The following is a 144,179-nucleotide window of genomic DNA, read 5'->3' on the forward strand; positions in this document are numbered from 1 at the left end:
CTTGATTAGGACTTGTCATCTCTAGGTTCTGCTACTCCTCATATAAGTCCTTCACCTTCCATTAGCATTTAGGGTGGTCTGTGAAGCTCAACTCACAGGGAAACCCACACCCTCACTATTCAACAACCTAAGAATATTACCTATTGCCCTTATTAAGCCACAGTTGCTTCCACTGTCCTTTAAGTGTTATTACGAGGCATACAACATCCAAAGGCCTCACTGAATCCTGTGGGTCAGAGTTATTCTTTCAATGTCTTCAGGGTACAAGAGAAATGTTAGCTTGTCATAGTATTATAAAAAAGTCAACAATAAAGCAATTCCTTTCTTTGTCCAAACAGATTGGACAGAAATCATCGCCATAAAAACTTAAAGTAAACTTCTTTGTCTCCTTGTGGGCACATTTCTCCCATTTTGGAACCAAGATTTCTATCCTTGTAGAGGTCAACAACATGAGTGTTTCACCATGAATGATGGAAGACACATTAAATGTGTAGGAAAAGATACTGTAGGCAAACACCAAACATCATAAGGCTGAAATGGGGCATATTACTATACAATAGAATAGACACCAACTTAGTGGATTCAAAGTGACAAGGAAGAACATTACACGTGATAAAAGACTTGATTCTGAAAAATAAAGCAACTGCAAATAAACATGTATGAAATTTGACAAAAGCTAAGGAAAGAATATACAATTTCTAATCATAGGTACAGATTATAATATCTCTCTCAGACTGAATTGGCCAATAGAGAAAAATAATTGGACAGGATGACCTTAGATCATCCTGGCTCACTAGTTGAATGTATAGATAATTTCATAGAGAAAAAAGTTTAAAAAATGAGTTATTTTTCAATACTTAGTATGTCCACTCTATGGTGACCATACAAGAAGTCTGTAAGACAGGAAGTCTCAAAATTCTTTAAATAATTGCAATTAAACAGAACATGTGTTTTGACCACAGTGAAATTAACTTAGGCCAATATACAGGTAAGAACTGGAACTCGGTGGTAAAGCACATCATTAGTGTACACGGCGGCCTGCATTCAATACTCTTTAGCCTCAAAATCAAAATATTGACAAGTTATTAAAGTGATATACATTAGGAAGTTGTAATGATGTTACTGTTTCATTCTGGCATCTATCCCATGGGCTTATGTGCTTGAGTACTTGAGAACTTAACAGCAATGCTGTTATTGGGTATGGTAGAATTTTTGAGACATGGATCCAAGCAGGCAGTGGATCACCAGGTAGGCCTTGAACAGCTCAACTCTGAGCTTTCTGATTGGCTATAATGTGAGAGCCCTGGTTTCATATTCTCACTTTTCTGAGCTATATTATACTGTCCTTACCACAGTGGGCCATGCAATGTGAAACCATGAATGCAAACAAACCTCTCTTCCCACAAGTTGCTTCTGTCAGGTGCCTACTGTGTCACACCAACAAGAAAAGTTACTAGCACGAAAGCTAATAACACACAAGGAAAGGAAAATGCAGGTGATTCAGAAATTAAATAAGAGACATGTTTGCATAACCCAGAGGTTAATGAAGAAATCAAAAGGAAATTGGAAAACACTTCAAACTGACTGAAGTAAAAATGAATATTGAATTTTTAGGGACTGTATCTAAAACTATACAGGAAAGAATGTATCTTGTTGTAGGAACCTATTTAGAAGGAAGAAAGGTCTAATCAGGCCGTGATTTAAAAAGACTAAAGAAGAACCTTATCCCAGATCAAGCACAAGAATGGACAATAGGAATGGCAGAATAGTTATAGAGCCAAGAAATGAACAAAGACAGCTGCTTTTGCTGGTGCCACAGCTGCCATTTTCTCTAACTTCGCTTTCTCCTTGAGGTTCATTCTAATGATGCCCAGGTGTAGGAGTCACTGATTTTGCTGCCACTTCTTGCCAGAGATGATCACCACCAACCATCCAGTTATGCAGGATCACCACTGTGTGGCTAGCACTTCAGTTCAGCACCTCCATTCTCTTTTCTGAGGGCATCCTCCATGCCAGTGGATTCACCCTTATAGCCTCGCAAGGCCTAAAAGCCTGGGACTTTCATTTGAAAAGGTACCAAGAAGCAGGAACAGAGAATGAAAGTGTTCTTGAATTTACAATCATAGAGGGCATTTTCTCATTCCTGCTGGCTTCCTTGAGGTGCCCCAGAACTGCTTACTCCAAGGACACACTGGGAAGCAGGGTCATATGTCAGCTGCCAAGAGTTGACTGGCAAGTTGGAAGTGTACACTTACCTTGTCACTTGTGTGTGCTGTGCATAAGGGAGTACAGAGTCCACTGAGCTGTTGCATATTCTCAGCAGGTGGACATTAGAGAAGCAAAGGCCTATGTCTGGAGCAAGGTCTGTAGGAATTACATGGGGAAGCTTAAGAAAAGCCAATTTGGAATTTCCTACAGCAGTGATGATTATAGTAAGTGCTGAATTGAGGGGATTTGAGGAGATGGATAAATATAATACATCCTCAAAAGACAGCACCCTGTCCAGGAGCTATTGATTGACAGATAGATAGATAGATAGATAGATAGATAGATAGATAGATAGATAGATAGATAGAGATATAAAATGCATATATGGATGAGCATATATGAATATATATGAATGATATAAAATTGATATATATGAATATATCAGGAATTTGCACTTAGATAAAAGGAAATTTAGTAGATATATTTAGTATTTATTATTATATTTAGTATTATATATCATTTATTTAATTTAATTAATTTATTTTAATTAATCATTTAATTACTATTTATTATTATTATTATATTTAGTATTTAGTAGATAAATTTAGTGGAAATTTAGTATTCTGTTCCTGGATAGAAGGATAAATGAGAAGGAAAGGGTATTCATGGAACCAATCTTAATGTTATTTCAGGTATTCTTTTTTAAAAGACTTTCAACTTTCTTATCCTGCTTTTAAAGTTTTGTGTTTAAAGTGCTTAGGAAAAAATACAGACTGATGACTTAATCTTTTGTTATGAATGTGGCTGATTACACAAAAATGCCGCCTAAAATAAAATCTATTTGTCATTTCTCCTTGAGTTCCAGGGATGATGAGATAGGATGGCTTATAGAATCCCCAGAACTGCAGACTCTGCCTTATCACTGCCATGTCTTGATGTAGGAAGATCCACAGTATGACCAATCCCCTGAATTCCAACAAGTTTCAGGAGAATAGAAAGTATCCACGTATTAAACATCTCTGTGTACCAGACACTCCTGAGTGGTGTTAGATACCTGTGTAATGTATGTCTACAATTCTGATTGCCTAATCAGACCCTGCATTTTATATACAAGAGAAAAGTATATGGTCAAGTAGAGCAGCACATATAAATTCTCACCATGAGTACTTTCTAGTCTAAGATGTAAACTCTTTCTATATTCTCTTAAGTGGATTAACTTGGGTGCCCTATTCATCGTCTCTTTATTCTGTCTGTGATGTTTGGGGCCTTACTCTGGAGCAAAGACTAGCTACTTCTCAATGATAGCAACTAACTCAGCCATGATCATTTTACTGCAAAACAACCCATCCAGAGCTTATTCTCCAGACTGACATTGTTCTGTCACTTCCTATGCTGGATGATATCCAGAGCCAGATGCCAGGCAGCTGTGCATCCTAGAGCAAGCTGAAGTTGTCCTATCCAGCAGTCCCAACCAATTCTACTTTGGCTTATCCTCTCTTTGCAGCAAAAACCACAGTGGGGGTTCTTTCACGATCTCTCCCAGTCTACTATTTAACCATCACTGCACAAGCCTTTATGTCCCAGTGATGTAGCATATCACCTTCTCAAGGCATGTTTGAATAACTATTCTTTCAGTCATGATATTCTCCTATGCTGTTGGCTTCATCTTGTCTGAATAATAATGAGAGCCTCCTCTTAAAATAGATGTCTGCTGCACAGAAGGTAAAGACTGGTTGAAGTGAAATAGTAGCAAACCTTTGATAAGAAGGAAAAACAAAAGCCAACTTTTATTAAAGCTCAACTATCTGCTCACACACAGGGGGTATCAAGAATAGATATGAGGGAACACAGGTAGGAAATTGTGTAGGATTAAATAGACAAACCAGATGAAAGGCACCAACACCTTATAAATATACATCTGCTTTTACAGATGCTCAAGAATATAACTGCCCTCCCACCTCCTCCAGTGTGGATAACACAGTCTGCATCTTCTTCTATTGGCAGATTTCTCTCTGGACTGACCACAGCAAGACTCTTTTCATGTTCCCTTGAAGCTTTCTATTCTGCTACTGGCACTTGCAAAGTAATGAGTAAGTGGTGCTCTCAGAATTCAGGTGCAAATTCTGGAGACAGCACTCATGCCTGACAGTACAACAGGAAGCATTTCTGTTGTGCCCGATAATAAAAACACTTGTTTCTGGTTTCTCATTCCCTTCCTAACATTCGGTGGTAACATGATTATGAGTGCTTCATAATGTTATCTATATAAAATTAGAAGCCATAGAGAGGAAGTTTCCAAATACGTATGCAAGAGTAGAGGTTTTTCTTCAATTGAAAGAGGATATTCCATATATTTTCCCTTTGTTTCTTTGAAGGTTCTAAACCACTTAGAATAAACAAATACGAAATTTTATACAAAAAAATAGAATATTACTGTGTATCTAGTGTATATATTTTCCTTCTTCACTCAACCACAACCAAATTCCTACTATCTGGGAGAATTGTAATACGTCCTGTAGAGCGTGATAGCAGTCAAGGCTGGTGCTATGTCTCCGAGGAGGAAGTATGAAGACTTAAGACCTGTGCATTGCATTTGGAACAGTTGATAAGAAGCTACAAATCGAATGATAACATTTAACAGAAAAGTGTTTTCTCATTTCTTATTCCTTTTATAGCTTGGCTGTTTAGAGCTGAGAGATTAACTAGAGCCCACATTTAGAAATTTTCTTGGAATTAGGAAACACATTTTTTTAATATAGGAACCAATGCAGTACTCAGTGGGACTAGAGTTGCAGAATTGTAATATGCCCTGTAGAGCTTGTTCTAGATAACTGTGGGCTAATGTCTTCCAGTAACATCAGCCGGTATTATTCAAATGCCCAAAAACCTGCTCACCTCCGTTCCTGGCATAGAAAATGACAGAATTATGTTCCCTCTAGCTTCATTTATACACAATTAAACAAAATGTGTGTAATCTGCAAGTGCAATAACTTGTGTTTCTCTATTTCATTTTTTTTTAGTGGCAGAATTAACTTGAATAACAGGCTGTTGAGCAGCTTCCTGTTGGTCCCCAGTGGGTTAGTGTGCATATATTTTAGAGACACATTTGTTTCAATTCAGCTAAAATAGTCAGGCAAAGATAGTAGAATATTGCATTGTTTACTTTGAGCCAAAGACTCAGTTTGCATGGGTGTAGGTTGGAAGCAAAGGAAAAGGTGGAAAAATTAGGGTTTCCATTCTTAGTCTGTGCATTCTGAAAAAAGGAACCTCCTGCAAACATGACCTGAAGTCTCTTCCTACAAAAATTTTGTGTTCAAGGCTACACAAAGCTGTCCAAAACATTAAACTAGGGAATTCAGGAGTGAAATCTGTTTCTACTTGGAAGTAATGAAGTCTGAGGTTGTCAAAGCTCATTTCCTGGAAGTACTCTGCCATGGAAACTCTTGTTCTCTGTCAATCCGGTGAGTGTGAGATGTTGTACCTCCCATCCATGAGTATTCAGGATAAAGCAAAATGCATCCTCCTTGGGATCAGGGTGTCTTTAGAATGTAGTTCATGATGAGGCTGGACCACAGGATAGAGATTACACTGGTCTGGTAGGTCTACTTTCAGATGAGTGGGTTTGCTCTTATCTGTTTTTTGTGGTTTGGTTGGTTTTTGGAGGTAGAATAATTATGTCCAAGCAAGCCAATCCCTAAATTACCTAAATGCCTACTGCTTAGTAGGCTAGGCTACACTGAGTTCCTATAGAGGAAGACTGCTGATGGCATCTCCATGAAATCAAATGTACCCCATTTGAAGCCCATGGGCCAAAAGATTGGTACCCACATGAGTATGTCATTATTAAATGTCTTGCCTCTGGGATGGCACAAGAACAAGTTATTTCCTTGAAGGGTTCATGTCTTAGAGACTTGGTGTTCAGTGGGGGAAGGGCTGGGAGGGGCTGTGGACCTTTAAGGGGTGGGGCCTAGTGGGAAGTCTTAGGTCTTTGCTTTCCTACTGCAGTGTTGGGCAGCTCTTGTGAAAGAGTTCTTTTCTGAGAGTCAAGGCTGGGCCCCTCAATGCCCTGCAGTGTCTTCTGTAACTCTCATGGATGGTCCTCCTGCAAGACTATCATCAGGAGATCTAACAGGGATGCCAGAACTTGAGGTTTCATTCTTGAAACTGGTGAGTGGAACAAACCCTTTTTGTTCATAAAGTTACAGAGGTTCAGGTCTTTTGTCATATCAAATTAGACTGAACTAAAACAGTTTGGAGTAAAAAGAATCTCTAGTCAAGCTTTCATCATTCTCTTTTCCTCTTCCTTGCCCAGTGCTCTCCTATGGAGGTAAGAAACAACCAACTCTGGCTCCTGTCTTCCCTGTGTCTGCTGAGGTCAATGTGTAACCTACTCTCCTGTTAGGAGAGACCAAATAAATGACCATGTCTCCACTTCTGAGCTCCAAGATTCAATTCCAAGTCAGATTTACTAAAGTGAAATGTAAGTCTTTCCATTTAAAATATCTAGTATTTATTTAGCTAGAGGCAACAATGGTGCTGAAGACACCTGCCAAAACATCTGAGTGGAAAATCTCAGGATCAACCTGCCTTGGCCTTGCTTCCCTTCTGTCCTGTGAGATTGCTTTGTGTGAAAAGGTTGACTTAAGTATCTTACCATCTGTCCTGCACAAGTCGTTGGTTTGTATTGATTAAATTTATAACAAAATAAGAGTTTATTTTCATAGTTGCATTTATTGCTCATATGTATTTAGATATATCTTTCTACCTGGCTGTCCTTCAACTTGCTATATAGACCAGCGGGCTTCATACTCATAGATATTCACATGTCTTCTGAATGCTGGGATTAAAAGCATGTATAGAACACTCATCCCTTTTGAAGACTAAAAAACAAAATTTGAGAACTTAGTTTGGTTATTATGTGAGATTCATATTACGTTAAGAAACATTTTTCCTGAGTTCTTTATATATATTGGATATTAGCCCTCTATCTGATGTAGGGTTGGTGAAGATCTTTTCCCAATTTGTTGGTTGCCGATTTGTCATTTTGATGGTGTCCTTTGCCTTACAGAAACTTTGTAATTTTATGAGGTCCCATTTGTCAATTCTTGATCTTAGAGCATATGCTATTGGTGTTCTGTTCAGAAACTTTCTCCCTGTACCGATGTCCTCAAGGGTCTTCCCCAGTTTCTTTTCTATTAGCTTCAGAGTATCTGGCATTATGTGGAGGTCCTTGATCCATTTGGATTTGAGCTTAGTACAAAGAGACAAGGATGGATCAATTCGAATTCTTCTGCATGCTGACCTCCAGTTGAACCAGCACCATTTGTTGAAAAGGAAGTTAGACTCCAGAAAACCAAACAACCCTATTAAAAATGGGGTACAGAGTTAAACAAAGAATTCTCACCTGAAGAATTTTGGATGGCAGAGAAACATCTTAAAAAATGCTCAACTCCATTAGTCATTACGGAAATGCAAATCAAAACAACCCTGAGATTTCACCTTACACCAGTCAGAATGGCTAAAATTAAAAATTCAGGAGACAGCAGGTGTTGGAGAGGATGTGGAGAAAGAGGAACACTCCTCCACTGCTGGTGGGGTTGCAAATTGGTACAACCACTCTGGAAATCAGTCTGGCGGTTCCTCTGAAAACTGGGCACCTCACTTCCAGAAGATCCTGCTATACCACTCCTGGGCATATACCCAAAAGATTCCCCAGCATGTAATAAGGATACATGTTCTACTATGTTCATAGCAGCCCTATTTATAATTGCCAGAAGTTGGAAAGAACCCAGGTATCCCTCAACAGAAGAGTGGATGCAAAAAATGTGGTATATATACACAATGGAGTACTATTCAGCCATTAGAAACAATGAATTCATGAAATTCTTAGGCAAATGGATGGAGCTGGAGAACATCATACTAAGTGAGGTAACCTAGACTCAAAAGATGAATCATGGTATGCACTCACTAATAAGTGGATATTAACCTAGAAAACTGGAATACCCAAAACATAATCCACACATCAAGTGAGGTACAAGAAGAACGGAGGAGTGGCCCCTTGTTCTGGAAAGACTCAGTGAAACAGTATAGAACAAAATCAGAACAGGGAAGTGGGAAGGGTTGGGTGGGAAAACAGGGGGAGGGAAGGGGACTGATGGGACTTTCGGGGAGTGGGGGTCCAGAAAAGGGGAAATCATTTGAACTGTAAATAAATATATCAATAAATTAAAAAAAAAAGAAGTGAAATTAAAAAAAAGAAACATTTTTCCTCACACAGGCTATGTTTTTTTTTTTTTTAAGGAAATTTTCTTTCTTTTTGTAGATTTATTTATTTTATATGTGAGTCCACTGTCACTATCTTCAAATATATCAGAAGAGGACATTGGATCCCATTACAGATGGTTGTGAGCCACCACTATGTAGTTGCTGGGAATTGAATTCAGGACCTTCAGAAGAACAGTCAGTCCTCTTAACTACTAAGCCATCTCTTCAGCTCATTTTCCAGGAAATTTTAATTTTGGAATTAATGCCTACGATCTGATTCTACTGGTAACTCTGTTACATGTGTACCACCTGGTACCCCTGTGAAATATGTACAATTTTTTATTGTAACCAATGGTCAACTTATATGGAGTAATGTATTCTGTTTTTCTACATAGAGTCATCCATTTCAGTTACAGATTGTGATATTTCATTTGCCTTATACAAAACCAGTCAACCAACAAGCAAACAATCCTACTCCAACAAAGCCACCCCACTGCTTGGAATATAAAATTATGTTAGCTATAGTATGGTATAAGAAACATTTGTTATTAAGAGTCTGTGTAGGCACAACTAGAACAGTAGGTAGAATTTGTTCCATGTTATTCAATAGATACATTTGCCACATGAGTTAAAAAAAGAAAAGGTTGACTGACTGATTGATGAGTTAATGAACTTATGTCTATCCTAGATTAAAATTTTATTTTCAAAACAAATGGCAATCACATAATTAAATGATATAATAAGGCATCTGTGTATATTCCTGATCATATATTTTAATAGATAATTGTGCATGTGTGCATGTGTGTGTTTGTGTGTGTGTGTTTATATGTGTGTGTATGTGTAGGCACACAAGGGCGCATGTACATATGTGTGGATCTATTCCATCAAAGGTTTCAAGCCTTCTGAAACAGCTCTTGTGTGATTTCTCTGGACCATATCAATTTCAACTTGTGCTAATGTACATATAAAAGTGATATTCCTCTTTCATGAGACAGAGACATAAATGAGTGAGACAGAGGCCACATGGAGACTCCACATATTAGCATCTAAGTGGAACCTGTAGATGTTGGCAAAGAACTATCTCCTTTCTCTTGATCTGAGAACCACAGCAAAATAAAACGTAGTGGGCCTGGTCCCACAACAGAATACAACTTTCCTGCATTGTATACATTTGATGTTGATATAGATGAGGACACTGATAATGCTCATTGTTATAAAGAAAATCTCACTCATAAAAGTACATACACACTTGTATGTATATACACAATTTAATTTAAATAACCATAGTCTAAGGGCATTTAATTTGCTGTCCTTCCAAATTCAAGGTCAATGCGGCTGTACTTTTGAATTCATGTGCAACAGCAGTCTTTTGTGACCTAGCTTAACTGAGCAGAATTTCAGTACTGTTTTCTTTCTTCTTTTTAAATCATGTCCCCCACTATGCCTAGAAAATGATATCACCTAATTGCTAAATGAGTACTCGATTATCCTGGGGAGTCTCTCCTAGAGAGGGAGCAGGAACATCATCCTTGAGAAAATAGAAGTCTGATGAACTGGGACTTCTTGCCCAAGCCAATTGACGCTGTAGTCTGCAACATCCAGCTTTCCAACTTGCAGATGAACATGGCCTAGACATTAAGTCAAGTCATACTGTACACAGCTTGATTATGAGATGTAATCAGAGCCAGGCCTGCTGTTTGGGACCAGCATTTTCCAGCCAGAGTAAACATTATCATCGCCTACTCTCTTCTGACTTACAGTGTAGGAAAACAAATGTTGTAAGCCAGAGAGGCGAAAGTAAGGCTAAGCAGAAACTTGTCAGGGAGCTGGCTTTTTTTTCTTTTCTTTTTATTGTCCATATCCCAGATGTGTCCTGGGATCAGGCATCAATAGTATGCAAATCCAATAACCAGACTTAATAACCAGAAACTACATGGCTTACTATTGAAAACTTAATAACCAGAAACTACATGACTGTTTCATAGTTAACCCTGTTAATGTCAGGCTGGAAGCTGTCTACATGCCTAATCCTTCATTAAATCAATAGTAACACATTTTAGATAGGAGAAATGTGAAAGACTTATGGAAAAAAGCTTCCTGCAGATTCCTGTAGTGTCTAGAGTTGACTTTGTTAGCACATGTGACCAAAACAAACAAACAAAACAAAACAAAACAAAACTAAACCAAAATCCTGCTGAACCAAACACTCAAAGAGGGAGGAGTTTAAAGACTATTTTGGACTCCAGTCTGATTAGCTTCAGTACCATCATTTAAATAAAATGGCTATTGGCTTGCTCAGAATAAATTCAAATTAAATAAAAACAATTACAAGCATCCCTCACCTGTCCTAGAGATTGAATCACAGAACAGAGTGACTCTTGAATACTAGTCTTAGAGCAGAAGCATCAACTGTGGATTTCTTAAGAAACCCAACTCCTGGGGCCCAAGGTATAAGAAAGTCTGACTAATAAGCCACCATGGTTTTTCTGATACACATTGAAGTTTGGGAACCGTTGCATTTAGACATACCCAACCTTCTGAACTGAGTAAATTAAAGAGTCTCCTCTTCTTATTTTGAGCCAGATAATTTCAATTTACTAAACAACAACAACTGAAATAAATTCTAATAAGTATTTGAAATAGCTGGTTTTGCTACATGATTTATACCACATGAATAATAATTTCAAGGATAAAATTTATAAGAACAATTTATCTTTTAACTGAAAAAGCATATGGGGATCTTACAGGCCTAGGCCAGAACTTTTCCAGCTCAGTAATATCTAAAATGTGCAATGATCATCCTTGGCGGGCACCACACACATCCCAGGCTGTTTCCAGTATCCCTGGCTCTGACCTATCAGCAGTGATCAGCACTTTTTCCCCATTTCTCAGAAAATGCAAATTTTTCTAAATGTCCTCATTGTCCATATGTTGAAAATCACAGATATAGTTGATCATTGAAAAATACTAAATTTTTTCATCAGACTTCTAGATACATTAGGAACTTGCTATAAGCAGGGGCCTACATTGTAAAGGACACTCTCTACTTTGGCGTAGAAATGCTAGTGAGTCCACATAGCTCTGTATCTGCAAGTAAGTTATCCCATATTCCATACCACCACACAACTAATTTTCTCAGAAGTTACTTTGGAAACCAATTTTTCTTGATCCAAACTTGGTCATTTTTTTTCCAAGTTTGTTCATGTCACTCGTGACCCTAAAAGAGATAAGTAATGAGGCTTTATGCTGTAATAGAAAAAGCAATAATTATGAATTAAGTAATATGGCTGTGTCTTGATGTTTCATCTCTGTACTAATTAGTTATAATGTCCTAGAAAAGTCACCAAATCTTTTAGATATCACTTCCAGTATTGTCATAAGTTGTATAACAGTATTCAGATATTGGTTGACCCAAGTGGTTTTCCCAAAAGATAGCTTCTGGGGACATCATGGCTATCTTAGATTATGTAATACAAAAGAGGGAAACTCACTTCTTCCTAAGGTAACAGAGAGTTACCAAGCATTATTAACTGTTAGTGTTAATGATAAGAACATTTGCTGCTCATTTTCCTATAAATAAGTAAAGATATTAAGGTAATAGAGCCATTTGACTCCTTAATTGGTAGTTGTTTGGCCCTTCCTGGCTGCCCTATGTGCCTTGAGTGAAGGAAATGACAATCTTCTTCACAGAAGGGATAGCCAAATCTACTCTTCTTATATTTGCAAATAGCCAAATATACTATCATTATATTAACACCGGTCATCTGGAACATTCCACAGACACCTTGATAAAATGGTCTGATGATAGCAGCTGAGTATTCTGGTTTGTGAAGCCAAAGCTTCCACCAGGACTATTTGAAATAGATTATACCATAGTTTCTACTGTCACACACTGGTGAACTCTAAGTGACCCTGCAGCCATTTCTACTTTGGCCAGAGGAGGAGAGAGCATGCTCCTTGGTAGTCTAGTAGAAGGACTGTGGTGACTAGTGCTAAAAATACAAGGCTGTGATTGGTCCAATGGCTGCCAGTGGTGCTAAATGGTAAAACTATGGTATTTCTATAACAAACAACTGTGTCTGGAATACAAATCCATTCTCTGGCTATAGAAACAGGCGGCTCACACTTATTCAGCCGCAATAACAGCCACCATAGCTGTTTGCTGTTGGCAAAGTGGGTTGCAGATAGAGATGGAGAACGAAGACTAAAACAAGTAGAAGGGAAACCACAGGCCCCATAATCATTCTAAGTAGTGAGTCTTTAGGGTCAAGGACATCTGACTGCTTACTGAGAACAATAAACATTGGAAGCTACCAAATCCTGAAGAATTCTGATACCTAGGACTGTCTAGAAGCCTCAAGACCAACCACCACCAAGGGTTGAGGAATCCTGATTTCCTAGGTCTACAAAAGAGTTGTACCACATGAATTGTCCAGATTCCTAAGATCTAAGGGTTGCAACATCAGAGGGTACCACCTGCTGATGTCCCACCTACCCACTGCTATGACTGCTGTCAATCTCCGAGGGCAACAAAAACTGCCCAAAACAGAGCATGAAGAACTTCTCCTTGTCTACCCAGTCTCAGTATGGGTGGAGTAAAAAAATTAAAAAAAAAATTCTCAGACAGTTGATTGGTAACACAAGAATACTTCACAATGTTTGCATAATGAAAACATGAGCAATGCGTTTCTGAGAACTTATCCCTGTGTTAAAGCAGAGAAAGACTGTTTGTAAACTAAGGTGGGTGGGCTCTATGATCTTCACAATGGCCTCTGCTTTTTATATTCCTATAAGTAACACATCTCGGTCGTACTCAGTGTAGTTGATGTTTGGTGAATAGCTGGGCACCACACTGAGCACATGTGTTTTCCCTTTAATTTTTCCCATCAGCTCTCAGTTTGTTCAAAACAGTATTAGTGAGGTCCAGGCAGCTCTCTGTGTAATGTTCAAAGTCTACATGGCAGTGTCTAGGCATCTGTGTGAGGGCCCCAGCTCTCCTCACTGGTTTGTAATATTTTATATCCACTAAACCTGATGACTCCCTCTGAAGATGTGAAATGATTATCCTAAGATGATATGGAATGCGGACAGTAACAGGCACATGGTATCTTGAAAGAATTCTGTCTTATTTTTAATGGAACTGAAGGAGGCAGAAGCGGATGTGCAGCAAGAAGCTGGTTCTTTCGCTCCCAGATGTGTGTGGAGCCTCTGATTACCCAACCAAGCTATAGAGGTGTCCAGATCCTGAGTAGGAGGCTCAGTAGTCTGCCAGTATACGGAACCCAAAAGCAGACCCTGGCTGCTTTTTCATTAAACATCAGAGGACAGTGCGGTATAAAGTGGCCCACTGAACACACCTTTATTTTTTTAGCCTTAGTGAAGCATATGGAGGGGGAAAAATCATACTTATGGAAGAAAACCTTAATCAGGAAAATGTTTGCACTGAGCTCAAAGGCATTTTCTAGCCACTTCCAAATGAAAATAATGAGCACAGGCTTTTAAAAGGATCTTTCCTTGAACTCTTTCTTCACAGCCCACAGGGATGGGATGGCCATGGGTACCTGTTTCTTTACCCAACTCAATAGTGGTCCAAGACCATAGTGGCTTTTTTAATAGGAAGTGTCTTAGTCAGGGGTTCTATTCCTGCACAAACATCATGACCAAGAAGCACGTTGGGGAGGAAAGGGTTTATTGAGCTTACACTTCCACATTGCTGTTTATCACCAAAGGAAGTCAGGACTGGAACTCAAGCAGGTCAGGAAGCAGGAGCTGATGCAGAGGCCATGGAGGGATGTTTCTTACTGGCTTACTTCCCCTGGCTTGCTCAGCTTGCTCTCTTATAGAACCCAAGAACACCAGCCCAGAAATGGTACCACCCACAAGGGGCCCTCCCCCCTTGATAACTAATTGAGAAAATGCCCCACAGCTGGATCTCATGGAGGCATTTCCCCAACTGAAGCTCCCTTCTCTGTGATAACTCCAGCCTGTGTCAAGTTGTTACACAAAACCAGCCAGTTCAGGATGCTTTGCGGACTTCCTCATAATGTGTGTAACCAACCAACTTTGAGACCCTGAGAAAAACTTAGAGCGACTTTACCTCACTGTCTTATTCATGTGCTACTGAGAAAACCTGTTTCTCCAGACCCATGAAGTTAGAGTTAAGTACTCCACTCAAGTCCATTCCTGCCACATCTGACCCTAAGAAACAGAGGGGGAGGGTAGAGTCTCACTTCCGGCGCCCCCTACTTTTAGTATCATGTAAGTTCACACATTGCTGATGAAAGTCACTGTTAGAACCAGTAGTCCCAGAAGACTGTAATTACTGTGGTGAACTTTCCTCTTTTGATCCAATTTATTACAGAAAATGAAGCGTTTCAGCCTCTACACCATTGACCCGCACTTCACACCTGAGACGCTTTCCTTCCCCAACAACAACCACAGTGACGTCAGCACCTCTCCTTGGTCACCATTCAGCAGAGCTCTGAGGATGCCATGTCTGCTTTATGACTGTAATAAGGACCGGGAAGAAGGTGAGAGGAAACCAGAGATAAAGGTAGCTGAGACCGGTTTTGTTTTCTTTTTTTTTTCTTTTCTTTTTTTTTTTTTCTGAACTTGAGAAAGAGCTTTGTCAGGAGATCTGAACACAGATTGCAGGAGCGTTTGAAGCTGGGCTCCTGGCAGAGTGTCAGAATGGGCTTTCAACATTATTAGTATTCTTCGTGGCGGTTTGTTGTCTGCTCAGGCAATTATCTTGCTTTAATTTAGGTCACTAATGATATTATGAGATAGTTTGATGGTGGTGTAATTTCTTTTGATGTTGTTTTTGTTGCAATTGCTTATATCAACTCATTGTGATTCCATAAAAGACTGAATTCTATCCTCACCCAGGGAGGGCAGGCAGGGGAGTAGGAGGGACCCACCACGGAGGAGGGATGTGGGCATGCAGCTATTCGTACAGCTTAGCGGCAGGATCTGGCAGGCCTGATTCCACAGTGAGGATTCTCTCGTGTCCAGCAGGAGAGCTGAAAGCTAGACACCACGCTGCTGTTTGGGCATCCTGTCAGATCTGAAATTACTTCTGACAGGCTACCGAAACAAATGGTCCTTCACTCCGGCAGCTTTTACATTATTTGAAATCAAATTCATAAGGTAGATCAAGCTCCCGTATGATCCCACTCTGACCCTCCGAAGTTATGTTACACCAAGACATCATCTTAGAAATTTAAAGATCCTGCACATTCTACCTGCTATGGGTCTACACCGCACCCCCCCAGTCTCCCACACCAGACACGGCCTCCTGGAGTGGACAGGGTGGAGAGGCCTGTACTGCTTTTTGCTCAATGTAAATATTTTCCTTGGCATGAGGATTTATTTATTCTTTTCAGGAATGTAAAGCGGTAGTGTTTACCTGAAATGCATGCATTCTGGTTTTTAATGTGTTTAAATGAAAAACGGCTCTCTGGAATGTGTCTATTTTGTCCAACACTCACCACCAGTCATGAAGGACTGGAGATGGCATTGTTTTGGTTTACAGAGAGGCCTCATTCTCTAACATCCTGGCTTCCCTGGCAGAGCCTTCCAAGGAAGCTATGGTCTAGGAAATGGGACTTGGAATTTTCAGCAGGCCGTCTGACTTGAAGGGAATCCAGATTAAACAAAATACTGAAACATTTAGGACTGTTATTGAAAGGTAATAACATAGGATAACAGTACTTAGGAAATCAATGACATTTTGAAACACCAGTACAAATAACAGCTCGGAAATAGTAATCAACACAGCAGTGATTTTTGTAAAAGGTTGAGCTGTGTGCTTTTGGTTATATATAGTCTGTCAAAGAAACAGTGTTTCTAAACCCCATATTTCCACCCCAGCCCCAGCATATCAGCGAACTGGAAAGAAGATTCACCTAGGAGGATTTTAGCAGGGGCCCTTCTCCAATATGTCTCTATTCCCAACTGTACAATGCCACACAAGGACTACCTAAAACTTCAGCTTTTAGTGAGGCAGGCAAATAGATTTCTCATTTACACAAAAGCTACAAACTGGGCCCCAGAACCCACATTCTTTGATTTCCTGGGATTTATTTGCTAGCTGCCAGGCTGGGTGTACCTTCAAGTCTTTACAGAGATAGAGTAGTAGTTATTTGTCTCACTATTCTGGGGTATACCAGCAAAGTTGTAGGAAAAAAAAAAAAAACCCTGCAATGTCAGAGGATCCTGAGCTAACTTGATCTAGCTTTTAAGAGTGAAACAAGCAGAATTCTCACTTTTCTTTATTGTGGAGTAAATAATTTTCAGACCAGAAGTGATAGTTGCTTTTTTTTTTTCTGTTTGTTTTTAACAGTTACCTTCAGCAATCACTTCGGCAACAACATCTTGATTATATGAAAAATAAAGTAAACAAAACATTAAGATAAAAACATCCACAGGTTTATGTCTGAAACGAGAGTACATAAGCATCCTTTGCAGTGACCATAATCACAGAAAGAGGAGAAGGTAAATCCAAGCAAGCTGAGGTCAACTCGTTCTCATGAAATTTGCATTCTTCCCCCATGATGTGGCCAGGCTAGTGAATTCAGAATTTCTGAAGAGAAACCAGAAGAATCAAAAAAAAAAAAAAAAAAAAAAAAAAAAAAAAAAAAAAACCAGAACACACTTTTGAAACCCGCCCCCTCCCCCATGCTTAGGTGAATGGTTGGGTAGACCAATGTGATACATGGCATATTGACTCTACACTGGGGGTTAATAGGCTAGGCAACCATAAGTGCTCTTGATTCAGGGCATTAGTATAGTAAAATCACATAAGGTAAGGTTATTTGTCTGTAGGCAACAGGAAGTTCTGGCCGTGTGTTCAGTTTCAGCCAGGAGTCCTGTCTCACTCACATTGTATTTCCCATCCCCGTGTGGGTACTGAAGTATACACCCTGCACTTGAACCACATGCCGGAATTTATACTGCTTTTCTTGACACACCATTTTCAGCCTCATGGAGTTTTGTTAGTGTCTTCGGCACTATCAAAATCACGAATAAAAGAGAAACCACAAATTCTGTTTCCCTGGGAACCTGTGAAGAAGTGGAGGTAATATACAAGAATGAAGTATTACCTATATGCTGCTATTCCTCTTTGGAGTCCTACCACTCCTCATGGTCCCTTTATAATTTTCTGTTTTCTGCAGTTACCTCATGTTATATACTTACATCTGAAAATTTACAACCAGTAATCACAGAGAAGAGAGAACACACTTATAGCTTGTCTGTCTGGTTCTTGGTTTCCTTACTCAATATACTATTTCCTAGACCCATCCATTTATCTTCAGATTTCAGGATTTCATTTTTCTTTCCAGCTAGAATGGAAAAAGAGATGTAAATTGGAGGGGTGAAGAAGTCAATACAGAATATGGAGGAGGGGGCAGGGACAAATGCCACCAAGGTTGTTTGAGAAAGATTTAAGTAAACATATTAAATATCTACTAAAAACTATACATAATACATATAGATATTATAATTGTACAATATAATTACATATTAATTATACAATATATATGTACATTATACATATAAATTTAATGTATAAATATAATTATTATTATATATAATATCTATATATTAAAGTTATGGCACTGGACTGATAATGTTCTCCACAAGAATCGCAGAATAACAAAAACCCCAAGCATAGGAAGCTTCTTTTCCCGTACTTGGTCAGAATAGTCCAAAAGGAGGAGTGTTCCTCTTTCTCCACATCCTTGCCAGTGCCTGCTGTCTCCAGAGTTTTTAATCTTGGCCATTCTGATTGATGTGAGGCGAAATCTCAGGGTTGTTTTGATATTTCTTTTCCCCACTAAGGATGATGAACGTTTCTTTAGGTGCTTCTCAGCCATTCCAATATTCTCAGGTGAAAATTCTTTGTTTAGCTCTGTACTCCATTTTTAATAGGGTTATTTGGTTCTCTGGAGGCACCTGGGAGGCTCTGCTAGTGCATGGCAAAAACTGAGGGGGGACACTCTCAGCCAGCCATTGGACTGAGCACAGGGTCTCCAATGGAGGAGCTAGAGAAAGGACCCAAGGAGCTGAAGGGGTTTGCAGCACCATAGGAGGAACAATAATATGAGCCACCCAGTACTCCCAGAGCTCCCAGGGACAAAACATCAACCAGATAGCACACATGATATTACCCATGGCTATAGATACATACATAGGCAGCAGAGGATGGCCTTGTTAGATATCAAAGGGAAAAGAGGCCCTTGGTCCTGGAAAGGCACGATGCTGCAGTGTAGAGGAAAAGGGTTGATTGGGGAACAGGGGAAGGAGAGATGGCTTATGGGATTTTCGGGGAGGGGAGCATCCAGGAAAGGGGACAACATTTGAAATGTAAATAAAGAATATATCTAATAAAAAAAAGAATAGTCCAATTGATTCCCAAAATACTGTAGGCTACTGCTGTTGATCTTGGCTGACTCTCAGAAGTCTAAAGTAAGCCACTATCACTAAAGACACTACACAGGAGATAAGCTGCATCTAACCTGAAAGCCTCCTTCCTAAAGTCTAGCATGAATAGTACCAGAAAGTACTATTGGAGCTACCAAGGAAAAGAAGCAGTTAGTAGTCCTACTCAGCTGTGGCATCTATGAATCATAACAATGACCAGTAAGTCAACATGTTCATAAGACGCAGTGGTGCTATTCATATGTTAGTGGAAACCAATAGATGTCTCAGTGAACTTTAGGTTCACTCAATAGGAGGGAAATCATGCCTGGTCCTAGAAACCTGGAACTAATGAGATAATGAATCTTAAAAGAGAATCTACAACCACCAGTTTAGTAGAGCAGCATAATTCCTTAATACATTCTAAATAGTATCATTATACCCACCGATAAGTGTAGTTTTCATATCTCATCAAAGAAACCTCTCTCTTTAACAAATGGAGACCATTACAAAAAAACCATGACTGACTGGACATAATAGAGAAATCAATAGATTGTAGGAGAACCCAGCTCCATAGAATACACCTACATTTAAGCTCCTGCATGCATAACTCAGGGAGCACCACAGAAGAAAGGATACAAAGATAGTAAGAGCCAGAATAGCCAGGAATCTCCTGGGAGCTGCCTCTCTTAGAGATGGCTGCATCAACAAGCTCTGAACCATGACAATATTCATTGACATATTAACAAGAAAAGGGGAAAATCTCAGTAGGTACCACTGTTAGACAAAGAACTGCAAGCAGCTGAGGACTGCTGAGGGAGAGAGAACTAGCCTCTCTCAAAGATGCAACCCCTGGCTACTTCTCCAATACAAAGCAATCAGCTAGGAAACCATGTACACATAAACAACAAAAATGACCCAGAAGGTTGTATTTATGTATTATGCATGCATATACACATACACACACAAACACACATACACATATACATATACATACATATACTTACACATACACATATAATCAAAAAGAGAAGTCATCAATTTGAGAGGGGAGTCACTGGAGAAGTTTGAGGAAAAAGATGTGACAGGCTACTCACAAGGAAAGGGAAGGAGGGAGTGATGTAATTATGTTTTAATATAATTTAAAATAATTATATTTTTAAAGTAATTGAAAATAATATTTAAAAAAGTAATCAAAAGGAGGCAAATGTTTTGTTAAATGTTTGAGAAGGAAGAGGGCAAAATAATAGCCTAAAATTAAAGAGTCCTCCATCTTCATGAGAGCCTTCCCTGTGAATATCACTAGACTATTTCACTATTTCTTTGAACATCAACTCCCGGGGTGCCAAAATGAAAGAATTTGATTGGAACACATATGAAGTCTCCTTCCACAGTGAAGACTAATCAGTTTTTTCAAATCGATTGCAAAATGAGATTGGGAAGAACTGACTTTATCATTCTCATCTGGGGGTAACATCTTCCTCAGCTTTCCAATTATTTAGGCACTTTATCTGTTTGTCCAATGATATTCTCCAATAATAATAATAATAACAGTTACTCAGTCATTCTGCAAGCCAACCGAGCCAGAACACAAAAAAACAAAACAAGTGAATCAGAGACTAGACACAGAAGAAGGCCCTTACACCAGCTTGGTTTTCTAGAGTCTTGTTTGAAAGGAACTACCACATTCCAGCTATGTACAGTGTTAATGTTTCCTTAAGAGGAACTGGCAGGCGGAGAATAGCAGCCGGTTAGCAAGGGTTTCCTTTCCCAGCATCTGATAGGCTAGCATCTGGACCTTTTGATAACAGCACTCAATTTTTAGTGCCATGTACACCAACCATTAGTTCCTTTTTAGCACAAACAGCTGACTCCCAGAATGCCCCAGGGGCTACAACAAAATTGTTAGACAGGTGGCAGACAAGCATTACCTGAGAGAGAAGAATTCCCAGGTACACATTTGAATTTTCACATTAACACCACACATCAAAATATAAGAAAACATTATTAGCCACCCAGGCTATTTGAACACTCCCAAACAATGATGCTATGAATATACATAATTGGGTAAATATAACAATGATATTGGGGATGCCGAGTGGTTAATTACTGACTTGGATTTGCCTGAAGATTTCCTGAAATGCACACATAGCCAACAAAACACTGTTTGCCCTCCTGAGATCATATGTTCCTCTTTTAGACAGGAAAACAATTTTCTTTACCCACCATTCACAAATGTCAGACCCTCGGGTCATGCTTGTGTTTACAGGATCCCCACTCCACTTCCCGATCTCCCTGCCAGCATCTCCCTGGTTTACTTTGTCCCACTGTGTCCTCTAGAGCCCCCATCTGTCAGCAATCACCTCTCGCCTTCTGTTATTCCACATAGCATTTCCTCCTCTGTCTTGAAGGACTTCAGGAGATACTGGTCCTCTGGTAAAGCCAACCCCTTTCCTGAGAAGTTTTTGTTGCATTTTCTACCAAGACCAACCCCTATTTACAAGGCCAAAGATAATGCTGTTCAGATCCATACACAACAACCTATTCTCTAAGGGGCCTCCCCCACCCCCATGCAGTGTCAGCCATTTTGAGAGAAGAGGTCTCTTCTCACTCTGGCAGGACTACCCAAAAATTTAATCATGAGGGTAGTGTTGGACTCAAGTCCTTCACATACCATACGTGGTGTTTTATAAAAGTGAAGAAAGTAAAGATATGTTTGGTGGAGATACAGTATGGTGTGGGGGAAGGGGGTGCCTCTGTGGGCCCATGCTGAGGCATCCCTTCCCCCTGAGAGACCAGCCTCATGATGGTATAGTATAGAGTTTATTCATGACATGGGGAGGGGAGTTAAAAGTTAAAAGTGTAGTAGAAACAGAGAGAGAGAGAGAGAGAGAGAGAGAGAGAGAGAGAGAGAGAGAGAGAGAGAAGGAAGGAAGGAAGGAAGGAAGGAAAGGGAAGGGAAGGGAAGGGAAGGAAAGGGAGGAGGGGAGGGGAGGGGAGGGAAGGGAAGGGAAGGGAAGGGAAGGGAAGGGAAGGGAAGGGAAGGGAAGGGAAGGGAAGGGAAGGGAAGGGAAGAGAAAGAGTAGAGGCTGGCCATGAGCACATGGAGAGAGAGTAGGGAGTGGAATGGGGAAAGAGGGGGAAACTGGTAAGGGAGCAAGGAAAGAGAGGAAGAGAGTGTGGAGGGGGCAAGTAGCTCCTTTTATAGTGAGTCAGGCTCACCTGGCTGTTGCCAGGTGTACTGGCTAGTTTTGTGTGTCAACTTGACACAGGCTGGAGTTATCACAGAGAAGGGAGATTCAGTTGGGGAAGTGCCTCCATGAGATCCAGCTGTGGGGCATTTTCTCAATTGGTGATCAAGTGAGGAGGGCCCCTTGTGGGTGGTACCATCTTTGGGCTGGTGTTCTTGGGTTCTATAAGAGAGCAGGCTGAGCAAGTCAGGGGAAGCAAGCCAGTAAGAAACATCCCTCCATGGCCTCTGCACCAGCTCCTGCTTCCTGACCTGCTTGAGTTCCAGTCCTGACTTCCTTTAGTGATGAACTGCAACATGGAAGTGTAAGCTCAATAAACCCTTTCCTCCCCAACTTGTTTCTTGGTCATGGTGTTTGTGCAGTAGTAGAAACCCTGACTAAGACAAATTGGTACCAGCGTAGTCACTAATCCTGTGACAACATGACCATGTTTTAGGAAGGACTGTGGAAGGACTTTGGAACTTTGAGCTAGAAAAGCCATTAGAATATTAAGAGCTCAGTGGAAAGTTCTGTAGGAGCTTGGAAGACAATGTTAAGAACAGTGCAAAAGATGGAGGCCTGGCTTGTGAAATTTCAGAGGGAAGATTAAAGACTCTTATAGTGGCCATGTTTTGATTGTGAAGATTCTGTGGTTTTGGTTAGCTGGGGCTGAAGAATCAGCTGTGAGTAACAAGATACCAGAACCACTAAAGCAAACCTTTGTGTTACTGGGACTATTGATGCTACTTAGCTGGAGCTAAGAAATTAGCAGTGATTAAGAAGAGACCAGCATCACTGAGGTGAAATCTTCTTGGAAGTGTTTTCTGAGAGCACAGAGAGTGTGTTCCAGAGATAGCCACAGTTGTATTTTGTGCTGTGGCTGGACTTGGTACTGTGTAAGAGTCATCCAGATGGTACTTGTTTTGAAGGCATGAAGGGGTCATGAAGAGCAGCTTAGGCTCTTGGTACAGTGAGAGGCCATGGAAGGCCATTGGTGAAGGTGCAGCCTCAGTTGCAATTGATTTCCCAGGACTTGAAGGGGTCATGCATAGGAGCAGAGGCTTGTCACCATGAAGAGAGCCTAAGGGAGGCTATTGGTGAAGCGTAATTACAGTAGAAGTCAGCAGTGTTTGGGAGATGCCAGTGCCATGCGATGACCACCAAGAACAGCAGCAGCAGTGGAGTACACGCAGCTGGAGCCTAGAAGACAAGCTGTGTGCTACAAAGGGCAGAGCTGGAGAAGTGACCCATATACTTGGAGGAGCCTGGAAGATTGTGAGTTGGATCCCACACATTGAACCATTGGAGTTTGAGTTTTGCTTTTGGGTGTCTCCCTTTCTTTCTCATGGCTGGATAGATAATAATTCCATAAAATCTGTCATAGTTAGGGTCAGTTGTCGACGTAAAACACCTGGGAAGAGGGCACTTCAGCTGAGGAACTGTCTGCTTTAGCTTGGCCTGTGGAACACTTTCTTAACTGCTGACTGACATAGGAGGACCCAGCCCACTATGGACAGTGCTGTGTCTGGGGAATTGATCCTGAGCATATAAGGAAGGGATTGGAGTAAGCCACTATACAGTATTCTTCCATGGTCTCTGCTTTAGTTCTCCTTTAAGCTTATTCTTTTGATGATAGACTATAATCTGGAAGATGAAGTTAACTCCAAATGGCTTTTGGTCATGGTCTTTATCATGGCAACTGTAAAGCAGACTGGGATAGCATCTTTCCTCCAGAGAATACAAAATGTTTGGAATAGTAGAAGTCACTTTCCAAACTACTAGTAAACTCAGCATCTAGCCACAGCCACATCAATACTTTGGGGGTAGAGAAACATTTAATATTCTTTGCAGCAGGAAAAGGTGTTTATTCAAATATGTTTTTAACCATCAGTCCAACTAAATATGTGATACAATTGTCTTGGCATATATGATCGCGAACAGAGACAGTGAACAGTCAAGTTTGGGATAGGCGTCACTTCCATGTTTGTACAAGCAAGTGTGAGAGGTAATAGAAATTTCAATATCAGTTTAGTTGAAAAACAGCTAGAGATATCTTTCATAAAAAAAATGTCAGCAGACCCGGAAGCAGACTGGGAGTGCACAACTTGCTCCAGCGGCACGGAGCTTAGGTTCCAGTCCTGAGGCCTCTGGCAGGAGCCCTCAGATCGCTGCTTCGGGATCCAGAACAGCCTGGGCTGCAATGCCACATCTCCAGGTCCTGCAAGAGGCAAGAGGGGCATCTGGAGGCTGGCTGGGAGGAGTCGGTGTGCTCTGGTGAGTCCAGCAGGCACCTGCGGGAGCCTTCAGGTGTCTGCTTCGGGATCTGAACAGCCTGGGCCACAGCACTGGGTCTCCAGAAGTGCAGGAGACCTGGTGTGTACCTGGAAGCAGACTGGGAGCTCACAGCTTGCTCAGGTGGCACAGAGCTTAGGTTCCAGGCCTGAGGCCTCTGGCAGGAGCCTTCAGGTGTCTGCTTCTGGATCTGAACAGCCTGGGCCACAGCACTTGGTCTCCAGGAAGTGCAGGAGACCTAGTGTGCTCACGGAAGCAGACTGGGAGTGCACAGCTTGCTCCAGCAGCACGGCAGCATGGAGCTTAGGTTCCAGTCCTGAGGCATCTGGTGGGAGCCCTCAGATCTCCTCTTTGGGATCCAGAACAGCCTGGACTGCAACGCAACATCTCCAGGTCCTGCAAGACGCAAGAGGGGCATCCGGGAGGCCGGCTGGGAGGAGTCAGTGTGTTCTGGTGAGTCCAGCAGGCCCCTGCAGGAGCCTTCAGGTGTCTGCTTCGGGATCTGGACAGCCTGGGCCACAGCACCCTGTCTCCAGGCAGTGCAGGAGGTCAGCTGTGCACCAGAGGCCACCTGGGAAGAGGCAGCTTGTACTGGTGAGTCCAGCATTGACAAGACCAACTAACACCAGTGAGAACTAGATGGCAAAAGGCAAACGCAGGAACGTCACTAACAGAAATCAAGGCAATATGGCAGCATCTGAACCCAATTCTCCTTTAACAGCATGTCCTGAATACCCCATCACACCAGTAAAACAAAATTTGGATTTAAAATCACTGGTCATGATGCTGGTACAGGAACACATGAAGGACATACTTAAAGAAATTCAGGAGAAAATGGATCAAAAGTTAGAAGCCCTTACAAGGGAAACACAAAAATCATTGAAAGAAATTCAGGAGAATACAAAAGCCAATAAGGAGGAAACGCAAAAATCAGTTAAAGAAATACAGGAGAACTTTGGTCAACAGACTGAGGTGATAAAAGAGGAAACACAAAAAGCTCTTAAAGAATTATAGGAAAACACAAACAAGCAAGTGAACGAGGTAAGCAAAACCATCCAGGATCTAATATCAGAACTAGAAACTACTAAGAAAACTCAAAGGGAGACAACTTTGGAGATAGAAAACCTTGGGAAGAAATCAGGAGACATAGATGCAAATATCAACAACAGAATACAAGAGATAGAAGAAAGAATCTCAGATGCTGAAGATACCATAGAAACTATGGACTCAACAGTTAAAGAAAATGCAAAAAGCAAAAAGCTTGTAACCCAAAATATCCAGGAAATCCAGGACACAATGAGAAGACCAAACCTAAGGATTATAGGCATAGATGAGAGTGAAGATTTACAACTTAAAGGGCCAGCAAATATCTTCAATAAAATTATGGAAGAAAACTTTCCTAACCTAAAGAGAGAGATGCCCATGAATATACAAGAAGCCTACAGAACTGCAAACAGGCTGGACCAGAACAGAAATACCTCCCGTCACATAATAATCAAAACAACAAATGTACTAAACAAAGAAAGAATATTAAAGGCAGTAAGAGAAAAAGGCCAAGTAACATATAAAGGAAGACCTATCAGAATCACAGCAGACTTTCACCTGAGACTATGAAAGCTAGAAGGTCCTGGGCAGATCTCATGCAGACTCTAAGAGAACACAAATGTCAGCCAAGATGACTATACCCAGAAAAACTCTCAATCAGCATAGATGGAGAAACTAAGATATTCCATGACAAAACCAAGTTTACCCAATATCTATCCACAAACCCAGCCCTACAAAGGATAATAGGAGGAAAACACCAATACAAGGAGGGAAACTTCACCCTGGAAAAAGCAAGATAGTAACCTTCTCTCATCAAACCCAAAAGAAGTTAACCAATCAAATTTGAAAAATAACATCAAAAGTGACAGGAAGTAACAATCACTATTCCTTAATATCTCTTAACATCAATGGATTCAATGCCCCAATAAAAAGACATAGACTAAGCGACTGGATACGTAAACAGGACCCTACATTTTGCTGCATACAGGAAACACACCTCACGGTCAAAGACAAACACTACCTTAGAGTAAAAGGCTGGAAGACAATTTTACAAGCAAATGGTCTCAGGAAACAAGCTGGAGTAGCCATTCTAATATCAGATAAAATTGACTTTCAACCCAAAGTCATCAAAAGAGACTCTGAGGGACACTTCTTGCTGGTCAAAGGAAAAATACAACAAGAAGAACTCTCAATCCTGAACATCTATGCTCCAAATGCAAGGGCACCCTCTTTCCTAAAAGAAACTTTATTAAAGCTCAAAGCACACATTGCACCTAACACAATAATTGTGGGTGACTTCAACACTGCACTGTCCTCAGTGGACTGATCAGGAAAACAGAAACTGATCCCCTACACAATGAAACTAATTGAAGCTTTGGACCAATTGTATTTAACAGATATATATATATAGAACATTCTATCCTAAAGCAAAAGAATATACCTTTTTCTCAGCACCTCATGGTACCTTCTCCAAAATCGACCATATAATTGGTCACAAGACAGACCTCAACAAATATAAGAAGATCGAACTAATCCCATGCCTCCTATCAGATCACTATGGAGTAAAAGTGGTCTTCAATAGCAACAAAAACAACAGAAAACCCACATACACGTGGAAACTCAACAATATTCTACTCAATGATACCTTGGTCAAGGAAGAAATAAAGAAAGAAATTAAAGACTTTTTAGAACTTAATGAAAATGAAGACACAACATACCAAAATCTATGGGACACAATAAAAGCAGTGCTAAGAGGAAAACTCATAGCCCTGAGTGCCTCCACAAAGAAAATGGAGAGAGCATACATGACCAGCTTAACGACACACCTGAAAATCCTGGAACAAAAAGAAGCTACTTCACCCAGGAGGAGTAGAAGGCAGGAAATCATCAAACTCAGGGCGGAAATCAAGCAAATAGAAACAAAAAGAACCATACAAAGAATCAACAAAACCAAGAGCTGGTTCTTTGAGAAAATCAACAAGATAGATAAACCCTTAGCCAGACTAACCAAAGGGCACAGAGACAGTATCCAGATTAACAAACTTAGAAATGAAAAGGGAGATATAACAACAGAAACTGAGGAAATTCAAAAAATCATTAGATCTTACTACAAAAGCCTATACTCAACACACCTGGAGAATCTGGAGGAAATGGACAGTTTCCTAGACAGATATCCGACACCAAAACTAAATCAGCATCAAATAGATCATCTAAACAGTCCCATAACACCTGAAGAAATAAAAAGGGTCATAGAAAGTCTCCCAACCAAAAAAAGCACGGGACCAGATGGCTTCAGTGCAGAATTCTATCAGACCTTCATAGAAGACCTAACACCAATACTCTTCAAACTATTCCACAAAATAGAAACAGAAGGAACTCTACCCAACTTGTTCTATGAAGATACAATTACGCTGATACCAAAACCACACAAAGATCCAACAAAGAAAGAGAACTTCAGGCCAATTTCTCTTATGAATTTTGATGCAAAAATACTTAATAATATTCTTGCCAACCGAATCCAAGAACACATCAAAACGATCATCCACCATGATCAAGTAGGCTTCATCCCAGAGATGCAGGGATGATTCAATATAAGAAAATCCATCAATGCTATCCACTACATAAACAAACTCAAAGAAAAAAACCATATGATCATCTCATTAGATGCAGAAAAAGCATTTGACAAAATTCAGCATCCTTTCATGCTAAAAGTCTTGGAAAGAACAGGAATTCAAGGCCCATACCTAAACATCGTTAAAGCAATATACAGCAAACCGGTAGCCAACATCAAACTAAATGGAGAGAAACTTGACGCAATCCCACTAAAAATCAGGGACTAGACAAGGCTGTCCTCTCTCTCCATATCTTTTCAATATAGTACTTGAAGTTCTAGCTAGAGCAATTAGACAACATAAAGAGATGAAGGGGATACAAATTGGAAAGGAAGAAGTGAAAATATCTCTATTTGCAGATGACATGATAGTCTACTTAAATGACCCGAAAACCTCCACCAGAGAACTCCTACAGCTGATAAACAACTTCAGCAAAGTGACTGGTTATAAAATCAACTCAAGCAAATCAGTTGCCTTCCTATACTCAAAGGATAAGCAGGCTGAGAAAGAAGTTAGGGAAATGACACCCTTCACAATTGCCACAAACAATATAAAGTATCTTGGTGTGACTCTAACCAAACAAGTGAAAGATCTATATGACAAGAACTTCAGGTCTCTGAAGAAGGAAATTGAAGAAGACCTCAGAAAATGGAAAAATCTGCCATGCACATGGATCGGCAGGATTAATATAGTTAAAATGGCCATCTTGCCAAAAGCAATCTACAGATTCTATGCAATCCCCATCAAAATCCCAACTCAGTTCTTCACAGAGTCAGAAAAAGCAATTCTCAAATTCATCTGGAATAACAAAAAACCCAGGATAGCTAAAACTATTCTCAACAACAAAAGAAATTCTGGGGGAATCAGTATTCCTGACCTCAAGCAATACTATAGAGCAATAGTGTTAAAAACTGCATGGTACTGGTACAGTGACAGACAAGTGGACCAATGGAATAGAATTGAAGATCCAGAAATGAACCCACACACCTATAGCCACTTGATCCTCAACAAAGAGGCTGAAAACATCCAATGGAAAAAAGATAGCCTTTTCAACAAATGGTGCTGGTTCAATTGGAGGTCAGCATGAAGAAGAATTCTAATTGATCCATTCTTATCTCCATGTACTAAACTTCACTCCAAGTGGATCAAGGACCTCCATGTAAAACCAGACACACTGAAACTAATAGAAAAGAAACTGGGGAAGACCCTAGAGGACATGGGCATGGGGGAAAAGTTCCTGAACAGATCACCAATAGCTTATGCTCTAAGATCAAGAATTGACAAATGGGACCTCATAAAATTACAAAGTTTCTGTAAGGCAAAGGACACTGTTAAAAGGACAAAACGGCAACCATCAAATTGGGAAAGGATATTCACCAACCCTACATCTGATAGAGGGCTAATATCCAATATATACAAAGAACTCAAGAAGTTAGACCCCAGGGAATCAAATAACCTTATTAAAAAATGGGGTACAGATCTAAACAAAGAATTTTCACCTGAAGAAATTCAGATGGCCGAGAGGTACCTTAAGAAAAAAAACTGGGGAAGACCCTTGAGGACATCGGTATAGGGAGAAAGTTTCTGAACAGAACACCAATAGCGTATGCTCTAAGAGCAAGAATTGACAAATGTGACCTCATAAAATTACAAAGTTTCTGTAAGGCAAAGGACACCATCAAGAGGACAAATCGGCAACCAACAAATTGGGAAAAGATCTTCACCAATCCTACATCAGATAGAGGGCTAATATCCAATATATATAAAGAACTCAAGAAGTTAGACTCCAGAAAACCAAACAACCCTATTAAAAAATGGGGTACAGAGTTAAACAAAGAATTCTCACCTGAAGAACTTCGGATGGCGGAGAAGCATCTTAAAAAATGCTCAACTTCATTAGTTATTAGGGAAATGCAAATCAAAACAACCCTAAGATTTCATCTTACACCAGTCAGAATGGCTAAGATTAAAAATTCAGGAGATAGCAGGTGTTGGAGAGGGTGTGAAGAAAGAGGAACACTCCTCCACTGCTGGTGGGGTTGCAAATTGGTACAACCACTCTGGAAATCAGTCTGGCGGTTCCTCTGAAAACTGGGCACCTTACTTCCAGAAGATCCTGCTATACCACTCCTGGGCATATACCCAGAAGACTCCCCACCATGTAATAAGGATACATGTTCTACTATGTTCATAGCAGCCCTATTTGTAATTGCCAGATGCTGGAAAGAACCCAGGTATCCCTCAACAGAAGAGTGGATGCAAAAAATGTGGTATATCTACACAATGGAGTACTATTCAGCCATTAGAAACAATGAATTCATGAAATTCTTAGGCAAATGGATGGAGCTAGAGAATATCATACTAAGTGAGGTAACCCAGACTCAAAAGGTGAATCATGGTATGCACTCACTAATAAGTGGATATTAACCTAGAAAACTGGAATACCCAAAACATAATCCACACATCAAATGAGGTACAAGAAGAAAGGAGGAGTGGCCCCTGGTTCTGGAAAGACTCAGTGAAACAGTATTCAGCAAAAGCAGAACAGGGAAGTGGGAAGGGGTGGGTGGGAGGACAGGGGAAGAGAAGGGGGCTTGCGGGACTTTCGGGGAGTGGGGGGGCTAGAAGAGGGGAAATCATTTGAAATGTAAATAAACTATATCGAATAAAAAAAAAAAAAAAGAAGTGCTCAACATCATTAGTCATTAGGGAAATGCAAATCAAAACAACCCTGAGATTTCACCTTACACCAGTCAGAATGGCTAAGGTCAAAAACTCAGGAGACAGCAGGTGTTGACAAGGATGTGGAGAAAGAGGAACACTCCTCCACTGCTGGTGGGGCTGTAAGATGGTACAACCACTTTGGAAACCAGTCTGGCGGTTCCTCAGAAAACTGGACATGACACTTCCAGAGGACCCTGCTATACCTCTCCTGGGCATATACCCAAAGGATTCTCCAGCATGCAATAAAGGCACATGCTCCATTATGTTCATAGCAGCCTTATTTATAATAGCCAGAAGCTGGAAAGAACCCAGATGCCCCTCAAAGGAGGAATGGATACAGAAAATGTGGTATATTTACAGAATGGAATACTACTCAGCAATTAGAAACAATGAATTCACAAAATTTTTAGGCAAATGGTTTTATCTGGAAAATATCATCCTGAGTGAGGTAACCCAGTCACAAAAGAATACACATGGAATGCAATCTCTGATAAGTGGATATTAATTAGCCCAGAAGCCCTAAATACCCAAGGCACAACTCGTATAACAAATGACTCCCATGAAGAAGTATGGAGAAAGTCCTGATCCTGGAAAGGATTGATCTAGCATTGGAGGGGAATATAAAGACAGAGAAAAAAAGGAGGGAGGTCATTGGAGAATGGATGGAGAGAAGAAGGTTTATGGGACATATGGGGAAGGGAGATCCGGTAAAGGGGAAATCATTTGGAATGTAAACAAAGAATATAGAAAATAAAAATATTTATAAAAAAATATCAGCAGGGGTGGGAAACATGGCTCAGCAGTTAAGAGTGCATACTGTTCTTACAGAAGAACTGGGTTCAGTTCCCTGTAACCACATTGGCCAGCTAACAACTACCTATAATTCTATTTGAGCTCATCTGGCTGTCTCTTTTGGAATCTGAGGGGGCACCTGCACACATACACACACATTAAAAGATAAAATAAATCTTTAAAAAATATTAAAACCCCACCTCCATAGCCGCCTTCAGTACATCTCAAACTGAACAGATGGATCAAAAGTACCACTTTGCTTTTCTGGAAAAAAAAAAAACAGAAAAAGGTGTGTTATTCATAAAAACCCAGTAAAAGCAGTGAAGTTCAAAATGTTCATGCCTGGGAGTTTCCATTCTCTCCATCCCTGAGCTTAGTTGTCATGAGGGCAGGAAGGGAAGGTACTCTGGAACAAGGAGGCACTGTAGGACAAAATTCTGTAACCAATGGAGCTGTCAATGAAAACACCAATTGTAGAAGGAAGTGAAGAGTGGGGTCCTGTCTACAGAACCAGCAGAAAAGATGTCAGAAGAGAATTCTAATGTGAAGAGCCAGAATGAGAGAGACATGATGGAGCTGGGTAAGCAAGTGCTAACATGTGGCTTGCTGAAGAAGATGTCCAGAAACTTCTGACAGGGCCCAGCAAACTTTAAAAGAATTGTGGTAGTGAAATCTGCTTGTATGATAATGCAATCTGATGCCATTTAAATAGATCTCGCTATCAGGAGAGAACAGAAGCCTAATTGGTAAGAAGTATTTGAGCAAAAAAACAGTTGGCCAAATGTTTGGCTAATTAGCATTCTATTCACTCACAGGGGTGATGTGTAGGATGTCAGATGTAAAAAATAAAAGAAGAGTTGACAAAAGTATACAGAAGACATGGGCTGTGTACTATAAAAGGAAAGACAACATACAATCACAATCCAAACAATTTAGTTAAAAAAAAAAAAAAAAAACTAAGCCAAAGAGACAATAACCCTTAGGTAAGACAATCAGAATCCAAACATTGCTACAGTAAATGACTCAAAATTTCAATGATGTCAGCAAAAGGTGATTGTGTTTATCCACAGAAGGAAAGTGTGACTTATAAATCGGGACATACGTGCTTTAAACCAAGTGGCTATGAACACCTAAAGATGTTAGCTGCATAGACAAACTCTTAAAAATAGATATATATTTCAAAGATCTCCAGGAAGATATGATAGTCATGACTCAGTAAACAGGGATCATAAATAAAATAGAAACCTTAAAACTGAACCAGACAGACATTTTGAAGTTGAGAAGAACAGTCATTATATCACACAACAGATGTTACAAAGAAGCAAGGAGTCTATACACTTGAAGGTTAAGCTATCATTCAAATATAGTGTCACAGGGAAAGATAACAGTAACTTGGGAAGGAAAGGACTTATTTCACTCACTGTTCCATATAACAGCTCATCATCAGAAGCAGTGAAGGCAGGAACTGCCACACAGTGGGAATCTGGAAGGATGCTGCTTACTGGATGTCTTGCTTATCACGGCTTGCTCAGGCTACATTCTTAAAGAACCCAGGACCACCAGCCCAGGGATAGTCACACTCACAATGGAATGACCTCTCCCCCAAGAATCACTAAGAAAATGTCCTACACGATTGCCCATAGCACAATCTTATAGAGACAGTTTCTCAGTTGGGACTCCCCCTTTCCAATGACTCTAGCTTGTGTCAAGTTGACTCTTTTAAAAAATAACTAGTACAACTGACCTCTTGTCAGCTTGATACCCAAACACAACACTTTTCAATTAGGATCTTTTCATTTATCCCCCTGATGTCACATTAATATTAATATCACAAAAGAAAACATAAATTATTTTAAAAGTCCTACAGTTTTCACAATTCTGAATATATTCGAGGTTCAATCTCTTTAGAATATCTAATCTTCTTTTAAAAAAGCTGAAATATCTTTTAAAAGTTCAAAGTCTTCTAGCTGTGGTTTCCTGTAAAATTAAGTTAAACACTTTCTTCAACAGGGAAGAGTTGGAGGGAATAGTCACAATCTGAATAAAGCAAAACCAAAGTCTACACTGTAAATAACTCAATATTTAAATATCTGGGGCTCACTCAAGATTTTATGGGCTCCTTCAATGGGCTTTGGTCACTTTTCCAGCTCTGCCCTCTGCAGAACGTTCTTCTGACATCTTATAGACTCCAGGTAGTGCTATTCTATTGCTGTTACTGTTCTTGGTGTTCATTCCATGGTACTGGTATCCATGCTGGAGTCCTTTGTTGCAACTGGGCTGCACTTCCATCAATAGCTTCTCCTGGACTCTCTTCAGCCACTCCAAACTTGCCACACAGCGACTGTGGCTCTCCATGATCCATTAATACCTTCAAAACCAGAACAACCTGAGTGATTCTTATACTGCCATGTTTGGCTGCCCGTACAAGGTACAACCTTGGCTGCTTGTGAAACACAGCTTCTTTATACTGACCTTGAGGAAATCCTTCCAAGTACATGACCCCAATGCTGTTGTTCTCTTCTTAATCATAGCTCATTCTTCAACTACAGATGACTAGCATTGCAAATATTTTTGCAGATGTTCCAGCAGTGCAAATATTTTCCTTTAGTTCTGATCTCTTGTTATTCACAGCCAGTTCTTCAACTCTAGCTAACCAGACAGCATAGATTTTTCACAGGAAATGCCCAGTAGAGTCTTTCCTTCCCTTTGAAACTGCAAAAGCTAGGCCTCCATTGTCTGTCTTTCTTTTCAACATTCTTATTTCCTAAGCTTCCACACAATAATTCATTGGGGTCTCAACAATGGATAGGTTTTTATTTTTTAGCTCTAAGTTCCAAAATTCTATTGCAATCCTCCCCCAAACAGCATGGCCAGGTCTATTAGAGCAATATCCTACTCCTGGTACCAACTTGTTGTAGATAGGGTTACTATGAGGAGGAAAGGATTTATTTTGCTTACAATTCCATATAACAGTTCATCATCCAAAGTAGGCAGGGCAGAAATCTGGAGGCAGGAGCTGACGCAGCAGGTATGGAGGGGTGCTGCTCACTAGCTGGCTTCCCATGACTTGCTCAGCCTGTTTTCTTATAGAATCCAGGGCCACCAGTCCATGGATGGCACCAACCACAATGGACTGAGCTCTGTCCCCAAGAATTGCTAATTAAGAAAATTCCATATAGGCTAGCCAAAGCCTAATCTTATGGAAACATTTTCTCAATTGTGGTTCCCTCCTCTCTGATGACTCTAGTCTGTGTCAAGTTGCCATAAAGCTAGCTAGTTCAGGTACCAAGTAAAAAGGAAGAGATCATTGGAAATTTGTATGTCAATTGCAAACCTATCAATAAATGTTCAAAGCTATACAGAGAAAGAAAGCAATCTGATTGCAGAGGTGGTTGCTATATTAGTTACTCCTCTTATTATAATAGCTGACAGAAGAAACTTAAATGAAGAAAGATATGTTTTGACTCATGACTTCAGATCTATATCAATCAACTATGCTGAGTTTCCATATGTGATGGCAGGAACCTGACCTCAATAGCTATTCACATGGACATATGTGGACCAAGAAGTAGAAACTGCCCAGGACAGAAACAAAGGCAGATACCACCTTTAAGCCTTGCTTCCAGTGGCCAATATCTGTTAGCTTGGTCACTTTTCCCTCAGGTCTAAAGGTTCATAAAACAGCACCAGTAACTGAGCACCTCATATACTAACACACTTGAACCTACAGAAAAGAGAGTGCATTCAAGAGCTAAGAGTTGCCTGAGAGAATTAACTGCCAAAAGAACTGTTGTACATGAGATATAAAGAATTTTACAGATGACAAATATCTACCCCATTGAAATCTATAGGAAACACGTGCTGCTATTTTCAACCTTAATTTTGCAATTTATTTAAAAGTTGCAGACAGTGAGTATGTTACATTTATTGTCTCATATATGTTAATTGGAACTGGAGGATTAGGAAGACAGGGGCCACGTCATAGCAAAATTCTAATATTTTGACAAAACAAAGTCAGCATTAGCCTCAGCTAGATTATGAAATGTTAGTATCATATTTTGATAAGAAACAACTTGGAAAATCTCTAAGGGCTTGTGGTAATCCAGAGAGAAAAAGTGGATTGTTGCTTTTGTTTATCACAAGAAAAAGGGCACAGAGGTTTAATTACATCATTTGAGAATTCTAATTAGGGGATATAGAGGGAGCTTGTATTAAAAAAAAAGGTGAAACAAAAATATTAAGTATACAGGAACAAATAGAAATTATCAATCTTATCTTAAATAATTACAATAACTATCAGCTAAGAATGCAGAGTAATAATAGGTAGATATGGGAAGACTGGATTAAAAAGCAAGATCCAACTGTATAGTAGAGAAATATGTAGATTCTGAGATTCAAATACATTGAAAGAAAAGAAAGATGTGAATATAAGCATAGCAAGTAACTAGAACATCTATAAGAATATCAGGAAACATAATCTCTAAAACAAAACATTACAATGGGAGCACAAGCTAAAGTCTGAGTGACCTGAACAATTGGTGAAGTGAAGAGTGGAGCGTGTTTCGTAATCAACTGTCACACACGTTCAAGTCCTGTAAGTCAGTTCTTACCTATTAGGTGTAATGCTGGACACCTCCAGTCTTTGTTCCTCAAACATGGCTGGTCATATCCTCTTGCTACCAACTGCTGTGGTCCCCCCTCTTGGCATCATTGTCCATCTATGAGCCTCTATTCTGAAAACCCTTCATGAATGAATCATTGTGTCCCTATGGTTACCCTTTTGGGCACAGCCGCTCCATTCACAATGTCCTTCTCCAAAGGCCCAAGCTTTGGGTCAGTGCTCCTCTTTTCCAAGGATACTGCTCTCCCATGGACTCCTTTCCTTGTCATGCTGAAGCTGAGCTCGGATTGGCTCATTTTGTCTTGCTGGCATCATTTCTCCCTTGAAGAAGCTTTTAGCATATGAAACCTTGACACGGTTTTCTCACGTAGACACAGATTGTTTGAGGCTGAAAAAAATTACAAGGCTCTACTGGGACCCCAGCAGCTAACTCCCTGCAGAAGATGGAAGCTGTCTTGTAGAGTCTCACTGTGTTTCTAGCTGATGTCTCCATATTTCAAGACCATATGGCTTCTATCTGAGACCATGCGATTGAGGCTGTCTGGTGGACTATTGCCTTACTCTGGACCTATCATTAAGAAGAACAGCTGTGATTTTTAAGGTTAATTTTTTCTACCTGCCTCCTACCTGAAGGGTGTCCAGTAAGACATTAGTTCTAAAAGATATACAAGTGGTCAGAAAACCATAGTCACCCAGTCACCAGACCACACTACATAGGAATCAGTATGTGTACTGGCTAGTTTTGTGTGTCAACTTGACAAAGGCTGGAATTATCACAGAGAAAGGAGCTTCAGTTGGGGAAGTGCCTCCATAAGATCCAGCTGTGGGGCATTTTCTCAATTAGTGATGAGGGCTCCTTGTGGGTGGTTCTACCTTTGGGCTGGTGCTCTTGGGTTCTATAAGAGAGCAGGCTGAGCAAGCCAGGGAAGCAAGCCAGTAAGAAACATCCCTCCATGGCCTCTGCATCAGCTCCTGCTTCCTGACCTGCTTGAGTTCCAGTCCTGACTTCTTTTAGTGATGAGCTGCAACATGGAAGTGTAAGCAGAATAAACACTTTCCTGCCCAACTTGCTTCTTGGTCATGATGTTTGTGCAGGAATAGAAACCCTGACTAAGTCAGTATGAAAAGGGTACTTAGACATCTTCAGAGAAATCCTAAGTAATTACTAAAGACAAGCTTGATGAGATGTGCTGTCTACTGCTATATCACATGCCTCTACCACTCTGACACACACCGGGGTGTTCTTTGATTCCCTGCCCTTCTGACTAGGTCCTCTCAGCAATGTCATACCATTTTCTACCCACATCCGAAATTACTTACCTATCCTATGGGTCCATCAGTCAGAAGACAATCTGCTTCATTTTCACAATAAATACGTCCCTTTTTCTTCCTCTCTGAAATGCACATGCCATGTAAACAGCACACCAGGACTGTATTGGCTCAAAGGGAGTCAGCAGCAAGAGTTCATTTCATAAGGAAGAAACTAACTTCTTTTAGGAGCTGCTGAGTCCTGCTTGGTTTTCAAGTTTAAAAGAAGCTCACTTGAAGCATAAATAATAGGATATCACCCAAAGCAATTACGAGCAACATTTCTTTAGCATGTATTTTTTTCTCAGGCAATTTGAGGTGACACTTATATCTAAAAGAGCCTCTCCCTTTACTGCACTTAGTTGTGGTCCTTTTGCTGTGGTGGGACACTGTGACCCAGGCAACTGTTATAAAATAAAGCATTCACTTTAGGTTCTGCTCACCATTTCAGTGGATAGTTCATTATCATCATGGTGGTAAGCGTAGTTGAATGCAGGCATGGTGTTGAAGCAGGAGCTGAGAGCTGTATCCAGATGTGCAGGCAGAGAGAGCGAAAAAGAAAGAGAGAGAGAGAGAGAGAGAGAGAGAGAGGTGCAGAGGGGAGGGGAAGGGAGAGAAGGAGAAGAGAGGGGAGGGAAAGGGAGAGGGGAAGGAAGGAGACTGTGGACTTGGCATGGGATTGGAAATCTCTAAGTTCATCCCTAGCAGATACTTCCTCCAACAAGGCCGCACCTCCTAATCTTTCTAAATACTGGCACTATCTGATGACTAAGCATCCAACATTTGAGTTCCTGGGGTCCATTCTTATTCAAACCACCACACTGGTGGTTTCTTTTGATAATCCCATATGTTCAAAATCTTCATAGATTCATGTCATGGTAATTTAAGCTTATTGGCTGACTTTTAAATGCCAGAATCTGCATGCAGTTAAGTAAGGTTGAAGCCTTTAAACATTCAGCATTGAAACTTCCACAAAATAAGTCAGACCTGGCCAAAGAACCTCAAATTGAATTTAGTCAGTTCAGAGCAGTGTTGGTTTGTTATAGAAAAATTCCTTCCTTTAAATTGCTCTGTTACATTCAAAAGGACATTTCCCAAAATGCAAAATGTTGGTGCTAGAGCTGGAGAAACTTTTCTGTAGTTTGGAACACTTAATAGTTTCCCCTAGAGTTCAGAACCCAGCACCCACTTTGAGTAACTTACAACTGCCTGTAACTCTAAATCCATGAGATCTGATACCCTTTTATAGCCACTGTGGGCATCCTCACATGTTAATATAATCCCCAAAGCATGAACACATACACTTAAATAAAGATAAAAATTCTTTAAAAAGCAAGCATTAATCTACTTCCTGGTTATTAGCAATTACAATATGGCAGCTTAAATTATACCTCTCTGGACACCAACCGTGTTGTTATGGGTTCTGATCAAAAGCTCTGCTGTAAGAAAAGGAATGCTTATGTCTAAGAATGCTCACTGGAGTGAGCTTCCATTTTTCCTTTCATCGAGGACTGAGAACACAAGCATGATTTGCAGGAGCCCATGTCCTAGCATAGAATGACTAGGGTAGAGGCACGAGGAAATGGAATCCCTACTTGGAAACAAAAGGTAAGAGTGAGTTTGTTTGCTTGAAGCCTGATTACATCCAACTGAAGGATTTCAAGGCAAGTTAATTTATAGTACCTAAGGTTATCCAGGACAGTAGAGCATGGGGAAAATTTATTCTAGAAGGTTCTCTGTGTTTCTAATGCTAAACTGAGAATTATTTTAAAAGGAAAGAAAGAAAAAGTGAGATTCAAAGATTGTCAGAGATGAGTTTCAAGAAGTGGGGTTGTATGTCCATTACTGTCAGAGCGATTAGGGACAGAGTGGGACAGAATGGGTACAGCAGAACACCTGAAAGTCATGCAATTTATCCAGCAGAGTAGAATCATGAAATGTTAAAGAACCATATTCTTATCCCTTCTGCATTGCCGGCCACCCTCGAGACAGGAATAATGATCATTTCTGTTGCCTACATAAGAAGAAGAGTGTGACATTCATTTACCAATCAATGAGCCATTTTGGTTGATCCTCCAAGCCATTGAGAAGAACCAGGCATCATGATTAAACAAAAAGCACCATTCTAAACACCAAGCATGGATCATAATTTTAAATAATACCACCTAACATCTGTGTAGCACTCCAGAGTTCCCCTGATCCCTTTTACAAAGCGCTTTTTCATTCATCAATCTCTAAAAGATGAAGAAAAATCTAAGGAGGAGACAGGATTAATATCTGCACTGCACTGGGTAAATGAGGGCGAGTTTCGAGAATGATGGAAAGTGGGGACTGATCTGCATCAGGAGCTGATGAATTGCTCATCTTGGCTTCATTATCCTGATCAGCAGCACTTATGAGAGAGATGAAAAATTGATGAGCTCCGTCATAATCAAAGAGAATAAATGTTTCCCTCTTAAAGCGAATGCATAATCTTTCCAAGAATAAAATAACAATATTCATTCATTATTAAATTCTGATAACCGTGACACCGAAGCTCACTTATCCAGTGTAGGAAAATTAACACTGTGGAAGAAGTATGTTTGGACTTTGTCATTGTTGTCATTATAGTTGTTGTTGTCGTCTTCATCGTCGTAGTCATCGTTGTCATCATTGTCATCATGGTCTTTGTTGTCATCATCAATACCACCATCATCACCACCGCCATCATCCTGTGCGTATGTGTGTGTGCATGCACACACATATCCCAATACTGTTACAGTATTTGGGACTCAGAAAATATGGTTCTGGCGATTGATCTCAGGCCATCAGACATATGCAATAGATGCTCACAGGACCTGGCATCAGTCTGTGTGTGTGACTGCTTGTCACAGTCCAGTCTGCTATTTTTTCATTTGCTTGGTCATTTGTTTCTTCTAATTGGTCAATATTTTCAGAATCTATTTATAACAGTGTGATGATTCAGTTATTTTTTTTTAAAAAAAAATAGGCTGGTTATCTTCTAAAACATGAGCAGTTCTTAATAGATTGGTTATATTTTTTTTCTTCCTGAGATTCTTTTAGAGCACATATCAGAAGTATCAGGTACCTTAGCTTATAGTAGAAGTTAAAGTATCTTAATACAAAAACTTCTTGGAGTCATGAGCTTTTATCAGATCATCTGATTTACTTTAGCATCCTCTGACCCATCCTGGCCTATCTCTGCACAAATATGATGTAAGAGATACTTGATTATGGAGCTATTTGCTCTCTAGCAGATCCTATTCATAGTTTCATAAAATGTAAAGCAGAAAGTAATGCTATTTCCCAACTAGGTGCTTTAAAATATTATTTACAAGGTAATTGAGACAAAGCCCTGTCACCACACAGCAACATGGGGTTTTGAAATAATATTCCACACAGGCAAGAAAAGTCAAAAGTAGAAAAAATATCCATATGTTCACTCCCAAAAGATAACAATCTTCCACAGTACTGTCCTTGGCTTAGTTTGTTCTGGTCCTGTTTCCATGACCTTGTATTTGTGGGCTGTGTTTATATGAATCTGTCTCTGACATAGGTGTTTCTCATTGTGCTTGTAGCTAGTGGGTGGATACTGCTTCATGTCAAAACCTCAAAGATTCTGTTTCAAATATTTGGAGACAGTGGGCAATCTCCTGAGAACTCATGCTAAATTACAACACATCCTGCCAAAGATGTGTTAGTCCATCATTACAAATAATTATACAATTGAACATTAATTGACAGAGAAAAATGCCTGTGGCATAATAAATAAAATGTACTTTGGAACATGGTCACAGTGAACAACTAGCTTTCTTTCTTTCTAAAAGATAGCAAAGAAGGTAAAGAAAAGCATACACATGGAAGATTATGACTCAAAGATCTAGTAGGAATCCATTCCAAATTCTTTTTTATTTGAGAACAGGGTTCACCCTTATATTAACTGCATGTACCTGGCAAGAAGGAACTCTCAAGGAGCTGAAGAGGTGAGCAAGATTCCCCTTGCTCCAGGCTGCTATGGTGCTATGGTGACAAGTATTGGATACCAGCCTTGGGTGACAGCTGAGACATAGAGATCCCTGGATCTCATTGACCATAGAAGCATAGAGATCCCTGGATCTCACTGGGGATATGGCCTATCGCCAAAGAAGATTTGGGACTATGACTATTCGTACATCATGTGTGGATTGCCTGGCTGTCCTGGGAAACAGCTGTCCAAATATTCCAGGTCCTTGACAACCAGGTGAAGAGTCTTTCTCTCCCTTAGGCAGGTAGTCCTGGGAGCAGCAACTCAGTTTCCCATGTGCCTTGTGGGCAGTTGCCTGCCCACTCCTGGATCCCAGTTCTGCTATGGTTTCATCTCAGGCTGAAGCTGTAGACAAGGTAATTCTCATCTGGCTGGTTCTCCTGGAGTTCTCAGCCAGGAGGCTGAGACCCACACCTCAGATGATCCAGCAGATCACCTGCAGTTCACAGCATACACTGCTGCCCAGATTGTCCAAGATCACACCCTCCTGGGCCATGTTGTCTTTGATGATGATGATGCTTTTGGTGTGCATTCCCTGCTTTCAGGGATGCAGAAACTCATCCAGGTGCCGATCCATCAGTTGTCATATCACCCACTACATACAGATCACATCATAGGAGCTGGGCTCGGGGCTGAAATCCTGCAGCCCCAGAAGTAGTTCCTCATCTTCTTGCCCTCTTCCCCCATGTAGGTCTTGGCTTTGGCCAGAAAGCCCTCCATCACATCCACCAAGTCCACTATCTGAAAGAGCAGCAGGAGCAGTAGCTTGGTGATCTTTCCAGTGGCAGCGCTACAGTCCAAAGCACAGGAAGTCCCCATCTTGTTCTGGCCTTCCATTAAAAATCTCTGCAGAATCTTCTGGAAGGTGTTGAATTCTGATGTTGGAGATGTGGTATACCCTTCAAGAATTCGGTCCACCAGGGGTGGGATCTGCTTCCAGTAGGTCTTGCCCTTTGGATGGTAGCGTCTCTCACCTTCAGTGATGTCAGCAGCCACAGCTTTGTTCCCCTGTTTCCTTGTCCAGGGTGTCTTTCCCACAGCCAACTCAGTCCTCTCCAGGCCCAATTCTAAATGCTAAATGAGCATTCCTTTCTAGTGCATCGGCTTGTGCTTAAGGATACCCTTAAATATATACAATATTGTCCTAGCCTAACCATATCACAGACTGCATTTGGAAATATAGAAATGTTTCTTTTTAACTTGGCTCTCAGTCATTATCTCAGAGAAGGAAGGGGTTCATTTTAGATAAAGGAATACACCTCTTTCTAACCAGCCTAATGTCTTATTTTAAAGGTTTCTGGTAACAGTAAGCCAAGCTAACCTCACATCATTTGGTTGCCATTTCTCCCCATGGCAATCTTCTCCCTGTAGTTACGACTCTTTCTATTGTACACACTTCTCCATTCATTGAACTATCAAATGTGTTGATTTAGAGGAAGACCAGATACACTTAAAAGAAAGTGCTACCATTCAAGTTTGATCTCAGAACCACCCATATTTTTTCCTGAGATTTTTGAGTTTTTAAAAGTCAGTCTTGCAGCTCAGGTGGATAAATGCTTGCCTAGAATGCAAGAAGCCCTAAATTGCAGTCTGAGAATTTCATAAAGTTAAGTGTTGTGGTGCATACTTATAATCCAGGCAATTAAGATAGTGCTTCTCAACTGTGGTCATGACCACTATTGGGTGGTGTGGCATATCGGATATCCTGAGTATCGGATATTTACATTGGAATTCATAACAGTAGTACAACTGCAGTTATGAAGTAGCAGTAAAATTACATTATGGCAGTAGTGGTAGTGGGGTCACAACATGGAGAATTTGTATTAAAAAGTTGACAGCATTAGGAAAGTTGAGAACCACTGGTGAAGGTTTCTCCATTAAGGAAAAGCAGGCAGGAGGATCTGAAGCTCTAGGTCATCCTGGGCTACATAGTAAGCTCTAGGGAAGCCTATTCTAATGAGGGCCTGTCTTTAAAATCCAAGGCTGCACATGTTATGCCAGTGGTCCATCATGAGCTACAAGCCCAGCCCCAAGGCTGAAGTTCTTACAAAAGAAAAAAGAACATGTTCATCTTGCTGAGTCCCTTTTCTCTTAATATCAAAAGCAAAGCTTAATGACTCCTGTGTCCAGCTTAACTTTTAGCTGATGTTAGAGGGGTAGTGGTATGAAAGAGCTCCCTTATATGAAAGGGAAAATGGCTTAGCATGAAGAAAAATCCAGACAGGTTTGAAAGGGTAAAGTCAAGGTCACAAATCATAATGAAACTAAGCATTCACTTAAAACAGAGTTAGACCTTCATCTAAACTGTGAAGAGACAAGATGAGTGTGGAGAGATAGGAGAATGACAGCTCTCCTTGCTCTATCCTCTATTTACCCTAGGATATCAGTCTCCTACACTCCCCTGTAGCCCCACAGTCAGAATCAAGCAGGCTAGATCTACAGTTACTCTCAGGGAAAACCAGAAAGGTGGGAAAAAATAGTCACAAAATATGCATGATGAGTTCTAAGATGGCTAAGGCATCCGGGCATGCCTGAGATTGGGCGGAGAAGATTCATGAGTACACCATCATAGGGGGAACCATAGAAGAAAATAGTGGAATCAGCATGGCTTTCTGGAATCGACATCAGTGCTAGAGGGCTGTTCATGGGCCATTGCATCTCCCTAGATGGTTTACACATAACTACATCCATACAACACCCAGAAAGAAACCAGATGAAGAGATGGAGAACCTTACTTCTAGAAATTTGGACTTTGAAAGAGCTGTTTAGGAAAATGGGAGACCAGGAGGAGGGGGCAGAGGGGACAGGAGAGAGGATGGCAGCTGAAAATGATCAAGGTACAGCATACACATGTAAATGTTTTGGTAAAACATTGTTTCATACAAAGAATATACAGTACTTTAAACAATAAGAGAAAAGGGGGGGTCTGGACGTTGAAATAGACTGAATAGTCATTCTCTACAATGGAGAAACAAATTGAGTTTCTGTCTTTAGTAGTCAGGAGGATCCAGAGTCCATATTTATCCAGTGTGAATATAGCTTTGCAAAGAATTTCAGACTTTTCAAAAGGGTCTTTAGTTTCTGAAATTTCCACTTCTTTATTGAAATAAATACTTTCAGCTTTAAGAATTTTGATATTAATTTGATAAACTCTACTCAAAAAACTAATTTGTCTAGCAAATAAAATATTGCCTTCAAAGTCTGTGGTTCTCATAGAACACAGGAGATGTGGACCAATGTTGTCGCCTTTGGCAGGTGATCTGTCAGATTCTGAAAACCTCTGACACCATTTTGCTATCGGAGAGAGACATTGATTTCAATTCGGAGTATTTTGTCATTATTAATCAATCTCACTGATATGGAATTTCAAAGAATGTTTTCATATCTCTGGCCTAAAGACAATATATGGAAAGAGTGAAGGAAATATACATTTTAGAAAACAAACAATAAGATGACAGAATTCACCACTGTTGGCCCTGTGCTTCTTTATTTCTGATTCAAATCAGACCAGGGCATAGGAGACAACATACCTTTTCCTGGAGGAAATCTCATGCTAAACTGTTCAGAATATCATAGGATAAACATCTATATAATAGGTCATTTAAGCATGATGGATCTCATATTTAGAGCTAAGTAAAATGTAATTTTAATATAGCATCTACTTATGATCTCATTTTGAAATAAATTTATATCTCATTAGAAAAATGACAATTCATTACAAAATAAAATATCAGAATCAGTAGGTTTGTGTTTAGCTTATTTGTTTTGTTTGGCTTTATTTTATATATTTTTCTTAAGGACGTAAACCATGTATTTAAAAAAAATGGAAGTTGGGCTTTTTAATTGAAAACAGGTATGTTGCTGTTTGTGTTGCCAGACATGTTAATGACTGCTTCTAGGGTAAGACAAGAAGAAAAGACAAATCCACCACACAGGAGTAAGAGTATTTGTTAGGATTATGTTGAAGCTCCACCCCACAGTTACCTGGCAACAGCCAGGTAGGTCTGGCTCACTATAAAAGAGGCTGCTTGCCCCCTCTTCTCCCTCTTGTCTCTCTTGTCTCTTATCCTCTTATCCTCCTCTTGTTCTCTCTTGCCCTCTTGGACTCTTCCCTTATCCCCTTCCTTCCCCCCTCTCTCCACATGGTCATGGCTGGCCTCTACTTCTCTACTCTCTTTTTCTCTCTGCCTTCCTCTGTCTCTACTACCCCTTTAACTCCCTTCCCCATGCCCTAAATAAGCTCTATTCTATACTATACCATTGTGTGTGGTCCCTCAGGGGGAAGGGATGCCTTGGCATGGGCCTGCTGAAGCACCCCCTTCCTCTACACACCCACAGAACATATTCTTATGACGCTTTCTCTTTTTCTGATCACAGCAGTATTCTTAATATGAGCAAGGAGAACTGAAGTCATGGGTCTCTGTCCGGAGCTGACTGTGAAAGTTGATCTCACCAAGTCCTCACATCTCCTGCCTCCCTTAACCCTCCTGATACTGTGTCAGTAGTTGCTGGCATGAACAGCAGTGGCTCCCATGCCCTTGGTGTCTTGCTCCTCAAAGGTACAAGCAAACTATTCCTGGGACTAAAATTTCAAGAGGTTCATGTGAAAAGATGGGGCTCAGTTGACACCCATCAGTTGGGACATACCTCAGATGTTCAAACACAAGGAACTCCCTCCCACCAAAAAAAGTCCAAGAGATACTAAAGAGGAAGCAAAGCACTCTTCAAAAGGACAGCAGAGCATGCCAGGTTTCCCTCTTCTAGGCCACACTGCTGAGCAGGACCAGAATTGCAGGACCACAAAACCCAAGGTCACAAATGTATGTCATCTACAGAGGGGAAAAGGCCAGCAGCTTTGGTAGTGTGAAATATTCTTTCTCTTGCAGAAATGTCTCCCATATTTAGGAGTGTCAGACATTGACATGTAAGTCAGAAGTGGCCTGTAAAGTAATTAGAAAAGGAACTCCCCACCCCTACCCTCCCAGGCTTCCATAGCAGTGTCAAACGAAAGGCTCCTGTGTTTATGTCTTGTAACTAGGAGCCTTCCAGACCCATCTCCCAGCAGGTGCTAGGACTAAAACTCATGGTCAGTCACATCAGGCACCTTGGCACCTTCTTAGAGCTGGGAACCCTAATAGATGAGCTCCTCTCAGCACAGGTGTCTGCTAACCAGGAAACCCCATTTTTACACTGGGGGAGGACCTTGGGAAGTGACTTCAAAGGCCATTGGCTTGGATCGGAGGAAAGGATGCATTGTTTTCTAAAAGGTAGCTAGACTGCCTATCTTCCTGTTCACGCCATCCGAAGGAGGGGATTTTAGAAGTAAGAAGTTAGATATGGAACAAAGATTAATAAGTGATAAAGAGTACTTTTTCACTGGAAATTGTAAATCGGTTGTTCTATTGTTTTATATAAAATATAATCACCACAAAATGTTGAAAACCCAGTATTGGCTTAGTCACACTTGGAAAAAAATGTACTGATTATTTTTCTTAATAAACATTTGTAGAAAGTCCATAAGCCAAATCAAGGTTTAATTTCCCCCTCTTTTTATTGTACATCTTCCATTTGCTTTTAAATAACAAAAACCTAACAAGCAACACAAAATACAGCTTGCATTTACAGTTTTCATCAAACTATTCATTTCAGTTCAGCTGTTCACATAAACAGGGTTGTCAATAGCGTGCAACATAAACTAGAGCCTTCTTTTTTAACTGATAGAGATACCTCAGAAAGAATATAGAAAGCATATGTATTGGGGAAGAGCAGGCTAGCTGACAGACTGCGGAAGATGGCGCCAGGTGACTCAGAGAAAACCCCCAAAGGATGGCTTTACACAGAAAGGCATTTTGACACACACAAGAACCAAACATAACTTCTATTGCAAAGCTAGTGATTCGATGGGAAAGAGTTCACATTCTTTTTTTTCACATCCACAGAGACACGTGGAAGTGTGCAAAATCCTGCCTTAATTTTTAAACATCCAAAAAAAAATTTTTTAAACATCCAATCAAGTGAATTGACTGAAATGAGAGAGATTTCTGCTTTTGTGTTTTTGTTAAGGAAATCAGTGGGAAAGAAGACAAAATACTTCCCAGGCTTAACTGAAATGTCAGTGGGAATGCCAGAGTTATCTTAGGTCTTTGGTTTCTAATGTCAAACCAGCCAACCACTATCTATGAACAAGCACCGGAAAGAATTCCTTTTAAAAGGAAACAGATGTGTAGACAGAAAAGGCAAAAATAAAGACAAGAGCTGATATGAAGATTTGTTGCATAAGAATAAATAAAGTCTTAAATTGCCTCATAGTAAAAGATGGTCTGTATTTCTTTATTGTGTAGGCTAGAACACTGAACTCAAAATCCATAGTATCTAGTAAGACACTTGTTATCATGATAGCAATCTTCATAAACAGGGCCTTCTACTCTGAACTAATACCATACCTTTTATTAGCTGGATGGGACAATGATGCAGTTACTAGTATTTTGGGTAAATTAAACTTGGGATTTCTGTCCTGGGAAGGCAAGAGGAAGCTAAGTGGTGATGCTGCTCCGAGGACTGATTTTGAGCCACATCCCAACTGTCTTTCAGGAAGTCTTTGTCCAAGCCTGGTGTTTTAGTTTGGGTTTCATTGCTGTGAAGAGACACCATGACCAAGGAGTCACCATGACCAATTCTTAAAAAGGACAGCATGTCATTGGGCCTGACTTACAGTTTCAGTAATTCAGTCAGTAATTATTATCATGTAATTCAGTATTCAGTATTATCAAGTAATTCAGTCAATAATTCAGTCAGTAATTATTATCGTGGCAGAAAGCAGGGCAGCATTCAAGCATACGTGCTGCTGAAGGAGCAGAGAGTTCTCCATCTTGTGAGGAATATCTTCTGCAAGCAGCGAGGAAGACAGTCTCTCTTCTACATTGGGTTGATCTTGAGCATAGGACCTCAAAGCCCAGCCCCGCAGTGAAGAACGCCTTCCAACAAGGTCACGCCTACATCCACAAATCCAGCCCTCCTAGAAGTTCCACTTCCCATGGGCCAAGCATATTCAGACCATCATACCTGGTTCCAATGTGGATCCTCGTATCCTCGTGGCTTTCAAAGGCTCCCGATGCCCATGTGAGGCATTCCAAGTATGTGCTTCTGAATTCTGGAGCATAAAATAAATATAACGGGTAGGAGTGGGGATAGAGATTTGACATCTGAGGACTATGACATCTGCCAACTGAGTGGGCCACTATTGATCACTTCGTTTATACTGCTTCTCATTTTAGCAACAAAAAGTTGGAGTGCGTTAAGTTTTTAAAGTCAATTATAAAAGGAGCATTCAATTGTGGGGGGAATTCCACTTTATGTTGTAGTCTCTTAAGATAAACTTTCATCATTTTTGTTATCTTCATAGTTGCATTGAGAAGTCCTGCAAGGGATGGATCAGCAGTATTTGTTTCCTCCTCCTCCTCCTCCTCCTCCTCCTCCTCCTCCTCCTCCTCCTCCTCTGATTCCTTCTACTCCTCCTCCTCCTCCTTGATTGCTTTTAAGGAGAAAAGATCTACATTTGAAAGCCTCTGCCTGTGAGTGACAGCCAAGAGAAAGGAGGCCATGACTCACTTGGCAGTCCTTGTTCTGAATAAATATATATTTATTTAAATGAAGTCCATAAGCACATGGCAATTGAGATAAGATTCAACCATGGCCACCTTCCCTTCCCTCACATACAGAAACACAATTGGAAAATATTTTAGCTGTGTTCAAGAACTAAAATGGTTCCATAGTATTCTCTCTCTCTCTCTCTCTCTCTCTCTCTCTCTCTCTGTCTCTCATCCTACTATGGCCTTTCTAAAGTCTGTGAAAATGTGCGGTATGGTCTCCACCACTTCTTTCATTTAGAAGTGTCTGTTCTAGGGTATTCTTTCACTTTACCAGCCAATGGGAGCAGAGAGCTGGCCATAAAATGTGTACTCAGTAGGTTCGAGTGTGAGTTTGCCCATTAAGTCAATGTGACACTGTTATATCTGCATTGGGAAAGTCTCCCTATATAAACCCCACAAACACTTCATGCTCATCCGAAAGCTCAAAGCCTTGGCTTTCTCTCTGTCATGCATATCTCAAGGCTCTCCATCAAGATGAAAAGAAGCAATGGCACCAGGAATGATTGGCAAAGGTGAACTTGCCAGAGCAGTTGTTCCAGAAGACAAGCATTTCTTCAGACACTTACCTAGAAACTCCATCCCCAGGTACACAGTCAAGAGGCATGACAATACATGGCAATGCACAAACAGAAATACAAGAGTCTTTCTAGTGTTACAGTAGTTAAAATGTAACTTTTTAACAAATCCAAATGTCCACCAGCAGATAAGTGGAGAGACAAAGTATTGTATATCCATACAATGAGATATGACTCACTCGACTCAGGGAACACAGAATTAACACGTATCACAGCAGATGACCTTTGAAGACACAATGCTGAATGAAGCAAGACATTCCCCCAAAGACCAATATTATATGAATATGAATATGAATATGAATATGAAATATCCAAACCATTAAAATCTGTAATCTCAGTGGTCTGGAAAAAATGGATTGACAGGTAAGGGACAGATCAGGGTTTCCCCCTGACATGATGAAAAGCTCTACAATTCTCTGTAGTAACTTTCATATATGTGAATATATTAAGACATGCTGAGTATACAGAGGTATAGTGCTGATATTTTGCATACTGTGTGTTCCAAGTGTATAGATTTTTTATAGAGTATGAGTTATATTTCAGTAAAGCTCTCATTAAGAAAAAGAAGTGGTCAGAAGTCACAAATTACACAGGCTACACAGAGTTAAGCTACACTATAACTGTTTTTGTTTGTTTTCTTGGTTTTCTGTTCTTTGTTTTTTTATAATTACTAAGGGACAGTTAGTTGTCTTTATATTTACCTATTGATAATAACCACAGAAAACTCTATCACAGGAGCCAAAGTAACTTAATCGACTTACATAGTTGGAAGATACCAGACATTTCCAGAGAGATGTGAAGACAAAGAAGAGTTGGTTCATGGGTTTCTATAGGAAAGATAGTGAAAAATATGAAGGGAGGCACTTGGAAAGTCTGCAATCAGAAGAGTGTGTTCTGTGGAGCAGTGAGAGAAGTCATTTCCTTCTGGCCTCTCCTGGAATGACTGGAATGATCATAATGACCCAGGGTTTGATCTAGAGTGGGAATGGTTAAACTTTTTCCGTTCAGTCCCTTTCATCCAAGGAATTTTAATGTGGTCTGAGACATATGGTACAGAAAAAGTGGACACAAATAAACATTTGCTGACATTAAATTACGAGGAAATTTGCTTTAAAATAATTCGTCGGTATATGTGTATTTTGACAATTTGTTAACAATAAAATGGGCAGGTTAAGAACATGGGTGTGCTTGTTCACCTTTACATGAAGAAGGGAATCTTGGTTGAATGTGGGATACTGCAAGATGTAGCTCATCTTCGGTGTTTTTCAGGGTATATTGATGTTTTGATTTTAAAACCATCAGTTCTGGGCCAGGGAGATAGCGCAGCAGGCAATCAGTCACACCTGTTGACAATCCTGAGGTTGATTGCTGCAATCCACGGGAAATTTTCCTCTCACCTTTAAAAACGTTCCTGCGCACACACACACACAAACACACACACACACACACACACACAAACACACACACACACACACATACACAGAAACACACATGCACGCACACACACGCACACTCTAACAAATAATTAAAATTTAAAGAAGAAAGCCTAAGAAGAAATATGCTCCTGGGTGTTAAGAAGGAGAGGAGAGGAGGACTCGCAGTAACTGTATCACTTGTTCTGAAGCAGCAGAAAGAAATGAGGCCACAAGGCATCTGCAGAACAGGGACATCATCTGTGTATGTTTTAGCCCCATCTCTTTCTCTGACAAAGCCAGAGAAGCCCAGAGATTATCGAGTCGATGTGCTCAGTGTTGAATCACCGCCTCCATCACTGTCCCTTTTCTTCTCAGGCTAGCTGTGTGGAGCTGGTTCCTGATGAGCATTCCTAGGCTTGGCAATCTCTGTGTGTTTCACTTCACAGTTCCCTCCACGGATGAGATAAAACAAGTTTCCTTGTGAGACTGTGCAGTGTTCCACACCCTGACAAGTTGTTGGCATCAAAGGGTCCACCTTCTTGTCATTACATGCCTTCCCCCACAATGCCCACACCTGGGGAGGGGTGGCAACCTTTAATCAGCTTCTTGGGGAGATAAAGTTCAACTCAAGGAATATTGACATTTCACACTGTTAATGGAATCACTCTTAGTCAAAGATTTACTTTTTAATTTTGAGTTTATAGCAGATGTCTTGACCTCAAACACTTTTAAATGTTTTAAGATTATTAAGTAAGAAATATAATAATATATAGATTATTGGAAAGGAATATTGAGTTCTCAATCATATGTTCTCAAGTAATCCATCTTATCATGTCATCAGGTCATTTCTCATTTTTCTTTGTATCCTTCCTACCTTAAATCTGATAGCCATCTATCTACATGAAAACTGAAATCAGCTGATGGTGAATTCCCTTAATGAGCAAAACAGTTACCAATATGCTTATCTAAAATAGAAATCACATGGTGGCATTCCTTAGAGGAAATGACATCTGTGGCTAAAGATATTCTAGTCAAAGATGATTGCTGAGACCCACTGAACCTGGTCATGATCAGAGTTTAATTCAGAGACAAGAAAAGGAAAAACTAAGATAATTTTCTTGCTTAGTCGGTGCTTAAAACACACTTATGGACACAAACTAGTCTCTATGTTTGTAAATTTAGTAAGTAAGTAAATAGACCCATATCTTTCAATCAGTGCACTAAATTCAGCCACAATTGTTGGAAGGCATTAGACTCCGTCTTATTTAAGAGGCTGGTTCACATACTATAAATGATTACATCTTGGTGAACTAGAGCACTGACCAAGTATCATACATTTAAATAAAGCACAAAGGAATAAATATTTCCAATAAAAGCGTGAACTCTTAAAGCCTATGAAGGCTATTCCTATCAAATGAATGGGATATCTGAGGCTAAGTGTGTCAGTCTTCTTGTTCAAGGTCCTTGCTAGGCTTCTCTTGAGAAATGGACCTTGCTGGCTACATCTTTGTGTTTGCTTAAATAACAAAAGCCGATTTGCATACTTCTCACTTTTGTCTCACTTATGAAATCATTTTCACCCTTATGCATCTTTAAGACAGGAGAATTGTAGGTACGTTTCTCTCTAGAAGCAATCCAACAGGAAGGAAACTGCCATTCCAATTCAACAACAGCACTAATAGGTTTATAGGTCCCGGTGGAAAGCTATTTAAATGCACACGTGTGTGTAACTATGCATTTATCTCCGGCTTAGACAGGCTTGTATATTTATGTGTCTTTATGATTAAAGAAGCTACCACAAAGAGAGAGCTACACACAGCTCTCTCTAGTTCTGAACCGAATCCTGTTGTATCTAAATATTTTCCATACACTAATGGAGTAAAGAGAGATTGAAAATCCCTGATAGCTTTTCACCTATATAGCTAAATAATTAACAACAAATAACCACACTAGAAATGTTCCACAAGTACCAACTTGTATCCCAAACCCTCCTCTTTTAAAGTAAACAAGTCTTCAGACCCCTTTTTTGCCCAGAGCTGGTATCTCCATTATCTTGTCAAGTTGCATGCAGCTTAGATGGATCAATACTCATACAGGTGACTTCTAAGGGACACCTGGCGGTCCAGGCAGTGACATGTTAATTAAGCAGACAGTGCTTCTCTTCAGGCACAGGACTTTGAATTTATCACTTCTTTGGGGGTTCTTCAGTCTGTGTTTTAATACATTGGATGGCCTCGGGGCCAAAGGCATCCAAGAAACCTGGGAAATAATAATTTTGGAGCTGTTACTGGTAACAGTTTGGCTAAAAAAAAAAAAAAAAAAAAAAAAAAGACTTCCTTTTTTTTTTTTCTCCCTTCTATCCTGAGTTCTTCGCTTTGCACATAGACTGTTGTGGGGCTTCTGAATGTTAGAAGACACTGATACAGCATGCTGTAAACAAAAGGCTTTATCTAATGACCACAGTGTGGAACTTGGCTGGTGAAGATGAGCAGCACAGTAGAAAAAAATCCTGCTGTTGCAAGCCTAACCCCAGTGTGGAAGAGTCAGCCTGGTGTTCAGAACCACCCAAGAGAAGGGCCCTGACCTCTCTTGTGGTCTAAATTCCCATAATGTCCTAGCTGACTTAACTGAGAGGTGTTGCAAATGGTTTTGAAGCTTGTCCATTTATTCTAGTGACTTGATAGTCACTTGAAGAGTTGAAATTCTTTCCTTTTGATATTTCCAATTGATATTCCAAGTTAGTGGAAGAGAGGAAGAGACTTGTAAGAGCCCCCGCTCCTGCTTAGACTTCACTGTTACACTTTCTCTTACACCTGGAAAAGCCAATGATAGAAACTCAGGCACCAAAGCTTCAGACAGCTCTTCTCTTGTCTTTCTGAAGCACACTGGCCTCTGCCTAACTTGTGAGTGTATTTAGATTTTATTGTTTGCAAATCTTGCTTTATAGGATTTATATTTTATGATTACAGACTATGTTTTATCCATTTCATCTTTAATTCATGTTAATTTTAAAAGAAAATGCACTGCTAGTGTTCCAGTAAAATGTATTACATCTTTTAATTGAAAACACAACATGTAGATTCATCACACACAAAGAAAATATGTATTTGTGTATGGCATGTTTACAGCTTGCACAGTATTGGGATTCTGTGATTAAGTACAAACAGAGTAATATATTTCTATGTATTTGAGTGTATGTGTGAATGTATTCCATTTTATTGAATGGAACTAGAATTGAATGCATAAAAATATATTAGAACATAAACCTATAATGCATACAAGAACATATATACATATATACATACACACACACACATACACACACATTCCTAATATTAAAAATACAACTTCACATATTAAATAAAATAAAATTTCTCTTATTCTCAAAGAAAAGTAGGTAGAAGCAGGATAATTGATGTAAATTTTATTCTAACCTGGGTTATAGAGTGAAACTTAAGTCTCTGGCATCCATATATGTGTGTATATGTTCATGTATAATATAATACATGATTATATAAAATATAATATAAAACTAAAAAGAGTTTTAGTAATGTTTGAAGAAAAAAGCTCCTTTTCTTCTTTGATTCCATCTGAAATTGTAGCATGAAACCTAACAACAACTCAATCCCCTTGAGTCTAGTAATATCAGATTTTACTGTGACTTGTGGACATTAATGATCAAGAACATCATGAGCAGCCTGTGATGTTGTGGTGGATCATCTTACATTTTGAGAAAACTTCAAATTAAAAGCAAACTCTTTTGCACTGAGATGGAAACAATGCTTCAGAGCCTTCACTGTCCTGGCCACCATGTTCAAATCATTTACAGTTTACAGTACACTAAAATATAAAGCAAGAGTCTTCCTCCTCTTAATTTGTAATAACATTTTAAATATTTGGCAAATATCTATGTTCCTCTTTATAAAGTTCTTGGAAAACTTTATAAAGAGTTGTGGGGAGCACTGAGCGGTTGGAAAAAGGGAGGGAGGTGTGGATATGATTTAAATACAGTTCTCATGGAGGAAATTCTCAACCACATGGGGAAAGGCTCAGGAAATTCATTAACCGCTCTGCTCGGTTCTCTTTACATTATTATGTTTCCAAGAAGGAGGCTCTTTGAGATGGCAGTGATGCCCACAAATTGCATCTCTTACCACTTAAATAAGAATAGAATTAAGTTAAAGTTAAATCGCACTTCTGCCAATGGTCATGAGATCTTTAAAGTTTCTGAAATCTATTTCCTTATCAATAAAACAAAAACCCCTCAAATTATGAAGAATACAGAGCACATAATCACAAATGCCCCCCCTTTTTACTTTCAGCCTTGAAAATGGCCATCACAGGATAGAGATGCTTTCATTTGCATGGATTAATTGGAAAAATTTTATTCAGTCCTTGGAATTCAAAGACCAAGGTGGAGAAGAATGATTGTCACCTCTCTTTTATAAGAATATATGAAGTTATAAAACAGGCATTATTTATGATGAATCACAAGTAATTGATGATGGGGTAGTAAAAATAGTTTGAGTTTAAAGAAGATGTAATTAATAACATTCTATGTTAGCATGAACAGTACTGCAGACGGACGAGAGCAACTGAGTTCATAGGACTTTTCTGCAGAGCACTCACTGTACTAGGCTTGGAGACCTTCAGACAATTGTGGCCTCAATTGTCCCCACTATCCCCAGCCTCCCTCTCAATTGAAGTATTTCTCCTAATGAAATGATTAACGATACAGACAAAGGATTCCGGGCAAAGCCATTTATTACAGTGTTCACTGTGGCAAAATTGTGGAAACAAACGTATCTAAAGTAATTGGGTTAAAATGAATGATGGTTTATTTATGTGTCTGAAATGCTCCCCCCCCAAAAAGGCAAGAAACCAAGAAAATGCTTGTAGCATGGCCTTGCACTGAAGAGTGAAAACTCTGTGCAAAGCTACATGGTTAGAACTCATATATTGTTTCCATTCCCTGATAAAAGAGCAATAATTTAAAACATTCTATAATTATTTTTCTATGTAATGGAAGTTGAAATCAAAGTGTTCATTTCCCAGTTTCTCTTTCCATATATGTGTGTATGCATATGGATAATAACATCAGAAATTAAATATATATATATATGTATATATACAATCATTCGTGAATCACTTTTAGTTGTCTTTACACATAGTAAACATTACATAGATATCCACCCCCACTTTGTCATAGAGGTACCCAAATACAATCTTAATACTATTTTCCAAAAAGACAAATAGCAACAAATAGATGTAAGCTGATTTGGCCCAATTACACACAGTTCAACAATCTTTCTGTAGCTATGTATCACACATGTGATTACATGATCTTGAGATTTCGTTTTAAAAGATTTACTTATTATTATGTGTTTGTTTGCATGTTTTTATTGCATTCATGTATGTTTGCCACAAACATACCCGGTAACCAAAGATCAGAAGAGGGTATCAAATCCCCTGGAACTCAAACTAAAGATGGAAGAACCCACCATGTGGGTGCAGGAGCCGAGCCTGTACCCTCTTCAAGAGCACCATCAGGGAGCCATCTCTCCAGCCCACAGAGCTTCCCTTAGTAAAGACCGGCCCTTCCTTCCTCCTGTCTCAGGATCTTCCCCTCATCTAAGCAGATGGAGTGTTGAGGGACATTCAGAAATGTCAGTGCTGCTGGGCCTTGAGCTGAAGAAGAGCTAACTGTGCCGTCAGCAGTTCCCTCAGTGACAGCATCATGCTGTCGCTTACACGTGAGTGCCTCTCTATGTGGGGGAACTCAGAAGAGTCTTATTGGGACTACTAGAAAAAGTATGAAAAGTTTGAAAATTATACAGGAGGCTCCTCTCAAAGCTGTTATTACTGGTAAAAATGGCGAACTTGAATTAAACAATAAGTTTTTCTTTGGACATTTTAGTGAAATGGTGCTGTTCTAAATTTTTATTGTGCATTTTAAAGTGTTTTGATTTCAAATGATTCCCACAAGCCTTCTCAATAGATTATATTATCTGTCAAAGTTTCTCTTAAAAAATAGGAAGCTTCCTAGAATTTTTGTTCCTTAAATCATAACCTTTTTGTTTTTTGTTTGTTTTTGTATTCTTTCTTTTCTTCCCTGTATCTCAAATTTGAAAGACTCTGGGAGTCACATTTCCTTCCAAATTTCAACTTTGCTGAGTAAGGCAATTGCCAGGACATGGACACACACACACACATACACACACCATTTGCACCATACCACACATACATTCACACACCATCACACACACACAATATGCACCATAACACACACATACACACACACTCAAATTCCATAGCTTCTCCTAGGACATAGTAGATGTGAAAGGCAGAGCAGGCTCAGCCTAGGACAATCTCAGTCTAGAGTACAGTATAGAAAGGGTCCTAAAGAAAGTATCAGTGAAGGAAATAGGGGTGTCAGAGAGGGGACAGATAACAGAAAATGATGATCAAGTTTTCACACAGTGAAATACGTGTTCCTAGCTTCCCCAAGGCTCCAGTTTTTTAGGCTACGAGACACAGAACAGGACCCCTAAGAAGGACCACAACTAGATGAGAGTAGGGACATAAAGTTGGCAACAATAAAAGTATTCAGAATTAGTAAGGACCAAAAATTAATTAACAAGCATTTTTCAAATCCCTGGTGTTTGTGGCAATGCTACATGCGTTGTATCATGGGACTTCACTGTAGCCTAGATATTGAGCATACAACATGTGCATTTTGCATTGTGCATCCTGGTAAGCCACATGAATCAACATAAGCTGCCAGAGACACCCCATGAAGATTCAAGGCTTATAAATTGCACTATTTTGATTGTATATGTAAAGTTTTCTGCTCATGTAAAAATATAATAATTGAATTACATAAAACAAAGATATTTAATGTTTTCTTAGTCTTTACGCAGCATGTATCAAATTAGCATATATTTGATTATGTTTTGTTAGAATGTTTGATTTTAAAAGTTGCTGTTTGGGTTACTCATTTGATTTCATAAAAAAATTGAAAATGGAAGAGGCTGAGGAGGAAGGGCGATCCTGTAGGAGGACCAGCAGTCTCCATTAAAATAGACGCCCAAGATCTCTCAAACACTGGGCCACCAAACAGGTCCATATACCAGCTGATATGAGGCCCCCAGCACACACATACAGTAGAGGACTGCTGGGTCTGTGTTCATTCAGAGATGATGCACCTAACCCTCAAGAGACTGGAGGCCCCAGGGAGTTTAGAGGTCAGGTGGGGTGGGGGATTGGGACACCCACTTGAAGACAGGAGGTGTGGAAGAGGTATGGAATGTGGAACAGTTGGAGTGTGGACAGGGGTGGGGGGAATAAAATATGGAGTATAAAAAATCAATTATTTATTTAGTTAATAATAAAAAACCTCTGAAAATGAAGTTTGGCTTTAGATTAGGATAGGAGTTCCAACAATTTCTGGAATATGTATCAAACCAACAAGCTCAGCGCTGATGGATTTTTAAGTATTTGATTCTTTCACATTTATTAATTTGTGTATGCACATGTATGTGGCATGACCTAATTGTGGAGCTCAAGAGGTGGCATTCCAGAGCTGACCCTTTCTTCCAAACATGGTGGTGGAAACAGAACTCAGGTCATTAACCTTGAACACAAGAGCCCTTAACCTTTGGGTCATCTGGCCAGCCCTTCTTAGGATGACTTTTGACTCCATATTCACCTTCTCTTAGCCCCTTACAACTGAAGTGCAAATTTGACACAGTTAACGATTTGGTATTGGGCATCATTGTCTGTCATGCTAGATAATTAATATTTATTTATTGAATAAATGAATGAATGAATGAATGAATCACTGAATCTAGGTATCTCCACAGCTACACTCTGGCTATCAGGATTACCCTTTGTATTCCTATGCTACTGACACTACTAAAAACAAGCCTCAGGATTTATGGAAGACAACCTGCTAACACATGCAACTTCCTCCATCTCTACTATACAATGTAACTATGAAAAGTCATCATGTACTTAAATCAAAAGTCAAAGGATTCTAACACTCTGAAAGAAAAGATGTGATGGTCATATCACTGTTGCTAATATCTATAAACATCTAGTTTACTCAACAAGTTGGTATGTGAGAAAAATTCTGATGTGGTTTAGTGTTTTAAAAACATAGATGCATTAAGATAGGAGCATCCCATTACCTACTTGCTTTGCATTTTCAAGTGATTCGCAACAATGATGTTCCATGAGATCATGAAAGCTAGAATAAGAAGAAACAGCATTTTATATACATATTAAAAATATGTTTAAATGTTTAGTATAAGCTTAAATATTTCTAACAGCCATGCTTTCAATAATCATTCCTCATATTTTCAAATCAGAAAGTCCATAGAGTGTAGCAGCTTTAATGTTTTTTCTTTGTGTTCTTTAACTATTCTTCAGTGTACATGATATCTGATGTATGACCTGTGCTCATAAGCCTTTAAATTCATAAAACAAACACAGTCATAATTCATGAGATCTATAGGTAACTGCACAGTCATAGATGAGGAAATCCACACTACTTTCTCACCTTTGACACAATAACTAGATCAGTGGTTCTCAACCTATGGGTCATGATCTCTTTGGGGGTAGCATATCAGATATGCTTCATATCAGATCTTTCCATTACAATTCATAACAGTAGTAAAATTACAGTTAGGAAGTGGTGATGGAATAGTCTTATGGGTGAGGGTCATCGCATCATGAGGGACTATATCAAAGAATTGCAGAATTAGGAAGCTTGAGAGGCATCAGACTAGACAAAAGAAAGGACGGATAAAGAACAAAGCTTTTGACTTTTCAATTGTTCATATATATCCACTGAGAAAACACATGTTGGTTTATTTAAAAATGCTGAACACTTTCAAGATGACAATAATCCCATGGCATGTATTTTCTGAAACTAAGAGCCAGAAGACTGGAATGTCTGCTGTAAGATTGTGTCTTCTGCATATAACAGGGAAGCTGTATACACGAAATCTCAACCATGTGCTTGCCTGAATAAGACCATGATAGAGACATCACCACCTTCATATCAATGTGGACAGGGCAAGTTCTACATTGTCACAGCTCTAGAAGGAGGACTAAAGGTGATCAGTGCCTTGAGAGAGGAGAAATCAATTCACTCAGAGCTGAGCTCTCACACACAGTTTGCCCAATCTCGAGTGGTCAGCCTGAACATGTGTGTGAGCTATACAAACAAAGCTAAGTAGATTCAGTATGTTTTATGTGTGTGTGTCTCACAATTATACCTAAAGAAGGTATGAATTTGGGTCTAGTAACAAGAGGAGTTAGAGGAAGAGATGGGTATGCATGTATTGCTCATGTACAAAGTTCTCATGAAAATAGAAAATGACACACAATAAAAAATATCATAAAAAAGAAAAAATTTAATGTATGGAAATTGAGTTGCACTATTCTCAAGAATTTGTGATTCAAAGGCAAAATTACACTTCACCTTAAAAAGTCTAAACACATGGTAGCCAGACGCATCATGGCTAGGAACTAGGCCTTTACCATATTTGGGAGACATTAAGGATTCTAATATGTAGAAGTATATCTTTTGTTTTAAAGTTCCATTGCAAGAAGAGATGCCTAAAATACATCTACTCTATTTCATTTCAGCATAGAAAAGAGCAAAGAAAATCCTAAACAACATGAACAAATACACAACTGAATAAAAAATTAAATATGAAAGAGTTGGACAGAGCCAAAATCTTTAATAATCTTTAAAAACATCAACAAAATGGATAAATTACTAACATACTGTTGAAATTTTTTTAACAAACGCTAATGACTAATATCAGAGATGAAAGTCCTGTGGATATTAAACAATTATAAAGTAATACAATGAAAAACTTAATGGCATTGATAGCACCACATAAACAATGCTCACCTTCACACAATATAGCCCAATATATACACCCAATACACACACACACATTCACACTTACACACACACATTCACACATACACTCATATACACACATACCACAAAACTGTACATCCCTCTGCCATACACAATCTAACATACATTACTAACATACACTCTTCCCAAAACACACATCCTAATACACACTTCAATACACACACACACACACACACACACACACACACAGAGAGAGAGAGAGAGAGAGAGAGAGAGAGAGACAGACAGACAGACAGACAGAGAGACAGAGAGACACACACACAGAGAGACCATCTATGCATGCAGGTAGCCATATATTCACTGGTAAATATTCTTAGCTATTTAAAAGATGCTTATCTTAAGTAAAATTGCAGAAGGTTAATGACATATTAACTATATTACGAAAAAGGAATAATTCTAAGACCAAAGCTCAAAAATGATTGTACAAGTAGAAAAATCACAAGTTAATACTCTTAGGAATGTATTTTTTTAAGTATTCAGAAACTGAATCCATTCTTGATAGTATGCCATAGATAAATGGAGTTAATTTCAGAAATTAAAGGTCAATTTAATGTTCAAACTTAATGCAGTTCTTCATATTCTCACAATAAAGAAAATAATAATATAAACACATCAGTAAGTGTAAGAAAATAAATAACAAAACACTGCCAATCATTTTTTGCATCACTCACAGAGAAGAGCATATATATACATACATATATATGTATGTATATATACGTTTAGAATTTAAAAAAATATATTGAAATGAACTTGTGGAACCATGTGTACCCCTTGGTTGATGGTTTAGTCCATGGGAGTCCTGTGGTGTCTGGGTGGCCGACATCATTGTTCTTCCCATGAGGCTGTAAATGCCTTCAGCCCCTCTGGACCACCCTCCAGCTCCTCCATTGGGGAATCCATGCCCAGTCCAATGGTTGGCTGCTAGAATCTGCCTCTGTATGTGTAAGACTCTGGCAGGGCCCCTCCAGAGACAACCATGACATGCTCCTTTTGGCATGTACTTCTTGTTGTCCATAACAGTGTCAGGGTTTGGTGACTGTTTGTAGGATAAATCCCCAGGTAGGGCAGTCTCTTGGTGGCCTTTACTTCAGTCTCTGTTCCACACTTTGTCTCCTTTATTGCTCCTGTGACTATTTTTTTCCATTTCTTAGAGGAAGCAAAGCACCCCTACTTCAGTCCTCCTTCATGAGCTTCCTGTGTTCTGTGAATTGTAACTTGTTTATTTTAAGCTTTTGGGCTAACATCCACTTATCAGTGAGTACATACCATGTGCTTTCTTTTGTGATTGGGTTACCTTGCTCTGGATGACACTTTCTAGTTCCATCCATTTGCTTAACAAGTTCATGAATTCATTGTTTTGAATAGCTGAATAGTACTCCATTGTATATATATACTACAGTTTCTGTATCCATTCCTCTGTTGAAGAACATCTGGGTTCTTTCCAGCTTCTGGCTATTATAAATAAGGCAGCTATGAATATAGTGGATAATGTGTCCTTATTACATGTAGGAACATCTTCTGGGTATATGCCCAGGAGTGGTATAGCTGGGTCTGCAGATAGTACTATGTCTAATTTTCTGGGGGAATTGCCAAACTGATTTCAGAGTGGTTTTTACCAGCTTGCAATCCCACCAACAATGGAGAAGTGTTCCTTTTCCCCACATCCTCTCCAGCATCTGCTGTCCCCTGAGTTTTTCATCCTAGCCATTCTGACTGGTGTGAGGTGGAATCTCAGTGTTGTTTTGATTTGCATTCCCATAATAACTAAGGATGCTGAACATTTCTTTAGGTGATTTAGAGCCATTTGAGTTTCCTCAGTTGAGAATTCTGTTTAGCTCTGTACCCCATTTTTAATAGGGTTATTTGACTCTCTGGAGTCTAACTTCTTGAGTTCTTTGTATACATTGGATATTAGCCCTCAATCAGATGTAGGATTGATAAAGATCTTTTCCCAATTTGTTGGTTGCCATTTTGTCTTATTGACCATGTCCTTTGCCTTGCAGAAGTTTTGAAGTTTTATGAGGTCCCATTTGTCAATTATTGTTCTTAGAGCATAAACCATTAGTGTTCTATTCAAGAACTTTTCCTCTGTGCCGATGTGTAAGATTCTTCCCCACTTTCTCCTCTATAAGTTTCAGTGTGTCTGGTTTTATGTGTAGGTCCTTGGTCCACTCAAGGAGATAAAAATGGGTTGATTTGAATTTTTCTGCATGCTGACCTCCAGTTGATCCAGCACCATTTGTTAAACATGCTGTCTTTTTTCCACTGGATGTTTTTAGCTCCTTTGTCAAATATCAAGTGACCATAGGTATATGGATTCTTTTCTGGGTCTTCAATTCTATTCCATTTATCTTCCTGCCTGTCTCTGTACCAATACCAAACAGTTTTTATCACTATTGCTCTGTAGTAGAGCTTGAGGTCAGGGTTGGTGATTTCCCACAGGAGATCTTTTGTGGTGGTGAATAATTTTTGCTATCCTGTTTTGTTGTCTTCTTTTCCTTTTTCATTATTACAAATGAATTTGAGAATTGCTCTTTCTAGATCTATGAAGAATTGTTTTGGGATTTTGATGGGGATTGCATTGAATCTGTAGACTACTGTCAGCAAGATGGTCATTTGTCCTATATTAATCCTGCCAATCCATGAACGTGTAAGATCTTTCCATCTTCTGAGATCCTCTTTGATTTCTTTCTTCAGAGGCTTGAAGTTCTTGTCATAGAGATCTTTCACTTGCTTTGTTAGAGTCACACCAAGGTATGTAATATTATTTGTGACTATTGTGAAGGGTCTCATTTCCCTAATTTCTTTCTCAGCCTGTTTATCCTTTGAGTAGAGGAAGGATACTGATTTGTTTGAGTTAATTTTATATTCGGCCACTTTGCTGAAGTTGTTTATCAGCTTTAGGAGTTCTCTGGTGAACGTTTTGGGGTCACTTAAGTATAAGATCATATCATCTGTAAATAGTGATATTTTGACTTCTTCCTTTCCAAGGTGTATAACTTTGACCTCCTTTTGTTGTCTGATTGCTCTGGCTAGGACTTCAAGTACTGTATCGAATAGATAGGGAGAGAGTGAGCAACCTTGTCTGGTCCCCAATTTTAGTGGGAATTCTTCAAATTTCTCTCCATTTAATTTGTTGTTGGCTGCCGGTTTGCAGTATATTGTTTTCACTATGTTTAGGTATGTGCCTTGGATTCCCGATCTCTCCAAGACTGGATTTTGTCAAAAGCCTTTTTAGCATCTAATGAAATGAGCACGTGTTTTTTTCCTTGAGTTTGTTTATGTAGTGGATTATATTGATTGATTTCTGTATATTGAACCATCCCTGCATCCTTAGGATGAAGCCTACCTAATCGTGGTGAATTATAGTTTTGATGCATTTCTTGGATTCAGTTGGCCAGAATTTTGTTGAGTATTTTTGCATCGATGTTTATGAGGGAGATTGGGCTGAAGTTCTCCTTCCTTGTTTTGTCTTTGGTTTAGGTATAAGCTTTATTGTGGCTTCATAGGATGAGTTGGGTAGTGTTCCTTGAGTTTCTATTTCATGGAATAGTTTGAAGAGTATTGTATTAGCTCTTTGAAGATCTGGTAGAATTCCCCACTAAACCCATCTGGTCCTGGGCTTTTTATTATTTTTTTTATTTTTATTTATTTATTTATTTATTTGATCGGAGACTATTAACAACTGCTTCTATTTCCTCAGGACTTACAGGACTATTAGATGGTTTATCTGATCCTGTTTTAATATTGGCACCTGATATGTATCCAGAAAGTTGTCCATTTTGTCCAATTTTCAAACTTTGTTGAGTATAAGCTCTTGTAGTAGGATCTGATGTTTTTTTTTTTTAATTTCCACAGTTTCTTTTGTTATGTCTCCCTTTTCATTTCTGATTTTATTAATTTGGGCAGTGCCTCTGTGCCTTCTGGTTAGTCTGGCTAAGGGTTTATCTGTCTTGTTGATTTTCTCAAAGAACCAGCTCCTGGTTTTGTTGATTCCTTGTATAGTTCTTTTTCTTTCTATTTGGTTGACTTCAGCCCTGAATTTGATTATTTCCTGCAGTCTACTCCTCTTGGGTATATTTGCTTCTTTTTGTTAAAGCTTTTAAGCGCACTGTCAAGCTGTTCACGTAAGCTCTTTCTATTTTCTTTTTGGAGGCACTCAGAGCTATGAGTTTTCCTCTTAGCACTGCTTTCATTTTGTCCCCATAAGTTTTGGTATGATGTGCTTTCATTTTCATTAAATTTTAAAAAGTCTTTAATTTCTTTCTTTATTTCTTCCTTGACCAAGAGCTATCATTGAGAAGAGCATTGTTCAAGGTCCATGTGCATGTGTGTTTCCCATTGTTTTTGTTGGAACTTAAGACCAGCCTTAGGCCGTGGTGATCTGATCAGGTGCCTAGAATAATTTCAATATTTCTGTATCTGCTGAGGCCTGCTTTGTGACAAATTATATGGTCAGTTTTGAAGAAGGTGCTGAAAAGAAGATATATTGTTTTACTTTAGGGTAGAATGTTCTATAAATATCTGTTAGATCCATTTGGTCTATAACTTCATTGAGTTTCATTGTGTCTCTGTTTAGTTTCTGCTTCTATGATTTGTCCATTGTTGAGAGTGGGGTGTTGAAGTCTCCCACTATTATTGTGTGGGGTGCATTGTGTGCTTTGAGTTTTAGTAAAGTTTCTTTTATGAATGTGGGTGCCCTTGCATTTGGAGCATAGATGTTCAGAAATGAGAGTTCATCTTGGTAGATTTTTCCTTTGACCAGTATAAAGGAGTTATCTTTTTTGATAACTCTTGGTTGAAAGTCAGTTTTATCTGATATAAGGATGGCCACTCCAGCTTGTTTCTTGGGACCATTTGCTTAGAAAATTGTTTTCCAACATTTGACTCTGAAGTAGTAACTACCTTTGTCACTGAGGTGGGTTTCTTGTATGCAGGAAAATGTTGGGTCCTGTTTACATATCCAGTTTGTTAGTCTATGTTTTTTTTATTGGGGAATTGAGACCATTGATGTTAAGATATATTAAGGAAAAGTGATTGTTGCTCACTGCTATCTTCTTTGTTAAAGGTGAAATTCTGTTTGTATAGCTATCTTCTATAGGGTTTGTTGAAAGATTACTTTATTGCTTTTCCTATGATGTGGTTTCCTGCCTTGTGTTGGTATTTTCCACCTATTATCCTTTGTAGAGCTGGATTTGTGGAAAGATATTGTGTAAATTTGCTTTTGTCGTGGAATATCTTATTTTCTCTGTCTATGGTAATTGAAAGTTTTGCTGGGTATGGTAGTCTGGGCCGATATTTATGTTCTCATAGGTTCTGTATTAGATCTGCCCAGGATCTTCTAGCTTTCATAGTTTCTGGTGAGAAGTCTGGTGTAATTCTGATAGGTCTGCCTTTATATGTTACTTGACCATTTTCCCTTACTTCTTTTAATATTCTTTCTTTGTTTAGTGCATTTGGTGTTTTGATTATTATATGATGGGAGAAATTTCTGCTCTGGTCCAGTCTGTTTGGAGTTCTGTAGACTTCTTGTATGTTCATGGGAATCTCTTTCTTTAGGTTGGGTAAGTTTTCTTCTATAATTTTATTGAAGTATTTGCTGGGCCTTTAAGATGTAAATCCTTGCTCTCTTTTATACCTACAATCCTTAGGTTTGGTCTTCTCATTGTGTCCTGGAGTTCCTGGATGTTTTGGGCTATAAGCTTTTTGCATTTTGCATTTTCTTTGACTGTTGAGTCAATGTTTTCTATGTAATCTTCAGCATTCGAAATTCTTTCTTCCATCTCTTGTATTCTGTTGTTGATGCTTGCATCTATGACTTCTGAGTTCTTTCCAAGGTTTTCTATCTCCAGTGATGTCTTACTTTGCGATTTCTTTATTATTTCTACTTCCATATTTAGATTCTGTATAGTTTTGTTCAGTTCCATCACTTGTTTGTGTTTTCCTGAAAATCTTTAAGGGATTTTTGTGTTTCCTCTCTAAGGGCTTCTATCTGTTGACCCATGTTCTCCTGTGTTTCTCTTCCCTAAGAGATTTTTGTAATTCCTCTTTAAGGGCTTCTGCCTGTTGACCCATGTTGTCCCATAATTCCCTATGGGATTTTTGTGTTTCCTCTTTAAGGGCTTCTACCTGTTGACCCACATTCTCCTGTATTTCTTTAAGGAAGTTATTTATGTCCTTTTTGAAGTCCTTTATCAGCATCATGACATGAGATTTTAAATCCAGCTCTTGCTTTTCCAATGTGATGGAGTATCCAGGATTTGCTATTGTGGGAGAACTGGGTTCTGATGATGCCATGTTGCCTTGGTTTCTGTTGGTAATGATCTTGCATTTGCCTTTGGCCATCTAGTTATCTCTGATGTTAGCTAGTCTTGCTGTCTCTGACTGTGGCTTCTCTGTCCTTCAGACCTGTGTGTCTGTACTCCTGGGATTCCTTTTCTCTCAAATGCCCTGCGTACAGCTGGTTCTCCAGGAAGTGTCAGGAAATGAGATCTTTCCTGTGGCAGACTTGGCAAAGGTCGAATGCCCTGCAGGCTGCTGGCTCTCAAATGCTCTGTGTGTTGCTAGTTTTCAAATGCCCTGGGTGCCTTTGGTTCTCAAATTCCCTGGGTACTACTGAATGAATGGAGCAGGCAGTGGCAGAAGAGGAGGGAGGAATAGAAGGGACAGAAGGGGAAAAGTAATCTGTAGGGAGGGCAGGTTTTGGTGGTTGCTGGGTAGTGAGTCCCAGCCAGTGGCTCTGGTCCTCCAGAGGTGTGTGTGTGTGTGTGTGGGGTGATTCTTACCGAATGCCCTGAGTGCCGCTAGAAAGTACCAGGAAACAGGGTCTTCCCTGTGGCAGACCTGGCAAGAGTCTACCACATCGGAAAGAAAAGGGCAAGCGGTCAGGAAAGAAAAGGGCAGGCGGTCAATTATTTTCAAATTATTCAGAAATTGCTAATAAGAGTGGATCTCTTCAATTTAGTAAAGATAAATTATACAGGTAACAGTTATCCATTATGCAGAATTCTCCAAACTTTGGGAACAAAGAAAGGAAAGAATTTTTGCTATTTTTATGCAATCTTTCATTAAATGTCCTAGTCCAGTAACAGCTATGTAAGGAAACCACTGTCCATACAATAGCTCAGAAAGAAACACAACTGTATTTGCCAAACCCACAATTGTTTAGATGGAGAATTTCAGAAACTTTTCAAGTGGCTTTAAGAATCAGCTAATGAATTTAGCATCTCCTTACAATATGATGCTAATAAATAAAACTGTTTCCACATAAATTTAGAAGATAGTACTCATAACAATGTCAAGATTAGAAAAGAGGAATCTATACAGCAACATCTGAAGTTTTGTGGGAAAGCAAGAAACTATTTTCATAACATACTCTTCTGTTGCTCGCATAAGAGGTTGCACAGAATCCAAATTAATTTTAAAAGCGATAAGCAAATTCAGACTAGGATTGCTTGAAAATGGCTTCAGAACTTCCTGCCCTGGACACTGTAGAAAAGCCCCAAGAATTAAAAGCTTGGTTAACCCAGGAGAGCCAAGAACCCAGAAATAGATACATATGTATATTATTTTCTACAAAATGACCACCAGAGCATAGTGGATAAAAGTTAATGTTTTCCAGAGATTGTACTGAAAACCAAACCTTAATACCTAACACCCTACAAAAACTGAAAAAAATCTGAGGCAAATCATGAAACATTTTACCTGAAAATGTATAGAATTATAGAATAGTTAGAATAATTAGAAGGAAATACTTGAACATAATATTGAGGAAAGGGCTAATAAATAATATTAGTTTAACAAATAGATGTATGTTTAACTTTTTACAGCTCATTAATAAAAGGTGATGGCACTGGGAAGGATTACATGCTCATTATATGAATATCCCAAAAATTCATGAAAACTGAGGGAGTCTAGTTCTCATTGAAGTCTGAGTTACCATCACTGCAAGAGATGGAGGCCATGTGACCCAATGTGATTAAAGCTAAAATGACTGACAATACAACAAGCAGGCAAGGATATGGACCAACAAGTGTTCTAGTTTTTGTTAATGAGAGAGTGAAATAGCACAGCTGTGCTTTAAGTTTGCTTAGCAGAGTGGGAGAGGCTTGATTGGGGAACGGGAGGAGGGAAGAGGGCTTATGGGATTTATGGGAGGGGGGAACCGGGAAAGGAAAAGTCATCTGGAATGCAAACAATGAATATAGAAAATAATAAAAAAAGAAAAAGAAATAAATAAATGTAAACCAATCATATGACAGAGCTATTCTAAAACAGTCATATAAGTATGTGTATGTACTTATGTAATGTGATCATTGGGATACTCTAAATGACTATTCCTTTGGCTTTATGTATACTAGAGAAAGAGTAGAAATAGGCCAGATGTCTATCAGAAAGTGCATAAATGGATTCCTACAATGAAATACTGCTATTGGGTAAAAACAACCTATTGTTAATATCTAGAAACAGAAGTCTCAGAAATATTAGGCCAAATTAAAGAAGCTTTACTTTAATGGTATTTAATCACACACACATACAAACACATACATACACACATGCAAACACTCACACACCATGTATATATATTATACATATTTATGAAATACACAAAGAAATCAATGACTATGAAAATTCAGACCATTGACGACATGGGCATATGACCACGTAACAAGCCACAGAGCTTGGATGCTTTATCTACTGATAGGATTGGAAATGCAGCCATGTGTGTATCCATTAAGAGTCAGTGTGAGTGTGTGCTTACCACTGCAACCATGGTAGATTTCATAGCAGAAAGTAAGGATAGTAAACAAACACTGAGCTCCACTGACTTCCACACTGAATATTTAAGAGGACACTAAGCTCTCCATGGGGAAATGGATAATGGATACACACACAATAAAATCACCACATTGAAGTGTCAGTTGTAAATGCATGCTGTGAATAGGAATGGCATTCACTTTCAGTATTATTGTATGTTTGAAATCTTCATCATATTCTTCTATTTTATTACCGGACTGCTTAAACTAAACGCTGAGAGCAACAAATGATATATTTGGAGCAACTTTAAAGTAGTGCTTGGTGTATTGTGAATGATGACTCAGAGGAGTTAGTCAGGCTCCTCCAGACGATTTACAGAATGTTTATATTATGAAGAGTTTGTTAAGCTGCCTTTTGGGATTACAGGCTGGGCAGTCCTGCCTATGATAGCTTATGTAGGCTGGAGAGTTGGGAAACCAGCTGCTCACCCAAGATGCTCTTAGTCTCAGAGCAAGAAGATGGAGTCTCACTTGAAAGGTTAAGGAAGGAAGCCCCTTGGGCATCACTGTTGAGAGTCAGTATGAAGAGGCCCCCTCAAAGCTCTGCTTTGGGCTAGTTATCAAAATAAATACACACACATAACCAGCAAATTATTGACATGTCTGCTGAAGTTCATTGGATTACTGATTTTAAGATCTGTATGTATGGGGGATTCATTGTGCCAGAGGGAAATTGTGAAAGAAGGTAATATCTGTGGCTGAGGATGGTTCAATGGACAAAGCAACTTCCATATAACTATGAGGACTGAAGTTGAATCATCAATATGCACGTACTGTTTGAAAGATGTGTCAGCCTGTGATCTCAGCTCTTGGGTGCTAGAGACATCACACTCCCTAGCAAGCTTACTAGCTAGCCTAGGCCAATCCACACACTCTGTGCCCTGCCTCAGTGATTAAAGTGACCTAATATGACATCCAATGTCAAGCTTTGGCTCCACATCATGAATCCATACACATGTACCTAAACACACGTGGATGTACATGCATACATGTACTGCATATGCTCATATACATGGTGGGGACTAAGCAATGCTTTGGCAATGCCTTTCCAAGGAAGGCAATGGGAGCTCTGCCTGCTTTCTCCCCCACTTGCTGAGTGTTGTAATGATCTTATACATTTGCTCTGTAGCTAAGAATGGTTTCGTAGCCATTGCATTTGGGAGATCCCGTGGGCTTCATTAACAACATGACCCTGTGCATCTGCTATCTCTAGTGCAAATTTAGAATATAATTTCCCTTTAAATAATTATGACTGAATAGTCCACAGAATGCAGGCTCTTTAAAAATGGAGGAAGAGGAGAAGGAGGAGGAGGAAGAGGAGAGGAAGAGGAAGAGGAAAAAGAAAGAGAAGGAGAAGAGGAGGAGGAGATAGATGGTAGAGGCATCTTTAGTCATTGCTGGAGGCCACACCCAGAGATCTGCTATCTCGAGAGACCAAAACAACAGGAAACAAATGATTTTGATCCTTCACAGGAACTTAAGTTCATTCATACTAGTAACTGAGAAACACGATTGTACAGTCTATTTTCTTGAGATATAGTATACAAAGGAAGCCCACTCAATTCCAGATTGACTTAAAAGCAGCAAAATAGTTTTCATTTCCTGGCAATGGCTAATTGAGAGGTTTTCCCCACAGGTATTGACTAGAATATTGTGAGCAGTGTTTTGAAGCTCTGCAACTGTAAAGTATGAACACACCTCTGTTCACATCACACTGTTCCTTGGTAGAATGAAATATTATCATCAAATGCATATACTGACTTAAGAAAAGTTATAAATCACCCATGTCTTTATTTGTGATCCAGTGCATTCTACAAGGATAAGTGAGGTTCAGGAACCTTCCTTCCACTAGAAGCATAGTTTGTTCTTCATTGACAGCATCTCGGACTCTGAAGCAGAAGGAAAGTATGTTACCACATACCCATAATCCCAGCCATTAGGAGAAAGAGGCAGAAGGAGCTGCTGTTGAGGATCATCTTCAATGAGATAGTGGGTTCAAAGGCAGCATGGTCTCAAAACAATGAAAGATCCTAAAATAACGATCATTATATTTCCAATGTGTAGAAAACATTGATATCAGATACTCACCGTTAGTACAATCCATAAATTGTATACATGATACATATATATGCATATGTGTATATGTAGGTGTATTGGTATACATATAGTATATGTGTGTGAATACGTATTACTTTTTAAATTTAATTTAATTTAATTTTTATTTAATCACTTTACATCCTGCTCACTGCTTTTCTCCTGGTCCCCTCCCACAATCCTTCTCCCATCTCCCCTCTTCTTCTCCTCTGAGTGGGTTGAGGCCCCTTTGATTCCCCTACCCTGGTATTTCTGTCTCTGTGAGGTTAGGCACTTCCTGTTCCACTGAGACAAGTCAAGGCATCCCAGCTGGAAGAACATATCCCATATATAGGCAACAGCTTTTGGGAAAACCCTCACTCCAGTTGTTTGGAAACCACATGAAGACGGAGCTACACATCTACTACATATGCTCAGGAAGGCCTAGGTCCAGCCTGTGTATGATCTTGGGTTGGTGGTTCAGACTCTGAGAGCCCCACGAGTCCAGGCAGGTTGACACTGTTGGTCTTCCTGTGGACTTCCTGTCCTCTTTGGGTCCCACAATCCTTCCTCCTATTCTTCCATAAGATTCCTCACTGCTTGGCTGTGAGAGCCTGCATCTGTCTGAGCCAGCTGCTGAGTGCACCCTCTCTGAGGATACCCATGCTAGGCTCCTGTCTGCAAGCATAACAGAGTATCATTAATAATGTCAGGAATTGGTGCTTACCCGTGGGATGGGTCTCAAGTTGGGTCAGTTGTTGGTTAGTCATTACCTCAGTCAGTCTCTGCTCCATTTTCCATGCCTGCATTTGTTATAGATACGTTAAATTTTGAGTTGAAAGTTTTGTGGGTGGTTTAGTGTTTCTATCGCTCTACAGGGGCTACAGGAGGAGGCGTCTTGAGTTTGCATATCCCTAATCTTGTGAGTCCCATCTTAGGTCACTCTCACTGATTCTTGGGCCCCTCCTTTAACCCAGGTCTCTGTCTTATCCTGGAGATGCCCTCCCACTCCTCTTCACCCTGTCAGTTGTAAATTTCCATTCATTCTAATGACAATCTAACCATGTCTCCTGTTCCTCTTCATACCTGATCCTGAACCCTCCAATTCCCCTCTCAATCCCTTCTCTCTCCCATGTACCTTCCTCTATCTGCCTCTTATGACTATTTTATTCCCCTTCTAAGTGAGATTCAAGCATCCTCTCTTGTACCTTCCTTCTTGCTTCACTTCTTTGGGTCTGTGGAGTATAGCATGGGAATCCTATATTTTCTGGCTAATATCCTCTTATAAGTGAGTACATGCCATGCCTGTCATTTTGGGCCTGGGTTACCACTCAGGATGATATTTTCAAGTTCCATCCATTTGCCTCCAAAATTCATGATGTCTTTCTTGTTTTTAATACCTGAATATTACTCCATTGAATAGATGTATCACATTTTCTTTATCCATTCTTCAGTTGGTGGACATCTAGGTTGTTTCCAGTTTCTGGCTATTATGAATAAAGCTGCTATGAACATAGTTGAACAAGTGTCTCTGTGGGATGGTAGAGTATATGAACTCAGGAGTGGTATAGCTGGGTCTTGAGGTAGAACTGTTCCCAGTTTTCTAAGAAACTGTCAAAGGCAAATTTGATTTCCAAAGTGTTTGTACAAGTTTGCACTTCCACCAGCAATGGAGAAGTCTTTCTCTTGCTCCATAGCCTTACTAGCACGTGCTATCACTTGAGATTTTGACCTTCAAAGTTCCAACTGGTATAAGATGGAATCTCAAAGTTCCATACAATGGATATGTATTTATGTATGTGAATATGCATTTGTGTATGCATATTATATATACCTGTGTGTATGTGTGTATGTGTGTGTGTGTGTGTGTGTGTGTGTGTGTGTGTGTGTGTACACATGTGACATTAACAGGGGGGATTAAGATAGAATGCTAGGTTGTGATACAACAAATGAGCCAAGCTTTTCCCAATATCATTAATGATCATGCAAAATAGTGTACCTCTATTTCCAAGAAACATGTTGTTATGCCATTTTAATTTGGTATTCTTTTCCTGGACTATCCCCAAACCACACTCACCCATAGGAGAATCACAATAAAGGAGAACTCTCTCGAAACCATGGGGGAACTAAGCAGAGCACAAGCCTGCTTCACCTGGTTGGCATTTTCATTTTTGCATGCTTTTCTTTGTCCATGCCTTGGCTGCTTATGTTCTTCTACAGCCACCCCCGGGATTCTTCTCACACAGTAAAGGTATCCACATGTTAATTACACTGCAGTTGGGGTCGGGCTGAGTCAGTCTAGCAACAGGATTATATGCAACAGAAGAATGGGCTGCCACGCCTGTCATCTTTGACAACATACATTCACCTGACTTAACCTGAAAAAAATATTCCGTTTGTTCTTAGTTTTCCCAGATGAGCAATTTCATAATAGGGCTGGAAAACACTCCAAGGCAACAAGTCTGAGTGTCTTATAATGAGCTGGGGACAGGATGGTATCATACTGCCTGTCAAAGCACACTTAACATGAAGAAATGGGGCTTCAGAAGACAGTACAAATTCAAGCTCTTGGATTTTTAACCATGACTACAAGGCTGGAGCTAACTGCAATCTTGACTTAATTATACTTTGGAAAGTATATAAAGTATTAAACATTTCTGCAAAATAAAAAAGTGTTGTACTAAAACAACTATGGCCATAATCTCCTGTGAAGTTTTTGACACAGGGTGGTGAGTCACAACCAGCAGGACACAAAGGAAATGCATCCTGAAAATCTCCTCCAAAGACATCAAACAAAGTAGGAATTTTAGGCATTTAAAGAGATCAATCTAAGCTTCAAACACCAAGAAGCCTTGTGCTCTGGGGTTTGCACAGATTTCTCAGCAAGTCCACACTTACCTGGATACTACTTTTCTGTTTCAGGGTCACACTCGTCCATCAGACATGCAGAATTAATCCCATTAGCACAGGCTCCCCAGAGTTTTCTGTGGCCAGAACCAATCCTACCCACACTGCAGTAGATGTGGGAATGTTATTGACTGCAGAGGTTACCATATTGAGTTTCTGGGCAAAAAGCCCAAAGGCTTATGGCTTGGCTGTTGGATAACCTGAGGCTGTGCTTACTCTCTACACTATGTGCACGTGCTAGAAGAGATGTCCCAGTGGACAAACAAACTGAGAATTCATCTCTTCTGCTTTCTGAATGCACATGCATATGTTTGCTGTGTGCACATACATGTGTGTTCAAGCATTCATGCATGTGTGTGTACATGGTGCTAGAAGTCAGTCAGATTGTGTTCTCTCTCTCTCTGTCTCTGTCTGTCTCTGTCTCTCTGTCTCTGTCTCTGTCTCTGTCTCTCTCTCTCTCTCTCTCTCTCTCTCTCTCTCTCTCTGTCTCCCCCCTCCCTCTTTCCACACTTTATTTTTTGATACAGTGTCACTCAATGAAGCATTCTCCAATTTGGCTTGAAAGACAACTAGCAAGTCCCAGATTTCTTCCTGTCTCAACTTTCCCAGGGCCAGCACTAGGTGTCTATCACCAGACCCATGTATCCACCTGGCTGTTTAGAATCTGAACTTATGTCCCTACCTTTACAAGGCAAGCACTTTACAGGCTTTACCATGAGTCATGTCCCCAGCCCAAGGCTAATATTACAATGTGAATTAGCAAGAAGTAAAATAACGGATACTGGTCACGTTGGAGAGCCTGGGCACTCCAGACTTGTGAAAGTCAGTGTTGCCACCTACACTGTGAATGAGCTGGAGTCATTGGATTTTCTCTCATACTGTTCAAATTGCTAAGATTGCATTGAAATATGCCATCTGAACATATTGTGGCTTTTCCAGAAAGTGCTCCCCCTTCTATAGGAGGGGCCTTTGTACCACTGTATCTGTCTTAATTTGGCAACAAAGAGCACACTGAAAATAGAATTTTAAACTGTTATAGAAGATCACACATGTAATCCCAACACTATGAGGCAGACACAGGAAGATTGTATATTCCAGGCTAGCCTGGGGTACAAAGTAAGGCTGCATTTTAAGAACAAATAAATATTGGAATGTAAACAAAGAATATAAAAAATAAAAGAACAAATAAAGAAGTAAATGAAAAAGCAGTTTGAGCATCCTAAGGTTTAATATGTCCATGGAAGTAAAATCATATATTCCTGTTTACAATGCAAACAGGGGTTAAATATGCTAAAAGCACATATAGTTGTTTAATGAATTAAATTTATTGATGGAAAAGAGGGAAAAGAAAGTACTAAGAGGAAGTCCTCTCACAGAAGTTCTAATAATGTGAGATATATGCTTGGCATAAAGTTGGAGATAATTTCCTCTCAAAGTGAGGATAGGCTAAAACTGTTCTAGCTTTATAAAGGTGGATAAAATTCATTCTGATGCTCTAATTACAAAAAGGGTGCATTTTCTGGTCATTAGGATGCAGAGATAGAACACAGCCAGGTTATGTAGGTTATAACTTAATTTTATGCTGTATGGACCAGATAAGGCTACAAGAAGAAAGGTTAACTCACATATCTGGCTTTCAGATTCTTCTAGACCAAGCTTAGGTCTCGCTTTTCCCATCTGATATGATATCCCAGCATTCCCTCTGCTCATGACTTCTTGCCAACCACCCAGCCTGCAAAACAACAAAGCATGAAACAAAAAAATGGCACTTGGTAAGACTTCTAAGGTGATACATTATAAACAAACTCAGATGACAATTGGAAAGTTAAATTGACCACAAGTGTCATACGTGGCAGGCATAAAATATGTTGTGAAGGGAGTGCTTTGAATTAGAAGAAGCACACACTCTTAGCATAATAGCTACTATATTCAAAGACAGCTCAGATATGTTTCTTGGAACTGTGGACCAAAATAGAATTGCAAACATATTAGCGAACAATAATGTTTTTGTTTCCACTGCACTGAACCAAACAGAGCAAGCAACTTCTACATCAACAAGTACTATTTCCCAAGGAAACTATGTTGCAAGATCTCAGTTAGGGATGCTGCTATTGGCCAATGTCCAGACCTCTTTCCCCACAAAATCAAAGAGAGAGAGAAAATCAACTATCAAGACATCAGAGTGTAAGAAAAGTTAGAAAACTTTGGTTTCCTGGATGCTGTTGTAGTCTTAACACCTGTGCTATTCTGTAGTGGTGAAGGCCGTGGTTATTAGAGAGACTGTTTTGGAAATCTTGTTTCTCTGATTGCCATTTCCCAAGCACTTTTTATGGTGAAACTTTGTGTGAAGGTTTTCTGGCATTTTATGCCTTCTCAAAATGCAAAGCGGGCCCAGTGGAAGATTTTCTTTAGATTATAGTAGTAGTAGTAGTAGTAGTAGTAGTAGTAGTAGTAGTACAGCAGCAGTAGTAGTAGTAGGAGGAGGAGGAGTTGTTATTGTTGTTGCTGCTGCTGCTGCTGCTGCTGTTGATGTTATTAAGAGAGGTGAGTGTAGGTGCGTATGTAGTGTTTGTATGTGTGTGTGGTGTTTGTGTGTGTATATGTGTTTATGTGTGTTTGTGTGTGTGAGTGTGTGCATGTGTGTCTGGAGTGTTTAGGTGTGAATGTGTGTTATGTGTGAGTGTTTGTGTGTGTATGTGGAGTATTTGGGTGTGTGAGTGCTTGTGTGTGAAAGAATATAACTCTGTGTGTGTGTGTGTGTGTGTGTGTGTGTATGTATGCATGTGTGTATGTTTACATATGCCTGGTGCTCATCTGGAGATCAGAGGACATATTTTAGGAGTTGACTCTTCCCTTTTATTTTGAGGTCCATGGTCAGACTCAGGGTCGTAGGCCTGAGCAACAAACTCATTAGCAGCTGAGCTATATCACTCATTTGCTGAGTGATGTATTTCCCACAGTCCCACAGGCAGGACTAGAGGAGGTGACTTAAAAAATAGCATTGCCATTCCTCTTTCAAGCATGGTTCTTTGTCATGTAATTAGAATGAATTTTATTTTGCTAAGAGGGAAAAGGCTTTGACACAGGTCAAGTGATTTTTGTCAATAATTAATCATCAAGTGTGCAACATATAATTTAAGAAAGCCAGTTTTCTGACAAGAAGACTCCATTGTGTTTTAACTCTCTCTTTTACACACATATACATGCACACACACACACACACACACACACACACACACATCATAATAAAGTCCAATTCCATGTCTTCTAAGGAACCATCTGAAGAAAGCAGTGGGATCCTTGGTGACAATAATGACACTGTGTTTCTTTAGCTTGTGGCATTTGTGGCATGCCATGTATTCCGGACAGTTTAAGACCTTCAGGGTCTTCCTTGTAGGCCTTGTGTTAGAAAGAACAGGGATAGCCAAGGATACAATCTTGCAGATGCTGCCTGCAATTGATCAGGGTTCTTCCTGGAAGCAGAAAGAATGAAAGAAAATGTTATATTACACACATAAGCCAATGGCTCACATATCATGAGGGTTGAGAGGTCTGACAATATACAGTCTGGAAATTAAGACTTCGGAAAGCACTGGTGTGATTCACACCCAAAGTGTGTCCAAATCCAAAGGCTTGAGAACCAGTGCCACCCAAGATAAATAGCAGCCTAACCAGAAGTTCTGAAAGTAAGAGTTGGGGGAAGTCACGCTTCTCTGCCTCTTCATTCTGTCTAAGCTCATAAGCAGAGTAGGGAAGTCTAGTTATACTGGGGAATATAATCTTTTTTACTTTGTCAATCTATATGATAGCATCAAGGGCAAACCCCTTGCTTTATCTGACCTCTGGGCATCCTTTAATGTACTTGGAAATAAAATTAGCCATCACAATTTTTAAAAAAAATGTATCATTTGAGACTCTTCCTGAGTCCGCAGAAGAATGATACATTCAGACCATCTCATCACTCATTTTCCTTCCTAACTTTCTCTCTCCTTCCCTCCCCTTTTCTCTTCCTTGCTTCTTATCTTTCTTTTATTTTCTCATTTTTGGTGATTCCACAATTATTTATCATTTACAAAAAAAATTAGTAATAACTACCAAGCCGAATGGGGAACTATAGAGCTGCAATCCCAGCACTAGGGAGGTGGAAACAGGAGCATTGTAAGTTCCAAGCCTCCCTCAAAGAGCAGAGACACACAGCAAGCTCCAGGCTACACAAAGGAGGGTTGCAGTTAACAAGATCACACAGCCTTCATGATTGTGTCTTCCGGAAGACACAGGATTGGTCAGCTATTTGGTGTGTATATATGTGAGAGAAACAGAGACAGAGATGACAGAGAGACAGACAGACACAGAGAAAAAGTACACAATGAAGCAGTAGTCCTCTCAGAAGACTGGCTTTCTTAAATTATTTTTACACACTTCATGATTAATTATTGACAAAACTCTCTTGACCTTTGTCAATGCCTTTTTCCTCCTAGCAAAATGAAATCAGCAAAACACAGAATTTACTGGCTTTGCAGGAATAATTGGAAGATTCTGCAGAAAATGGCTTTAGTTATTTTTAAAAATGTATTTATTATTCTTTGAGAATTTTCTGTAATGCATTTTGATCATAATCACCTCTTCCAGTACTACCAATACTGAGTACTTCCAATACTCAGATCACCTCTAAGATCTATCTCTTTAATCTTATCCCTCTGCACCCCCAACTTACATTGTTTATTTGCTTGCTTGTGTCCCATTGAGTCTAGTCCTTATTGTCAATGACTCTGGGAGACCACTTCAACCATGAGTGACCTAGTAAGGGTCCCATCATTAAGGAAATCTGACTTTTCTTCAACCAGTAGCTAGCAAATGACCAAACTTCTCAGTTAGTAGTTTGTTGTTAGGTTGTTTTTGTTTGTTTGTTTGTGTTTGTGTTTGCCCATCCTCCATCTTAATGTTAGGATTTTATCTTCAAGTTTGCGCAGGCTTTGTCCATGCTTTCATAATCACTGAGAGCTTCCATACACAACTGCCCTGTTGTGTCCAGAACACTCTTCCCTTGAAGTCACACACAAGGTCTGGCTCTCACAACCTTTCCATGAGGATCCTGTAGCCTCGTGGTGGAAGAGTGTGATTATGCAGTCTCCGTTTGGGGTTGAGAATTCTTATTCTCCCTATGTTAACCAGTTGAGAAAATTTGTGTTAAAAGCCATCTACTGCAAGTAGAAGCTTCCCTGAAATGGACTGAGAGATGCACTGAGCTATGGGAAAGCCATCATCAATTCTATTCAGCTGTGAACCCTACAAGCCACAACAACAATTACCTTAACCACATATCCCCATGTGCACAACAGTGGCATGAATGTCATGTGACTATCGATCACTTTCTGATTTGCAGTAGAGTATATTCCACCCATACCTGGCACTGTTAACAAAGCCTGTGGTGAGGTACGACTTAGGACCTACTAACAATACTATTACTCCGCTAAATGGACAGAGACTTTAGATATTTTGAGGAACATTGTTAAATGTTCTGAAAAATGATATCACGTTTATAACTTGATAAAAAGCAAAACAAAAAATTTTCAAGCTAACCCCTTACATTTTAGTGATTTTAATTGGAATAGTCTGAAATGGTTTAAATATCTAGAACATGAAGTTGCTTTTAAACACAGAAATGTTTTTTTTTTGTGATAGTGAAGCATTATCAAAGATTAAAGTTGGCCACACTTAAATCAGGCTAAGTTAATATTACATTATTAAATAGCAATCAACACTGAGGTATGAGTCATGGTTTAAGTAGCAGACATTCTTGTCATAGGCTTTCACGTTTGTTTTTTAGAGGCTGACAAGCTAGACAAATTATTACCAAGAATGCTTATCTTAGGTCAGCCTTAAAATGATATTTGAAAGCATGCTAACCTTTTCCTATGGAATGTAAAACAGTATGATTATTTAACTTGCCAAACATCATAACAACATGTTGAGTTTGATTTAAAGGGGTCTAAAAAAATATCCCACAGTGCAAGTACATTTGATGGCCAAAGGAAGAGATGAACCTGTGAGCCACCTGTGTTACCTTGACAGTCCAGATGCCTTTCATGATTATTTAATTCACAGTATGAATTCAAGCAGCCTTTAAAACATTTCCTGCTCTTCTGAGAGCAGGAACCCCATGCTGGGGCAATAATTTGAATAAGGATATTTTAAAAAGTGCTTACTGTATCTGACACTAGTTTCTTCTTACATAAATAGAATATCTAAATTATAGCATTTTTAAGCTAAAACAGCACTTTTGAAAGTTCAAGTTTCCTTGATCTATAAAAGTAATTTATGATTGCACAGTAGGCAAAACAAAGGTTACTAATCCATGGCCCAAATTATTAACTAGAAAAGACCAAGGTGGGCATAATTATTTTTACATTTCTGACACTGGTGATTTTTCACACACTAACCCTTAGCGGAGTGATGGGGACGAATTACAGTGAGATGTCAAGGCAGGGTAGAGTAGAAGCACTTCTAGAATTGCCCTGCTGAGATGAAGCAATGACTCCTGAACCTTCTCCTGCAGTTCTCTGCATTAAAAGTCTGATGTGTAGTGCAGATACAGAAGAATTCCTTTCTTACTTCCACTTAAAATAATTTTCTGTCAGTTACCCTGACATTAAGAGCTTGCTAGGAACAGCAAAAATAATTATTAACAAAAATCTGTAAGAAGCTTATGAGTATCTGCAACCCAAGAGCCTTCAGTTTCATCACCTATTAAAAGATCAGATAGTGTTGAAAGTCTTCCACAGTTTTAGAAGTATCCTCTTCATTCCAGTTTCTTAATTCCATGTCTTTATTAAAAAGATACCTTGAGGAATTGATAAGATGACAATTTTTGATATATAGAGTAATATAATCTTTTAAAAATATTGTTTCAGTCTTCTGAAATCCAGAAATATTTACATTGTTTTCTTCCTTTCTGTCTCTCCCTCCAGTCATTTCCATGCTCCCTCTTAGTGTCTCTTTCAAAGTCATGGCCTCCATTGTCTATTTTCTTGACTATAGATGATAGATAGACAGAGAGACAGATAGAAATAAATCTAGAAATAGAACTATTTCTAGATATTTGGCTGAAACCTACTCAGTCCAAGTAAAGTTACATACATGTGTATTTTTTCAAGACTGACTATTTGGTATTGAATAACCAACCAACTTGGGGTTCTTCCCTGGGGGGGAGACATCTTTCACTTTCATCACTCCCTAGTTTCTTCTCATTGTTTGTCTAGGTTTGAGAACTCATGAGATTTTCTCTTTCCATGTTGGCTTGTCCATTGGTGTGGTCCTTGTTCAGGTAGCCACACTGATGAGACATCATGGGAGAGTAAGACAGTCTTAAAGAGGTGTCTTTGGGGGTTCATTGTATGATTAAAATTTGTTAGTAAAAATTATTGGGTAATTTAATTTGGATTAATAGCATTTCACAGTTCTATGCCCAGATATAAACAGCAGATGCATATATTCACACTAACCAGGATTGACAATGATACCAGAGATATAATTGAATTTCTTCAACTCCATTTTATAGCTGCACCTAAGAAGAAGAAAGGACTGATAGCTAAGATTAGTAACTTGCTAAAGGGAAATTTTTTGATTTAAGGAATTAAAATCTTCTGTGTACAGAATCATTCATGTGTTATTGGATGGGCACAGCTGTCAATCATGGCTTTCCCCCAACAGCAACAAATGTAATGGATTGGGGAAGCAACACCACCTATATGTTAGCAATGAAGCTTGCAGAGCATGCAATGGGTCATGATTTGTTCAGAATAACAGAATTCATGAGAAACAGTTCTGGACCAAGAACCATACATAGTGTTCACGTCCTGCTGACCATGAGAAGACTCTGAAGAGAAGGAAGACAGAAGTTCAAAAAGAAGACAACCACATAAAGGGCTATGCAATTACAACAAGTAATTGCATGTCTTATAAAGAATCAGAAAATGATGACTTTGACGCTCCCATGTCTCAGAAATAGTAAATGGTTGAGACTGTAATGCTAAATAGCCAATTTGGGTCACTACATGTTGTATGCGTGAATGGGGTTAACATCCTGTATGCTGTAAGTATGGGCAGTAAATGTGTGTCAATTGGAATTATTTAGAAAACAATTAGAAATGGATTTGACTTAAAAGTAGCTAGTAATCGAATTTGTAAGAAAAGTTCTGTGAAGTAACTAACAACTTAAAAGTTGCCGAAAGATACCACCTTGGTTATGTAAAAACACAAATAACAACATATCAAGGAAATTCAAATGGCAAGATCACTCTTAATTATACTATCGCGAAAACTTGGCAGCGTAGTAATGTTTTAGTCTTTCTAAAAACTGGAGTTTCTTCACATTAAATTAATTACTTATTAGGACCATACAATGTAAGTTCATATTGTCTATCATCATGCTCTCAAACTGGATTATCTATGCTTGGGGAAAACATTCTCGTGCTTGTCTCTGCAATTATCTGTAGGAGTTCATGATGACTTTCAAAAAATGTGTGCTTTTCAGAATTCCATCTCTAGATCTGGGAAGGTAGCTCATGAGCTGACTGTACTTCCTTCTCTTTCAGGAAGTCTATTGCTACTTTGCTTCCAACCCAATTCCCAATTCCCGGTAAAAGAAATCTCAACTCAGTAACAACACAAGCTATAAGCCTAGATTGAGCAGATCTCCCACTACACAACTCTATTTCCATTTATATTATCCCATATAACTTGCAGTTTCTCCAGACCACCAGCTTCTCTTTCTGCAGCCTTTTTGTCAATCCTTTGTAGCAATGCTCTGTCTTGTTGATCCCCCATGGCTCCTCCCCTAAACTCTTAGCTCCTCCCCCATCCTCCTGTCCAAATTTGGCTCAAGTCTTTATTTGAAAATTTAAAGTGGAGAGAAGGTTCACAAGGCAACTCCTCCTCTGCAGCCTCTGAGGAATGGAATTAGCATCAATATACCAGCCCAGGGCTAGCCACAACAGAGGCCCAAGTTTGATTTCTACCTTCACTATCAGGCAACATACAAATACCTACAACTTAGTCTGCAGGGGATCTGACACCCTCTTCTGGTCACCAGGGACATCTTCACACATACACACACACACACACACACACACACACACACACACAACTATATATATGTGCATGTAATATAATTACAGATAAGAACAAATCCCCCCCAAATAAATTTCTCTTCTTCAAATGCAATAAGAAAAAAGGGTTTACTTGACTTTATTTTTCTGTGTTAATATGACCTCAAAATGACAAAGCAAAACCTTAATTAAATATCTTGCCTCTTATGCATTTTCCTGGAGGAGAAGAAAAAATAAAGTAAAATATTACTTTACAGTGAAATAAAATTCAGGCCAGTTTCAATTGTCTCATTTGTTATGGTGTTATTATTATAAAAATGCCTTAAAAATGAGAGTGGCACAGACTTTTATAGTAAGTATGCAAGTGTGATTCTTATTTCATCAACAATATGCTTACCATTGGTTAACAGAGTAGGCCAAGAGATTAAATGTATTAAACATAGTATCATGTTCACCTAATAAGACAAAGTCTTAAATGCATAATAGAAAATTGTAATAAGTAATTATAGATATTAACACATCATACTGAAATCCGAATAAACATGCCAGGATGCATATAATAAAAAATACTTCAAAATTGTAAAACCCAAGCTCTAATGAGTATCCTTTCCATGTTTAAAGAGCACAAAAAATCTTCACAAATCTGCTGAAGATTTTCTTTTCCTCCTGACCCAAGGCAAGGAAGATGACGGTTGGCATCTTAAACATCTCAGGTAAAGGCATTATGCTAACCTCTTTAACTGAGTGTGTAGTGTGTATGCAGAAGTATAATTCTGTCTAAAGTTTGCTTGTCAAGCCATGTTGTGTTTTTGTCATAATTACCCGATTTGCTCAGCTTTAATCACATCTGTGTTTGAAGGTCAGCTGTCGTACTCTGGTGTGGTTACGTAACAGGCACAGATGCAGTGTCTATAAAACAGGAAAGGAAGCCAGGTCTCAATTTCTATCCCTATGACTTGCTGTAGCCTGCAGAGCATCTTATTTTCTTCCAGTTATGTTCTATTTTATCCCTGTATTATTTTATACTGACCTGGAACAGAGAGGATGCTGGGAACTTGCCTTGGAGACTTTGTTACCTTTATTCCAGTTGGAGGTCAATAATAATGAATCTGTACTTTGACTCGTCTCATGATGCTAATCTTCAGTAATATAAGTTCACATATATCAATATGATGAATAAATTTTTATAAGTAAATTATACTAAGGTCACTTAGAAATACTTACTCTGGTATGGTCACAGGTAATCAATACAGAGGGAACTATTTGATTGCATGCTGAATTTATCACGTAGATAAAGTTAGTGGATTCATTTTACTACCCATTACAGAAGATATTACTGAAAACAGGAGGGAAAAAAATAACATGGTAAGTTAAAAGGCAATCTTACTAAAAATGAAACTTTAGCACTTTGGAGTGGCAAAGATGGCTTAGTAGGTAAGGACATTTGCTTCTCTCCCAGAGAACCTAAGCTCAGTTCTCAGCAGCTATGAGGGGTGATTCACTACCTCTTGTAACTGCAGCTCCAAGATCTATGGCCTTCACGGACACCCACATACACACAGCACACACTTGTGCGTGTGCACACACACACACACACACACACACACACAAGTAGAAAAAAAAATAATGTTAACAACGTTAGAAGAATCTATGGAAGAATTGTGTGGGGTGTTGGGACAGCGTCAGCAAGCATCTCAAGAGAGCCAGGAAGAGGATGTGTTATTTTCGGATGATGTTCCATCACCTGGCATTAAAAAGTATCCTTAAGGTACAGTCCCTCTTTTATCTTCATCAGTGGGAGGAGAAACACACACATAGCTCTTGATGCAGTAGTGGTCACTTCACAGTGTAGGGAGAGTGTGAGGTTGATGGAGCATCTTATAACCAAACTGGATGGTGTAAACGACCGTGACAAGGTCCGAAGGAAAATCAGGCCTACTACTTAAAGTACCTTCCACTGAGAGACTCAGGATAAGCACTAGATAAAGGCTGTAGGAGACTCTTCAAGGGCAGAATGGTGGCCATGGTGCTTAACTCTTATTTGAAATGTAAATATTGCTAACACTTTTAGCCTGACTCAGGATATTGTGTCTTACACTTCCCAATTCTGGAAGATCTTGCTGTGGTTATTAGATAAACATGAGTTCACGTTTCTACTTAGTATTTTTCCTTTGACTTCACTACTTTATTTCACATTTAAATTCTTCAATCTGCTGTTAATAATAGTGATCATAGCTTATGTGTATTAGCATTTCTCTATTGTAACTCTTTAATTTATTTTATTTCACTTATTTTGAGTAGTTCTACAGTGGGCAAGTCTCTTTTTAAAAATTTCAGGGAGCTGTATTATTTAGACTATTTTTAAAGTCCAAACTACATTTTTATAGTTTGGGACTGGTCAGCTTACCAGTTTTTATTTACTTTCATTTGGTTACATGTGCTTTTTGTTCCATTGGATAAATGATTTTTTATTTCTTTTTTCTTTTAAGAAGTTGAAGCTAGAGGAGTTTTAAAACCTAACAGCTAGTCTTAAATGTTTGACAATTATGGGTGAAAAGTTATAAATTAAAACATTCTAAAGTCATCTCATCCATTCTCTTACTGTGTGATAAGTGCTAACCTGCCTGAATTCTATTCAGCACATCTCAGTTAATTGCATCAATCAGAATTTTACTGTATTTAATTGCATGTATGTGACTTTGATTTGTTGAGATGTTATTGTCTGATGGGCTCACTTGCCTTTCTTGCTGGAAGCTCATGCCTATTAGTTTATTCACATTAAGGGAAATATTATGCAAATTCTTCAGCCTTACTACATTTGAAAATGTCTTCATTTTACAGGCAGCCTTGCAAAACTGCCTGAGCATCTTGTCCTTGACTTAGAATTATTCCTTGTTTTACAACTCTTTCTTTGTCATATGCCACCTATTTTCTTTTTCTGGTGAAGTATATGCTAAAATAAATTCATTTTTAAAAAGTGATTAATTTTTCTTTTTACTGTGTAATAACAGCTTTCACTGTTTTCCTCTGTGTTTTAATATTACGAATCAGATCTCTAAAAGAAAGCTATGTTTTGTTCAAACCTTTTAATACAAAAAATGCTGCTTCATCTGAGTATTCAAATGGTTCTTCAGTTCTGGGAAATTCTACCAATCATCGCCTTGAATGCCTTCAAATACTGATATTGCAGTGTTTGGTATACTCCTTCTTACAAATGTTCTAATTGGCACCATGAAGGAAGCCTCTGGCTACCAAAAGTCATCTGTGGTTCCACCAGCTTTTGCCTGCGGGTATCAGGGTGCTTCCAAGACGATGGTTTGAGCCATTGAGAATGTCTTCTGAGTTTAAGACCCATCACTGTCCTGTATAGACTATTCCAATTAAAAAATTACAAACCTAACTTTCCATCAACATGATATTTAGTTCCTGCTTCAACCAAATACCACAAACTGTTTTCTGATTTACATAGGCTTCTCCATTGCCACACATATAAAACATCTTTATCTCTAAGTGTGTCTGTGTGTATGTTTGTGAACAAATATGCAGGTACCTGTGGAGGCCAGAAGAGGTCAGATTCCCTGAAGCCACCATTGCCAGCAGTTGTGGGCTGTCCATCATAGATCCTGGGAACCAGCAATGGAGACTTCTCTCCAACCTTTACCACGCATTTTTGAAGGATATATAGTCCCTTGTAGAAATATTCAATTCATTTACTAGTACTGTATCTGTTTTTTACTACTGAAACATTGTCTTGCTCATGAAGAAAATTTCATTTGTGCTTCATGTAATAACACAAATATAATGTGTTATGTAACTTTGAGGCTCACAAACCAGAGCCAGATTTCTTGGTTTACAGTCCTGGATTTGCTACTCTGGAGATGCTGTGCCATGGGAGATTAAGCAAACACAGATTCTGAGGTGAATCTTTCTGTGCTTCTGAGGACTGAATCTTCACAGAGGGAACTTAATGGGTTCCGAGGGCTAGTCTTGTCTTCCTCCTTATCTACTTAACCCAGGGGCTACAGACTGTCTTATGTTCCTTGAACCTCGAAGATGGTTCAAATTGCTATAGGGAAACAGACTTTCAAGGTTCTCCCTAACGTTCTGGAGAGTTGGGAATCTCCAGGTACCCAACAAATTGCCCTAGAGTGTGACTTGTCTAGGTGTGTGACACTTGTCTCCTTGTTTCACAGACTCATTTGTGCTTAGCACATTGTGAGCATTTATCTGCCGCCAACGTGACAACTGCACTGCCAATTCCTTCATTTTGTTTTCCTTCTTCAATATATAGGCTCAGGCGTTCACACTCAGCCACTGCCATCTCAGTGGATCTGTGACATTATATCCTTGGATCCTTCACACACACACACACACACACACACACACACACACACACACATATATCGGCTCAGGCTTTCACATTCAGTCATTGCCATCTCAGTGGATCTGTGACATTATATCCTTGGATCCTTCACACACACACACACACACACACACACACACACATATCGGCTCAGGCTTTCACATTCAGTCATTGCCATCTCAGTGGATCTGTGACATTATATCCTTGGATCCTTCACACACACACACACACACACACACACACACACATACACAAACACACACACACATATATATCGGCTCAGGCTTTCACACTCAGTCATTGCCATCTCAGTGGATCTGTGACATTATATCCTTGGATCCTTCACACACACACACACACACACACATATCTCCGCTCAGGCTTTCACACTCAGTCATTGCCATCTCAGTAGATCTGTGACATTATATCCTTGGATCCTTCACACACACACACACACACACATATCTCCGCTCAGGCTTTCACACTCAGTCATTGCCATCTCAGTGGATCTGTGACATTATATCCTTGGATCCTTCACACACACACACACACACACACACACACACACACACACACACACATATCTCCGCTCAGGCTTTCACACTCAGTCATTGCCATCTCAGTGGATCTGTGACATTATATCCTTGGATCCTTCACACACACACACACACACACACACACACACACACACACACGCACACGCACACGCACACGCACATGCACACACGCACACACACACACAAACATACACACACACACACACACATATATATATCTCCGCTCAGGCGTTCACACTCAGTCATTGCCATCTCAGTGTATCTGTGACATTATATCCTTGGATCCTTTACACACACACACACACACACACACACACACACACACACACACACATATGTATATATCTCCGCTCAGGCTTTCATACTCAGTCATTGCCATCTCAGTAGATCTGTGACATTGTATCCTTAGATCCTTCACACACACACACACACACACACACACACACAAACACACACACACACACACACACACATATATATCGGCTCAGGCTTTCACACTCAGTCATTGCCATCTCAGTAGATCTGTGACATTATATCCTTGGATCCTTCACACACACACACACCCACACACACACAAACACACACACACACACACACATATATATCGGCTCAGGCATTCACATTCAGTCATTGCCATCTCAGTGGACCTGTGACATTGTATCCTTAGATCCTTCACATAATGGCTAGTGTCAGTCATCACTCTTAATGTTCTATACCACATGAAAAGCATGGAATTATATGAATAGAAAATAGAATTAATTTAAAATTCTTCCATGAATAAAGAGTGCATTGCAGAGCCCATTATCAGCAAATCAAGCCTCACAATAAAAACCAAAAAAAAAAAAAAAAATCCATGAGGCATTGGGCAGCAACTGATAAGAACTGAGGAACAGGAGCATGGCAGTCATATCGATTTCTAAAACCCTTCAATATGATTATATGATTGATGCCCTTCACGCTGTCTACATCAAATCGCTCCGATTTTGGCATCTCTCTCTCCTGTGGAATAATGGTGGCTTATTTGATGGGAGGCCACTTGGAGCTGAGCAGGCTAAGAAGCTAAAGTATTGATGTCATGTACTATTTCAGCTCTTAGGCACAATGTAAGCTAGCGAGCTATCCACATGCTACTTTTCATTATGACCTATATCGTTAGCATAAGTATATGACCCATTCCATCCATGTTCCTATGACAATGTAAAATAAAACCAGTCAAGAGGATGCTAACTTTTGCATTCAAATATATACAGTGCCAAATCCTGATGGCAAAGACTAACAGAATGCTAAGATTGTTTTGATTATATCATTTATCTTGTCTTTTGTAGATAATAGATATACATTGCTAAACAATTAATTGTGTGTGTGAAAGAGAGAGAGACAGAAACAGAAACAGAGAAACAGAAACAGAGACAAAGAGAGAGACAGAGAGACAGAGAGACAGAGAGACAGAGAGAGAGGTGGGAAAGAGAGTTAAATAGAACCATAGAACCATGGTTATGCATGCCAGGTAAGCTGTGAGCTAAATCTGAACCCTCTGTGACTTCAAAATACTAAAAATATTATAAAACACCCTGCATGCTAAAAGCATTGCACATTCCATGAGGATATCTGAAGAGATGATCAATCAGCTGAAGAGGCAACAAGAATTAGTAGCTAGTCCCAAGATTGACAGGTAGAGGTGATGCCTATGGGCCTGGAGGCAGTGAGTGGGCAGTGTCTCTGTCTTCTTTAGTTGCCTGATATTAATTAAAGAGCCTGGGATTGACCTGTGGACAAATCTGGAAAATATTCTCCCCTGAAACAAAGGCCAAGGCAGGAGAAATTGAGAGAAGCTATTGGGGATAAAACAGAAACATGGCTGCCCAGCAGCCTCTGCCCCTTGATAATTATAAGGCTTAATATAAACCCCATAAAAGTTGGCTCCAGTTAGACTAGTGTTCGCTGTTCCCCAGATGATGCTGTCCCTTGTATCTGTGGCTGTGTCCAGTCCTCTCCACTTAAGATGCCTCCTTCCTCCACATGCACCACAGAGGGTGGTGACAACTGAGGCATTATCTGAACATTCAGTCTTACTCCTGCTAGAATCAGGTGTCGCTCCCACCGCTGCTCTGTGGATGTTCTAGTTAACTCATGCATTGGCTCCCAATACATAGGGACCTACAACAATGGGCGTTTTTTGTTTGCTTCTCTCTGAGGAAATGTTACATTGGACATTACCTTGGAATGACTTTCCTTTTATTGCTCCAAAGTAATACTTTTTGAGCTCATGAATGAATTCAACAGTAGCTGGAGAAATCTTTTTTTTAAGACTACAATGATCATTAAGCATACTTGTAATCCCAGCCCTAGAGAAACAGAGGCAGGTAGATCTCTGTGAGGTCAAGGCCAGTCTGGTCTACATAGGGAATTCTGTGCTATCCAAGAATAGATAGTGTGACCCAGTCGTTAAAAGGGGTGATAAAATGAGCAATGATTGCATGCATAAGAAGATAAGAGAATCACTGAGGTTGGGGCAGTTCAATGTCTGTCTGTCTGTCTGTCTGTCTGTCTGTCTGAAAGACAAGGATGAAAAGCAAAGCAATATTACTATCTGTGCACAGGAAAAATCTGTATGAATGAATAGAGAGCAACCTAGATTGTATTTAGTCAATACTTGTTTGAATGCATCCTTTCTGTCTATAAGTTGAGCTTGTGATTGAACGACTCATGTTAGAACTAGAACAGGGCAGGTAATTTCATGTGTCACCTTCACTGGACCATAGGTGCCTGCATGTTTGATGCAGCATTAGTTTGGGTGTGTCACTGAGGTTGGTTGTCAGTGAGGTTGTAGGTGAGATTGACCTTCATTCAGCAAACAGTGGAGCAGACTGCTTCTCCAATGAGCCCCACCCTCATAACTGGAGATGGCCCCTTTTCCAGTCAGGAGATTTGTCTCTTCTGAACCCCACACTTAAAAAGAAATCTCAGGGCTACTGAAAACTGGACTCTACCAGCTTTCAAGCTGCTGGCTTCCTTGATTGCCTGGCTTGCTAATTGTAGATTAGATATGCTAAAGTGCCCTGTTTGAATCATACAAACCTATATCATAAGCTGTGGTCTTTGGGAAATACTCATTGGCGAGAAGTTAATTGGCTATCATTTTGTATACTTTCTACACTCTTAAGTGTAAAGCAGATATCTGGAGAAATGAAAAATCAGTTATGCAAGTGAAGGAAAGCACATTCACATATAAATTAAAATTCTAAGTGCTTACATAGGTTTCAACTTGTTATCTTATTGTCCTATGTACTCTAATATCTAAATGACACTTTCTCTTAAACATTTTATTTCTATATCTTTATCTCTTCATTAAATATTTAAGACAGTACTATCTGTATCAAATATTGTACTTCCCATGGAATATTGTTTCTATCTCATTCTATTTTATCAAGCTTACCTCCCAATTTGATCTCATCTGAACTTTGCTCTACCTCAAATGCTCTGACAAACAAGGACAATTTGCAGAGTGAGACTTAAACAGTGATGACAAATATTTTTAAACATTTAGCAATTGAATACTTTTGGTCATTTTTCCCCTCAAAACAGCCAACCAACACATTTCACAAAACAGAAAGAGTCAAGAGTTGGTGCACCAGACAAAACAGTCAACATCTGGGAGAAAATTGAATTGAACTTTATCCAGAGATGATAGGGAACAAGAATTAAAGGCTTTGGGGTGCTTGTAGCAAGTGAGAATATATACAAATGCATTAGAGGGAGATCATTCAGACATCTTGAACAATTTTCCAAAGATTTCTGATTCAAAAGCCCAAAACAATGACTTGGCCCAACACACAGTTTCATGCAAACTTTAAAACATGTGCTTCTCATTTATATATACTTGATGCAGCAAACATTTCTTGAGCATGGACTGTTTGATTCCTAAGAACTGATTTGAACCTTTTATAGAGGTCTGTTCCTTTTCTTTGAAGTCAGTTTTGCCAAACTGAGTCTACTTGACTTGGGATTCTGCACTGATCTCTTGTGTTTTCACACAACCACTTAAGGAGCTTAGATTTCATTAGAGGTACTAAAGACAATAAAACCCAACATCCAGTCCTTACAAGAATTTTTTCTTCCAATCTATGGCAAATAAGATTTTAGTTGCTTGCTGATCATTTCCCTGATTGGAGTTTACTACTTTATATTAAATCTTCCCTCAACAACCATCCTTTCCCTTTTCTTGGTATGATTGTTCAATGATTTGATGACAGTAGTGGTGGTGGTGGTGGTGGTGGTGGTGTGTGTGTGTGTGTGTAGGAGAAAATAAATGTCATTTTTCCTACTAGGCTCCTTGTAGTACCCCATTGCTGCCTTGCGTTGATTTTAACAAATTTTAGATTAATTTGATATAGGGGGATCTACATCTTGTTTAAAACACTAGTTTGTTTTGAACAACCAGCATTAATTTTTTTAGATTTAAATATATGATAAATACAGATAACCTTACTCCACAATTTCTGAATGAGAAAACTAGATTTCAGATGGTGAATTACCCTCTGTGAGCCAGTGTGACCAATTAACAGCTCTTATACATAAGCCCAGGCCATGATTGATTCCAAAGCCATTGTGCACTGTAACATGTTGAATGAAATCCCAGTTAAGTCCCCCTTGCAAGTGTTTCAGTCTCATGAAGTAGGTGTAACAAATCAAAATGATGTGCCTGCTCTTCCCAATTTTACTTCTTCAGATATTGTTTTATACAGTGAAAGCACTACTCTTGTCAGTAGTACTAAGTATGTTCAACACCCACAGTATTCTAGGGCCTACCTTACTGTAAAGATATATTTGCACTGGGTTTACATAGTAGATGTTTTCTATAAAGCATCCAGAAGCTTGGTGGGTTAACAGGGTGCTAACATTAAAAGACAGATATTTAATTGAGATGGCATGAAAGTCCCACTGATGAGTAAGAGCACATAACTGAACATCTAATCTAACTCAAGTGCAAATCCTGAGAGTGAGCTCAGGATCTGGTGGTCTCTGTCATCTGACTCACTGTTTTTATTGGGTTTCATCCTTGCTCTAGAAAGCTGAGTAAGTCACCAGGTTGTCGCCAACCCCTTTCTTTTAACTACCTCGAAATTCTCTTAAATTTCGTATCATCCAATGAGTTTCTCATTAGAAGCATATCTCCTCTCAGCCTGCAGGTTTTCAGATTCCAGTTCTGAAGGTTGGTAGGTGAACTTCATGCTTCTGTAAGAAAATAACACCATTTCCACTCAAAGTGTTCAAATAAATATCTAAATGGGAGGAAATTATATCATATTACATATGCAAATAAAATAAAATAGGCCAAAATCTAAGTTCTAGAACATTTGAAAAGTAAGGAATAAGCTATTCTATAATTACTAAAATGTTGATGTTTAAAGATAATTCAAACATACCTTTTGCTCAGCATGTGTGAGCATCCTTGTTACTAATAGCAGAAGAAAGTTAGCACAGGTTTCCAGAGAGTTTAAGAAAGAACTGCTATCTTTAGAGAGACTGGCTGCAGGAAATGCAAGAAGGTAGCAACAGGAGGCATACCACAAACAAGGCTCATAGCTGCAGATCACATCGATTCATATGATTACTGAAATAGTCATTGTTAATAAATCCAAGAATGGCTACTGTTGTGGGAACAATATGCAATAAACTGATGAAGTAAAATAGAACATTTTATGATGGGTGAAAAAAAATAGTGTCAGGGACTGGAGTGATGGCTTAATGATGAAGAGCACTGGCTGCCCCTCCAGATGATGCACATCCAATTCCTACCATTTACATGGTGCTGCTCAACCACCTATAACTCCAGTCCCAGGACCTTCTGTGGCCTTCTTCAGGCTTCTGCGGTCCACAGGTACTAGGAATGTATGTGGTACACAGACATACTTGCAGATAAAAAGCAAACATATAAAAAAACCCAAATAAACAAATATAAAAATATAAAATATAACATTAAAGTGACATGGCTTTCAACCTAATAATATCACTTAAAAATAATCAAAAAGTGTGGAAGAAGGGCTTTGATAATAATCTCACCCAAACTTTAGGAGTTTACAGAGAGTTGATCGAAAAAGTAGAGTTTCTCAGACAGAAGTGGGACAAGGTTCTCTGGGCCTGAGTCCTACCTTGAATGCTGGCTGCATGGGTGTGATTCCTGTCTGCTAGAGGGAATGGAAAACTAGGGTTAACCAAAGCTTCAAAGGTTCATACTCCAGCTGTACTCCTTGCCAAATCCCAAACTCTGATGTTATCTGGGCCACACATGACATAGATGTGTGGGCTTTGAGAGCTAGGAATCTGTTCATGGATACAAATATCATGTATTTAGCAGTCAGAAAAAAATCTATTTCACAAGCAAAATAGATAGAAAAACTTCCCAGCTAAATTCAGATGGGAATGAATGAAGACTGAGGTGGGAGTCAGGACGTCTGTGAATCAGACTCGCCTAGAATCCAGGCAAGAACAGACCTGAAGTTGGGTGGAGTGAGCCTGAAGTTTGGCAATGACTACAGTATTGATATTGACTATTGAGTATGGATTGTGTATATAGTGGGACCCAAACCAAATCAAAGACAGTCTTATTTGTGAAACTGAAATGATGACTCTTTGAATTTATGAGGCCAGGTTGCCTGAGCTCATTAAATACACACACAAAAAAAAGGCTCAGTCACCATCTGGGAGATTTGGAAAAAACATTATAAGAATTGTCACAACTGGTTTTTTGTCTTGGCATAGGGAGTTAAAGTTTGGACATGTTCTCACAGGATTTCAGTAATGATTTGTTTTTATTCCTCCACGAATAAAATGGAGAGTGTTGGGAAATGTTACCTTACCAGGAAAGCCAAGGGATGAAAACAATTGGCTTTTAGCACAAATTATCAATGTCCAGAGAGTTTTTTTTCTGCTTCCACCACACTGCTTATATAGTTCTATTGCTAATATTTGCCTTATAAATATTTTAATGCCAAGCATTGCACAGTCCTACAGAAACGACTTGAACCTTGTCATGGAGATTATAGTACAGAGATATCTCTTTAAGATGTCCTCCATAAAGCCTTAGGCACAAAAATACTTCAGGAATTTATAATCCAATGAAGAAAAGATAACTAAAAGTTGGTAGATGATAAGTTAAAGAGAAAGGTATTTTATTTAAAATAATATTATTTAGATAATTACTACAGTGATAGAGGCATAGAAACACAAAGTAGAGGAAACCCAGTTCCTAAGAGCTGACCCCATTGTTTGCTTTACGTAGGGACCAGAAAGACATGAACCTTTGAGACAAGGTCAGTCTCTATGATAGAATCTATCCTATGGGGAGCCGATTATTGCAGACCATCTTCCTGCAACTAAAATACATAGTAGGTCTATATAGCATCAACAGCAGTTTGATTTTCCTTTCTTTTACAGATTCACTATACCTAGTTACAGCCAAATGTAGTATTTCTGTAGTTTTACAGCCAATGGATTATTTCTGGCACCTTGAAAGCCCAGTGTTTCACTATAAACTATCCTAATTATTATAAACAGTGTGTGTGTGTGTGTGTGTGTGTGTGTGTGTATGTGTGTGTGTGTGTGCTTTATAGACTGAGGCTGTGTCTCATAAGACAAATAAATAAATACAAACCAAGAACTAAATATTGAATTTCATATTAACATCTAAAATGTAGGATACATAGCATGTATATACAATTTATATTACTACACTCACCAGAGACTTATCAAAATCTGCATGCAAAAATCATTGCTGAATCCCCTTTTGTGATATATCCTTCCATCAAAATGTGACAATGAAACAAAAGTGAAGACCAGGGCGAAGTGTTTCTCCCCAAGCAGAGTGCTCAGAAGCAACAGAGGCAACACTTGAACCCAGCCCTCTAAAGGCAAATGCACTCTATCTGACAATAGCAAGTCAGCACAGGGCCCAGAGAAAAGCATTCCACCCATTTACATAGTCTCGGTTTTGGAGTATAATTCAATACTTGGAAAGGGGAGTCAGGAGGACCAGGAATTCAAAGTCATCCTCAGCTACATAGCAAATACTTGCATAGATTGGGGTACATTAGACCTCAACTTAAACAGACAAAGTATAAGAACTCTTTAAGGTGCTTTTTAAAATTGTATCGTGAGGTCATGGCAATTTTGAAGTACAATTTTTTGACAGTCTCATTAGATATAATAGGCAAATGTTAGAGTCACTGTTTTCTCAATATACATAATATTAAAAGCACACATGTACATGTGAACACATACACAAACAGAGCTGGGGACTCACTCAGATCTGATGCAAGTGTCCACTTTCTGAGTAGTCACGGGTCCTCCCCTCTAAAGTAGAAATATTAGAATTACCCATGCAATGGTGGACACAGCTAATGCCGAGGTCTTAGACCAAGTCTGAGTCGCTTCTATCTAAATTTATGGCGATTGCTCCTAAAAGCATTTTCTTAAGGTAAGCAAAATATTAATCTCATCCATTTTCTAAATGTTTATTACACAGAATTAGATGACAGCTTCATGTCAAACTATCTGGAAGGTTTACATAGTTCTTATTACACGCACCAGAGACTTATCATAAAAATATGGTTCAATACTTTAGAAAGTTAAATTCATTGGCACTTATTCATCTAAATAATTAAAAAAATATATACTTAGCTGGGCAGTGGTGGCACACGTCTTTAATCCCAGAACTTGGGAGGCAGAGGCAGGTGTATTCTAAGTTTGAGGCCAGCCTGGTCTACAGAGTGAGTTCCAGGACAGCCAGGGCTACACAGAAATTCTGTCTTGAAAATATATATATGTGTGTGTGTGTGTGTATGTGTGTGTATACACATATATACACACATATATACATATATCTATATATGCTTTGAGTTAATACAATATAGGTATTGACACATATTTGAATATTTGTTTATTTTATTTTATTTATTGGTATTTTGATACAGCCTAGGTTACTCTCAAACCTGTGACAGTCCTCCTAAGTCCAATTTTAGGTGGGTACCATTATACACAGTCATTTCTTTAACCTTAAATATGACTGCAAGACTGAGGAGATACCTAAGTAGTTGCGAGCACATCCAGTTCTTGAGAGGCCCACAGTTCAGCTCCTGGCACCCATATAGGGCAACTCACAACCATCTGTAACACCAGTTCCAGGGTGGTTGATGTCCTTTTTTGGTTTCCACAGGCTACTGCACTCATGTGTAAATCTCCCTGCGCCCCGTCCCCCATATATTAAAATGAGTACAATTTTAATGTACCTTTAAGGTTTGAGGTCTTTCAGACATGAGTGTGTGTGGTTCATATTTTCTCATTTCTTCCTCCAGGAAAACACTGATTCTCAGAAGAAACCTTGCATGCTCTGTCGTAAGACCCAGTATAAGTGGTGACAGGCCTGGCTTGCTGGCTCAGTCACCAAAAGTACTTGTCTCCAGGGCTAATGACCTGACTTGGCTTACCACAGCCCTAGGTGAAAGGAGAACATTAGCTCTAGACAGAGAGTCTTTGACCTCTACACACATGGCATGCCACAATTGCAATTGTGTTCACATGCATACACACACACACACACACACACACACACAGAGCAATTAATTATTTAGATTTTGTAATTTTTTGCATTTTTATTAGATATTTTCTTTATTTACATTTCAAATGTTATCCCCTTTCCTGGTTTCCCCTCCAAAAATCCCCTATCCCATCCCTCCTCCCCCTGCTCACCAACCCACCCACTCTCACTTCTCTGTCCTGGCACTACACTGGGGTATCTAGCCATCTCAGGACCTCTCCTAACTTTGATGTACAACAAGGCCATCCTCTGCTACATATGCAGCTGGAGCCATGTGTCCCTCCATGTGTACTCTCTGGTTGGTGGTTTAGTCCCTGGGAGCTCTGGGGGTACTGGTTGGTTCATATTGTTGTTCCTCCTATGGTGCTGCAAGCTCCTTCAGCTCCAATTAATTAAATTTTTAAAGGAGAGATTATAGGACAGATGGGGACACCCTGATTGTGTATGTTATATATATATACACCATCACATTTGGCCTACTCCCAAATTCTTTGTTCTTATGCCCTCTCCTCTCTTGGTCTTTATTTTTTTTAAAACCTCTAGTCACTGTTTGCTTGCTCCATGCTCTGATTTTTCTCACCAGCTTTCTCCATTTAATCCAATCCAACTACCATGGACTCTGTCCTAAGGTGAAAGGACTATCTGTTTAGGCTGCAGAGTTGACACCACTGTGATCCATGTCTTCCTGGTGGGCATTTGGAGCAAGTTCCCTCCAATTCAAAATCTGGAAAGTTTACTGTACAACTCTGGGATTCTTCAGTTTACAAAAGGGAGGGAGAGTGCAATCCCCTTGTTCCCATTAGAAGAGTCTGTCTGTGAAGTCTGGTTATGCAATGAGCACCATGTGGGAAGAAAGAGAGGGTTCAGAGCATCGTAATAGGCACAAAAATAGGGCCAATTTTCACATTACAGATCTAAATTGGAAAGGAAGGAAATAAAGACATCAGTGGATAAATTAATGTAATTGGAGAATACTGTAGTCAGAGTATTTGTTTGCTCTAATCTTATACACGATATAAAAATGTTGCTGCAATGGAGCCCAGCTGCAAGTAATCACAGCGAGGCCAAAGGAAATCAACAGAGATGGTCTGCTAGAGAGGTGGCTGCCTGCGAAGCTTTTTCTTGGAGGAAAATAGACAATCCCCAGCAATACTGTGTGAAGAAAGCGTTGCAGCTCTGAGAATTTCTATACCTGCAGAAAGGCACTGCTAGATGGAAAATGTGAATATCTTCATTTCCATGGCAGAGGCACCAGATTGTATAATGATGGGCCCCATCATCCAGAGGGCCTTGAGTATGGTGAGCCTTTGTAAGTGTGTCTGCACCATAATAGGGAAGGGGACCCATCTGCCAGTGTCTCATATAGTCTGGGAACAAGTGATCTTTTATTTATATTTAAGACAGTTGCTTATTTTCTTCCAAACTTGAATATAGCAAAGCCAGCATCAAATGTGATGCAAACGTGCAGATTTCAACTGGAGGATGAACTGTATATTCCTGCTTGTTTGCAAATGGAAAATAGTCTATTGATTCGAGAATGGATTAGCCTTAGTTGTGAACATCTTGCTAAAAAGGGGGAAATCTCATTATTATGGTTTTGGAAATGTCTCTCAAAGGTCCATGAATTGAACGATTCTTAAGTTCGGGTGCTATTGGAAGGTAGAGGAACCGTTGAGAAGGAAGTATGTTAGGGAAGAGGACTCAGTCTGGGGAAGTTGGGTCACTAGAGATGACCTAGAAGGGGATCAGGGATATTGGTCTCTTCCTGTTTTTCTTTTCACTTCCTGATCACAGTGAAGCAGACTGCATTGCTCCACCACGTACTTAGCACCAGAATGTGCTTGCCTTCTCTTGGACTAAAGCCAAGAAAGGTAGTTGGTAAGGGGCTGAAATGTCCCGAACCAAAATAATTCCTTCTTACTTTTTAACTTGATCATCATGGGTACTTTGCTACTGTGATATAAAGAAATAAAATATCCATTTCCATTCTAGTAAAACCTGTGTCTTTCTAGGCATAATTTTTATAGAAGAGTGAACACTTATTCCTGACTGGATATGGATTTACAATACCTTTGGAAGGGATTGTCTCTCTCACGGCATACGGAGACATTCTTGGTTTCCACACAATACATGATACTTACTTCCTGAGTCATCAATCACTATCCAATATTTAACATGTAATAATGAATGTCAGTAATCTGTTTTGCTTTTGAGCAATAGTCTTCTGTAGTCTAGGCTGTCTTAATACTTGGGGTATAGATGAAGTTGACTTTTTTTCTATATTCTTTGTTTACATTCCAAATGGTTTCTCCTTTCCCTGTTCCCCCCTCACCATAAGTCCCATAAGCCCTCTTCCCTCCACCCATTCCCCAATCATGCCCCTCCTATTTCTCTGTCCTGGTACTCCTCTACAATGCTGAATCAAGCCTTTCCAGGACCAGGGACCTCTCCTTCTTTCTTCTTGGGAATCATTTGATATGTTAATTGTGTCTTGAGTATTCAGAGCTTCTGGGCTAATTAATATCCACTTATTAGTAACTGCATTCCATGTGTATTCTTTTGTGATTGGTTAACCTCACTTAGGATGATATTTTCCAGTTCCAACCATTTGCCTAAAAATTTCATGAATTCGTTGTTTTTAATTGCTGAGTAGTAGTCCATTGTGTAAATATACCACATTTTCTGTATGCATTCCTCCATTTAGGGACATCTGGGTTCTTTCCAGCTTCTGGCTATTATAAATAAGACTGCTAAGAACATAGTGGAGCATGTGTCCTTATTGCACGCCGGGGAATCCTTGGGTATATGCCCAGGAGTGGTATAGCAGGGTCCTCCGGAAGTGTTATGCCCAGTTTTCTGAGGAACCTCCAGACTGATTTCCAGAGTGGTTGTAGAAGCTTGCAATCCCACCAGCAGTGGAAGAGTGTTCCTCTTTCTCTACATCCTCGCCAACATCTGCTGTCTCCTGAGTTTTTAATCTTAGCCATTCTGACTGGTGTGAGGCAAAATCTCAGGGTTGTTTTGATTTGCATCTCCCTAATGATTAATGATGTTGAATATTTCTTAAGGTTCTTCTCAGCCATTTGAAATTCTTCAGGTGAAAATTCTTTGTTTAGCTATGTACCCCATTTTTAAATAGGGTTAATTGGCTCTCTGGAGTCTACCTTCTTGAGTTCTTTGCATATATTGGATATTAGCCCTCTGTCGGATGTAGGCTTGGTGAAACTCTTTTCCCAATTTGTTGGTTGCTGTTTTGTCCTTTTGACAGTGTCCTTTGCCTTACAGAAACTTTGTAATTTTATGAGGTCCCATTTGTCAATTTTTGATCTTAGAGCATAAGCTATTGATGTTCTGTTCAGGAACTTTTCCCCTGTGCCCATGTCCTCAAGGGTCTTCCCCAATTTCTTTTCTATTAGGTTCAGTGTGTCTGGTTTTATGTGGTGGTCCTTGATCCACATGGAGTTGAGCTTAGTACAAGGAGAGGCTGACTTTGAATTGCTGATCCTTTTGCCTTTAGCTTCCAAGTCCTGGATTGCAGGCATGTGAAAGAGTATATTTTTAATAATTTTGATCATACAGCATTAATTTGAGGTAAAGTCAGATGTCAAATTTGCAGGGCTATTAAACAGAAAATATAACATTTGTGTTTACCATTCCCTGTCCTCACTGTCCTTAGTCTCAAGTGAGTCAGAACACACTTCATACAGAGCATCAACCACATGTTCTTTATAGAACTATTTATAATTTGAAAGCAGTCTAATGCCATTGGATGACATATGATCATGTGACCCATTCCAAAAATGCAATATCAAGGAAAGACTTTTCCTCTGTCTTCATCATTCATTTTTCTTGGGCAAACATCAGCACTCTTTGAGGGCTCAGTATATGTTTTTGAATAAGTACTTGAAAAGTTTCTATGAGAAATTCTAAGTTTGAGAATCATTTGCTTAACAGATGCCAGGACACTCCTAGTAATTTGCTAAGATTCACAAGTTCTTGTGTAGCTATTTGCATTTATAAAATGATTTAAGAATCCATTTTAATGCCTTAGCTATTTTCTTCAAGTATGTGTGTGTCAGTGTGTGTGTGTGTGTGTGTGTGTGTGTGTGTGTGTGTGTTTTACAGGACATAAAACAAAGGCCTAGGCAGCAATCCCTCAGTGAGCTGTATCTCCAGCCCTAACCCTGTTTTCAGATTAAAACTTACTGACAAGATTAGCTAAGAACAGTGTAACGGTTAAAGCATACTTTTAAAAATTAACTTAATATCAAGCTGGTCTCCTGTGTTCTAAACAGGACTGTAAGTGGAGCGGTTAATCTTTTCATAGCCCCCTCCTTCTGACATGGACGCGTGTTAACTCCTACAACCTATGCTGTGGATTGTCATAACAATGGATTCCATGTCTGTTAATCATGGTGATTGACACATTAGAACTTTGTCTACACTGGAACTCACACTGCTTGTTTTAGTGAGTTCTGAGGAAATGGCAGCGTGAAAGGGAGACATGAGCTGAGTGGAGGACTAGAGACAAAGTGTGGTCCATGTGTAGAACTGAGGCTCTGTCCAAGGCAAAGTGCCGTACAGTTTGGCATACATGGCCAGTTCTCACTGAACATCCCGTTCAACTCTGCTATGGTTCAGGTGCTGCAAATCGTAATGTACTCCACTTAAAACTGATGTGAGAGAATAAATGTGTCACAGTGTAGACTTTTCTCCAGTTTTCCTGATATAGAACTGCTTCAAAACTAAGATTGTGTTTGCTAACGTGACGTTTTTGTGTAAGTATACATTTTGAAATGAAGACCACAGGAAAGCAAGTTAACATTTTTATCCTTTCACAATTATCTGTGGTGTGTGTGTGTGTGTCTTATGTATCTGTGAGGCTGTGTATGCTTATGAGTTGTGTGCACATTCATGTGCATGTGGGTAGCTTTGTTCACATGTATGTATGCATATCTATATACATGCACATGTGTACAGAGGGCATTTAAGATATACACTGAGTAATTTTCAAGCACACAATACATTATTTGTTGTTGACTATAGTTACAGCTGTGTGCATAGACCTGCAAAACTCATTTTTTCTTCTCTAAACAAAACTTTAGAATCTCTGACTCTCTCACTATTTCTTCATGTCCCTTACTTCTTGGAGATCCTATATATAAATTGAGATTGTACAGCACTTTTGTGTGCCTGTTTTTTCCCTTATGGTTCTCTTGGTGTACAGTGGTTTAGATGTCTCTCATGGGTCCATATGTTTAAATAGTTGGTCCCATTTGGTGGAACTGTGTGGGAAGGATTAGTAGATATGATTTTGTAGAGTTTGTATATCACTGCAGGCATGGTTTTAGGTTTTAAAAGACCATCACCATTCCTCCTGTGCCTCTATCTTCACCTCCTGCTTCTGGACAAAGACTTACTGTATGCTCTGAGCTCTTTCTGCCTCCTTGCTTTCGCTCAGCCCTCATGGACACCAACCCCAATGATTCAAAAGCCCCAATGAAATGGGTTTGTTTGTTTGTTTACTTTTTATAAGCTGCTCATGGTGTTTTATCACAACAGTAGAGTAAATAAGTAACAGTGTGTATGTGATGTGTGTGCGTAAGTGTGTTTGTGTGTTTGTGTGTAAATGAATATGCACACATGCATGAATACCCATGAAAGCTTGAAGAGGGAGTCAGATCCATTATAGCTTCTTTGAACTGTAGAAGAAAAACCTCCTAACTGCTGAGCCATTTCTCCATCTCTCTAACCCTTGGAATCATTCAGTTTGTCTCAGATGATAGAATGTCTCATTTTAAGATGTGCATAGTATTCTTTTGTGTAGATGGACATTTTTTTCACATTTTCAATAGGTTTACTAGTCAACTTGCATTTTTTTTGCTAATTTATTGTATTTCTGCAATGTACATGGGGGCTGTAGATATCTCTTGATATACTGATTAGATTTCTTTTGTATACAGGAGTAAGATTGTTTATATTGCTCCATTTTAATCTTTGACGAATATTCATACCAGTTTAATAATGGTTCTATTAGCTTTATTCCTGCCATCAGAGTTAGAGGAAGGGATCCCTTTTCTCCATTGGTTCACCAACATTGTTAATTGTCTTTTTGGTAGTAGGTTTCTCAATAGATGAGAAGTGATAATTGACGCAGTGGGTATTGCTCACCCCCATCCTGTCAGGATCTAGAATCACCTCTCAGGCAAGGCTCCAGGCACACTCATGAGAGATAATGTCGATTAGATTGTTGAGGTGGTGAGTCCCACCTTAGATTGGAAGAATCACTCCATTAGACTGGAGAGGAGGGGAGGACAAAGACACCTGACCATTAGCATTCATCTCCCTCTGCTTTCTGAGTGTGGACACCAGGAGTTCTGCCTCACCCTGCTGGTGATGCAGTTTTCCAGTCATGATGAACTAACTATATTCTAGATCTGTGAGGGAAAGTAAACACCTCCTTCCTGAAGTCCCTTCTGTCCAGTGTTTTGTCATGACAAGGAGGCAAACAACAACACTCCTCACTTGGGTTTTAAGTTGCATTTCTCTAATGATTTGTTTGCCAATTCCTGCTCTGTTTTGAGAAGTATCTATTCTGTGAAATGTGTATTTCATTGTGTATGTGCATTGTGCATGTGCAATTCCAGGACTCAGGGGGCAGATTCAGGAGCCCTTCAGGTCTGAAACCATCCTGGGATTCGAGGTGGACCCAATATCAAGCAAAACAGAGCTAAATACAACAAAATCAAACAAACAAAACATGACCAAAGCATGCATGCAAACTGAGAGAAAGAGACAGAGAGAGAAAGATAGAGACAGACAGACAGACAGACAGACAGACAGACAGACAGAGATGGACACACACACAGAGGGGCAGGGAGGTATGGGGAGAGGTATATCATCAAGCATTTTCAGATGAATCCTTTGCAAATGTCTCAATGGTTTTTTTACACCCTCAGTGTATAACTATATAACCTCCATTGGAATACAGAAGTTTTTTGTTTGTTTATTGCTTCATGCATTTAATTTTTTACTTTTGCTTTTGTTGACAATACTCCTGAAGTATTCTCACCAAATTTATCAACCAGACCAAGATCTTGAGTAGTTTATTTTTTAAATAGTTTTTTGTTGTCTTTTGTCTTTTTTGAATTGATTTTTATATATGGCATGAAGCAAATTTCCAATTTAATTCTACTGGTCTTATTAATGTAATTTATTGGAAAGACTTCCTTTTTCTGTGTTGTTGGTATGGTTGTCAAATAGAATCTGAATATTTTTATGCTTTCTACTCTGTTCGGTAGACCCATATGTTGCTTTTGTCACACTGCAGATTTGAGGAGTGTAACTTTGGGATATATTTCTAAATCAGGTGGTCTAATGCCTCCAATTTTGAATTTTTTCTATTTTGTTTTGCTTACAATAGTTTTGACTATAGATTTTTGACAATTCATACAATCTTAAAGAGCATTTTGCTATTGAATTTTTTATCTCATACTATTGAAACTTTGATCTATAGAAAAATTTTGATCTGTAATTGTTTTTTGAAGACAGGGTTTCTCTTTGTAGCCATGGTATCCTGGAACTCTTTCTGTAGATCAGGCTGTCTTCAAACTTACAAAGATCCACTTGCCTCTGCCTCCCAAGTGCTGAGATTAAAGGTGTGTGCCACCATCACCTAGCTGACTTATAATTCATTTTTTAAAAGATTTGTTTATTTTTTTAATTTATTGATATATTTATTTACATTTCAAATGATTTCCCCTTTTCTGGACCCCCACTCCCCGAAAGTCCCATCAGTCCCCTTCCCTCCCCCTGTTTTCCCACCCAACCTTTCCCACTTCCCTGTTCTGATTTTGCTCTATACTGCTTCACTGAGTCTTTTCAGAACAAGGGGCCACTCCTCCATTCTTCTTGTACCTCATTTGATGTGTGGATTATGTTTTGGGTATTCCAGTTTTCTAGGTTAATATCCACTTATTAGTGAGTGCATACCATGATTCACCTTTTGAGTCTGGGTTACCTCACTTAGTTTATTTTATGTATGTGAGTACAGTGTTACTATCTTCTGGCATACCAGAAGAGGGCATGGGATCCTATTACACCTGGTTGTGAGCCACCATGTGGTTGTTGGGAATTGAACTCAAGACCTCTGGAAGAGCAGTCAGTGCTCTTAACCACTGTGCCCTCTCTCCCTCCCCTTATAGTTCTTTATATACCATAAAATCACGTATCTCTGATGATTTTAAATGAAAATCAAATTTTCTGGAAGATTTTTATGCTTGTATTAAAACAATACAAGGGGTCACATCCATATTTGATACCCTTTCTACACTAATAAATGGATGGCTATAAATTCTAAATAAGATTCTATTAGATTAAAAAAAGAAGAATCTAATTATTAAAGTGTACATTACTGCTCACCTGAGATTTTTAACAATCTACTGTGTGTACACAAACCTTACAAAATTACCTTTAAGTCACCATCAGCATTATCTTGTCACAACAAAGCCTCTTCTTTTAAGTGAGTGTTCAACCCCTGTATAACAGACACTTTCTCAGACTGTGACACAACAAACAGCCTGCAATAGCAAATCATGGAGTGAAGGGTTAACTGTGGCTCACAGTCAGAGGGTACATCACAGTGGAAAGGCACCACAGAGCAGGAGCTTGTGGCATCCAGCCACATGGTGTCTTTAGTCACTAGACTCACTTTCTCCTGTTCACTAAAAGACCCAAGCCAAGAAAATGTGCTGGTTACATTTATGACAATCTTCCTTCCTCTGATAAGCCTCTCAGGAAACTCCTTCTCAGATAAACCCAATGATTGGTTTCCATGGTGATTTTGCATCCAAGTGGACCTGGACCATGGACATAACTATAACACAACCACAGCTGTCATTCACCCTAAACACACATCTCATGAGCCTGTTCTACTTGGCTCATAAAAGAAAACAAATTTGTTTTAACAAGTAAAGAAATCCAACCTAGATTCTACCCAAGTCTCATTCTTGATTAAGGACATGCCCAAGACCTGGGATCATGGAGACTCCAGACCACGTTAGCACCTTGATATCTTCACAAAACGTATTCAAAAACATTGAAAAGAAACAGAGAATCAAGTGTTCTGTTTCTGAGATGGGACAAGCGTGTCTCCATTTCTGCCATCTACTTCACAGCTCATTTGGATCTACATCACAACATATAATAATCATGTCTTGTGTGTTAGTTTGGACAGTCTTAGCAAACTGAAACCATGTGACAGAGAGAAACAAACAGGATCATAGAACTGGAAAAAATGATTCAGCCCTCTCAAGTGTGGTATAAGTAAACCAAACAGCACTCTAATGGAGCTGTGACTTTGGCTCTAGAGTTCTTCAGGCGTATCTTTCTAGCCCCATATTTTACTTATATTTTTAGAACTTCTTTGGTACTATAAAAGAAGGATGCAGAAGAGTGCATGTCAGTAATAGTGAAAATGGAAAGGCCCTTCAGAAAGATGCCTATGCTAAGAGAGGATCCACTCCCAGCTGCCATAACAGGGAATGCTAAGAATTTCTTAAATGTAGATTACTGAGTATTTTGTGTCTTGTTTCTTTACCAATAATTTCTGGTAGCTACTTTACTATATTTACTATATTACAGTACTATATTATTGTATTTATATATTATAATACAATATTACTATATTTGATATATAATATACCAATAATTTCTAGTAGCATTTTACTGTATTTACTATATAACAGTATTATATTACTAATATTACTACATTTACATTACTATAATACAATACTATTTTACTATATTACAATAGCACTGAGCACTTTATCTTCGAATGCCTGTCCCAAGAAGAAGAGGATCTCAAGAGAGACCAATAGCTTCTTCAGGAAAATGGGCAATGGAAGTAACACATCCAGTCTGTAACGATGTCGTCTACATAAGCCCCTGAGTACTACATAAAGCCAAACTCTGCTGCAGTGTTGATGTCAAAAGGTTTTACTGTTATGCTTGGAACACACAAGCAAAGGCGTCCTTCATAGTTTTGAATAATGGTGTTCATTCACATGCCCCTTTAATGTGACCATCTCAACTAGCTTTCAGAGGATATTCAGCACAGCTTACATGGGTTATGGCAATTGTGTTAGAAGGTGGCTTATATCCGGACAGATCACACCAGGCCAGCACAGCTCCACAAGAGATGAGGTTTATTGGGGGAAGGGGGAGAAGAAGAAGGGGCCTGGGGTTTGGGGGGTCTCTGCCTTTTATTCGGACCATGATGTAATCACGTACACCACAGAGCACAGGTGAGGCACACAGGTGAAGCAAGCGAGGTGCATGTTGGGAATGTGTGGCAGTTGCCATGGCAACAGAGGCACGAGGGTCTTGTTGCCTAGGAGTGATGTCATCGCTGGGGAGACTGTAAACAGCTTCAATGCCAAAAGTAATCCTACTATTGCAACATACATACACTAGTACATGAGTGTAAAACCTGACACTAAGATGACTCTAGTAGTCCAAGTACACGGAGGAGATCTACAGAAGCCCCTCAATGAGTGATAATGAAGTCTCAGGATATTTTGCCATAGAATACCCTCAATCAACACATATAAATTATAAAATCTCTCGGGTTATAAACAGCAAACATAATACTTCCAGGACTCTGGTTCGTAAGAGCTTCACTCTCAGATATGTTTACCCCATGTATAGAACTTCTGAACTGAAAGCAAGTCATGGCATCTCATTCATAAAGCAGTATGTGGAGTTTCTAAGTGAAAAATTATGGTCTGTAAGAAAAACGTACCTAAAGCCAAAGTTTCGAATGAACTTTGTAAATACTGTGGTCAATGGTAGAATATAATTTACCTTTAAAAAGGACACATTTAGATCTTTCTTAGAGATTCTTATTAGACAGGCAGTTTATAACCAGCACTTAATACGTGATAGTCTTCCAATGTATGAGATCATCTCAACTTGTCTGGGCAGAGGTAAACATGTAATTTCAGAAGATGAAAATAATAAGGAAAATGTATCTTATACGAGTTAGTTATTAAAGATACTTTAGCCCAAATATGGACTTTAAGGCATGATCATCAAACACATCTGCACACCATGAGAGTGTGCTCCCAGACTCCTTTGTTTGATGACTGCGGTTTGGGAATTCACCATGTCTTTCCTGGGCCTGCTTGCTCCTACCCACCTCCATTAGAGTTTTACATCATCTGAGAAGCAAATTATGTAAACAGTCTAAAACTCACTTTGGCATGAATTATTGATATCACTTAGTGCTATTGATCTGAAATTAATTGTTATAAATCCACATCGAGGCAGATCAATGTATTTTTTTATTGCTAGCAATTAAAACTGCACTTTGGTGTGGGCACCTGTGTGTTTTTGACAGAGAAAATGAGTTTTGCCTCCATCAGCACCAACACAGCAAAGTGACCTTTCCTTCATATTTTTTGCAGTTGTGCAGATACCGTTTTCGTCTCCTGTGTTCTGTCAACAATTTTCCTGCACTTGGAATTGTTCATGATCTTCAAGATACATGAGTTGTTTTTTAATTTTCTAACAGAGAAGAATGAATTATAACTTGACTGAGCTGGAGAATTTAAACCAACTGACAGCTAAAATGAAAACACCTCTTCAATATGAAAGAGTTTGTTTCATCTTATTCTATTCTATTTTGTCATGTTTTATTGTTTTCTTGTAGAAATTTGTGTTTTTCTTTAGAGAGACAGAAAGGGAGTGGATCCAGAGGGGGAAAAGTAGGAGTGGAAGAGGAAAACTTGTAATTAGGATATATATTACATGAGAAAAGCATCTGTTTAAATAAATAAAAAACTCACATGCAGATAGATATGTAAACATAAATTTTAAAACTGCATGTTTCCTTGGTTATCATATATCAAGTTCTAAAATGTATAGTTTCCAAATCTATAATAATTCTGTAATAATCTATACTATAATAATTAAGTTATACATGTTAAGAACCTAAGTCTATGTAAGAATAACTAATAGATCATCATAACTGAGGTATTATTTCTTTAGAATTATAAGTCAATATATACATCTGTATAAACACATCCAAACAGTTTTATTTGTCTATTTATCTATAAATACTATGGAATGTGGGTTCACTTCAGAGAAAAATTATGTCTTTACAAAGCAAAAGTTCAAACATTAAATAAACTTCAATTCCCATTATATGTTTTTAATGTACATATTATATAGTACATTAAAATATTATATAGTCACATTTTAATGAACAATTATATAGTTAGCAAGTAATTTATTAAATATATGTATTTCTATAAATTACACATTATAGGTGGTAGATATGCAAAAACATTGTTTTTCTTCCCCTTCTAGTTGAAGGGAATGCCAACTCACATTTCCATTCTCCAGGCTAATACCCTGGCATTCTAAGTGATCCATAGGAATCCACAGGACAATGAGACATACCTAATAGGCAGAAAGAGATGAGTTGGAGAGGGTCTAGCAGATTTCTTACAGATGGCTTTAGAAATAAGGTGAACATGTGAGCATGCCTTAAAGGGCTTCAGAGATGCTTCAGGATAGAAAGTTTTTGCCACACCAATATGAGGATCTGGCGTCAGACTCCAAGTCCCCACATAAAGACCATGAATAGGCGGACTCCTTAAACATCCTGGCCAGCCAGTTTAGATGAAAAACCAAACCCAAGAATCAGTGAGGAACCATGTTTTCAACACTAAAGTGTCTTCAAGGAAGACACCTGAAGCCTACCTCTATACTGAGCACACACACACACACACACAAATGCACATGCACATGTACACACAGAGACAGGAACATTCATACTTACTTTTAATACCATAAATGCAATTTTCCTACAATCATTCTGTAGGTGCTCTTTACAATTATTAAAGTATAGTTTGGATAGAGAGAATCAGAAGACAAGCAGGTGCAAATTCACGATCACGTTGTTTTGCTTTGCTTACTAGAAGGCATTATTAGTTCTTATTCTCATTGTTGGAACCTAGTGTAAATGAAGGTTTAGTTTTGTACACTTCTTTGAGGAGATGCAGTTGGTCATAACAGGAAAGACCTGGTGGCAGGAGACTTCAGAAAGCCTGCTCACATCCAGGTGAACCAGGAAGCAGGGAGAGGCGAATAGTGAATTTTAGCTTGCTTTCTCCTGTTGCCTATTGTATTCCATCCATGGATGCTGCCCTCCAAACTAGAGTGGCCTGCCCTCTTGGTTAACCCCCCTTCAGTTACTTTCACAGTTACTAAAGGAGGTGTGTCTTGATCTCCTAGGGAAACCTAAATCCAATCAAGATAGGAACCCAGATTAACAATCACAAGATCTTAAGCATCTAAAATTTGTGTGGATCATTGTCAGTTAAAAAGATCCAAATCACGCAACCTCAAGCTCATTAATGGCTTATTGCGAAGACCATCCTTGTATGTGCTATTTAGGGTTGCTTGGCGCCATGTGACTTTCAGAATCCACTCCCTTACTGAAGCACTGTTTAATTAGCAGGAAAGTGACCCATGTAAGTGATAGTCAATCCAGGTGTCAACACCTGGAATAAGCCCAGAAAGCTTCTTCTCTAGAGCCCTCGTTTGTCTAGTCCAAAACTGTGGGTCAGAGAGATTGTATATCAATGATGGAGTGGGAATGAAGTTCAAAGACCTAAAGATCCAAAGCCAAGAAGAGTCTGTCTGTGTGTCCTTCCTCTCTGCAAGGCTTTTTGCCCATACCCAGCACTGTGTAAATGGTAATGGTAGGATAATGGGAGCAGAAGATGGGACGTTGTCTCTTCTACAAACTAGACCGACAAACTGATGAATAGTAAAATGTCCCATAGTGCTGCTTCCCCATGAGGTACAGAACTGGCAGAATTGTCATGATGATTCAGCTTCTTGGCTTCCTAGGATTTTTTATTTTTATTATTCTGTATTATCTCAGTTTTCTGAAATAAAACAAAATCATATTAAAAGGAGCAATGATAGAGGAATAAAAGAAGAATTGACTTGTTTGTTTGTTTGCTTTTGTGTTCTGAGACAGGGCCTTTATATGTAGCACTGATCCTAGAACTCTCTTTGAAGATCAGGCTGACCTCAGACTCACAAAGACCCACCTGCTTCTGCTGCCTGAGTGCTGGGATTAAAAGGGTGTGTCACTGGAAGTTATTTTTTAAATACAAATCAAGCCTTGAAATCAATGAAAAAAAGGGAAAAAAGAAAAAAGACAAAAGAAAAGCCAACACTGTTTACAAAAAGTATTTACACTACACAAAGAAAGCAATATAATACAGGAAAATGATTAGTATTTGTTTTAATATTACAGAATTGAAAATGCTTTGTAAATAGTCTAGACCTAGAATAAGTATAACTAACTAACTAACTAACTAACTAACTGGAAGTTCTCTCTCTCTCTCTCTCTCTCTCTCTCTCTCTCTCTCTCTCTCTCTCTGTGTGTGTGTGTGTGTGTGTGTCCACATATCCACATGTGCATATACTATGGTGGACTACACACACACACACACACACACACACACACACACACACACACACACACACGAATACCAGAAGACGACATTAGGTGTCTTTTCTCTGTCATTCCTAACTTTGCTTTTTGAGACAGGGAACAAGAAGTTGGCATATTTGCTGGATAGCCTTGCCAACAAGCCCCCTGAATTGGCCCATATTTTCGCTACTTCAGAATTAAGGTGGACATACACTGCCAGTTCCTGGCTTTATTTGGGTACCGGGGATTCAAACCCATATCCTCACACTGAGCAGCAAGCCCTTTCCCTACTGTACCATCTCCCCAGCTCCTCTTCCGCATGTTTAAAGCAATATTTGCTCAAGAAGCAGGCTTAGTTTTCAGTGACACAGAAAATTCCCACCCCTCTCACTTTGTTCCAAAATTATATTAATGGAGTTCCTGTCATGGGAATAAATTAAAATGGGGCATACGGCATATGGAACGAGATGGTATTTCTGCACTATGCAAATTACAAGAAAACAATCTCAGTTAGATCCTATCAGTGACCTCGAGGCTGACACAGGGGAGTTCCTGGAGCCCATGGAATCCTGCCGTGAGTGGGTTCATTCAGTAAAGAGTGTGTGATTGTTAAGAAACTTCATTTAGAATCCTTCAGTTGGAGTTTATGAAAGGACTGCTCACATTTAGGTTAGAATGGGCAATTCCTTGCAGCTGTGAGCATTTCATATTGTATTTAAATCTTGAAATTTTCTGTCAGAATCATGTTTAATGACACAGAGAGAAAGAGTTTAGAACTAAAACTATCCTATTGAAATAGCAAAATTTCTAATCTTTAGGATTTTTCTGCCTGACCCCATTGCTCTCAGATGTCTAACCTTCTACTAATGTAAAGACAAAATAGAAAATATACCACCAGGCTTCTAATAATCCCGTCCTTTAAACTTCAACCCCTCTATCTATAATTAAATAAGCAAGGCAAAATTTGGTGTAAGAACACATTATAGACTTAAACAATATTCAAATACTAGACCATTCATAACAATATTAAAACATGCAAGTTGGCATTAGTTTTATCAATATTTATTGAGTTACCTATTTTACAAAAGTGAAATGTATATTTGTGAAATGTATCTAGTACTTGGAGATTGATGTAGTATCTATTGTAGGCATCGTCCCCAGAACAACTTAAACAATAGTGTTCACACATCTATATCAAACTAAACTTCATTCCAAACTAAAATTTGTTTTTTCATATTTACCTGTGAAGTAGAACGTCTCCAAATTTGTTGTTTCTTCAGGTACACTGAAGACAAGCCTAATTTTTTTTTAAAAAAAAAAATCAAGGTTATTCTTATTCTGTCTAGGACTTGATTATAGATTAAAATTAAATTCATCAAAAATTTGATGGCAAAAGAATTATGAAGCCATGTATTTGACGGCTAACATTCTATATTGCATGAATAATAGGGCATAAAATAGAAGAGAGGAAAAACACAGGAAAGAGAACTTCTGCCAGCATTACTGTAAAATTCAACAAGTTTCAAGGTGAGAGTCTCTCTGGTTTGGAGAAATGTGTGCTTTAGCTACAAGCTGCAAACGAGAGGAAAATCTCCAGTGGGTGTAACTGTCAATATTCTCTCTTCCCTCTTTTTGTCCTTGTGGCCACATTTTAAGATACTAAGTATTTATGAGCCAACAGTCCAATCAAGAGATCATCAGAGCACTGAGAAAGGAAAGACGACAGTCCAAAAGGAGACAGAGGAGGGACTCTGGGAAGAGAACATTCTGGGGATAAATCTAACAGGAAATCGCTTTGCAAGGCACAGAGCCAACTGCCTTATGCCCTGACAATGATCGCAGCGCCGAGCAGCCCAGGGAGCGGTTCCATCATTAGCCCCTCACCCGGCCCTGGTTGAAACTCATTTAGCCCCATGCTGGACTTTCATTAGGCCAGTCTCGCATCAGATGCTCCCGTGTCTGGGCTCCTGAGCCTGTGGCCCTTCACTGGGGAGGAGGCCAGAGTCTGAGCACAGCAGGGGCCCGGATAGGAGCGCCTGGCTGACAGATGCCAAAGGGACCTCATGCCATCCTTTCCTTTCTGCTGGTATTCTGTGGCCCAAAACCTTCGGGGTGGGGGGTGGGGGGAGCAAAAATCCTGAAGGATTCAAAAGGATTTTAAATTTGAATTCTGCTGAAAATAAAATGGATTTGTTGGGGGGCGGGGTAGGAAGTTGAAAGCAGATAACAAATTAAGGCATCAGCAAAGAGCTGACCGATGGTGGCCATTTTCTTTAACCTCCAGACTGTAATGAAAAATTAAGGAAGCAATGGCTGTCAACAGATTCAGATGACAGACACGTGAAATTTTGGAAATTCCCTCATAAGAAAGACACACGAAAAACATCCAAAGAAGAGAAGAAACATTAATACTTGAAGAAGAAGTAGAAGGAAGGCAGTTTCCCTGACAGAAAACCCGAAGCAGCAGCATTTTGCAGACTGAGCTTCAACAAAAGGAAGGTCTCACAAACCAGGGTTTATTTTATTTTATCTCAAATTCACGATAATTCTATCAAGAAATCTAGATGAAGGGACAGCATGTAGCTGTCATAGAGTTTCTTTGTGTTCTTTTGTTCAAGAGGAAAAATCATTTTCGATATTTGAGTCACCGATTATTCTAAAAGTCACTATACTTCATTCTTTGAAAGTTTTTCAGAAATATAGCAAAACCCCAAATGTACCTTTTGTGCTAACATTTTAAAATTCTATGAATTTCAGAATAGACAGCATGTAGTTTAGGAGCAACAAACCAATTTTTATCTCTTCCTTTCTACCTTTGGTGATTTTATTTTCTCAGTAGTTACAAACCCATACTCTCATATGTAATTGTAAGACCAATATAGTCAACTGTATCAAATAATTGCCATGCAAATGACTTCTATTCATTTGCTTTTCCATCTAGTATCTTGAAAGTGTGTATCTTAAGTTAACTTAATCCAAAACGGTATGCTGAAAGGCAAGAATTTTATCAAAAAAAAATTTCAGGAAAATTTCCTATTTATAGTATTTTCAAATTAAAAAAAATCTCCTTCTAAATCATATGTTTAGAAGAGATTTAGAAAGCAGTATTTGTTTAAACAGTCCTCAGAAATAGCAGAGACTATTCCCTACAGGATATGAGGAAACTATGTCAGTGATAAAGGAGTTACTGTGGGTCTGTCTGACACAGGACCTGGTTGGTCCTGTGCCACTCTCCTGTCCCTGGCATTATCTCCAGGGTGAGGTTCCCAAGCACCTTTAGGTCCACTTACCTTGAGGATCTTGCCTAGCATGGCGAATCCGTTTAGCGTGTACGTGTCTCCAGGCATCTATGCCTATTTGCCAGAGACACACAGCTTATTGTCCACCTAATCATCTTGGTTTATGTCAATTCGTAGCCACGCTATGGAACATTCCAGGAGAGAGCCAGTTACTGGTTTTTCCGCTTTAAGACAGGAAAATACTGGCAATTTCATATATCTGTTTATCTAAATAGTTAAATATCCAGAGAGAAAAAAACCTACAAAGGATTAACATATTCCAGAATGGCTTTTTAAGGGGAAAATGGCACACACACACACACACACACACACACACACAATGGCGCCACTGAGAAATCCAATCAAAGAGAAGAATCAGAAGCTAAAATTCCTGAAACTTGACAAGTGTGTCTCCCCCCTAAAATAAAGTTTATAAATCATTGATAATTTAAAATCGGCTTACTTTGTCTTTGAGCTTCAGAAGCAGAGCCAATGCAGATATGAGCACGTGTGTGTGTGTGTGTGTGTGTGTGTGTGTGTTCACATATGTGCCCAGGTGTAAAGGCGCATGCCAAACACATGTTTTGTTTCCTAAAGAGTTTCTCCCCAACACACACACACACACACACACACACACACACACACACACACACACACACACACACACACACACACACACACACACACACACACACACACACACACACACACACACACACACACACACACACACTTGACATCTCTTGCCTGGGATCACAGCCTAGCTGCAGTGCTAGCAAACTGGGCCAAGCGCCTCTCTGAAGCACTACAGGTGCTAGCTATCAGAGCCTGGTGGAAGACAAGGCAGGTGGGCTGTGTTGAAGCGCCACCTACCGAAACCTCAGCTTCTCCGAACCTGCATTCTCAAAGCCTGGCATTTTACTACATTAACTGGTTCAGGTGGGGAAAAAAAAAAAATCCAGAACAGATGAAATCCTATTTTTGGCAAGCAGAACTCTAAGAAGTGTGTCAGCTTCCGACTTGACTGATTACAGCAGTTTCTCTGTGCTGATGCTTTTGTGATCTTTGCTGAAGAGGAAGGTAAACCAGAGAGACTGAGCAGCTTGCGTGTTCGTAAACTGGGTCATTTGTGAGCACACGGAACAGGGGGGGAGGGGAGGGGAGAGGGCAGTTTCCAAAGTAATTTGTCTATTTGTGAGGTTTTATTCTGAATGGAATTGATTTGACCTCCTAGCTCTCAGGATCCAATCTTACACATCCACACACTCAAAGCTACGAAGGGTTTACATTCCTCCTAATGAAGGTTCCTTTAGCTCCTTCAATCGGCGCGATGTATCCTCGCATGACTAAAAGAATGCATTGATCAGGTGAGTGAGATATCCCACCTCACTTTAAAGTGAGAAAGACAACGTTGTCCACCCACCTTGCAAATGGAAGAACAAGTCTGATTGGCTATGAATGTCTTCCGCAACGGACTGCGATTTAGATATTTTTGAGAGATGTTAAAGCAAACTATCTTATGTCATATTGTGAAAATAAATCATTTTCTTTTTAAAACCATTTCTTAAATGTAGAATTTAATGCCCCCTCCCCGCTCCTCCACAAGGAGGCTTGCTTGCGGTAGGGAAAACCATTTAGTATGACATAAAGACATCTGAATTTCTGTTGGCATAATTTAGGGGCAGGGATATTTTGATTTTCTTCCTACTCATTTTTTTTTAAAGTTATGGAAGTAGCAAATTCATTCCTCATGGAAGCACAGACTATGTATTTAAGTAATATACCACAGGCTAATTCTGGCAGTGCCGATGTAATTTTCTGAACCCAGATAATTTATTTAATATGTTTTTTTAAATAAGCAAAGTTTTGAGGTCTCTTTAGTAAATATGTATTTGCATGATGTATGTAAGAGCCGTGCAGAAGTCTACATAAGCAGGGAAGTCATTTATACCCTTAACTGCTAAGGTAACACATTTACATGAGCTCCTCTGGAGACTGCGATGTTTTATTATGCTGACTTTTAGACTCATAAACTCCTAAAGGTAATACCTCTTGCATTACCTCCTCTTTTTTCAAAATGGCCATGACCCCTACATTACCAGGGATGTTTAATTACCAAAGTCAAAAGTAAATCATTTTAAGAGATCGGTTTAAAGTCAGAGGAGAGTAAAACAGATTTTAGGAAAGTGACTGAGTCCTCTTCCTCATCCATTATTTGAATTGAGTTTTCAGTGGAAAAACAACTTAAAAGTTTCTTTAAAAAAAAACATTAGTGATATTCTTTACATCATAACACTTTGTGCTTTTCGAGACCATTTACTTTTAAGCCGTTATCATTAATCAAAACCGGAAGTTGCACCCGGAGGAATTATAACCTTAGCAAGGACTGAGGGCTTTCTTTTATGGCCTTCATGAATTCATTTTGGTTTTTGACTTTAAAAGAACAGAGAAATGAATCCCATCTAGGAAGAAACTTTCTCTTCTTTCCAGGCAGTATATGGTTTTCCAGTCTGCCCCTGTAAAACCCACGCGAATCCAAAAGTCCACTTGTTTCGGATCACAGCAGCTAACAGTTAAGAAAGAGAAGAAAAGGCTCCGAGCAGGGCCCGGGGGAATCATGAACAAACTGGTGGAGGTGGATCGCACGGTCATCTCCACAAGTCTTGTCACCACTGTATCAACAAGTCACACTGCCCTTATCTGAAAGGCAGCTTCTCCAGCTAGTACGCTGGCCTTGGACGCGCCAGGGTCACCCTGTATTCTAACTCTGCTTGCCAGCTCGCAGGAGGAGGAGAGGAGCCTATTCACATCCCAAAATGGAAAGCACCGGTCAGGAAGCTAACAATGACCCAAGGTAATGGATGCGCATAGGGCATAGACCCCACAAGAGAAACCGTGAAACAATACAAGCACCGAGCCAGTAACAACGCAAGAAAGCAGGTGCATTGGGGCGATTCATACATCATGCAGCAATGTTTTGAAATAGTCATTCCTTCTTTATCAATCTGCACTGGGCTTTTTGTGCCTTGATAAAGATGAATATGTATTATGAACTTCTCCGAAAAGGGTTTGGCTTCGTAGATTCTAGATTTCATTTCAAAAAGCCCTGGAAGAAGCACTGTGAAGTTTCTCAAAGTAGGTGGAAAGTACCACTTTTGTGCTATTTGTGAGTGGACATCTTCCTAAACTACCATCTTTACCAGTTTGTAAACTGTGATTCCCATGTGTCTGGAGCTGACTTTAGGAAGACCTTGTAAAGTTCAGGGAAGCACAATGGTGTCAGGCCACCAAGAAACATAACATGTATGTGTTAAACATTTTAAGAAGTACTGAGGGCTGTGGAGATGGCTTGTCAGCCAGTTTAGACAAAATATTAAGGTCCGGGTTCAATCACAGACTTTTCTTCAAGGAAATATGACAGAGAGTGATACAGGAGAACATTCCACTAAGCACAGGAATGAGCAGAAGCACTGACACATACATGAGCATATGAGAGAGAGAGAGAGAGAGAGAGAGAGAGAGAGAGGAAAAATCATTGTAAGATGAAACAAAATAAATCTAATTCTGCATCTCTGCATGCATTTCAAATAACATAAAGGTGTCACTATGACAACTTACCATCAGTGACCAGAGAGATGACACAGTGGGAAAGATGCTTGACATGCAAATTTGAGGACCTGATTTTAGATCCCCAAAACAATAGAACAGGAAGAACTGACTCCTAAAGCTATGCTCTGACTTCCACATGCTGGCTGTGGTGCAGGGATGCCTATTCTGTCTGTGTGTCTGTATGTCTGTGGGTGTGGGGGTGTGTGCCTCTCTCTCTCTCTCTCTCCCTCTCTTACAAACACAAGCACAACAAATAATTTTTATTGAACCTAACTTACTACTGATGACCTATCAATATAGATTAAGAGTAAATACCCCTAATCAAAATACCTCTATCTCCACAGTGTTTATGCCTGTTCCAGGGTGTTTCATGGGCACTAATGCATTGTTTTACACATTTCTAACAACTTATAAATACTAAACCATTTATAGATGAGAAGAAGAGGGCCCAGAGAATATTATGTAATTAGCAATAAATAATTAAAAAGTAAAATAGATTGTGCACGTACTTAAGTCCTGGTATTTCTGAATAAAAAATAAACAAACATTATATTGCCTGGTCTTTAAACATATGGCATGAGCTAGACATTTACCCTTTTTTTGGTTGAAGATTTTTCATGAATTCTTTGATTTTTATTCTTGTCTTCAAACATGAAAACTTTTTAGGAATATAATTGGAAATAACTCTTCTCAAAGCCATTAGATTGTTTTCTAGCACATTTTTCTGTGTTTTTGTTTTGAATAATAACATTCACCCTAAGTCATGAGACTTTTTTTTCTTTATGGAATAACAACATACAGGTGATGGGAAGAGGAAACTTTTATATTTAAAATTAATTTCTACAATTGCTAACATGCCAAGACTACTATGCAAAATAAGGATATACTAAAAAAAAGTCAATAACTAGCTCAAACAATAACTAACTTGGCATTTGTATCTAGTTAATCATATTTTTTCTCATCTTCGAAGAGGCAGCATGTAAACATGTGTCCAAATTTCCCAACTTTTGTCTTGTTGTTGGCCGTTCATCTTGTTAAGCGCCTGGCCTAATTGTCAAGCTTAAGACCTTATTTGTGGATAAACGTCTCTATTTAGAGATTTCTATTAGCTCTTCCTTCTTCATGAACCAAATTTTGAGTTCAAAACCCCTGATTGACGTTCATAAGTACAAATTGTAGGCAGCCAGGTATTTCTTGTAATTGGGTTAAGCTGTTTATAATGGATCATGAAGCAGATAAGCTATGCCAGCACTGTTTATATAGAAGCAAAGACCTCCAAGTCAGCGGAGTTTCATTCAAGTTACTGCAATAATCCTACAAAAGCCTTAATGTTATCATTGGTAATTGCCTAGGTTTGTAAATTAATTTACTAAATTAAGCGGATCAAAAATGATACTAGTGATTTTTTCCCTTGGATTAAGTTAATTGTACTTAGAATAATCCTAGCGGATGTGCAGTACAAAACATTGGTACCCACCCAAAGTTATCTGATATGTAAATATTTTACTTACACAGCAGTGGAGCAGGAGCTGAGCTTAGGAACCATCAAGTTTTTCCTACCATCTGATCCTTGAGTGGGTGCAACTCAAGGCCAGAGAAGGCAGGGTTCCCCTCTGATCAGGAGGAGCTGTGCTACCTTGCTGTGTTTATTTAAAGGGGGGACACATAATCATCTTCTATGCAGAGATACAGTCAACAGTCATTTCTCTGCATCAAATCTCTTGCTGAATGCATAGCTAAATAATTTCTATGTGCACAAAGATTTAGCATCCATGCTTAGGAGATATAAAAATAGTCCACTAGTCAAGTGGATCTGTATGCTCCAAGGTCATACCCATCATAATTTAACCTAAGATTGTCTATATGGTTTTCCTGTACTGGAAACCAATATGCTTTAAACTGCATGTCCAATAGGACTTTTTCATTGTTATTTTTATTATTTATTCATTTATATATTTTTGCCCAAGTAGATCATCATTAGTGTTTTCTTGAGTGGAACTAGTGCAGTGAGGTCATAGAAGGAAATGCATCAGAGCATCTGACCCAGGCTGATGCAGTCTTGGGATCCAGTCCAACTGGAAGCTTTTCTTTCCTCTGTCTTCACATGCTCTCCAATTCCAGAAAATGTAAATGCAGCTGTGCTCTGGACCACATCTGCTGACTCTCTTAGGTGCTTCTTCCAACCCCTGTCCTGTTCTTGTCCCCGATCATCGACATTCAAATTAGAGTAGGATAGATAAGATCTGTGTTAATCAAAAGACACATGGATATCTTAAGCAGAATGAAAACGTGGTTCTCCTTTGCCTAAAGCATAGGTATTCTCCAACATCAGAGAATTCAGTGGGAAACAAAGAGCAAAGGGTTTCCAGAATTTATTCATAGCACTATGTAGAAGAGAAATATGGCAAGATTGCATTACAGGCATTGGCTTCCTCAAAATCAATGTCTACTTTAGCCTAAAAGCATCTTCAGCCACTCAGGGGTGTATAATACTCTATGTGAAGCTTCCTTTGGTATCCTCAAGGAATGGAGGATTTCTTCTCCTTGTTGCTTCTGACATAGGAAGTTATCACTTATCAGGACCAAGTACCTTGTCAGTGATTTATTACTTGCAGCTGGTCCTCTTTAGCTCCTCAGTGGATAGCTCATTGTGATCAGAGTCTATGAGCTGTCCATCTTTCTCTGGGGTTGTAGCTTCTGCTTACACGCCCTCTGTTTGATCTCTGTAGGAAATGCACATTCTTCTTGGCAGACCCAGCCCCTCTGCTGGAAATTACTTCACTCCCTGATCCCATATACATTCAAAATTCACCACATTGACTATGATTCCCATGTTCCAACTTGCTCATTGTAATTATTCTAGCTACTTCAATGGTGATTTACTATCAAGCTTAGCATAGAACAGACACTACTGTCATCTAGAATTACTAATGCTATCCTGAATGGTCACGAGATTTTTTTTAAATTCCTGACTTAATTATCTTGGAGTATTTTATATAGAACCTAATAGGTATTTAATAAGATCACACAAAACCAAAATTAATTTGTATGGTTTCTTTTATTATTCTTTTATTATAATGCCTTCATCATTCCAACAATGAAGAAAAATGAGCACTCTAAACTGCAGGTAAGAAGAAAAGAAAATGCATCACAAAATATAAATAATTTTTTTGTTTTTTGTGGATTTGTTTGTTTGTTTGTTTGTTTGAGACAGGGTTTCTCTGTCCTGTCTGTCCTGGAGCTCACTCTGTAAACCAGGCTGGCCTCGAACTCAGAAATATGCCTGCCTCTGCCTCCCAGAGTGTGCAGCTTAATTGATGGTCACCCATTTTGAGGAAACCCGATCTGTAAAGTGGTTCGTTTTCCCATAGAACAGTCCATTTCAAGGGTTAGAACACACAGCTTAAAAACTGATCTGAACGATTATCGAGATAGGGCTCGTGGCAGGGAACTTGTCACACATGAGCAGTCCATCAGGACGGATCCCTAGCATGAGAAAAAGACTCTGTATAAGTAGTGCTCACTAGAGGCCAGTAAGATTCGCAGGGCCACTAGATAACAAGCTAAAACAACCAGATTGAAGGAATCAGCAGGTTCTAGACTTTGGTAGCAGGCTAAGGAGACCCTAGTTTACAGCAGTCTATGTGATACTTTATGAAGATTTACAAGAGGGGAACTTGGATCCCAGGCATAAAGTAAAGATAAGAAGAAAGGGAGTATCTCAGATATGTCAGTGAGGTTGCATCCTTGGATTGAGATACCACATTGCACCCGATTAACATGTACAGTTGTGTAAAAGTTCATCAAAAACTTTAAAATCACATTCAAATTTCAAAATGGAATGAGTAGGTCTATGTGGCATAGCTACAGGGCAAAATAGTATTTATGGATAGTCTATTTTTATCAACATTATCCTGGTCTTCCTTTGCCAGACTGCCAATGCCCTCAGGCACTCAGGCATAGAGTTCAGAACCTGCCTTTGTGTGAACATCATTTCTCCATCACCGTCCCAAGCTGTGTTTGTTCCTGCAGTCCTATGCCTCTGTTCCTGAGGAACTGGACCATCATCCATTGCCCTTCCCTTCATTCTTCCTTCTATCCCTACTGCTTCAGCTTCACAGAACAGCATCTCCACTGCTCCAAAGCTTTCTGAGAGGCAGCAGCATGGTCCTCCAGTGGCCTGTGGGCTTCTGTGTGCTGTCATCCAGACCCAGTCTACCCCGATGAAGGTGAGAGTAATCTTCACATAAAGAACCAGACACACTAATTGCCTTCCTTGCTCAGTTCAAGGTCCTGCTTCTTCACATAGTGCATATGGTTAAATGGTTGAGGTGAGATCTCTTGGAGAGACTTTAGTATTATTATGACCATAGTTTAAATCAAGGGACTTAAAAAAGATTGAATCAGGGCGGGGCAGAGGGGGTGGGCAGGTGGGAGGTGTTTGTTTCTATCTGAGTCCTTAAGAGTTTTACTAGAGGGCTTTATGTGAATCAAACAAATGACAAATAAGACTAGACAGATAGCTCATCAGTTGAGAGTGTGCACTAAAGACCCAGATTTGGTTCTGAGCAACCACCTGTAACTCCTGATTCAGTGGGCTCAACAACCACTTCTGCCTTTGCCAGTGCTTGTGTGTGTGTGTGTGTGTGTGTGCACGCGCATGTGTGCAGATGCACCTAATTCAAAATAAATCTATTTTGAAGGACTCCCTTAAAATGTCTTCCAGACAGCTAAGAAGACCACACACATTTATACTTAGTGTAGCATTTCTCAAAGATTGTTCCTACTGCAATCCAAATCTACACAAGGGTTTAAGACTAGCCTCCAACATTCTACACTCAGTATTATTGGCACTGTCACCATGCCTGGCCTGAAGCTTATTTATGGCCCAAGTATGGTATTTTTTGATGACTATGTGTTTATACATTTAATTTTTACATAGACTAAGTGTGAGATAGAGCTATTTGCCCATTATATAGCTTACAGTGTAGTCCTTCAGTTTAAATGCACCAAAGAAATGAACACATTCTGGGTAAGAGTTTACGGGGCACTTAGTAATTTAAGAAATTAAATTAAATACAAACAGAACAGATCGTCAGTATATAAAGGCTTTCTAATTTAATATAATAATTATAATGGTAACAGATGCATATTTTGAAGTCTTTTGTGTTTATCTAGGGATACTTTTGAAATATTAATTCACATGTGTCCTAAAAAAAATCTTATCTACATCTCTTGTTCCCAAAGAGGAGACTAGAATGTAAGGGAGAGTTGTATACATGTTTTTAATATAAAGAGAATATGGATGACATTGCAGAGGAATTTGGTGCTTTAAATAAAAGGACATAGATGTCCTGATTAGAATCCCCCAAATCTTCATGTTTTAATCTCTGCCACTCATTTTGATTGGTTTCTTTGTTATACACATCTCATCCAGCAGAGTTACTCTGATATCAAGAGAAAAATATTTATTCCTTTGTATTATCGTCTAACATTAATGGCTCTTCTACATGAGTTAGTAACTTTCAAAACCAGGACCAATTTTCAGATATTACATTGTCAATGTGAATTCAGAGCAATAGATTTCCACACTAATAAATGATGAAGGATACTTAGGATTTCTTGATGGTGAGTAAATATTACCTTACCTTTCATTAGTATTATTTCAATACTTGCCCTTCCAAGTTTGACTTCTAGAACATCCAAAATGATGAATGTAGCAGAGGCGTTCATTGGTTACTCTCCTCCAGTGTAGGCAATGAATGGCTATAATACTACCCACCAAGAGAACCTTTTAATACCGTCTACAGGGCTCACATTTGAGAATCGTGCAATCAAGCTTCAAACATTGCCAAAGTATCTTCATTATATTTTAAGTAAATTTGTGCTTTTGTGCTGGGCTGCATTCACAAGCACCATGGGATGAATGTGGCCTGTGGGTCACAGATTAAAATGTTTTATCCCAAGCCAGAGGGCTGAGTGCAATATTTTGGTTTCCAAGTGGGTCAGATGCTCATTTTATGACATTCTGCAAGCTTTGGAAGGGGCTTCGGTAGGAAGACTATAAGACATGAATTAACCCCTGTATTCAAAATCATCAAAAATAAATCAGCAGATATAAACCATATAATAGGGATGAAAACAGCAGGAGAAACAAATGACTCTTTGGGTCTTCAGGAGACTCCCCAGGCAATGATAAAGAAAATCATGGACCTGTAGGGTTTGTGGATCTAAAGTTGATTTATTAAATAAGTCAGAAGATTTGTGTGTGTGTGTGTGTGTGTGTGTGTGTAGGAAATACTAGCTGTAAATGCATAAAAAAAACCTGCAGGACTTCTCTGGAAATGTTTCTTTATTGATTTCATTGCTGCTTGAGTCAAATATGGATGTTTTCTTTTTATGCAAAATGCTGATGTGAAGCGATTTGTGACTGGGTTCATGCCTTCTGGAATTCTCTGTAGGGCGTGTGAGAAACCATATTGAAACAGTTTGAAATTGGAAGAACCTCATTTTCTTTCTTTCTTTTCACTTACTCAGCAGCAAAAAAAAAAAAAAAAAAAAACCCTAAAGATCAATGACAAACCCTCTTTCCCTTCCTTCATCTCATCCAGGGAGAGGGAAAATATTTTTTTTTTTTAAAAAATCTCTCTTTATACTTTTAAAATACTTTGACACGTTGTAATTTTGCCCCTGTGAACCCTATGCTAATTCCTCTATTTTAATTTCTCTATACTTGGCTGCTGTCTAGAAAATATTTTTATTTACTATGAGATATTGTCTTGTCGAGAAGATATTGCCAGCTGCTGGCCCTAACATGTTCCTGGTGCCATTAACTTGAAGTGCCACCGCTCAATCAGAAGTCAGGACACAGGTCATTCTTTACCTCTGGGTGAGCCTTACATACATAGACAGATGATTGACCTTCTTTCAAGGAAGTCTTTCCACATTCTTCTTCCTGTTGTGTTCTTACTATGTCTAGGACCTCGTCAATATTTGTGGTACATCTAGAGGAACACGGGGTACATTGATGAATGTCACCTGCACAGTACGATGTGACTGATAGAAATGTTCTAGAACTTGATTGAGTTGAATGTACCTGGGCTCAAGGTGCTTGGTAGAGCTGTTGTCTGTTATGGGACAGTTTTTTCTTCTTGAAGGACAATAGAATTCAATTGAGAGACACATACAGCGTTGACAAGATGTTTATTTAGCAAAGCAATGCAAGGACTAGAAAAGGAGATCGGACTGGACTCTCCCAAACAGGAGAAGCAGCAGCATAATAGATTCTGCATTACTGAACTGAAAATTTTGCAAATATTTATGAGGTGGGTGGTATATTCTTGGTGACTTTTTTCTTTTCTCAACTCATGGTACATTGGATCTCCATTTCAGAGTACTTCCTTTTCCCTTCTTTGATAGCTTTACTCATGTGTGAAATATATTGCTCCCTCCTCGGGGACACCTCCCCAGCCCCACAGACTTTGACTAGGCCTGTAACATCATTCTGCATTCCTTTTCATGGAGTGAGCCTCTTGATTCCCTAGAAAAGCCCACGTGGATGATGGGATTGAATCACTGTGTATAGTGCAGCTGAGGTCTTCTAAGTACACAAAGCCTTTAGTAGTACACATTTAAGAAAATGCCCTGGCACCTTAGTTTCTGATATAGAGGGAAACCCAGTTCATTTAGCTCTGACCTCGAGCATGTCGTCCTATCTTATATGAGCTTTACTACATACTATAAAATGGTGCTAATCACTGCAGTGCTTACACACAGTCTTAGTGAGAAGTAAGTTATATAATGCACCTGAACCCCAGAGCCCAAGGCATATGGTCAAAACTAGATGAATGCCAACACCTCATGTTGCAACAAGCAGCTGATTCCCATACTTGAGACTAGATGACGATTTCAAGATGTTATTAAATATCACCATTTAGAGAGAGCAGCACACTTAAAAAAAAAAAAAGATCCAGGGCTGGCCTCATAGCTCACCAGTTGTATTAGAAGACTACAGAGTGGAAAAGAAAACAGTATAGTAAGCATTTGGGAAGTTACTGTATCTCTGAGACCTATAAAGGCTGTAACCTACTTTGTCTTCCTTGGAATCAGAAAGCATGTCAGACACACACAGAAAATTTAATGTGAAGACTGACAGCTGTGTAGAAGTGGTTAGTCTGGTAACTAAAACCACAAATACTAAAGTTACCACAGAGACAAAACTTCTGGAAGCAGCCACCCTAAGAATGAGGGCTAAAAACAGGAGACATGGGAATCTTTCAGAATTGCAGGCTTGGAGGCAGAGGTGACAGCCATGGTAGCTGCAAACTGGATGCAGCTGGGCTTACAGGAAGGCACTGCTGGGGCTGCCTTGAAGAAGGCTGCTAGGGCAAAGATTGTTGCTAGGGTATCTCAGAAACAACACATGGGACGAACAGATTAACCTGAGCCCATGGGAAGGTTCTTTCCAGGTCCTAACCTCCTAGTACCAAGTAGCATAGGCGAAGTAGATATGGGACCAAAGACAACTTAATCCTGTGGAACAAAGTCCACTATGATGCAGATATCTGAGTCCCTAACTTGAGATGAGACTTTGCATCTATGAAAAATGAAAGCAAGGAGACTCACAAATGAGCATCCACATCATTCTCAGGAGATAAACCCCATTATTATCCCCTTTTCTTAAAAAGAGCCTGAAGTATGGATGTCAGAGTTCAAGTAAGCACAGTCAGATACTCGTGACTAAGCCAACATACCCAAGCTGAAGCAAAAAGAAAATAAAACAAAAACAAACAAACAAACAAGTTAAAATCAGGTTATTGAAACCGTTTCAGCTAACGAATGCATGCTATATCACATTCAGAAAAAGTAACAATATATTTGAGTTAAGTGAATCCCCACAAATGACAGCAACACTGTGCTTGTGAGGGTCCTACTTTAGAATCCACAAACTACTTCCAAATAGTAACTCCAGTTGAGGTTGGGTGCTGAAGCTGTACTGTGCTTTGCAGTAATCCCAGGTGACGCTTTCTCTGCAAGTCAGGAATTACTCTTCTCCTCACCCAAACTTTGTTGCAGTCCTCATGTTATGTGGGCTACACACAATAAATACATATGACCATGACTGCCAATTCTAAAAGGAGTAAATAAGTGAACATATAAATGTATAAGATTCCACCCAGGAATAAAATAGTATTATTTATTTTTAAAAATGAAATATATTTAAAATGAAAGAGTTGCGGTACTATGCTAATACACTTTGTTAATATTTACATGGTCCTATATGTTGCTATGTGTTAGTTAAATTTTATTAATAATAAAACTAAACCACGATTAATTTAAAAAAATGTTCAAAACTTGTGACTGACAATGTCAAATATGATCTTGGCTTTTATGATTCCTAAGTTGAAGGTGTGTGTGTGTGTGTGCGCGCGCACGCATGAGAAAGAGAGAGAGAGAGAGAGAGTTAAATAAAACCCATGGTCTTGTATGCAATCTAACATTCCCCCGATCTGCCTCATAGACATTTAGCATTAATAAATAGACAAAAAGCATTTGCATATATATATATACATATATATATTAGTTTGAAGTTTATTTCTCCTCTATTTCTCAATTTATATGTCACCTCCTCTAGGAAATCTGTATTAATACACTCTGACTAGGATAAAGTTTGCTTTTAGAAATTCAATAGAACATGCTAATTACACAGTTGTGTATTTGATTCTCATTTAACATGCTTAAGGAGGGCAGAGTTGTTTGTAGCTTGCTGTCTAGTTTTCCCTCTGGAACTGACAGCTTTTCAAATACAATAACATTGCCACTGCAGACCACCAATACATGCATGTTTAACATGTATTGCTGATGAACTCCTCTGCTCAGAAGGACAGTGTTGGGTCCTGTCCACCAGCTGTCCCTATTGTCCTGCCAGCTCCTTGTCCCAATTATGAAAGAGCACAGGAGGAAGACAGACATAACTTACAGCTCTCTCTTGTCTTGGCATGTCCCAGCACTTGGCTTTCCCACAAGCTGCCAAGCCTTACTCATACTGAGGGATGATGGGAATAGGAATTCTTACAGTTCATGCAGCCAATGCTTTCTCTTTATTCGTGAAGAGAATAGGATTCAGTGTGTGGAATTGCTGGCTTTGCTCCTGGACAGAATCTGGGAGAACCAGAAAGTCCATGACATATTTCTTGTCTACTGCCTGAGAGTTTTCACACCCTGACATCCACCAGTGGTCAGCGAAGAAGTGCAGACTGGGTGGGACGGGCTGGGGATGGGAAACAGAAAGCTACCGGTTCAGCCAAAACCTATTTCTCAATCCTTTGTTGACTGTTGAGCAATAAGACAAGATGCACTTAATTTGGGATTATTTTGGGTTCTATTTTTTCGCTCGTGTCCTGATGTCTTTGGGAGGCATGATAGGAGTCTGGAATGATACTGAAGGCACTGTTGTCTTGTCTTCTTTAAAGTCATGTGATCTGGAGACCATGTAACAGAAAGCATTATGATGTGAAACACCGTGATTATTGACTTTTAGGCCTATCTTTATCAGAAAAATTTGAAACACAGTTCCAGAAGATTGATGTTAAACAATTAATCCAATGCTAAAAACTTCTATACAGTTTTTATTTTTTAAAGGTTTTACCTTTTTTCTACCACTGCTTGGGAGGAAGAAATAGGAGGATCTTGTGTTCAAGTCTATCCTGACCCCCACAGAAGAGCCTAGCCTAGGCTACAGAGGGGAGTTTCAGGTCACTCTCAACTTTGAGGTCAGATCCTGTTTCAAATTAAGCAAACAAAATTTCAAAATTTTCAAGGACTACACATTATTTCTTAATATTTTTATACCAAGGTTCCAGGTATGATATCGGAAATTTAAAACCACAGCATATACTTGTGCAGATCATTCTGGAGGTGGTCATAGTCCTCTTCAGCAGAACTTTTTTTACATGTTTTTGTTGACAAGTAACCAGAGTGATTTCCAAAGACTCTCATGGAAAAGAAACCCATAAAAACCAGATCAACAGGGAAGGACTGGGAGGGATTTCAACAGGGAAAAGATTTCTCACAGATTGAAAGTGGACCACTTAGCCCTCTGTGGCTTCATACATCCTGGGAGGAGAAATGGACTCCTGGTTTAAAGACAAAGGATTTTGTGCATGCATAGCAAATGCCACAAGCCTCACACTGGTGTTGAAGGTTTTGTTCTATGTACTTTAGAATAGTCCTTGGGAGAGTATTCCAAACAGCAGGTTTGTGTCACAGTTGAAAAAGAAAATGATAAACTCTGACAATTAGATGCTGAAGAGTCTCTAGATGCATTTCCCATTTGTTCTTGAGGTAGGGACAACCTCTAACACCCAGGCCTGGCTGTTCTATGCTACCCTTGAGAAGACAGTGTGCTGAGCTCATAAGTATAAGACACACAGGAAAGTCTGAGAACCTTCCATAGAGAAATTAATATTTTCTTTTTCCTTTTATATGTCTTTATTTGTGTCTAGAAAACAGGAAGAGAATTCTTCAGCTAAATTACTTGTGTTATTATAGTTACCATCACTGACTGGTATATACTTGTGTATTTTGTTTCTGCTGTCTGATATAATCATGGTTCAGAGTGATATTTTCTTTGTGTATGAGAGCTAATGAGTGTTTATTAGTATGAATTCCTAGAGGGATAAAAATAAGCTTTGCTAAGCTTCATCACCAGAGGGAGAAACAGGTGAGGTAGCTCTTCAAGCCCAGAGCCATCCTTGGTCTGACTTTGACCACACTTTTCTTAATGCCGAAGAGCATTCAGCCAGGGCTCAACAACCTCACCTAGTACAGAAAATAACTATTATAACTGAGTCACATGGATCAGAAGAAATGATGCTATACACCATCACCATATATGTAGGAAAGAAAATAAGATCATTGGAAATGTCCACGCTGTTGAGTATGCAGGCACATACTCAAGAAGGCATTTCCTTTACCTGTCAGCATCTGATAACACAAAAATAAATGTGACCTTTTCCTCATAGAATAAAAATAGGTAAAGAAATGGTTCTGTGTTCAGAAAAATAAAAGTGCTGTCCCTGGGAGCTCAATGAGTCCTTTGGGTACACCGTGATTCTATTTCAAGTGCTAGAATAGTTCTTAACCAGGCTCAAATAGATCATTTAGTCCTCCTAAAGGATCATGCTAATTAGACAGATGTTTACCCACCTATGTCCCAATGTTCTATGAGTGTGTGAATGTGATATGTCTCATTCACAATGTCTGTGTTGAACAAAGAGATGATAACAGATTCACCCTTTCAGAGTTTAATCTCTGCGGTGGGTCTCTCGATTCCTCAGCTTCTATCACAATGTTTTAAGGCTACCAGTATAGCTGTGCTTTAGGAGATCAGCTAAAACAGAAGTATATTGTATTTGGAAATTTTCAATATGCTTATTGAAAGTGGTATAATTTTCTTTGTTCCATATGTTTTGTTCAGTCTCCAAAATTACAGTTTTTTTCATAAGCCTAGTATGGTGGATGAGTCAGGTAACTTTGACTTGATTACATATTCAATATAAAAATGATGGCTAATATATCTATGCATAACTGAGTGTGAAGATGTCTATTGCCTATCTAGGAATGCATGTTACAGTTATCTCATTTTCTTCTTTCTAAATTCAAGACATTTTTCCTACCTGACAAAAATTCACAGCTTGGTCCACTTGAATATCTGTGTACTTTCACTCATGAACTTTAGTTCTAGCAAGAATCTTGCTAAATCTGTAGTGCTTAACCCTCTTCCTGGATAACAAATCACTAACCCGTCTGATATAGATGCTAGCGTACGTACAGCAGGTAACGTATGGTCGGTCACTCCTTCCTTCCTTAGCTTGAATTCGTTAGGTTGGATTAGACAGAATCTCCCTCACCTGAGAGTTTACTCTTCGTCATTTCTGATCCTGTGATCCCACCATGAACATTCACACTTGGACAGCTGCGTCTAGGTATGCAGCATCCTCTCTTCAAGACGCCATAGCAAGTTTCTATACCTCTGATAATCACACCTTGCCTACGGGATTTCAATTATTATCAAATTTTATTTTCTTTGATGACCCTAAGACTGGTTCTAGATCTCTTCTGTGGATTCCATCCCCAGGGATTTCAGACTTACCAGCAAGCCTTCACTCTTCCCAGTCTCACATTCTCTAGCTACCTTTGTTTACATGGTTACATCTTTCTCTTGGTCAAGTGGAACTTCCTCCTTGGCTTTTAAAAAGTGCTAATATAAAATCCACAAAACTACCCAGACAGCTTATCCAGTTAACTTTTCTTCTAACCTTAGCTTCCCTAGTTTCTCTTCTTCATAGCCAAACTTCACAAGGGAGTAAATTCTGTCTTGTCTACTTATGTCTATCTTTATCACACATTGAAGTGGCTTTTATTAAGTTTCACAATGACTTCTAGGTCATAAAATATAAAATACATTTTCATTGCTTTTATACAAGTCTTTGCAGTTCTATTCAAATATTTATTTATTAAAATTTGCATTCCCTGCTATTTAACCTTTATCCTAAGCTTTACCTATTTTTCTGCTGCCCACTCTTGTACTTTCAGGTTAACCTAATCTACATTAAACCCCAAATGTTGACTTTAAGGCTTCTCTTATTCTGACTCCAAATATTTCTGTGTTTGTATTTGTCTTGCACTTACAAATTATTTTCAGACCTACCCAGTCATCTCAGATCTCTTTTGACTTCCAGACCCATATATTTAATAATTTAATTAACATTGGTGGTAGGGGGGGCATTGCAAAGACATCTAAAACTAACATCATCCCATTAGAACTCATGTATGTGCCCATTGCTAGCCCCTAGCATGCCTCTAAAGCTGTCATCTTACCTTTCATTATCAGAAGCATTGAATAATTCTTGACAGTCTCCCTTTGAACTCTCAACTGATTTCCCTTGTGCAGTCTCTTTATTTTCCACCAACCCAGACTTTCTAATAGGTGCCATGTCTCAAAAAATTGACCCATAGCTACCTTTTATTTTCCAGTGGTGTTTTACAATAGCACAGTAGGCAGCCACGTCATCAACAGACAGTTTCTCTGTATTCTTTGCTGACTTTTGCTTTATAGGATACTAGCACATCTCTCCAGAGCTCAAATTTCTGTGTTCTTTGCTGTCATGATGTTGGATAAGCTCTGTCCATTCTTGTGGTGTGGTTTTCTCTCATACAGTCATGTAGGAAATGACAACTGATGCTTGAACATGCAGATTCAGTGTCCTTTACCTAAGGAAGCCTCCTTTGTCATTTTGTCAGGTCATTTTTCCCTATTCCCTGTTCTCAGGGCATGTGCCTCCCTCTGCTGTAACGCTCATTGCAGGAGCAACTGTTCATGCTTTACCAAATCACTGGGTGAATATCTTTCTTTTCTACCAAAATGTAATCTATACAGAAGTACAGATGAGTCTGGTTTTGGTTGCCAGGGATTATCACAATGAAAGCCATGTGTGAGGCAGGCAACACATAATTGATGGTCTAAGACATGGAAAAAAAATAAAAACCAAAACAATAGTTAAGAAATTCACACATAGAAGACAAAAAAGAATAATGGAACCATGAAAGACTGTGAAGGAAGAGAGAAAGAAAAAAATGAACAAGAGAAAGAAAATTAAATAAACTTGTTTGTTAGGAATAACAACCAAAATCCATTTATTAAGTGTTTGGTAAGTGCTAAGCACTGTGTTAAGATCTTTGAAAGAATCATGAAGAATGAACTCTTTTAATATCTGTCCTTTTTGTGGGCATAGGGAAAGAATGGGACTACAGTGTGTTTAGATCTTGTGATTCAAATCTTTGTCTGCCTGGGTTACTTTAGAGTCTTTAATCTTGAATTAAATATTTAGGATGGTACAGAGTGCCTGAAACTTTGACAGGCAGCTCATGTGTTTTCAAATAATACATAAACAACAACAACAAACAAACAAATAACAAAAAACCCAGAACCTTCTTGTAGATCAAACATATGAATCTGTTTAAAATAAACAAGGCTAAGCAATAAATGACCATTTTTCTATTATAATAAAATACTTTGATCTTTTAAAGAAAGACACATGTTGGGCATCATAATTATTTCATTTCTAAAGAGAGATAGATACTAATCTTAGCATCTAAATTTGAAAATAATTTATGTTTTCAACCTCATCTTCAGTCAAAAGACTCAGTGTCCTGCATTTTAAACACAATAAGCAAGAGAGCAGCAGCAAGAAAGGCCAAATAAGAGGGACATGGAAATAATTTGAATTTGTTGCCTGGTTACACCCAGGGAAGGCAGCTGAACACACCCTCTGCTCGAGGTATAGACTCCAGTGTGGCTGCTCTACAGGGAACAGGGCATATAGGCACTACACTTTCCTCTAACATAGACCCAGGATTATTCTTTTCTGTTATGGTAAGGGAGATGGTCTCTAATGGCTTAGCATTCTGTACAAGGCAAAAAGCTCATCCAGGAAGAGTACCTGGTTTGTCTTAGAACAAGCTTTGGTTTTCCGGGATCTTTTATTCTATGTGCCTTAGAGTGGACAATGGAACAAGAATACCACTGTTGAATACCCCTTCAACCACCAATGCTAGGTTGAAGTAACTTGAGATGATTTTTTAAAAGGCATTTTATTAAACATGACTATTCACTAGCTAGTGTTTACTAAACTGTATGTCATGGTGTTTTGTGTATATTAATTTATTGCCATAATTAGTCATTAGAATGAATAATAGCATTGTCGGTTTTCAGATGGGAAAATGGAAATGGAGACAGGTGTGAGCTCACTAACAGCTCTGTGAAAGAGACAGAGCAGGCACATTTGCAATCATTCCCTCAAAACCCAGCAGCCTGTTGGAGTTTAGTTGGAGATGATCTTTAAGAGATTAAAAGTCTGAGTTTCCTTAAAAGTTTAATAAAGAAAAGATTTATTGTCTGTAAAATAAGGGGGGATGGTATTTAAAATCCAAGAAGACCCTATTTTCAAGGTCTATAAATTATACAACATCATTAGACTTAAAACACACAAACAAACCTATCTTATCAGTGATGTTCCCATTGTAGACGAGTTTCCTGTTGTTGACTTCTATTCTTAATATTGGTGTTTTCAAGTAGATATCCCCAATATGAACATACCTGGGAGAAAATCTATGTCAATCTTTCCTGAAAACATACCTGTTGGTAAGAGACCATTAATGTTTTCCATATTTTTTCTGAAAATCAGGGTCTCTTAATGAATGAAGTCATAATTTAAATTTTCAAATCCAAATGAATAACCAAATTATTTTTGTTCATATTGATATGAAGGATGTATCCTTGACTTTGTACGAGTAATGATTTTTCTTGCCTAAATCAGTTTCTAAAACTGTTTTATTAAGTTTAGAGAAGGTTGCTGACTGCCTTGCTAGTTTAAAGGAGTGTCTGATTTCTCAGTGTTTGGAAATGGTTTGGAAATTTTAGTGGCTAAAGTGCTAACAGTTTGTCTAGTTCCATGCCTAACCAATGGAAAATGTTTCTAAATAGGGCAAAAATCTGGAAGCAATTTCTCAACTCAGGAAATTAATTGGCACACAGACTTGAGATTAAGAAAAGAGAAGAAAAGAAAATAGAGAATTTCACAGCATGGACTCTGATAAAACACTTAACAGCATTGAAAAAATACAAGAAAGTATGGAGGCTGGCTACCCAAGACACAGTCATCTGAAAAACACAAGGATGCAGAGAGGCTGGCTATACAAGACATACTTACCACAGAGGAATATTGTGCCTTAGAATTATTTTTTAAAGGTTTATTTCTTTTCATTTTATGTGCATAAATGTTTGCATGTACATATGTGCGCCATACACACATGGTGTCCTCAGAGGCAAGAAAAGGCTGTTGGGCCCCTGGAACTGGAGCTACCAAAGGTGATGCCATATGGATGCCACAATAAACCTGGGTCCTCTGCAAGAGCGGCAAGCGCTCTTAACTGTGGAGCCATCTCCAGCCTATAGAAGTTATTGTCTTTTGAACTAGCATCCGACACTACGACGAGAAGCATGTACCAAAAGGAGCATGCCATGGCTGTCTCCAGAGGGGCCCTGCCAGAGCCTTAAAAATTCAGAGGCAGAGACTAGCAACCAACTATTGGACTGAGCTTGGGGTCCCCAATGGAGGATCTGGAGGGTGGTCCAGAGGAGCTGAAAGGGTATATAGCCCCATGGAAAGAACAATGACTTCAGACAACCAGATACCCCAATGCATCAGTGGGAGGAGTAATCTTTGGTCAGGTAAAGGCTCAATAGAGGCCACAACAAAGGGAAACAGATAGGGGGGAAGTTGGGGGGGGGAGGTGGGACTGTGTTGGGTAGAGGGGCATATACATGGAGGCAGGGAGTGGGAGGAGGGGTAGGGAATCATTGCGGAGGGGGGCTTTTGGGAGGGGAAAATTGGGAAAGGTTTTACCATTGGCAATGTAAATGAAGAAGATACTCAATAAAAAAAATAGAAAAAAAAGAAGCTATTGTCTTAAAACCCACTGCATACATCTATAGAACAAATGAAACCTTCAATATTACTTGCAGTTTAGCATGGATCTCTTATCTTAAAGATACAGTTTGTCTCAGTGAAGTGTCTCAGGAGATGGTATAACTAACCTGTGATGATCTCTAATTACAAAGCATGAGGATCTATTAGAGCTTTAGTCTTTAGCTGTAGGAAACTCCAGAAAGACCATTCTGTTGCAGGCTGGGTGTTCTAACTCAAGCACTCTCTTAATGGCAAGTCTCAGACTTACCATGTCTGCAAAACTCACCTCTCATTCTGCCTCTCTATTGTATAAAGTTAAGTATACTCCTATTATTATTATTATTATTGCTTTAGAAAACAAGTTAAAGTTTAGGAGGTGACACTATGTGTGAGGAAAGTGAAAGATTTGTATGAAATAGACAAATGAAATAATTATTAAAGGAGCATTCAATGATCTAGAGTAAATGGAAGTTAGACTGACATCCTGACTTCCTGAAGAGTAGACATTAAAAATTACAATGTTGTCATCTTTTTGAGCTTTCATTTTGTTGCTGTTGTTTGGGTTTTTTTGTTTTTGTTTGTCTTGGGTTTTTTGTTGTTGTTTTTGTTTTGTTTTGTTTTTTTTACTGTTTATTCATCAGCTGGAATTGCCTTCTCTATGCTAACTACTGTTGGTTCTCTGGAAGCTTCTTGTTTTTGGAAGTGATGCATAAGACGAGAGTTCAGGTCTTTCAAACACAGAAATCAGGTTGTGTAGCTAAGCTCTAACCTAGGCAAATGTTCTCAACTCTACTGACTTATCCAACTGCTTTGGGCAACTCATTGTGATTCCCACCCTCAGAGGACTAATGTGTATTTCACATACAAAAAATAAATCACTGTGTACTAAAATAGATAAGATGTAGGAAACCTTCCAACCTTAGTTGGTGGCCATGTGAAGTTTTTAAAGAATGCTAACCGTGGATGATAGCAATAACAATGGCGAGGAGAAATGTGTGTGAAAGAAATTAAACAAGCTGAGGTAAAAAGCAACCAAGGTTACACTGGCTGTGTCTTGTGATGTGTTTGAGAGGTTCTGCTGCTTTAACCACAGGATGCAATTCCACGATGGACTTAGAGCCAGAGATGGCTTCACTCTTAACTAGGAATGTTGTCTTCACCATTCCACCAAACATTGTGTGCAGAACTTCTACATGCCCAGTGTCCTTTCCTTCATGGGATACCAGTTATCCCGTAATCCTCAGTCCATCATACCATGCCATTCTTAGAGGTTGGCTATATTACATCGTTCTTTCATCTCTTCATATCACTTTCCTCATAGCTCTACATACAGCAGCCTGCCCCAACAATATCTGACAGAGGTGATATACCAATGGTAATGTCTAATAAACGTTAGTATTTTCCCAATTAAAAGGTACCTGCCTTTTAAATCAATATGGGTTCTCCCTGAACAACAGAACCAGTAAAAAGAGACTATCAACCCTTGCTCTCGATAGAGGTCTGGTTTCAGGTTCTCTGAGAAACCAGAGCTGAGAAGATACAATTACTTCATATATAATTGCACAGTGTTTGAGTAGTCTATTCAGATCTTGTATATTTTAATTCATTTCTTAAAAACTTAGGACATTGGATACAATGCACATAGTTGCTATACAGTACCAATATTTAGGATATACTGATAAGGAAAAGTAGGAGCATCCTTAGCACTGACAAGACTTTTTTTTAATATTTTAAATAATGAAATGCTAAATTTTCAATGTACAACTGTTGTGGTGCAGACACAATATTCACTCCAGAAAGGGAACTCAGGACAGACTAAAGTAAAAATGATAACAAAGTCCAATGGTGAAACTATATAGAGAGGGTTTCCTTAGAAGGATCAAGGATGACTTAGCAGCAGCTGCCTCACAGAAAAGCCCAGTCAAGCATCGGGGGAAGAGTAAGGGAGTCACTGTCTCCTCTCCATTCCCTACCATAAAGCAAAGATCCTTCCCTTTTTCTTTTTTATAGAGCAGAATAGGTGCAACGCACCAAGGAAATATAAATTCCAACTTTCCTAAAGGATAAGTCTTTATCTCTCACATTATAGTTTTAAATTAATTTTGATCTAAGGTCTGGTTAAAGAAAAATAAAGACTTACTTGTTTGGAGATGGAGAGATAGGTCTGCAGTTGAGAGAATCTGCTGCTCTTGTAGAGAATCTGGGGTGCAGCTCTCAGCGACCACACCAGGCAGCGCCAAGCAGCCCTCCTCCAAGTTTTGGTATATCTTATCCACTTTCCTAACAATAATCAGGTTGACTGTGGCACTTGGTCTTTCTATTACTACAAAGTCTATAATATTACCACACATGTAAGGAAGAACGTGACCAAAACACAATTCACCCTACGTTAAACAATGTGCTTTATTCAATTCAAAATATTTTGAAATTGAGAATTCTAACATTTATTAACCAACCAAAGCTATTTAAATGACCTATAAACTAAAGGCTGAAGCCTTTAGTTTAACTATTAGCATGCCAACCATAACTAGAATAGTCAGCTCTCTGGTTTCAGTTTAGTTTAGTTTTAGACAAATCTTCAGTGTCTAGCTCAAGATTTATTTCATTCAAGGTACATTTAAACCCATGGTTATTGATTTAGGATTATTTTCATGTTTATGAAACTTAAATACCATACATTGGTCTTTATTTATCCTTTGTAAGGAATCAATTTATTTTGGAGTATTTATAAATTAAATGTATAGAGCATCCGGGTTACTTGTTAAGATCTTTGTGTCTATAAGTTTAAATGATTATTTTCATCTCATCTTAATAAAATGTGCTACAATCCATCTTTTAAAAACATTGGAACTTGGAGATTCAAAATTCCCATTGTATGATTTTTTAAAAGTTGTATTGAAGTTTAATTTTCATGCCATAGGGTTTGTCTACTTTAAATATAAATATATAGTCAGCCCATGATTGAATGATTGTACATTTCTGTTAGGTAAAGATCTCTGGTACTCATTCCCTCTGACAATCTGGTACCACGGGCATCCCTAGAAAGCACTGAAAGGCTTATTCACATAGTATGTATGCTTTTACAGCATCTTCTAAAAGGAAAATTTTGAAATCCAACCATATTTTAGTATGTATTTACAACTTAATTGTCTCATTATCACACAATGCTTCAGTGTTTAAATATGGTACATTTGGTTTGTCCATTCACTGAAGTAATTTGTATTGTAGCAGATTTTATTCAATTGTGAATACAGATGGATTAAATATGCATATATTTTGTGTGCTTGAATACAAGTTGGAGTAGAGGCAGATAAGTGAGAAGCTTCTTGACCATGTAATAACTTGGCCTATAGAAGCCATTGAAGAAATTGCCCCATCATGGTTTGCCCTGGGACTATTGGAGGGCCCCAGCTCTGTTGCTTCATGGCCCACATTTGATGCTCTGTGTGCTTTGATTTGAGTAACTTTGGTGTCTGAAAGGGTTTTGTATTTCACCTTTTGCTCATTTTAAAGTTGACTTTTTCCTATTGAAATATTATTTTTATATTTGTTAACTACAGAGAGTTTGTTAATTTGTGTTGTTTGCCAATGTCTTCTTCAAGTCTGTTGCTAATGTTGTCATTTTGTAAACAATGTCCTTTGAAGTGTAAACACTTGTATTTTAATGAACACCATTATATAATCATGATTTTTCTTTTATCACATATGCCTAATGTAAAAATTATGAAATCTTGATCTAACTGGAGCAACAAAGATTACTCCTATATTTTCTTCCAAACTTTTTATAATTTGGGCTTTTATACATAGACATAAATCTACCTAAGTTCATTTTTGTATATGATGTAATATGATAGGATAAACTTATCTTTTATTAAATAGATACCCAATTTCCCGAGTACCATCTGTTGAAATGATTATCTAAAACCATCTTAAATTGCTTTGTTGCTCTTTTGAAATTAATTGACCATAAATATAATGGCATTTGGGGATTCTCAGTTCTGTTCCATTTTGTCTGTGTCTATTCTTATTCTAATGTCATATTGCTTTGATGACTGTACCCTGTATGTATATGTTTTGCAAAATAAGGGTATAAATCCTCAATTTAAGCAAATTCTTAAAACTTGTTTTGTACCATTTTGCATACTTTTGTTTTATATATACTTCAGTTTGTCAGTTGTTACAAAAGTGTTTTCAGATAAAGAATTTCAAATGCTGCTGATTATCTTCAAGAGAACCATTGTAACAACAGTGAGTCTGCTAATTAATAAAGCAGGAGGTGCCTCTTCATCTACACACACTTTGGCATCTTTGTCGATTCTCTATATCCTGCTCATTCCCTTATATCTACACCAATGCATCTTAATCTTATTACAATTCTGTGACTGATTTTTGATGTGATTGTTTTATATCTCTCTTCATTCACTGAAATCATGGTACACATACATGTGAATTATTTTGAAATCAAACTAATATATTTATTTTAATTAAATATAAATATATCAAACATACTTTTCATTAATGAAATCATCTTCTTTAGATTATTTACCACTTAATCTTTTGATTTTTACATATTAATTACATACTAATCTTTGATCCAGAAGATCGATGAGTCTTGTGTTAATCATGGCAAATTCTTCTGTCTGTTTGTTTTTGATGGCTTTTTTTTTTTTTTTTTTTTTTTTTTTTTTAGAATTTCCTATGTACGAGATTATATAACCTATATGGGAAACAAACTTCCTTTTTCTTTTGGGTTGAATTTCTCTCTATTGTCTGATTACTCTGGCCACCCATTTCAGAATGTAATCAAACAGAAGTGATGGGAAGGACCCAATGTGAGTAAACGGAAGAGAAGAGACACACTCTTGTGCTGTTTCCTAGTGTAATCTACCTAATGCTTTGCAGTTATGCATATACAGTGCTAGCTGGATGGTATCTTGTAAGTAGTTTTATTGGGCTGAAATAGCTAATATGTTTTTTATAGCTAATATGTTAAGAATTTTCATCATAAGTAAATGGATATTTTTTTCTGTAACTACTGAGATTTTTTTCAAACTATCTTTCTTCTTTAACCTATTAACATTGTATAAGTGACATCAATCAATGTTTCCATTTCAGTCAAACTTTGTCTTTCTGGTATGAAATCTGTTTGGTTGCTATTCATAAACCTATTTCTATGTTGTTGGGTCTTATTGAGTTTTATTCAGAAAGTACATGTCTATGCTTGTGACAGATTATTTGTCCATAGTTTGTAATGCATTTGTTTGGCTTCTTTCAAGGTTTAATCTACTAAATTCATAGAATGGGTTAAAGATGCCTTATACTATTGTTTTGTGAAAGTATTTGAGACACATTATTATTTCTTCATTCATTGCTGGTAGAATTTATCAGGAAAGTTATTTAGGGTTAACATTTTCCTTGAAGAAAGAAGTGTTCACTAATTTTATAAGTTATGAAACATCTAAGCAGTGTTTTTGTAGAGGTTTTTTGTTTGGTTGTTTGTTTTAGAGTTTAGTGTAGTAGTTTCCAGATTTTTTTTTTCTAGAAATTTTTTTTCACTATTTGCGAAGTGGTCAAATTTTTACCATAATGTGATTCCTAATCCCATTAGCATTTAACATTAGCAATTGCTGTAAATTTGTGTAAATATTCTTATTTGATTTGTGATTTTAATAATTTGCACAGTTTCATTTACTGTTTTATGACTCTGCCTAAAGTCTTGTCAATTTGACAGGAAATAACTTTTAGCTTAATTATATTTTTCTATCTTTTTCAAATCATGGTTTATTATTTTTGTGCTAGCTTGTCTTATTTCTAGCTTTAAGGCTGTACATTTCCAACTGAACACATATGCCTCATTCTTTAATCCTTCATATTTTTTTATCAGTTTTCATTTAAAATTTCAATTTACTTATTTATTTAGCCAATACTTGATGTCCCATGAGTCATTTAGAGGTACAATGCTTAATTAATTTTTTTTAATTCCTCAAATCCCATTATCCTGTTCACTTCATTGTAGTTGGAGAATGTATCATTTATGGTCCCAATGACATTGAATGTATTGATCCTGCATTTGTAGATGGGCACATAGTCCACAGACTTCACAGCTTATACCTACACAGCTTTATCTATGGAGGGGGAGGACAAGTAGACAAACTGCAGTCTGCCCAGACTTAGAGCATCTCTGGAACATCTGTTCCTGTCTGGAATGTGGGAAGAGAGTTCTCCAGAGGAGTCCGAGGAACACAAACATCAATTCACATAATTTTGCAGTCCAGCAAATCTCAGTACAGAGAAAAGTTCTTGGTAGGATGAGTTGTCAGCAGACATTTAGGGGAAACAACATTGATGTGGCCATAAAAATATCTTCATAACTACCAGGTCAAGCGCTTTCTTTGATTTTCACCAAGGGAAAAAATATGTATATATCTGCTGTCAGAAGAAAAGCACGGAGAGAATAAATCAGTTCAAGCAGGACGTACTGGGTGTCTCCCAGCATCAGACTCAATGCCAGACACTGCATCTCACTATGAGGAGGTCAGGGGAGACTCAGGGATGTCTACTCAAGTAATAGTATGACAGAAAAATACCGTAGATCACACTTTAATTTACAACATAAAATGTATGTCTTTTGCCTAGTTTGTATATAATTAGACTATATGGTAACAAAGAAGTAACAAATGCAAACACACC

General features: G+C 38.9%; 1 pseudogene; it reads right to left on the reverse strand.

Moving 5' to 3' along the window:
- Positions 1-41,870: 41,870 nt before the first annotated feature.
- LOC127664525 (N-terminal Xaa-Pro-Lys N-methyltransferase 1-like) lies at positions 41,871-116,418 on the reverse strand (annotated as a pseudogene).
- Between the last annotated feature and the right edge of the window lie 27,761 nt (positions 116,419-144,179).

This window comes from Apodemus sylvaticus, chromosome 14, assembly GCF_947179515.1.
Source record: "Apodemus sylvaticus chromosome 14, mApoSyl1.1, whole genome shotgun sequence".
NCBI classification, from domain to species: domain Eukaryota; kingdom Metazoa; phylum Chordata; class Mammalia; order Rodentia; family Muridae; genus Apodemus; species Apodemus sylvaticus.